The sequence below is a fragment of the Zootoca vivipara genome, chromosome 6 (assembly GCF_965207765.1).
Source record: "Zootoca vivipara chromosome 6, rZooViv2.hap1.1, whole genome shotgun sequence".
Taxonomy (NCBI): Eukaryota; Metazoa; Chordata; class Lepidosauria; order Squamata; family Lacertidae; genus Zootoca; species Zootoca vivipara.
The window spans coordinates 1,481,405-1,623,785 of record NC_142589.1 but is presented as its reverse complement, the minus strand read 5'-3'; the positions used below and the strand labels follow the sequence as shown (position 1 = coordinate 1,623,785).

Here is a 142,381-nt window from a genome sequence, read left to right as displayed (position 1 = left end):
AGGGAGTGCCTTAGAAACTTTTTTTCTAAGCTGTTCAGAGAACCTTTGGCTAAACAGTGGGGTATAAATGCTGTAAATAAACCCAGATGTCTATGCTCCTTCTGCAAGGCTGTGCTATTACACCCCTATTTACGGCAAACAGGGGAGGCATTGAGGAAGAGGCAGTCCAGGCTGTTCACTCCATGAGTGGGTCCAAGACAGGGTGGGAAAAGGAGAGGAAATGTGACTTTCAAAAGTACGACTGTATCTCAGGAATCGGTAAGAGATCCCAAATGGAGTATAGATTGAATTACCTGCCAACACCTCTCTCCAGCCCCTGCCATGCCACCACCTGCCCTGCTACAGTTTCTTTACCTGCTATTCAAATAAGGACATGCTTCTGTGACCAGACCTTTCAACAGCCCCAACAGGTTTCTAGAGCTGCTTTCAATGATTTTGTGCCTTGATACCCCTGCTGGAGCTTCTAAAGATAAAGCCAGCTCAGTGTCTCCTTGCCAAACAGAGCTTTCATTAAGCACACACAATTCCTTTACCCCTGACTTCCCATTCTGTGGGAGCAGCTGTGGCATATTAGCATCCATATGGTGTTTGTCAAGGATGCAGCAGACATGATAAAGGAACTACAGAACCAGCAGCTTTTTGCACAGCAGGGAATGAAAACTGGCGATGAGGAATGTTAGCATTCATGGATTGCAGAAGAGCACCTTCTCAAACCAAGCGGCTTGAAACTCGTTTGTTCTGTGGAAGTCAGCAGGTTTTTCCAGACAGGAATGTTTGGTGTCCAATAAGAAGCTTTTATTTTACTTTGGTTCAGTTTAAAGAGTTGTTGTTGTTACATGAGAACTAGAACCAGCATTTCCTCTGTGCAATTAACCAAATGTTTGAAGTGATTTTGTACGTCATTTAAGAGAGGGAGGAAAGATTTAGATTTTAATTAATATGACCCTAAAAGTCCTAAGTAGAGAGTAAGGGTGCAGCTCCCATTCAAAATACTCCCTCTGATTCCCAATTGGACTGTCTGTGATCTGCACCCCTTTCCCATTGAAAGATTCGCATGCTTTCCCAAGGTCACCTAAATTCAGGATCAAAGCAGCCAGACTTCTGTGAACAGTATGAGTTATATAAATTTGCTTTCATTATTTTGCAAACTTTAATCTGCTTTCAAGATTTTCAAACATTATGAGTTGTTATTAGGGGTGGGCTAAACAACATTTTGGTCTTTCTCTAACTATGCCATATCTACATTTCATCCTGTTTGGTTCCACTGTATGCTATTCTGCCCTATTGTGTGTATTTTATGTGCCCTATTGTGTGCATTTAAAAAAAAATTTAAAATACAATTTTCAATGCATTCACCATGAAATTATTATTTTTGTACACACTTATTCCCACTTAAAGTTCAGTGGGAAATCCATAGAACTGCCTAATCCCCACGGGAGTTGCATTCTAAATGCAGGCAACTTTCCTGGTTTCAGCTTGGGTTGGTCTGTTTGTGAAAAATAGGTCAAACAAATTCTTCCACAATCCTTAGTAGATTGGTAAAATAGGAAACTGCACAGAAACGAGAGAGAGAGAGAGAGAGAGAGAGAGAGAGAGAGAGATGGCAAGGAGACAGTAGATAGAAAAGAAGAAAAACTTTTCTCTAACACAAGAACTCAGGGTCATTCCATGAAGTTGAATGCCGAAGATCCAGGACAGATAAAAGAAAGTACTTCTCCTTGCAGTGCATAGTTAAACTATGGAACTCACTCCCACAAGAGGCTTTGCTGGCCACCAATTTAGATGGCTTTAAAAGATGATTGAACGAATTCATGGCTACAAGCTATGATGGCTATGCCCTGCCTCCATGGTCAGAGGCACTAACACTTCTGAATATCAGTTGCTGGAAGGCACAGGATGGAAGAGTCCTCCTGTACGCAGGTTCTACTTGCAGATTTCCCAGAGGAATCTGCGTGGCCACAGTAAGAGCATGATGCTGGACTGGATGGGTCACTGACCTCGTCATCCAGGAGGGTCTTATTTCATTTGTTCGTATATAGGTGGAGCCAGAGATAATAGCAGGCAGATCCAACTAATATCTCCATCCTGCTGTCCTAAAAAGGCAGCACTGAGACAAGGAGGAGAAAACTGGATTGGGTGTGAGTAAAAAAGAAAGACGGGTACCTGGAAGAGGATACAGGGCTAGATGGACCTTTCACCTGAACCAGCAGGAATTTGTCTCTCCCCAATCTGATATGTGACCCCCTGCCTGCCTGTGGCCATGTCTCCAGCTTCTGCTCTTTGATCCTTGTTTTCCTGATCTGGATCCTGACCCTTGGCCTCACCTCAATCATGGGACCCACCTCTGGTTCTTTGGTCCTTGGTATGCCAGCTCCAAAATCAGGCTGCCACCAGCAGTCCATCTCACCACATGCTGGAGACCACAAGCCCCACACCTTTCCTATCACTGTGTCTTGCTGCATAACCTTCCATCTGCCCCAGCCAGCATGACCTATAGTCAGGATGCTGGAATTGTAGTTCAACAGCATCCAGGAGGCAGCATGTTGGCCTGGAGGAGGGAAGAGGGAAGGGTGAAGCAAGAAAAGCAGGTAGAGAAAAAATATTTTCATTGGTGAAATGTTGGAATATTCAACGGGCTCAGACCTTGGAGTGCAGCGACTGAGGAAGGAGCAGAAGGTGAGCTGAGCTTGGGAGACACTCTGTAGGTTTTGTGGCTTTGTCTTTTGGGGCTGTGTGTGAGTAAGTTTGTGTGCTTATTTGTTTTCTTCCTTGTTTGTGTGCTTGTGCTGGTTTTCTAGGGCTGCTGCCTCTTGGATTTGGGTGACTGTCCAGGCTTGTGTGGGTGTTTGTTTCTGGCTGTGACCTTGTTTGTTTCTGGCTGTGACCTTTCACCTAGAAGTGTGAGTCAGGAGGGTCAGGTGATTAGCTGTGGGCGGAGCTAGTCAGAGCTTGGAGTGCAGCTACTGAGGAAGGAGCAGAAGGTGAGCTGAGCTTGGGAGACACTCTGTAGGTTTTGTGGCTTTGTCTTTTGGGGCTGTGTGTGAGTAAGTTTGTGTGCTTATTTGTTTTCTTCCTTGTTTGTGTGCTTGTGCTGGTTTTCTAGGGCTGCTGCCTCTTGGATTTGGGTGACTGTCCAGGCTTGTGTGGGTGTTTGTTTCTGGCTGTGACCTTTCACCTAGAAGTGTGAGTCAGGAGGGTCAGGTGATTAGCTGTGGGCGGAGCTAGTCAGAGCTTGGAGTGCAGCGACTGAGGAAGGAGCAGAAAGGCTGCTGCCTCTTGGATTTGGGTGACTGTCCAGGCTTGTGTGGGTGTTTGTTTCTGGCTGTGACCTTGTTTGTTTCTGGCTGTGACCTTTCACCTAGAAGTGTGAGTCAGGAGGGTCAGGTGATTAGCTGTGGGCGGAGCTAGTCAGAGCTTGGAGTGCAGCGACTGAGGAAGGAGCAGAAGGTGAGCTGAGCTTGGGAGACACTCTGTAGGTTTTGTGGCTTTGTCTTTTGGGGCTGTGTGTGAGTAAGTTTGTGTGCTTATTTGTTTTCTTACTTGTTTGTGTGCTTGTGCTGGTTTTCTAGGGCTGCTGCCTCTTGGATTTGGGTGACTGTCCAGGCTTGTGTGGGTGTTTGTTTCTGGCTGTGACCTTGTTTGTTTCTGGCTGTAACCTTTCACCTAGAAGTGTGAGTCAGGAGGGTCAGGTGATTAGCTGTGGGCGGAGCTAGTCAGAGCTTGGAGTGTAGCGACTGAGGAAGGAGCAGAAAGGCTGCTGCCTCTTGGATTTGTGACCTTGTTTGTTTCTGGCTGTGACCTTTCACCTAGAAGTGTGAGTCAGGAGGGTCAGGTGATTAGCTGTGGGCGGAGCTAGTCAGAGCTTGGAGTGCAGCGACTGAGGAAGGAGCAGAAGGTGAGCTGAGCTTGGGAGACACTCTGTAGGTTTTGTGGCTTTGTCTTTTGGGGCTGTGTGTTAGTAAGTTTGTGTGCTTATTTGTTTTCTTACTTGTTTGTGTGCTTGTGCTGGTTTTCTAGGGCTGCTGCCTCTTGGATTTGGGTGACTGTCCAGGCTTGTGTGGGTGTTTGTTTCTGGCTGTGACCTTGTTTGTTTCTGGCTGTGACCTTTCACCTAGAAGTGTGAGTCAGGAGGGTCAGGTGATTAGCTGTCGGCAGAGCTAGTCAGAGCTTGGAGTGTAGCGACTGAGGAAGGAGCAGAAAGGCTGCTGCCTCTTGGATTTGGGTGACTGTCCAGGCTTGTGTGGGTGTTTGTTTCTGGCTGTGACCTTTCACCTAGAAGTGTGAGTCAGGAGGGTCAGGTGATTAGCTGTGGGAGACAGGGGATCTCCCTGAGGAGGAGGTCAGTTCCCCAACACAGCAGCCAGATGTATGGAGGAACGTGACTCATAGAAGTAGAAGGCCCAGGGATCGCTCTGAGTGCTTAGAATTACACAACCGTTTTGAAGTGCTCATGGAAGACGAGGAACAGACTCCACCTGAGGATCTCTCCCTCATCACAGTTGATGAGGAATATGAAAACGAGCAGCAAAGTCAGTCCTCCAGGAATATGCAGGTAACCTTGGAAGGGACAGCACATGGAAGAATGCCAACCAAGCCTATGAAGAGGCGTGTAGTGGTGATAGGGGATTCCCTACTGAGGGGTACAGAAGCAGTAATCTGTGGGCCTGACAAGATGTCTCGAGAGGTGTGCTGTCTACCTGGGGCCAAGATCAAAGATGTAACAGAACGGCTGCAACGAATCATAAAACCCACCGACAAATACCCCTTCCTTTTGGTGCATGTGGGAACCAATGACACTGCAAGCCATAGCTTACAGAAGATCAAAAATGATTATGAGGCTCTGGGCAGGAAGTTGAAGCAATTAGATGCACAAATTGTCATCTCTTCTGTCCTCCCAGTTGAACGACATGGCCCAGGGAGAGAGGGGAAAATAGGGGAAGTGAACAACTGGCTTCGCAAATGGTGCAAACAGGAACGGTTTGGATTCCTAGATCACGGTCTGCAGTTTCTTGAAGATGGACTTCTGGCAAGTGATGGACTGCACCTCACAAAAGTTGGGAGGAATGTTTTTGCCACGAAACTCAAAAACCTCATCAGGAGGGCTTTAAACTGACTTATATGGGGGAGGGAGACAGTGGTCCTGAAGGTAGGAGTCTATCAAATGCTGAAGATGATCATCCAAATGTCAACGACCAAATGGAGCAAGCAGCATGCAGACCTAGTGGTGGGACGAAAATGTCCTTAAATAAGAGACATGGGGGAATGATCAACGGTCTTCAATGTCTGTATACTAATGCACAGAGCATGGGAAATAAACAAGATGAACTTGAGCTCTTGGTACAGCAAACTAAATATGACATAATAGGCATCACTGAAACCTGGTGGGATGAGTCTCATGACTGGAATGTAGTAATAGAGGGATACAATCTATTTAAGAGAAATAGAGCAAACAGGAAAGGAGGAGGAGTAGCTTTATATGTTAGGGATATGTATACCTGTGAAGAGATCCAGGATTTTAAACTTCAAAGCCAAATTGAGAGTATCTGGGTCAAAATTAAGGGAGAGAAAAACAACAGTGATCTCATTGTGGGAGTTTACTATAGATCCCCAAGCCAAACTGAGGACACAGATGATGCCTTCCTGGAACAGATGGCCAAGCATTCCAAAGGAAGTGAGATAGTAGTAATGGGGGATTTCAACTATCCTGATATTTGTTGGATGTCAAACTCAGCCAAGAGCATAAGGTTGAACAGATTCCTCACTGGCCTTGCAGACAACTTCATTGTCCAGAAAGTGGGAGAAGCAACAAGAGGATCAGCCATTTTAGATCTGGTCCTAACCAATAGTGATGACTTGGTTAGTGGGGTAGAAGTGGCAGGATCATTAGGTGGGAGTGACCATGCTCTTCTGGAGTTTATTATCCAGCGGAAAGGAGCAACCAAGCATACTAAGGTCCAAATTCTAGACTTTAAGAAAGCCGACTTCAGAAAACTTAGGGAAACGCTGGGTGAAATCCCATGGACAGAAATACTAAAAGGGAAGGGAGTTCATGATGGTTGGGAGTTTGTTAAAAGGGAGATATTAAAAGCACAACTTCAGGCAATACCAATGAGACGGAAACATGGAAGGTGCCTAAAGAAGCCAGGCTGGCTATCTAAAGAACTTTTGACTGAGTTAAGATTTAAAAGGGATATGTACAAAAAATGGAAAAGGGGGGAAATCTCCAGAGAGGAATTCAAACATATAGCCAGCACGTGTAGAGACAAAGTCAGAAAAGCTAAAGCACAGAATGAACTCAGGCTCGCCAGAGAGGTTAAAAGCAACAAAAAGGGCTTTTATGGGTATGTCCGTAGCAAAAGGAAAAACAAGGAAACAGTGGGGTCACTCAGAGGAGAAGATGGTGAAATGCAAACAGGGGACAGAGAAAGGGCAGAACTCCTCAATACCTTCTTTGCCTCAGTCTTCTCCAAGAAAGAAAACAACGCCCGACCTGAAGAATATGGAGCAGATGATTCAGCAGGGGAAACACAGCCCAGAATAAGTAAGGAGGTAGTACAAGAATACTTGGTTAGTTTAGATGTATTCAAGTCTCCAGGGCCAGATGAACTACATCCAAGAGTATTAAAAGAACTGGCAGAGGTGATTTCAGAACCACTGGCAATAATCTTTGAAAATTCCTGGAGAACAGGCGAAGTTCCAGCAGACTGGAGGAGGGCAAATGTTGTCCCTATTTTCAAAAAGGGGAAAAGAGAGGACCCAAACAATTACCGCCCAGTCAGCCTGACATCAATACCAGGAAAGATTCTAGAGCAGATCATTAAGCAAACAGTCTGTGAGCACCTAGAAAGAAACTCTGTGATCACTAAAAGTCAGCATGGGTTCCTGAAAAATAAGTCATGTCAGACTAATCTGACCTCATTTTTTGACAGAATTACAAGCCTGGTAGATGAAGGGAACGCTGTGGATGTAGCCTATCTTGATTTCAGCAAGGCCTTTGACAAGGTGCCCCATTATATTCTTGTAAAGAAGCTGGTAAAATGTGGGCTAGACAATGCTACCATTCAGTGGATTTGTAACTGGCTTACTGACCGAACCCAAAGGGTGCTCATCAATGGCTCCTCCTCATCCTGGAGAGTAGTGACTAGTGGGGTGCCACAGGGTTCTGTCTTGGGCCCAGTCTTGTTCAACATCTTTATCAATGACTTGGATGATGGGCTTGAGGGCATCCTGAGCAAGTTTGCAGATGACACCAAATTGGGAGGGGTGGCTAACACCCCAGAGGACAGGATCACACTTCAGAATGACCTTACCAGATTAGACAACTGGGCCAAAGCAAACAAGATGAATTTTAACAAGGAGAAATGTAAAGTACTACACTTGGGCAAAAAAAATGAAAGGCACAAATATAGGATGGGAGACACCTGTCTTGAGAGCAGTACATGTGAAAAGGATCTAGGAGTCTTGGTTGACCACAAACTTGACATGAGTCAGCAGTGTGATGCAGCAGCTAAAAAAGCCAATGCAATTCTGGGCTGCATCAATAGGAGTATAGCATCTAGATCAAGGGAAGTAATAGTACCACTGTATTCTGCTCTGGTCAGACCTCACCTGGAGTACTGTGTCCAGTTCTGGGCACCACAGTTCAAGAAGGATATTGACAAGCTGGAACGTGTCCAGAAGAGGGCAACCAAAATGGTCAAAGGCCTGGAAACGATGCCTTATGAGGAACGGCTTAGGGAGCTGTGTATGTTTAGCCTGGAGAAGAGAAGGTTAAGGGGTGATATGATAGCCATGTTCAAATATATAAAAGGATGTCATATAGAGGAGGGAGAAAGATTGTTTTCTGCTGCTCCAGAGAAGCGGACACAGAGCAACGGATTCAAACTACAAGAAAGAAAATTCCACCTAAACATTAGGAAGAACTTCCTGACAGTAAGAGCTGTTCGGCAGTGGAATTTGCTGCCAAGGAGTGTGGTGGAGTCTCCTTCTTTGGAGGTCTTTAAGCAGAGGCTTGACAGCCATCTGTCAGGAATGCTTTGATGGTGTTTCCTGCTTGGCAGGGGGTTGGACTGGATGGCCCTTGTGGTCTCTTCCAACTCTATGATTCTATGATTCTATGACCCAGTAATTTTCTTTTAAAAAAATTATTAAGTATGGAACAACACATATTAAACCATAAACAGAATACAACATAATACAATACAAAATACACAAATACAAACAAAAAGTATATACTTCTCAATTCTTATTCTTTTCTTAATCATTTTTGGGTGACTTCCTTGATTCTCCCCTTTCTGTGATTCATTATCAATCATCTTTAGCAACTTCTAACTCATAACTCTAATAAATCATATTGTCTACTGCGAATAGGCATAAAGAAGGTATAAATTAAAGTAGGGGTGTGTTAGGTGTAGAGGGTATTGGGGAAGTTGTAATGGTTAGAGTTATGTGTGGTGGTGGGGGATGTTGTGGGGTCGGCATAGTAGGAGATGGGAGTTGTGTAGGTGGGGAGGTCAGGAGTTAGGTTACCTGGACAGTGGATGGGGTCTGTCTCCCTGTGGGGGTGGGTCCTGGGGTGGCTGGATATTGGGGTGTTGATTGATCTGTGTAGAGGTATAAAGAAGGTGTAAATTTAGGGGAATTTTTTAGAAATGGGGAAACATAAAGAAATATGTAGGGGTCTAGTGGATGTTCCTTGGTGTGGGTGCGATGTGGGGGGGGGGGTTTTTGACTGTGTTGGTGGTTGTTCACTGGTGGCGGGGAGATGGGGGGGGCGACTGTGTAGCGGCCTTGTGGATAGTCCGGGAGACCTTCTCCTTGTAGCGGCCTGGTTGTTGTTCCCTGGCGGTGGTGAGATTGGGGGGGTGGAGGGCAGACTGTGTAGGGGACTTTCCGGGAGGCCTTCTCCTTGTACTGGCCTGGTGGTTGTTCCCTGGTGGCGGGGAGATGGGGGACAGACGGACTGTGTAGTGGCCTTCTGGCTACAGGGCGGCCTGTTTCGTGGCAGTGGCAGTGGCGGCAGCGAGATGGGGGGGTAGCGGCCTTCTGGGTATGGGGCGGTCTGTTTCATGGCGGTGGTGAGATCTCCGCGGAGGGTGGGGGTCGTGGATCGGGCGAGATATCAGCGAAGGTCTTACTTCTCCCATAGTCACAACCTTGGATTCCACTCAGAAATCAGGCATGGCTCTGTCTGTCAGCTGCCCAACCTATTTCTAGCTTCTAGCTCGCACATTCAACTCTGGCCAGTGTGGTTAAAAGCAGTAGACTCGTAATCTGGGGATCCAGGTTCGCGTCTCCACTCCTCCACATGCAGCTGCTGGGTAACCTTGGGCTAGTCACACTTTTGAAGTCTCTCAGCCCCCCTCACCTCACAGAGTGTTTGTTGTGGGGGAGGAAGGGAAAGGAGAATGTTAGCTGCTTTGAGACTCCTTCGGGTAGTGATAAAGCAGAATATCAAATCCAAACTCCTACTCCTACTCTTCTTCTTCTTCTTCTTCTTCTTCTTCTTCTTCTTCTTCTTCTTCTTCTTCTTCTTCTTCTTGCTGTCAGGAGCTGGCCAGCTGCCAGCTTGAGAAAACAGCACACAAGAGTAATTACAGAAGATTTATTGCAGACCATCTATCACAATCAAGTTGACTCTTCTGAAGAACACTTCCGGCTACTGCAGAATATCCTGAACCTCCTCCCCTTACGTTTCTGGGTTCGTCGTCTGTCTTGGACTTTCTCCATTCGCCTAGTTCTGGGACTGATGGGGTCATCTACCTCCTCTTCTGGTGAGGAAATTCCCTCCCTCCCTTGTGCTGTGAGGGAATCTGAATCCTCAGAGAGCTGGCTCCCATCCAGCCCGCCTTCCCTATGTTGATAAGCCACATTCCTGCCAGCTTCAGAGGGAAGAGGAGGCATCAGCCCACTGTTTCCAGCTGTCTGGGAACTCTGCAAGACTCTCTGATCTCCTGCTGTCTGCCTGCTTTCTAGCTCAGGCTGCCCTTCTCGGTTTTGGGCTGTCGTGTCCATGACACTTTCCAACGATAAGCCAGTTGAGGGAGTAGGGTCCCACCCATTTGTTTTCTGGCACAGAGCCACTTCTTTTGTTACCTTAACAACACAGACTTAGGGGACCATTACCTAAGTGACCTGGGATATTACAGTACGAGATTCTTCATCTCAGGGTCGTGGGTTCAAGCCCCTGTTAAAGAATTGTAGGCTGATTGTAGATGCCAACTGTTGTGTATTGAGTCAAAGGATTTTATCTCTGTATTATTATTGTCTGTATTTGCATTAGGATAAAGTAACTGCCTTTTGGTTCCAGAGGGTACAGCTACTATTGGTTCATTTAAGCTGCTGTATTTGGATCCTCTGTCTTATTGGTTCCCTCCAAAAGGCAGCACTGTGATTGCCTGATATTGTTCCCTCCAAAATGTATCCCTTTCTAGCTAGTTCCCTGTCCCTATAAATGTAGCCTTCCTGCCCTCACAGTCAGTCTTGTTCACTTTAATAAAGAGCTGTTACTAGAGAACTGTCTCCAGCATGTTTTGTCAAGAGAGCTGAAATCACAAACCCCACGTCACAACAACTGGCGACGAAGGTGGGATCCGGAATGCTGAGGAGCGGTTAAACACAACCCTGCCTCAGAGTCCGGATTGCAGCTGAGAACAAGACTCACTGGCCAGCTGAGAAGACGACCCTGCCCGCTAGGACAATGGAGAGTCCAAGGGTATTGGAGCCCTTCCAGCCATCAGAGCCTCACACCTGGGAAGACTACGTCGAACGCTTCGAGTTCTTCGCGGTGGCTCAAGGGATCACCGATGCCAGCAAAAGAAGGGCCACATTCCTGAGCTACTGTGGGCCCGAGACCTTCAAGCTAGCCAAGGCATTACTTGCTCCAGCGAAGCTGAGTGAGACATCTCTCCAAGATATTCTTGCCTGCCTAACAAGCCACTTGACGCCTACTGAGACCAAGATGGCCCGGCGGATGGAGTTCCATAAGAGGCAGCAGCATGCTGGGGAGTCTGTATCCGCATTTCTGGCTGAACTCCGGAAGCTCGCTCAGCACTGCGGCTTCCAAAATCTGGAAGAGACTCTCCTGGATCGGTTTATTGGTGGTCTGAGCAGCAAGAAAGCCAGAAGACGCATCGTGGCTAAAGAAGAGGTTACCCTTGCATCAGCCTTGAAGGAGGCCACCGCCACGGAGAATTATGAAAGAGAGGAGCTTGATGCCAGTCGCAAGGCCACTAAGCCACAGATAGAAGTTGTGCATGCCATGGACGAGCTAGAGGCTACTCCGAGCCAGAGCCCAGTCCGTGGGGTCGAGTTGGTGCGTCAGGCCTGCACAGTGCACAAAGATCACCGAGGCAGTTGCCCAGGTTGTGGCGGAAACCATGGGCGGAAGAGTTGTCGTTTCAGGGATGCTATGTGCCGGATGTGCGGGAAGACAGGTCACATCGCCAGAGTCTGTAGATCGGCGGCGTCAGGAGCAACAGGAGCACCTAGACTGGAGCATTGCAGACCGCCCACAGCAACTCATTTTCGAAAGGACTGCCACTACATAACGGAGATCAACGGGAGGGCCGTGCAGTTTCCAGCGCAAGGCAAGGCACACGTCAAGGTGAAGATTGAGGGTCAGCAGTGCGACATGGAGGTGGACTCTGGATCTGCATTCACCATTGTGTCGGACCAGACCGCGAAGACATTCTTCCCCAGGGGTAAGTTGCCCCCTCTGGAGCCCTTCCCGGCAACCTTGCAGTCATACTCAGCAGGCCGCATCCATGTTATGGGAATGTGTGCCGTGAGAGTACAGTTCCGGGACAAACAGGCTGTACTCAAACTGGTGATTGCGAAGGGCAGTCGCCCCAGTCTCCTGGGCACTGACTGGTTTCCCGCCCTGGGACTGAGTATCTCAGGGCTTAATTCAATCCAAACCTGCCCTGAGATGAGCGAGGCATTATGCAAGGAATTTGCTGGTCTCTTTAATGGAAAACTGGGTTGTTATAAAGGGCCCCCAGTTGACTTCGAGTTGGACCCCGGGGTGACCCCAATCCGACTCAAACCAAGGCGAGTGCCATTTGCACTGCAACCCAAGATCGAGGCAGAGCTGGATAAATTGGTCAAGCAGGGAGTTCTCTCACCCGTGGACTCTGCTAAGTGGGAGACTCCAATCGTCACGCCCCTTAAAGCAAATGGGGAAGTCAGGATATGTGCAGATTACAAATGTACTATCAATAAGGCACTCAGGGGAAACTCATACCCCATTCCAGTCGTATCACATCTGTTGGCTAAACTGGCTGGGGGCAAGGTGTTCGCCAAAATTGACCTGGCACAAGCTTACCAACAGCTGCCAGTAACCCCACAATCAGCGGAAGCACAGACTATTGTCACACATAAAGGGGCGTTCAGAGTTAACAGATTACAGTTCGGAGTTTGTGTGGCCCCAGGGATTTTTCAAGGGCTCATGGAACGCCTGTTAAGGGGTCTGCCGGGGGTCTTGCCATTTTTTGATGACGTTTTGATTGCTGGAAAAGACCCACAGGAACTGGTTGCGCGTGTCCGTGCAGTGTTGCTCAAGTTCAAGGAGGTGGGGTTGCAACTGAAAAAAGAAAAATGCAGTTTTGGGGTGCCAACTGTGGATTTCTTGGGGTTTAAAATTGATGCATCAGGCATTCACCCCACAGATGCTAAGATTAAGGCCATCATCGAGGCACCACGACCACAGAACAAGACGGAGTTGCAGTCATTCCTGGAACTTATTAACTTTTATCATTCATTCTTACCCCAGAAAGCTTCGGTAGCTGAACCATTACATAGACTTTTGCAGAAAAAGAATGTGTGGCGATGGGGGCGGGAGCAGCAGAAGGCTTTTGACTCCTTGCGAGAAATGCTGAGTAGCAGGAGCGTCCTTGCTCATTATGATGAGTCGAAGCCGCTGGTCCTGGCATGTGATGCCTCTCAATACGGCCTGGGGGCTGTGCTGAGTCATAGGGAACCAGATGGGTCGGAAAAGCCCATCTCTTTCTATTCCCGTACGTTGTCACCCACGGAGCGCAACTATGCTCAAATTGATAAAGAGGCACTAGCAATTGTGTCAGGAATCAAAAGGTTCTATGATTATTTGTACGGTCGCCATTTCTCCATTGAAACGGACCACAAACCACTGTTAGGGTTGTTCAACCCAAACAAACAAACGCCACAAATTCTCTCCCCCAGAATGTTGCGTTGGTCAATTTTCCTGAATGGGTTCCAGTACACCTTGACCCATGTGCCGGGGAAACAGTTGTGCCACGCTGATGCGCTGAGTCGATTGCCCCTTCCTGGCGGGAGCAATGAGGATCCTGCTCCGGCGGAGCACATTATGATGCTAGAAACACTTCCGGGGGCTCCTGTAACAGCTACTGATATAGCTGAGAAAACGAGGAAAGATGCTGTTCTCTCCCGTGTGCTCACTTGGGTGGGGAGGGGGTGGCCAGGTGGTCCGCATGAAGAAAAATTCAGGCCTTATGCGACAAGGCAGCACGAATTGTCCATGCATAAGGGTTGTCTCCTATGGGGAGATAGGGTGATCATCCCAGCACCACTGAGAAACAGGGTTCTTGAGACGCTTCACATGGGACACCCGGGAATGGTCAGGATGAAGTCACTAGCCCGATGTTATGTGTGGTGGCCTGGAATGGACCAGAACATAGAACAATGGGTACGAACATGCAAGGCATGCCAAGAGGTGCGGCCAGAAGTGGCCAGAGCACCAGTCCACTGGTGGGAGCAGTCCAGGACTCCCTGGAGCCGGCTGCACATAGATTTTGCTGGGCCATTCCAAGGGAAGGTCTTTTTGGTTATCGTTGATGCATATTCCAAATGGTTAGAAGTGGCGATGGTCCCTAGCATGGCATCAGCTGCCGTAATCAAGGTGTTGAGGCAGCTGTTTGCAACCCACGGGTTACCTGAGACCATTGTATCAGATAATGGGGCAGCCTTTGTATCCCAAGAATTCAGGGCATTCTTGGCTGATAACTTCATAAGAGGGGTCACATCCGCGCCCTTTCACCCATCCTCCAATGGGCAGGCTGAGCGCATGGTAAGAACAGCCAAAGAATCCATTGCGCGCTTAATGGAGGGTAACTGGTCGGCTCGCATTGCGCGAATGTTATTTTTGCAGCATGCGACGCCGTGTACTGCGACGGGCAAGTCGCCAGCTGAGCTGCTCTTAGGTAGAAGACTGGTAACAGTGCTGGATTATGTCCACCCAGATAAAATGCCAAACCGTAATTCAAGAGCAACACCCCAGGCTGAGACTGACACAACAAGGTATCTCGCCCCTGAAGATCTGGTCTGGGTGAGGAACTATTCACGAGGTCCGCGGTGGGTGGCCGGTGTGATCACCCGGGCTAGTGGACCTGTGTCCTATTACGTGACCTTGGAAAATGGGCAAGTTTGGAAGAGACATATAGATCAGCTGAGGCGCCGGGCGCTCAGCAGGGAGGAGTCAGATAATTCATCCCTGGCTAATGACGCACAGCTGCAAGACCAGAGTGAAGATGGCCCAGAGGTGCAGTCACCAGGGGCTTCAGCAAATGAACCAGGGTCTGCTAGTCCTCAGGATGACGAGGTACAGGTAGGGGACCCTGAGATGTCTGGGACTCCATCTGTTCCTGACGAAACCCCTATAGCAGCCCCTCCACCACAGGTAACACCCAATCCAGAACCTGCAACACCTGTTGTCAGGAGATCAAGTAGAAGTTGTAGGACCCCACAGTACCTGAGGGATTACGTCTGCTGTGCTCACTAGGGGGGGAGGGGTGTTGTGTATTGAGTCAAAGGATTTTATCTCTGTATTATTATTGTCTGTATTTGCATTAGGATAAAGTAACTGCCTTTTGGTTCCAGAGGGTACAGCTACTATTGGTTCATTTAAGCTGCTGTATTTGGATCCTCTGTCTTATTGGTTCCCTCCAAAAGGCAGCACTGTGATTGCCTGATATTGTTCCCTCCAAAATGTATCCCTTTCTAGCTAGTTCCCTGTCCCTATAAATGTAGCCTTCCTGCCCTCACAGTCAGTCTTGTTCACTTTAATAAAGAGCTGTTACTAGAGAACTGTCTCCAGCATGTTTTGTCAAGAGAGCTGAAATCACAAACCCCACGTCACAACACCAACTACACCAGTTGGACTTCAGCAGAGTAAGCGCAGGCACAGCTGAAGGTTGCAGTTGAAGGCAAGCAGCTTGACACGGGAACTCACTAGTAATGAGTTAACTATATACAGGTTTATTTACAAGAAAACAAACAACAAGAACAGTAATCCTCTCTACCTCTAACATAAGCTCTCCACACAGTCCACCATCTCCTAACTCTCCACACAGAGCACATTTTGGTCTCAGTCTTTATTGTTCTCTTCATCCAATCAATTAGCTGTTGCTAGGCAGACTTTCTCTTGTCTCTGGACAGACTTTCAGTTACGTAAAAAGCTGAGTCATTCCCCAGGTGCTTAATTGGTGTGGTGTGTTGAGCTGCAAGTTCACACAGAAGCCAAACCTCTAACAGCCCCATGTTGGGCAAAAGAGTCTTTCATTACAGGGACCAGATTACAAGGAACTAGACCCTCATAGTCCCTTCCAACTCTAAAATTCTATGATCCTTGGAATCATTGTATAGCTTGTAGCTATTGTAGCAATTGGTTCTTTGTTGGGTCCAGGAATTAGAAGGTGTTCACAACACTATTATTTGTCCCAAGCAAGCAAGCTAATATGACTGAGAAAGACCATGAAAGGTGGGATTAAATTTATACCACTTTCCAGAGATCATGAGCAGGAGAGTGCTATTGTGCCGGGTACTGCTTGTGGCACTCACAGAAAATTTGTAAAAGGGCAATAACTCTTGCCACAGAAGTAAAATAGTGCTGGGTTATTAGTTCAAATGATTCAAGTTTTTCAGGAAGTCTCTTGGGATAGATTTATTTCTTGAGGTTTATACATCAGGACAGGGCCCTGTTCAGCTGGAATAAGTTGAATATATATTCGTCAGAGACCCTCATTAGTTAGCATGTAAACAATATGTAAAAAAAAAGCATTAAAAAGATTTTCAAACATACCAGTATATACAAAAATGTACAATGTAAATACAATCTTACAGAATAGTCTTAGAGTCAACGTGTACTAGTAGTTTCAAGTTAAATGAACGAGAGTTCGTTTGTAATATATAAAGCAGAGATTGGGTGTGTTCTAATGAAGATTTAAAGAGGCAGTGGTACACATTCTATCTTAAGGTTACAGTAAGGGATGCTTACTGTAACCTTAAGATAGAATACATAATTGTAGTATTTTTGAAACCCACCTTGGGACTATTAGAGGAATAACAGTTTTATAAATACAAATGAGAATGAGAGCAAGTGAGTGAGTGAAAGGGGGGGCAGTGCTGGGCAAGACAGGCAAAGTGCAGGGACCACCGCCTGTGGCAGATGCTGGCGGGGGCAGGGCCACTACAGCTAGCCTCCTGGTGGTTCCTTCTGTGCACCTTGGCTATGCCCTTCTTCTGGGGGATAGAACTGTGCATGCAACAGGGCCTGAACTGTAACCCCAGAACTAGCCTGTGTACTGTAAGCCACTCAGAATGGCTGGGGAAACCCAGCCAGATGAGTGGGGTATTAACAAAACAACAACAACAACTACCACCACTACCACCTTTCATCCCACTTATCTTTGCGGGGGGGGGGGGGGAATCAAGCAAAGTTCATCTCTCCCCCCCCCACACACACACCCAAAGAGAGCAACGCTGTATGTTAGATGACAAAGGCTGAAAAGATTACATGTGCCATGCACCTTCATATGTTCTCTGCATCTGTGACCTGGCTCTTGGCCAGAATGCAAATTGATAAATGAGCCATTGTCCTCAATTAAAATTTAAAACATACTTTCCACATGAAGCCACAGTCCTGCTTACTCCTAGAGGGCCTTGGTCTTCCAATCTGCTGCTCGTGCTGGCCTTTCCCTGTCCATGACATTTCCAGATAATTACACAATCCTGCAGGGCCCATATTTATAAATTGACTGAATTATCCATAGTAGAAACATCTGAAAAACAGGCTCTACCCAAACAGACTGAGAATGATGTAAAAGCCTGATCCAAAGAATCTTTGCCCAAAAGTAAATCCCACCAATCAATTGCAGTAACGCATTAAAGCTGCAAGTCTTGGCTTGTCAAGTAAGAATGAATATGAGGAGGGTGTGTCTTTCCTCCTGCACCCCCGCGGGTGTGTCCCTTGGCACTGCCAGCCCTTACCTCATCCTGTGGTAATGATGCATATAGAGACCTTCAAGCCAGGCCATCCTAATCTCATACCATGGACTGCTATCTTTGTCTTGCAAAAACACATCCCAGAGTGTCTGCATAAGAAAGGGAGATGTGCCTTGCTCCATGTCCTAAACTCCCTTAAGGTAAAGGTAAAGGGACCCCTGACCATTAGGTCCAGTCGTGGACAACTCTGGGGTTGCGGTGCTCATCTCGCTTTACTGGCCAAGGGAGCTGGCATTTGTCCGCAGACAGCTTCCAGGTCATGTGGCCAGCATGACTAAGCCGCTTCTGGCGAACCAGAGCAGCGCACAGAAATGCTGTTTACCTTCCCGCTTGGAGCAGTACCTATTTATCTACTTGCATTTTGACGTGCTTTTGAACTGCTAGGTTGGCAGGAGCTGGGACCGAGCAATGGGAGCTCACCCCATCGCAGGGATTCGAACCGCCGACCTTCTGATTGGCAAGCCCTAGGCTCTGTGGTTTAGACCACAGCGCCACCCACATCCCTTATATGGGTTTACCCTTAACCAATACGGTAGGTCAGATTCATAGAATAAATGCACTCTGCAAAATAAATGTTTATGTGACTGAACCATTCAGAAATAGGCTAGATATTCAACAAGGTCCTGATGCCAACAAAAAGTTCACAAGGAAAAATCACAAGTGGAATGATAATGGAATTATTCAGAGGTTTAAAACAGAAACCTCATAGATGTAATCGAAGAGGGTGGACGAAGAATGTTTCAGTGGGTCTTGCATAATCACCACCCAGACAGCACAGACACAAACTACAGTTCTTAGGACTGTCAGAGTGCTATAAGAGTACTTTAAATATATTGTGTGGATGTTGACCTAAATTCTGAAACGCTGTAGTGATATTAATATGTGGGAGGTGCAGATCAAGTCATTCATAGCAGAATTTGAAAAAAATAAAATGCCTCAAGCATCCCTAGTAGAGATCCAAAGGTCTCCTAAGCAGACTCAGGAAAGGAACTTCCGGGACGAATTAAAGCGTCAAAGCAGATGTGGGCTTTGTAAGCCCTGGAATTCAATGCTCCCATGGATTTAAAATCCAAGGCAGAGTAGAATTCCAGGGCTTTAAAAAATCAGGAGGTGAATAATGATGGACTTCCTTGGCCTCTCCATTTGCAAAGCCTGTCAAGGTTGTTTCCACAACAATGAAAAGGTAAACAACCGCGAAGTGGAATCTGTTTGTTGCTGCTACTAAGGTTGTTCCCGCCTGTTGATGCGCAGCGTAAATTAATAATGCAGAGTCTTCTTCAGTAAAAGAATAAAAGCTTTACTGTGTTAAAATAAACTTGTTTGCAAATAACAGCAAAGTGAACAGAAGATTAAAGGAGCTTCAGAGCATACAGAGTTACTGAGTCACACAGACTCCATTGAGCCCAGGCTTCACAGAGTACAGGCTCCACCTTCACACACACTGAGTCTGCCTGCAAGCAGATACAAGTCATCCTCAAGATAAGTCACAGTGATTCAGCATGCTAAATGATTCTGCAGCTTTTCAGCATTTCACAACATTTCTAGACTCCTTCACTGCTTCTGCTCTCAAACACCTTTGTCACATGACACATGGCTCATGATCAGGAAAGGTGGAGTTGTCGTAAGCAACATCTGGAAGGCGCACTGTGTTGTGCAGGCCCGATCCAGCCTGTTTTTTGACTAGTCAGTGGCAGAGCATTCCATGCCCAGGGCAGGGCAGGGCGTGCTGCGGGATTGACCCCCGCCCACAGGAGCAAAGCGGGGCTGGGCTCCACTGCCTGCCCAGCCATGCAATGGGGAGTCCAGCCAGCTGGTGCCACCCTGCTTTGAGGGATGTGTTCACGGTGTCCTGTGAGTGCTGGGCTCGCAGGGCATCATCCTGTGCCCTCTGCTCCCTCTTCCCATGTGCCAATGCAAAAAGCAACATTTAGGCATTACTCTTTGGTGTCAACTAACAATCAGTACCCTTAGTCATTGTCCTTTGGCTGCTTCCTTCTGGATAGCCACTCTGCTTGTGGCCTCAGCGGCAATAGGTCAGAGTATTTCAGCACTTAAGGTGATTCCCATTTCATGCAATACTTGGAACCCATAAATGGATACGAACAAGGACTCCAGCAGACAATCAGTAGCTGCCACATTCCACACATCCCCCCCCCCTTGATTGTGCTTCCTGCTTTAGTGTTCATTGAAATTCTGTTATAAATTCCAACTGTAACATGGCTTCATGTTGGGAGGGGGGAATGTTCTGTTTAACTGTAATTAATATGCAATTCAAGGCATATTCTTGTAGGACAGGGCTGTTGAACTTTTTTTAGGGAACCCAAAGTTGTTGAGTTCTGCTGGGGGGGGGCAATATGATCCCATGATTGACCAGGATCAACCAGGGGCATCCCACGATCGCAGTAGATCGTGATCAACCTGTTGGACAGCCCTGGTGTAGGAGAAAGCTTAAAAAGGTAAAGGTAAAGGGACCCCTGACCATTAGGTCCAGTCATGACCAACTCTGGGGTTGCGCGCTCATCTCACATTATTGGCCGAGGGAGCCGGCGTATAGCTTCCAGGTCATGTGGCCAGCAGACAAACCAGAGCAGCACATGGCAAACCAGAGCAGCACATGGAAACGCCGTTCACCTTCCCGCTGTAGCAGTTCCTATTTATCTACTTGCATTTTGTAATGCTATCGAACTGCTAGGTTGGCAGGAGCTGTGACCAAGCAACGGGAGCTCACCCCGTCAAAGGGATTCGAACCGCCGACCTTCTGATCAGCAAGCCCTAGGCTCAGTGGTTTAACCACAGTGCCACCTGGGTCCCTAGGAGAAAGCTTAAGAAAAAACAAAATGAAAAAGCAGGTGCTTAAGGGCAATAATGGCTGCATCCTAACTGTTCCTCCAAAGCCCCCACACTAGGGCATTCCCCTCATTGAAGAACAGAGCTGTGTATGCCTCTCGTTGCCCACCTAAACTAGCTGGCTGCAAAAGCTGCAGTGGAGGATTCTAGCTAGTCACTAGGAATGCAAGAAACAATCATTTCCCATTCCGCCTGGTCTTCGTTGCATGCATCACTGTTGACATTCTGCTGCACTTCATCTTCTGCCAACAATGACATTAGTCTCTTTGCTGTTCGCTGTAGCAAAAGCATGTAACATGCATAATTACTTTGTTGTGTTGTGACAAATTGATCATGTTATGACCAATTCATTTCAATGCAAAGGAAACACAGTGCAAATTGCCCGGGGGGGGGGGGCGCTAATTAATTACATATTGTTTGCAGACTGAAAGCAACAACAATCCTCTGGATTCATTTCTGTTTTGGAGACAGGATGAATAAGTGAACATCAGCAATTTTCAGTCCTGTTTCTATTTATAATTTATAATTATCCAACATCAACACCTTCACACTTCACCGAGAACACCAACACACTTCACCTAGAAGTGTGAGTCAGGAGGGTCGGGTGATTAGCTGTGGGCGGAGCTAGTCAGAGCTTGGAGTGCAGCGACTGAGGAAGGAGCAGAAGGGCTGCTGCCTCTTGGATTTGGGTGACTGTCCAGGCTTGTGTGGGTGTTTGTTTCTGGCTGTGACCTTGTTTGTTTCTGCCTGTGACCTTTCACCTAGAAGTGTGAGTCACGAGGGTCGGGTGATTAGCTGTGGGCGGAGCTAGTCAGAGCTTGGAGTGCAGTGACTGAGGAAGGAGCAGAAGGTGAGCTGAGCTTGGGAGACACTCTGTAGGTTTTGTGGCTTTGTCTTTTGGGGCTGTGTGTGAGTAAGTTTGTGTGCTTGTTTGACCCATCTTTTTGATCTAGGGCAGCAAGTCTCACACGTTTGTTAGGCCCCCCTAGGCCTCTTCCTCTTTCTCCCTTGACTTCAAGGTTTTCAAGATGGAGGTGGAGGGAACAACCGTTGTCACCTGCAATTCCTGTGCAATGTTTGTTTTCTTACCAAAGGATGTGGGTAGCTACACCTGCAACAATTGCAAGTTGGTTGCCCTACTAGAAAACAAGGTTGCCCTTCTGGAAGAAAAGGTGCAGCAGCTTCAGGGGCGTGTATCTACGCTCCAGAGAATTAAAGAGGTGGAGCTTTTCTTGGATGCAGCAGAGCACACTGTCTGCACCAAGGAGGAGACAGGGGATCTCCCTGAGGAGGTGGTCAGTTCCCCAACACAGCAGCCAGATGTATGGAGGAACGTGACTCATAGAAGTAGAAGGCCCAGGGATCGCTCTGAGTGCTTAGAATTACACAACCGTTTTGAAGTGCTTATGGAAGACGAGGAACAGACTCCACCTGAGGATCTCTCCCTCATCACAGTTGATGAGGAATATGAAGACGAGCAGCAAAGTCAGTCCTCCGGGAATATGCAGGTAACCTTGGAAGGGACAGCACATGGAAGAATCCCAACCAAGCCTATGAAGAGGCGTGTAGTGGTGATAGGGGATTCCCTGCTGAGGGGTACAGAAGCAGTGATCTGTGGGCCTGACAAGATGTCTCGAGAGGTGTGCTGTCTACCCGGGGCCAAGATCAAAGATGTAACAGAACGGCTGCAAGGAATCATAAAACCCACTGACAAATACCCCTTCCTTTTGGTGCATGTGGGAACCAATGACACTGCAAGCCATAGCTTACAGAAGATCAAAAATGATTATGAGGCTCTGGGCAGGAAGTTGAAGCAATTAGATGCACAAATTGTCATCTCTTCTGTCCTCCCAGTTGAACGACATGGCCCAGGGAGAGAGGGGAAAATAGGGGAAGTGAACAACTGGCTTCGCAAATGGTGCAAACAGGAACGGTTTGGATTCCTAGATCACGGTCTGCAGTTTCTTGAAGATGGACTTCTGGCAAGTGATGGACTGCACCTCACAAAAGTTGGGAGGAATGTTTTTGCCACGAAACTCAAAAACCTCATCAGGAGGGCTTTAAACTGACTTATGTGGGGGAGGGAGACAGTGGTCCTGAAGGTAGGAGTCTATCAAATGCTGAAGATGATCATCCAAATGTCAAGGACCAAATGGAGCAAGCAGCATGCAGACCTAGTGGTGGGACGAAAATATCCTTAAATAAGAGACATGGGGGAATGATCAACGGTCTTCAATGTCTGTATACTAATGCACAGAGCATGGGAAATAAACAAGATGAACTTGAGCTCTTGGTACAGCAAACTAAATATGACATAATAGGCATCACTGAAACCTGGTGGGATGAGTCTCATGACTGGAATGTAGTAATAGAGGGATACAATCTATTTAAGAGAAATAGAGCAAACAGGAAAGGAGGAGGAGTAGCTTTATATGTTAGGGATATGTATACCTGTGAAGAGATCCAGGATTAAAAACTTCAAAGCTAAATTGAGAGTATCTGGGTCAAAATTAAGGGAGAGAAAAACAACAGTGATTTCATTGTGGGCGTTTACTATAGATCCCCAAGCCAAACTGAGGACACAGATGATGCCTTCCTGGAACAGATGGCCAAGCATTCCAAAGGAAGTGAGATAGTAGTAATGGGGGATTTCAACTATCCTGATATTTGTTGGATGTCAAACTCAGCCAAGAGCATAAGGTCGAACAGATTCCTCACTGGCCTTGCAGACAACTTCATTGTCCAGAAAGTGGGAGAAGCAACAAGAGGATCAGCCATTTTAGATCTGGTCCTAACCAATAGTGATGACTTGGTTAGTGGGGTAGAAGTGGCAGGATCATTAGGTGGGAGTGACCATGCTCTTCTGGAGTTTATTATCCAGCGGAAAGGAGCAACCAAGCATACTAAGGTCCAAATTCTAGACTTTAAGAAAGCCGACTTCGGAAAACTTAGGGAAACGCTTGGTGAAATCCCATGGACAGTAATACTAAAAGGGAAGGGAGTTCATGATGGTTGGGAGTTTGTTAAAAGGGAGATATTAAAAGCACAACTTCAGGCAATACCAATGAGACGGAAACATGGAAGGTGCCTAAAGAAGCCAGGCTGGCTATCTAAAGAACTTTTGACTGAGTTAAGATTTAAAAGGGATATGTACAAAAAATGGAAAAGGGGGGAAATCTCCAGAGAGGAATTCAAACATATAGCCAGCACGTGTAGAGGCAAAGTCAGAAAAGCTAAAGCACAGAATGAACTCAGGCTCGCCAGAGAGGTTAAAAGCAACAAAAAGGGCTTTTATGGGTATGTCCGTAGCAAAAGGAAAAACAAGGAAACAGTGGGGTCACTCAGAGGAGAAGATGGTGAAACGCAAACAGGGGACAGAGAAAGGGCAGAACTCCTCAATGCCTTCTTTGCCTCAGTCTTCTCCAAGAAAGAAAACAACGCCCGACCTGAAGAATATGGAGCAGATGATTCAGCAGGGGAAACACAGCCCAGAATAAGTAAGGAGGTAGTACAAGAATACTTGGCTAGTTTAGATGTATTCAAGTCTCCAGGGCCAGATGAACTACATCCAAGAGTATTAAAAGAACTGGCAGAGGTGATTTCAGAACCACTGGCAATAATCTTTGAAAATTCCTGGAGAACAGGTGAAGTTCCAGCAGACTGGAGGAGGGCAAATGTTGTCCCTATTTTCAAAAAGGGGAAAAGAGAGGACCCAAACAATTACCGCCCAGTCAGCCTGACATCAATACCAGGAAAGATTCCAGAGCAGATCATTAAGCAAACAGTCTGTGAGCACCTAGAAAGAAACTCTGTGATCACTAAAAGTCAGCATGGGTTCCTGAAAAATAAGTCATGTCAGACTAATCTGATCTCATTTTTTGACAGAATTACAAGCCTGGTAGATGAGGGGAACGCTGTGGATGTAGCCTATCTTGATTTCAGCAAGGCCTTTGACAAGGTGCCCCATGATATTCTTGTAAAGAAGCTGGTAAAATGTGGGCTAGACAATGCTACCATTCAGTGGATTTGTAACTGGCTTACTGACCGAACCCAAAGGGTGCTCATCAATGGCTCCTCCTCATCCTGGAGAGTAGTGACTAGTGGGGTGCCACAGGGTTCTGTCTTGGGCCCAGTCTTGTTCAACATCTTTATCAATGACTTGGATGATGGGCTTGAGGGCATCCTGAGCAAGTTTGCAGATGACACCAAATTGGGAGGGGTGGCTAACACCCCAGAGGACAGGATCACACTTCAGAATGACCTTAACAGATTAGACAACTGGGCCAAAGCAAACAAGATGAATTTTAACAAGGAGAAATGTAAAGTACTACACTTGGGCAAAAAAAATGAAAGGCACAAATACAGGATGGGAGACACCTGGCTTGAGAGCAGTACATGTGAAAAGGATCTAGGAGTCTTTGTAGACCACAAACTTGACATGAGTCAGCAGTGTGATGCAGCAGCTAAAAAAGCCAATGCAATTCTGGGCTGCATCAATAGGAGTATAGCATCTAGATCAAGGGAAGTAATAGTACCACTGTATTCTGCTCTGGTCAGACCTCACCTGGAGTACTGTGTCCAGTTCTGGGCACCACAGTTCAAGAAGGATACTGACAAGCTGGAACGTGTCCAGAAGAGGGCAACCAAAATGGTCAAAGGCCTGGAAACGATGCCTTATGAGGAACGGCTTAGGGAGCTGGGTATGTTTAGCCTGGAGAAGAGAAGGTTAAGGGGTGATATGATAACCATGTTCAAATATATAAAAGGATGTCATATAGAGGAGGGAGAAAGGTTGTTTTCTGCTGCTTCAGAGAAGCGGACACGGAGCAATGGATTCAAACTACAAGAAAGAAAATTCCACCTAAACATTAGGAAGAACTTCCTGACAGTAAGAGCTGTTCGGCAGTGGAATTTGCTGCCAAGGAGTGTGGTGGAGTCTCCTTCTTTGGAGGTCTTTAAGCAGAGGCTTGACAGCCATCTGTCAGGAATGCTTTGATGGTGTTTCCTGCTTGGCAGGGGGTTGGACTGGATGGCCCTTGTGGTCTCTTCCAACTCTATGATTCTATGATCCTATGATTCTATGAACACCTGTTTTCAATGCACATAGATTTCAACAGCCAGTCTGGCTGTCCTTTGTATACGGAAGTGGCAGTGCTGGAGACATAAGCATAATGCAGAACTACATAAGGGTCTGTTTTACACTGGGCAAATCTTCTGTGAATCAAACATTTCCACTCTACTCCCAGTCATAATTCAAGGGCTGGTTTTGATCTATGAGACCAAAACGTCCAAAGAACTGTCTGCTGCCATAAGAAACTCCTGTCCAGTTAAGATCAGATCAGATGGGGATTCCTTCTCCGCTGCCTCCATCTTTAGAAGTTAGGTGGGTGCTCACCTGGCCACAGAAAGTAATGAGACGAATTAATCATGGCCAACTTATTCTTACTGATTTTGAACAATACAGCAAATAATCTCTGGATTAAGCCCACAGTGCAAGAGGGATCACTGGTGCTTTATGGCCACCTTGAATTCTCCATAAGGTTTGGCTGTTGGGTGATGAAGGTCGAGCGTGAACATATATTGGCCATTGTGCCAAATGTGATTAACTGGATTTATTGAGTCTTCCCATTTATTATGTAAACATAACCTACGAGGGATCAGCAAAAAAGCATTCTTTAATTTCAGCAACATTACTCCCAACTATCTAATACAAGCAACTGATTTTATTTTAAACCTTTTAACAATTATTTGAAGCATTAAAATATACAGCAAGCTTATTGGGATCCCTGCAGTCAGCCAATATCGTAAGTGAGAGGAAGGGGGAATAATAAAGGAATGAAAGCAATATATGTTGTTAACTAAATTAACTGGTCAGAAGTTGTGTCCAGGATAGCCCTCCAGATTATGTGGACTACCAAGGCCAACATCACTGGCCATTGGTCTATTGCCTGCAGCTAATGGAGCTTGTAGGCCACAATATCTGGAGAACATCAAATTAGTTACCCCTGGGAAGGTATCTAGGGGTGTGGGGGTTCCTAACTCACACCACTGGCAACACCTATCTTCTCTTGAGGTTTTGTAATATTCCAATCAATTCCAACTTTATTCCACTGTTCTGCAGATGTGGCCATTGGACAAAAATCCTCCTTTGGCTCTAATTAATGCTTTTAAAATGCAAAAGAGACTGTGAGCTATTGGGATTTAGAGCATGTTGATGGTGATGCATATAGAGACCTTCAAGCCAGGCTATCCTAATCTCGTAGCATGAGCTGTTATCTTTGTCTCACAAAAACACATTCCAGAGTGTCTACATAAGAAAGTGAGATGTGCCTTGCTTCATGTCCTAAACTCCCTTAGGTAATCCCATATAAGGAAAGGAGTGCAAAGGGATCACGTGCAGCAAGGTATATGCAATTAAGGAAAGACCATAAATGGTATGCTAATAGGGCGATGTAGCCTAGAATTGGAAGGATTTTGCTGCAGTTTATGCATATGTAGTGCCTTAAGAGATACCGGTAGCAGAAATGTATATTTGAAGGAGCCTCTCTCTTTATAGGGGGCTCAGACTTTGGAACTGATTCCTCTGAGTCAGCTTGCTGGCTAGCCAAGCAATAAACCTTTTGTTATTCCTCATTTGCTGCGTGGAGTTTTCCTTCAGCCCAGACGCTGCTGTTTTGCAACAATGGCAATTGAACCCACTGAGGCGGGGAGGTCTTCAGCAGCAAGGTTTTGGGGCCAAGCAGGCAGGTATTGGAGTTTTGAGAAAGTGTCAGAGGTGCCAATATAAAAATGGCTATCTTGGGTAGCATGGGGAAACACAAAGTGACTGATGTGGGCATGTGCCATAGCACAAAACATCCAGAAGAGCAGAAAAAGACAAGACAGCAAAATTGTATGCAGCGGGGGGGGGGGGGGCAAATTCAGCATCACACTCACTCACAGATAAAGCCTTTGCCATTGCACCTCTTCTCTCTTCAGAAGAGAAGGGAAACTGAGTGTTCACTCTAGGCAGCCAATGATTTGTGGGTAACTTTAAAGAGAAGAATCTGAGGAGGCAAATGGTAGGTTTGGGTTTTGGGGGGAGCATTTTTCTTTGGGGGCACCATACTTGTGGGCAACCCCTAGCTTAGAAATACAGACCAAGGTGCCTCTGAGCACATGCTCAGCCCAGGAATTTGCATTGGGATGAGGACTGGTCTGAGTCCTCACAGACAAATCACTCCTGGTTTCCTCTCTCCATCCCTGGAGGGTTTTTTTTTCTTCTTCTTCTTCATTTCAGCAACTTAACTTACCCCTGAAAAGGCCGTTTTGTTCTTCTTCTTCTTTCATCACTCATAGCCGAGTAAGATTGTCTTCCATAAAGTGATTGTCTTCTTTAAGTGACTGTGGAGGCCAATTCTGGATCCACACATCCTTCCACAGTTGGGACATTGGTTTCCAGCCTGGAGTTAATCACAGTGTGGATTTGCCAAGCGTTCCTTCCTCTTTGCATGTTTCTCCCTTGCGTCCTGAGATCGAGTTTCTTCAAAGCCCATGACACCTTTGGTAAAGGCTGTTCTCCAACTGGAGCACTTGCAGGCCAGTGTTTCCCAGTTGTCAGTGTTTATACTACATTTTTAAAGATTTGTCTTGAGACAGTAATTAAACCTCTTTTGTTGATCACCAGCATTATGCTTTCCATTTTAAAGTTCAGAATAGTGTAGTTGCTTTGGAAGATGATCATCAGGCATCTGCACAACATGACCAGTCCAACGAAGTTGATGTTAAAGAATCATTGCTTCAACACTGGCGATCTTTGCTTCTTCCAGTACACTGATATTAGTTTGCCTATCTTCCCAAGTGATGTGTAAAAAAATTTTTTAGTTGAGGACTTCTTGGATCATTCTTTGTCTAGCTCCTTCCCTTTGACCTTACCACCTTGGGTGACCCTACTGGGAGTATGAGATTCCCGACGGCTTCGCTCACAAGGGTCATAGGAACATGCAAGCCCACTCACCACGACAAGGTGATGATCCAGCGAGTAGGGCCATTTTGTTAAGCAATTGTTAAACTACTGGGAGTCAGAAGCACTTGCTGATATATCTAGATCTGTGCAACAATCCTGTAGGGCAATCTATGATGAAATCTGGTGACTGGCCCAAGGTGAGCTTCATGGCTCAATGAGGATTTAAACCCTGGTTGTCCCAACACTCAAACTACATCACACTGGCATCTGGGCACTTGCACAGAAAAACAATTAGTTGCACTGCACCAGATTAAAACATTTGGGAAAGAGAGCAATCCCTTTTCCTCCCCTTCTCTTACAAATTGGAAATTAGATCATAGGCAGCCTGATGAAAAGCAGAGCACTCAGGATGACATGGAGCAGTGCAAAATCTCACACACCATCTCCTGTAGCTATATATAGTCCTGCAGACTTTCAGAAAGGTCTTTACAAAACTCCTGACAACAGCCTTTTAGGAAGACAAAATTAGACAACAAATGTTTCAACAGATGGCCAAGAGCACTTTTGTGAGGGTGCCAATAGTGTTTATTTGGAGCCTTTCCACACCTGATTGGGGTTTGAAGGTGAACTGGAGTTTTGTACAACAAAACTTGTGTACACACCCATGCTGTGATTTTCCTTGCAAGCTTGTCAAGAGGATAGAAAGAATTTCCTTGCACAGAACATGAGCCAAACAAAGGGGTGATCATTGTAGTGATTATGAATCAGCACTTAAATCATATGCTGTAACTGTTCCTGGTGAAAAACTACCTTTACTTATTTCGCACTTTAAAATATGCTGCTATTGTATAGACTCATATTTTTATGCATTTTGACTAATGTACAATGTTTCCAAGCATGTGGATTTTGTATGTCATTTTCACTAAAATATTCACTTTTATGCACATCTCCCCTAATATACGCATATTCAGATAAATAAGGATTTAGAGGCATGGATGTGTTTCAGTTTTCATATTGTTTTGGAAAGTGCAAGTTTTAAAGATTTGCGTTTAAATGTGAACTGAATCAAATTTCTCCCATTTTCCCTACAGTTTGCATTTGGATTTGCATCTTCTCCTCAATTTACCTGAGAGCAGAAGTGGTACGATTGGGGGGGGGGGGGATAGCTATCCCATTTGAAGATGTTGAATTGAGGTGGTTATATCATTGAGGTTTAGAAAACTGAGATTTGCTCTCACACCCACAAAATGTATAAAGAATGGGCTTAATCAGTGCCCAGGATGCTTTTAAGTCTCTCTCTCTCTCTCTCTCTCTCTCTCTCTCTCTCTCTCTCTCTCTCTCTCTCTCTCTTCTTTTACTTGCAAAACATGCCAGCTTTCCCAGCAGTGGGACAGAAGTCACAGCAAAACTGTGGCCACTACCTTCCTAGGCTGAGCTTTGCTGTTTCTGCTGCCTTTATATAAATCAAAAAGAAAAAGATTTAAGAACAGCCACCCGCAGAGATAGCCCTGCCATTAGGCAAACTGAGGTGGCTGCCTTAGATGGCAGAAACCCCCAAGGCAGCAGCCCTGTAGGTGCCCTAGCTTCCCCGCTGCCAGTGCAGAAGCAGTGCTGTATCTACACTGGTCTCCCCGGGGCCAAGATCAAAGATGTAACAGAACGGCTGCAATGAATCATAAAACTCACTGGCAAATACCCCTTCCTTTTGGTCCATGTGGGAATCAATGACACTGCAAGCCATAGCCTCCAGAAGATCAAAAGTGCTTATCAGGCTCTGGGCAGGAAGTTGAAGCAATTAAATGCACAATTTGTCATCTCTTCTGTCCTCCCAGTTGAACGACATAGCCCAGGGAGAGAGGGGAAAATAGGGGAAGTGAACAACCGGCTTTGCAAATGGTGCAAACAGAAACAGTTTTTTATTCTTAGATCACGGTCTGCAGTTTCTTGAAGATGGACTTCTGGCAAGTGATGGGCTGCACCTCACAAAGGTTGGGAGGAATGTTTTTGCCATGAAACTTAAAAACCTCATCAGAAGGGCTTTAAACTGACTTATGTGGGGGAGGGAGACAGTGGTCCAGAAGGTAGGAGTCTATCAAGTGCTGAAGATGATGTCCAAATGTCAAGGACCAAATGGAGCAAACAGCACACAGACCTAGTGGCAGGAGGAAAATATCCTTAAATAAGAGACATGGGGGAATGATCAATGGTCTTCAATGTCTGTATACTAATGCACAGAGCATGGGAAATAAACAAGATGAACTTGAGCTCTTGGTACAGCAAACTAAATACGGCATAGTAGGCATCACAGAAACCTGGTGGGATGAGTCTCATGATTGGAATGTAATAATAGAGGGATACAATCTATTTCAGAGAAATAGACCAAACAGGTTATGCTCAAAGGTTATGCTCAAAATTCTACAAGGCAGGCTTAGGCAGTATGTGGACCGAGAACTCCCAGAAGTGCAAGCTGGATTTCGAAAGGGCAGAGGAACCAGAGACCAAATAGCAAACATGCGCTGGATTATGGAGAAAGCTAGAGAGTTCCAGAAAAACGTCTACTTCTGCTTCATTGACTATGCAAAAGCCTTTGACTGTGTCGACCACAGCAAACTATGGCAAGTTCTTAAAGAAATGGGAGTGCCTGATCACCTCATGTGTCTCCTGAGAAATCTCTATGTGGGACAAGAAGCTACAGTTAGAACTGGATATGGAACAACTGATTGGTTCAAAATTGGGAAAGGAGTACGACAAGGTTGTATATTGTCTCCCTGCTTATTTAACTTATATGCAGAATTCATCATGCGAAAGGCTGGACTAGATGAATCCCAAGCCGGAATTAAGATTGCCGGAAGAAATATCAACAACCTCAGATATGCAGATGACACAACCTTGATGGCAGAAAGCGAGGAGGAATTAAAGAACCTTTTAATGAGGGTGAAAGAGGAGAGCGCAAAATATGTTCTGAAGCTCAACATCAAAAAAACCAAGATCATGGCCACCGGTCCCATCACCTCCTGGCAAATAGAAGGGGAAGAAATGGAGGCAGTGAGAGATTTTACTTTCTTGGGCTCCTTGATCACTGCAGATGGTGACAGCAGTCACGAAATTAAAAGACGCCTGCTTCTTGGGAGAAAAGCAATGACAAACCTAGACAGCATCTTAAAAAGCAGAGACATCACCTTGCCGACAAAGGTCCGTATAGTTAAAGCTATGGTTTTCCCAGTAGTGATGTATGGAAGTGAGAGCTGGACCATAAAGAAGGCTGATCGCCGAAGAATTGATGCTTTTGAATTATGGTGCTGGAGGAGACTCTTGAGAGTCCCATGGACTGCTAGAAGATCAAACCTATCAATTCTGAAGGAAATCAGCCCTGAGTGCTCACTGGAAGGACAGATCGTGAAGCTGAGGCTCCAATACTTTGGCCACCTCATGAGAAGAGAAGAATCCTTGGAAAAGACCCTGATGTTGGGAAAGATTGAGGGCACTAGGAGAAGGGGACGACAGAGGACAAGATGGTTGGACAGTGTTCTCGAAGCTACGAACATGAGTTTGACCAAACTGCGGGAGGCAGTGCAAGACAGGAGTGCCTGGCGTGCTATGGTCCATGGGGTCACGAAGAGTCGGACACGACTAAACGACTAAACAACAACAGACCAAACAGGAAAGGAGGAGGAGTAGCGTTATATGTCAGGGATGTGTATACCTGTGAAGAGATCCAGGATTTAAAACTTCAAAGCCAAATTGAGAGTATCTGGGTCAAAATCAAAGGAGAGAAAAATAACAGTGAAAAATAAGCATTGTGGGAGTTTACTATAGATCTCCAAGCCAAACTGAGGACACAGATGATGCCTTCCTGGAACAGATGACCAAGCATTCAAAAGGAAGTGAGATAGTAGTAATGGGGGATTTCAACTATCCTGATATTTGTTGGATGTCAAACTCAGCCAAGAGCATAAGGTCGAACAGATTCCTCACTGGCCTTGCAGACAATTTCATTGTCCAGAAGCAATAGGAGAAGCAACAAGAGGATCAGCCATTTTAGATCTGGTCCTAACCAATTGTGATGACCTGGTTAGTGGGGTAGAAGTGGCAGGATCGTTAGGTGGGAGGGATCATGCTCTCCTGGAGTTTATTATACAGCGGAATGGAGCAACCAAGAATACTAAGACTCAAATCCTAGACTTTAAGAAAGCCAACTTCAGAAAACGTAGGGAAACGCTGGGTGAGATCCCATGGACAGAAATACTAAAAGGGAAGGGAGTTCACGATGGTTGGGAGTTTGTTAAAAGGGAGATATTAAAAGCACAACTTCAGGCAATACCAAAGAGACGGAAACATGGAAGTTGCCTAAAAAAGCCAGGGTGGCTATCTAAAGAACTTTTAACTGAGTTAAGATTTAAAAGGGATATGTACAAAAAATGGGAAAAGGGGGAAATCACCATAGAGGAATTCAAACACATAGCCAGCACGTGTAGAGACAAAGTCAGAAAAGCTAAAGCACAGAATGAACTCAGGCTTGCTAGAGAGGTTAAAAGCAACAAAAGGGGCTTTTATGGGTATGTCCGTAGCAAAAGGAAGAACAAGGAAACAGTGGGGTCACTCAGAGGAGAAGATGGTGAAATGCAAACGGGGGACAGAGAAAGGGCAGAACTCCTCAATACCTTCTTTGCCTCAGTCTTCTCCAAAAAAGAAAACAACGCCCGACCTGAAGAATATGGAGCAGATGATTCAGCAGGGGAAACACAGCCCAGAATAAGTAAGGAGGTAGTACAAGAATACTTGGCTAGTTTAGATGTATTCAAGTCTCCAGGGCCAGATGAACTACATCCAAGAGTATTAAAAGAACTGGCAGAGGTGATTTCAGAACCACTGGCAATAATCTTTGAAAATTCCTGGAGAACAGGCGAAGTCCCAGCAGACTGGAGGAGGGCAAATGTTGTCCCTATTTTCAAAAAGGGGAAAAGAGAGGACCCAAACAATTACCGCCCAGTCAGCCTGACATCAATACCAGGAAAGATTCCAAGAGCAGATCATTAAGCAAACAGTCTGTGAGCACCTAGAAAGAAACTCTGTGATCACTAAAAGTCAGCATGGGTTTCTGAAAAATAAGTCATGTCAGACTAATCTGATCTCATTTTTTGACAGAATTACAAGCCTGGTAGATGAAGGGAATGCTGTGGATATAGCCTATCTAGATTTCAGCAAGGCCTTCGACAACATGCCCCATGATATTCTTGTAAAGAAGCTGGTAAAATGCGGGCTAGACAATGCTACCATTCAGTGGATTTGTAACTGGCTGACTGGCCGAACCCAAAGGGTGCTCATCAATGGCTCCTCTTCATCCTGGAGAGTAGTGACTAGTGGGGTGCCACAGGGTTCTGTCTTGGGCCCAGTCTTATTCAACATCTTTATCAATGACTTGGATGATGGGCTTGAGGGCATCCTGAGCAAGTTTGCAGATGACACCAAATTGGGAGGGGTGGCTAACACCCCAGAGGACAGGATCACACTTCAGAATGACCTTAACAGATTAGACAACTGGGCCAAAGCAAACAAGATGAATTTTAACAAGGAGAAATGTAAAGTACTACACTTGGGCAAAAAAAAATGAAAGGCACAAATACAGGATGGGAGACACCTGGCTTGAGAGCAGTATATGTGAAAAGGATCTAGGAGTCTTGGTAGACTACAAGCTTGACATGAGCCAACAGTGTGATGCAGCAGCTAAAAAAGCCAATGCAATTCTGGACTGCATCAAAAGGAGTATAGATCATCTTTATCAAGGGAAGTAATAGTACCACTGTATTCTGCTCTGGTCAGACCTCACCTGGAGTGCTGTGTCCAGTTCTGGGCACCACAGTTCAAGAAGGATACTGACAAGCTGGAATGTGTCCAGAAGAGGGCAACCAAAATGGTCAAAGGCCTGGAAACTATGCCTTATGAGGAACGGCTTAGGGAGCTGGGTATGTTTAGCCTGGAGAAGAGTAGGTTAAGGGATGATATAATAGCCATGTTCAAATATATAAAAGGATGTCATATAGAAGAGGGAGAAAGGTTTTTTTCTGCTGCTCCAGAAAAGCGGACACGGAGCAATGGATTCAAACTACAAGAAAGAAGATTCCACCTAAACATTAGGAAGAACTTCCTGACAGTAAGAGCTGTTCGGCAGTGGAATTTGCTGCCAGAAGTGTGGTGGAGTCTCCTTCTTTGTAGCTCTTTAAGCGGAGGCTTGACAGCCATCTGTCAGGAATGCTTTGGTGGTGTTTCCTGCTTGGCAGGGGGTTGGACTGGATGGCCCTTGTGGTCTCTTCCAACTCTATGATTCAGCTAGAATCTAATCTGAAATCATGTGAGATTTGGGAAACCCAAACTGGACAAGATCTCACTGAAAATTGTGGTGAAACAGGATGCACTGCCCCTGCCTGCTGACCCTGCCACTTCCATTCATTCTCCCTCACTTCCCCGAAAATGGCATTAAGTGATTGCTGCTCCTCACCCTCTGCCTCTCTGTCTCCCCATGTCAGGACTTGTTTAAAGGGACCCATCTGAGGAGAGCCACAGTGGCAAGCACAGAAGCAATAAAACACCTTCAAGCAAGTGCATGACAGAGAGAAAGTAGAGACTGCGCCTATATAAGGTTTAATGAGAAGAAACTGTGATGGGGAGGTGACAGTTTCTGCAAGAGTCCCTTACCTGTGGTGATCACCTGCGTATGCAACATAAGACCATATTTCAGGCAACTTGCATACAGTATGTAAATGCACACAAATGGGCAGTGTTATAAGGGGCAGGGTAAGAGGAATTTGCCCCCATGCATTACGAGACTACCAATGTACAGAGAGGGGACAGTTTAGCCAGAGAGAAGCCATTTTCTCGTTTTCATGGTGCAAAAGTCAAGAGAAGCCTATTCTGCCGTATCGAGGTAAATTAATCCCCTGCTGACCCAGACAGTTCCTCCTGACCTCTTGGAAAACACACGCACCCTTTTGCATAAGCCATCGCTAAATCCTGTCTCACCCCCACATGGAAAACTTGCATAATCGCACCTCCAGCCAGATAGCCAAACACGATAACGATCACCCATTCTCGGAACTTCCACCCTCCCAAATCCCCGCCTGAGGTGCCCTCCCTTGTGCTTTTCATGATCCAGATTCAGCTGAACCATGGACCTTTTAAATTATATATATTTATCCCTAATAAAACTATTCCGTTGTTCCCTTATTAAAGTTATGGTGTCCTCTATCATGTTACCCGATGCCCGTCCCTATTCTCTACTCTGTATGAAATGTATCTATTTACGAAAACCGCAATAATATAACCTTGCACTGATGCCTTGAACTTTTCTATCAATTGTACTTATTTAAAATCATGCCATCCTGAAGAATTGATTGTTTGACTCTACTATTTGCAAAGGTTTCCACTTATGCACCCTTCTAAGCTTTTAGTTCGTTGTCCTTGATAAAATGTTATAAGCTGTCAAACATCGCTCTGAACTGTGAACGTTTTACCGCTGTTAGAATTGTATCCTCTCTGTGTATTATTAGTTACTGTATAATATCTTCTTCTTCTTTAACTTTAAGTGTAGTCCTTTCTCTCTATTGCAAACGTTGAATATTTGTATATACTTTGTTGCAAGTTAATAGGCATCTCTGTGGCACAACATATTTTACGGACTGTTTCCACTGTTTCTTGATACCACACTGCCACCTAGCCAGTCTAAAAGAGCACGACTCAAATACACACTTTCAGTGAGAACAACAAGTTTATTTGATAAACAGGTGTTATCAACAATCTTCCCACATCCGCAGAATCTTCCTGTCAAACAATAAGGAGACATGCATAATCATTACCTGGACTATCACCATGATATCTTACATCAAGAATTCCATCAACCCCTTTGTCCTCTCGCGATTACCCCCTCCCATAACCCATTTCCCCACCTTTTATGCAATTCTGTACTATTGGAAATGAAACCTATAAATTTGTGAAGCTTCCTTTGTTCGGGGTCCCTTCACTTCAACTTGCTTGTGTGGAACGGACCGCTATTGCAATAGCTTTATTATTTAATTAATAAAGTACCTTGCTTCGTACGTCCTGGTTTGGTCTCTGTTATTTGGTAGGCAGGAGACGCTTAAACTTCGTCTGCCTGCCAGGATACCTGGACTCTTCCTGGGTCAAGGATCCACTTAATTCTAGGACCGTGTAGCTCTGCAAATTTTTACAACAGCAGCAAGTGACACCTGCTTCTTTCTCAATCCCTGTGGTTAAAAAAGTGGTATCTATAAGAAAACAATTAAACACTTTTGTAGATGTTTCTAGGTAAACATCAAATGAAACATCAATCCTTCCACTCTGCTTAGCATCATTAAGTATAGTACCAAATATATATTCTCAAACCATAGTTCCCAGAATACTTGGGGAAAGGCATGCTTTAAACGTATGGGGTGTATGTAGCCAGTATAATGAGGTTGGTGTTTTTTTTCAAAAACACTCTTGTTTCCCCCTTATAACACTATTTAGAAGTCATTATTGGGACAAGGCTGGGAATGGGCCTATTTCTGGCTTCTCACACTGATATCTAATTGCTCCTTGAGACTCCAAGAAATGGTCAAGAGCCCTAACATTCCAGTTTAAGTCCTGAAACCTGCTGAGCTACAGGAAGGCTATGTAGGAACTGCCTCCATGCATGTCAGCTCTGTGCAGGACGTTGGGTCAGTTGGCAGAGGTCAGGGGGAGAGGAAAGCCCACGGGGCATGATCACTCCCACTCTCTGCATTGATGGCATATCTGTTAACTCTTGAAACAAGGCCTCTCACACATCCCTGGTAAATTAAATCAGAGGGCAGATTCATTGGCTATGCCCTCTCATCTACTCTCACACAAACCAAAACAGAAGCAAAATACTCTTGACCAGTGGCCAGGGATGGGGCAGAAATTTGCTTTGCTTTGCAGTTATTGCAAAAACCCATGAACCAATAGGCAGCTCTTCTGGGAAATTTACACTTCTGTGGATGTTGTGATGCAGTGGTTAAGCTAAGGAATGTGTAGGAAAATGTAAAGTATGAATGGCTATAAGATTAGGAAATGTGTGTGTATATTGGGAGAAATTTATACTAAAATGCAGCTGAATTTTCGCAAGGAATTTCTATTCATCATCATCATCATCATCATCACAAAGTGAAATGGAAATGTAGAGAACTGGAAGTGCAGGACCAGTCCTACCATTAAGCAGAGTGCAACACCCTCCACTCCATATTCTGTGCTCACTTAGCTACCGGTAGCCCAAGTTGGTTGGCATCTGTCTGTCTCAAAAGACAATGGACTGCACCTTCAGGGGTGAAATCAGCCCCTGCTTTAGCAGCACCAAAGTAACCTCCCTGGGGCACAAGTGTGTCTGGAGGACCTGGGCTGCTGTGAGGCTTGGGTCTCCCCCCCCCCACGGGCTCTGGCGGTTAATTATTTCAGATTTATTGGCAATTTAAAAAGCCCCGGTTGGAGCTCAGCTAAATTCAGTCCTCCTCTGATGACACAGTAGCTGGAACTGAGCTCTGCCCCCTTTTCCCCCAACAGGAAAAACGCCACCTTCTCTTCCTGGCAGTTTCACGCTTCTTGGCTAATCTCACGAGTGTACGAGATCGGGCTGATTCCACTTCCGCTTCCACTTCCACTTGCAGCTGCATTCCTGCTCTCTGTCTCTCCCTTCTCTTAGGAATTCTCTTCCTCCTTCCACTGTATCTGTCTCGTCTTTGCCTATCAGCGTCCCGTTCTCTGACAGTTGCCTAGATGACAGCCCCCCCCCCAGCCTCATTGATGTGGCCCAAAGGGAAACAGAGTAACATGTTCGACACCAGCTTAACTGCAGGAGTTGCTGGAAGGAGGTGTACATGACGCCATCTAGTGTTTATTCCTGAGCCCTTTCTTCTCCCAAAGACATGGTGCAAGGAAGTGGAGATTTAGGATCAGAGTTTTCTTTCTCCCAAGTGGAGGAGCCCCACCTGCCCCTCCCTTCCCTCTATAGCACGTGAAGAAACTGCCTTCTTGACCATTGCACTCACTATTGGTCTCGTCCGCTCAATTTGCTGGACCCTGTTTTTGCATGCAGGGGAAATCCCTAACTCATTGTTATGGTTGGGTCTCTCCCACAGAAGCAAGACAACGCTGGCAGCAATTAACTCAGGTTTTATTGCTCAAAACACACAAATCACTCTGGAGCTCAGTCACTCAGCCTTGGCTTCCAAGTTTGCTGTTGCCCTGAGGTACGCCCCTTCCTCCTCCCACTTTTAAAGGCCACTTACACATCCCTTCCTGTTTACGCCTTTCATTGATCTTTGCGCGCCTACGCACCTGGGGATGAGTAGCTCTCCCTCTGCGTCTGAGCTACAGCTGTCAGTCTGCATCTTCTCCCTTGAGCTCCCCCCTCCCTTCTCCTTGTTCTTGGCACTCAGGCTTCTGCTGCAAATGGGCTGCTCCTCCCCCCTTCCACATTTCTGCCTAATTACCTCCACCTGTCTCTCCCCACCCTCCCCCTCAGTCAGCAATGGAACACAGCTGACACTCAGTGAGGTTTTGAGTCCCATTGTCACCTGGCTTAACCAATCAGTCAAAGCTATTCCCAGGGTGTGGCCACTGTCACATGCTCACAGCTTCTAGGAGCCACAGGTGGGAACAGAGTGCAGGGTGGGTACCAAAGGCACAGGATGTGTCTCCCACCAGAGGTACTCCCCCTCCCCTTACGCCCTATACACTGCTCTCAGTCTCACAGTAGAGAATGTCGCTCCATTGCAAAAACGTTGGGATAAAAGTCAAGCGCTTATCCAGTTATTCTGTTTATGTGCTGGACAGACAACTTATTTTTCATCTCAGGCAGCAAAGCATCTTGTGACTCCTAACCTGAACTGAGGAGTCATTCCATAGTTATGAGGCCATTGCTATAAATACCTTATTTCATAAATACCCTCTCTCTTCTTCTTGCCTTATTCTATCCCAATCTCCATCCCTTTCACTAGAACTCTGGGCAGGAGCAAAACTAGGTTGTTTTTCACCTGGATCAAAGACCCAGTTTGGCCTCCCCCCTCATGTGCATTTGCATCCCCCCCCCCACAGGCTGGGAGCCTGAAGGGTGCCCCTCTGGAGGCTTCCCACAGAGCCTGCCTCCCCCTCCATAGCTACAGCTCTGACATTAATGCAACAACACACTCCTCAGTGGATTGATTTAAAAGACCCCTAGAGTTAATTAGAAAAGAAAAAGGAGGTTAGAGTATGGGATGATGTCAGCACTTCAAGCTCAATAATTGATACCCATTCTTTCCTACTGACTGCAGGGTAAATTATATAATAGAGCGAGATGAGCACCGCAACCCCAGAGTCAGTCACAACTGGACCTAATGGTCAGGGGTCCCTTTACCTTTTGTTGTTGTTGTTGTTGTTGTTGTTGTTGTTGTTGTTGTTGTTGTATTATTATTATTATTATTATTATTATTTTGTATTAACTAATTAATACAAGCTTGCAAGAGCCTTGTAAAGTGGCAAGGGATTACTTAAATAAAAGGCTGCACACCAGGTGCCAGAGAGGACCAAGCACCTGCCTTTGTTTTTAATAGTTAACCCAATATTTGTGGGATAACCAGCTCAAATGACCAACATGCTTAAGTCTAATAAATGCATGAACAGGTTAATAGCATAGAGTAAGCTGCTCTGCCAGGCTTAGCCAGGTCACTCCCTCTCGCCTTGTGAAGTAGGTAATCAAGCCTATCGTTCCCCTTCAGTTTCCCTTAGAAATACAGCATGTAAAGAGATTTGAGTGGGTTGCTTCAGATCAGACCGCATAGGTCTTAAAAGCCATTGTTGTGTTCCTATATAATATGGAATACTTTGTCGATATCCATCCATAACTCGTCTTGCTGAACCCCCAACCAAACTGCTAGTTCTTTGGTAAGTTTCTGTTCTATATTTTCGTATTGCGTCTCTGGTAAGCCCCTAAAACGCAGAATCATCTCCCACTAATGCATCTCCAATAAGGCTATTTGATCTAGAGTGGACTCTTGTAGTTCTTTTAATTCATTTACTTCTTCATTTACCAGTTCCTGACATTTTTAATTCTTTATTTTCATTCATAATTTTCTTTGCAGATTCTTCCTACTTATTGGATTCAGTCTTGAGCTCTTTAACTGTCTTTTCATAGAATCATAGAGTTGGAAGAGACCACAAGGGCCATCCAGTCCAACCCCCTGCCAAGCAGGAAACACCATCAAAGCATTCCTGACAGATGGCTGTCAAGCCTCTGCTTAAAGACCTCCACAAAGGGAGACTCCACCACACTTCTTGGCAGCATATTCCACTGTCGAACAGCTCTTACTGTCAGGAAGTTCTTCCTAATGTTTAGGTGGAATCTTCTTTCTTGTAGTTTGAATCCATTGCTCCGTGTCCGCTTCTCTGGAGCAGCAGAAAACAATCTTTCACTATTACTTCCCTTGATCTAGACGCTATACTCCTATTGATGCAGCCCAGAATTGCATTGGCTTTTTTAGCTGCTGCATCACACCGTTGACTCATGCCAAGTTTGTGGTCTACAAAGACTCCTAGATCCTTTTCACATGTACTGCTCTCAAGCCAGGTGTCTCCCATCCTGTATTTGTGCCTTTCATTTTTTTTTGCCCAAGTGTAGTACTTTACATTTCTCCTTGTTAAAATTCATCGTGTTTGCTTTGGCCCAGTTGTCTAATCTGTTAAGGTCATTTTGAAGTGTGATCCTGTCCTCTGGGGTATTAGCCACCCCTCCCAATTTGGTGTCATATGCAAACTTGTTCAGGATGCCCTCAAGCCCATCATCCAAGTCATTGATAAAGATGTTGAATACGACTGGGCCCAAGACAGAACCCTGTGGCACCCCACTAGTCACTACTCTCCAGGATGAGGATAAGCCATTGATGAGCACCCTTTGGGTTCGGTCAGTCAGCCAGTTACAAATCCACTGAATGGTAGCTTTATCTAGCCCGCATTTTACCAGCTTCTTTACTAGAATATCATGGGGCACCTTGTCAAAGGCCTTGCTGAAATCAAAATAGGCTTCATCCACAGCATTCCCTTTATCTACCAGGCTTGTAATTCTGTCAAGAAATGAGATCAGATTAGTCTGACATAACCTATTTTTCAGAAACCCATGCTGACGTTTATCTTTTCAATCTATTTATAAGCGACATGAGAACACCTCTAGCCGAGTCACAATTAGCTATCCACGCTCCTCGCCTTGCGGATTACCGCTGCCCCTTATTGCTGTATGCTGACGATGCTGTGATACTCTCGTTCTCTAGAATCGGTTTAAGGAGGGCACTTAAGATTTTTGCTTTGTACTGTAAATCTAACCTCCTTACCATAAATCAATCTAAATCGAAAGTGCTGATTTTTTCCAGAAGTCGGAAGTTGTACAAATGGATGTTGGATGGGAAACCTATCGAACAAGTTCAAAAATTTCAATACCTGGGAGTGCACTTTCAACACAACATGGGCTGGAAAGCGCATATTGCTTACCTCCAAAACAAGGCCAAAGCCCTTTCGAACGCATTACTGCGTTTCTTCTTTTCGGAAGGGGCTTTACATGTACCATCTGCCTTAAAGGTATTTAAAGCTAAAGTGGTGGCGACAATGGCTTATGCTGCCCCGTTATGGGGAGCATCAGTAAATCTGGCGCCCCTAGAAACAATTCAGAACCAATTTCTGAGACGCCTTTTGAAATTGCCCCAGTGCGTGAGCAATGCAGCTATTCGCCTTGAACTTAAAATTCCCTCGTTAGAAAACTCCTTATGGAAGCATATCTTCTGCTATTGGCTGTCCTTGTGGCATAGATTGCCCAATCACCATCTCATTCAATGTCTTTGGAGAGACGACTTTGTTAGTCCCTGGGCAAAAAAAATCCACTCCAAAATTATGTCCTACGGATTGTTCCCATCGGACCTATTGAAATTAGATCTTCCCTCAGCCAAAAGAACTATAATTCAAAAACTAGATAACTATGATTTCCATCAAAATATTATAACGGGAGGTGGAACATGTTCCCCGCTGAATCAAGGCATACAGCCCACGCATCAGATTCCATCGTACCTGTCTTTTCTTTCTGTCGCAGCCCACAGATTCGCCTTCACCAAAGCAAGATTTAATGTTTTCCCATCCAATGTCCTGTGGCACAGGTTTTCCAAAGGCCAAATCTCAGTTTTATGTACGTGTGACAACAGAACAATAGAATCCCTCTACCACATACTGTTCTGTTGCCCCCTGCATACGCCCGCTCGGACTAAAATCTTGTACCCTCTAATTCTGGAAATCACGGACAAACCGCTGGAGACCCAATTAACATACCTGCTGCAAGATGATGATAAGACCAAAACATTACTTGTAGCAAGATATTTGATTTCAGTTCTCTCTTACAAAAAACAGCATAACTTACTTTACGACTACTGACACTAAGATACATCATTCAAGTAACCTTCTGTGCTGAGTAATGGAAAATGATGGCCTGCAATGCACTAACGTTTTAACCATAGCTAAAAACCCCATAAAACTACTTGAAACGTTTTAAAAAAGTTGTACAATGTTCCTTGTATGAGGAACTAATTTTGCCTGATTGTTCTGATTCTTTTATGTTTTTAATTTGTCTGATTGTTTTTATGTATGTCGGTTTTATACTGTTTTATTCTTGGTTGCAGTACATTATGGGCCTATGGCCGAAATAAAGTTTATCTATCTATCTATGCTGACGTTTAGTGATCACAGCGTTCCTTTCTAGGTGCTCACAGACCGTTTGCTTAATGATCTGCTCTAGAATCTTTCCTGGTATTGATGTCAGGCTGACTGGGCGGTAATTGTTTGGGTCCTCTCTTTCCCCCTTTTTGAAAAAGGGGCAACATTTGCCCTCCTCCAGTCTGCTGGGACTCCGCCTGTTCGCCAGGAATTCTCAAAGATTATTGCTTTTCAATGTCTTTATGTTTCACTGTAAAATCTTTTATCTGTTCTGAGAGCTCTTTGATCATTTTTGCATTCTGCTCATTGTTATTATCCATAACATCTGATTTCTCATTTATATTTTTATCCATTTTAATTATCATTTCTTTTAAATCTTTAAATCTGCTATTGATTGTCTTCTTAACTGTGCTGTTGCTGTTAAGGTTCGTTGTCTAGTTTGGGGCATCGTTTTGTTCTCACTGTTCTGCCCTGAGTTCATTCTCTTTGGTGTCTAATATCTTTCTATACTTGTGCCCTTCTTTAGAGATTGGTTGTGTTGGCTGTAATGCTTGTGGGAGTCCCTGTGGAAACACACAATTATATTTTCATCTTATCTCTTAATCTCTATATAAATTGTCTTTTATAAATTTTGGTTTCTTTGCCAGCATTCCAATTGTAATCTTTGGGTATTTCCAAATATTTTGCCACCATTTTATTTCCTTATAACTGGTTTTACCTTTAATCTCCCTTTGTAATGATTTACTTTGATAGTTCCCTTCTCTTCCCTCTACTTTTCAATTTCTGAGTTTTAATCTCTGCCCAATATCCCATTAATTTATCTCTTATATTCCCTCCTATTTCCCCCCCTTTTATAATCTTTATCCCATTTTAACCCATAAAAACCCACAGTGGGTTTATTTACACATTCCTGGTAAAATTAAATTGGGAGTCCCTCCAGGGAAATTATGTGTTTCTGTTAATGACCATGATGATACCAGGGAAGTTCTCAAACAAGACATGATGACAATACACATAGTCCATCACCAATTATAGCTCACTGTTCTAGCACCCGTTAATTTAACAGGCTTCATGATACTAGTGTAGTTATAATTTAATAAGGAGAAAACAGAGACTCACCATGTGAAGATTTATTTAAGTTGTGAATAACAAACTGTGTGACTGGGAATAATAATTTATTATTTATACCCCGCCCATCTGGCTGGGTTTTCCCAGCCACTCTGGGCAGCTTCCAACAAAATATTAAAATACAGTGGTCGGTTAAACATTAAAAGCTTCCCTAAACAGGGCTGCCTTCAGGGACCCATTGTGTAAATAATGTATATAAAGTCTGAGGTTTGGGAGGAAATTCATTCACTGTTTACTAGCTGCAATAAAGGGCATGAAATCACTATATGACTCCAAGTATATTTCATTTTCTTAAACTATTCATTTTGTAAGTCAGGGGTAGTCAGTGTTATGCCCTCCAAAAATGTTGAACTAGAACTCCCATCACCCCGACAGCCATGTTGATTAGGGCTGATAGGAACTGTGGTTCAACACATAGATAATACCACTTGATGTAAACAGACCAAAACATACACAAACATCTCAGGACCTTTTGGTCTTGGCCTTTTAGCCCCACCATTCCTCCTTTAGCTGCACCCATTTAGATCCAATACCAGATGTTAGGAAGCTCTCTCTTCTCTTCTCTTCTCTTCTCTCTTTGTCGATCACTCTTCCATTGTCTTCCATAAACATGGTTTTAACAATGAGTCCGTAAGTGACTGTGGAGGCCAATTCTGGATCCACACACCAAGACAAGAGAGGAGTTTCAGGACCACAGATAGCTCCAAGTGAGCAACTTGCTCCAATAAAGGCTGATAGCAGATTGAGTCTTTTCGAGCTTCTTTCCCCAGAGCACTTCTCCCAGGCTCTGCCCCCTTGTGGAGAACTTAAAGGGCGAACTCTCTCGTCTGCAGATGGGCACACGTCCTCTCTTCCATTCTCCTGCCTGGTGCAATCCATGAGCTCCTGGACTGGTGAGGTACTGTGAGGAGTGTATTGTTCTGCTGGGTAAGGTTCCCAATGGGATCCTGGTTGTTGCCCTACAGTCCAGCCTCCTTTGTTACCGCGAGAGCCAGTGTTGGAAGTGGTTGGAAGAGAACCTGAGACTCAAATCCCTACTCAGCCATAAAGCTCACTGGTGACCTTGGCTCAGTCACAATCCCTCCACCTAATCCACCTCATAGAGTTGTTGCAAGGTTAAAATGAGGAGGAAGAGAACCTTGTGCATCACATTGAGCTTATTGGAGGAAAGATGGGATAGAAACAAACAGTGCAGGGGGTTATTCTGTGGACTCTTCTCTATAAGACTCATGCTCATTGATCTCCAGCAGCAAACTCAGAGCCCTGAATCTGGTCCATCTCCTTATCTGGAGTCAAGATCTTAGTTCCTCCCCCTCCTGTCTATGAGCCACCCCATTTGAAATGAAAAAGGACACAACATCACCTCCACTTTCAAGGATGCTTCTCAAATACTAGTTGTTGGAAGCTGTGGAAAGGGAGAACACCCTTGTCCTCAGGTCTTGCTTATGGGTTTCCCACAGGCACCTGGGTAGCTGCTGGGAGAACAAATGGTGAACTGGATGGACCATCAGCCTGATCCAGCAATCTGTTACTTCTTATATTCTTACATTCCAGTTTTGCATAGAATGTGCTGGGGGGGGGGGGTTGCTGAAGAAAAAATAGGAAAGGGATAAGCAGCAAAGACAGATGCCTAGCATTTTCATTAGGAAGAAGAAGGTTTGGAATAAGAGGATGAGCAGGGTCATTTCCCAAAGCACAGGGAACAATCCAATTAATGAAATTCTAAAGAGTGCAGTGCTTATTAAATAGTCATTCTCACTCCAGAATTCCGGGCAAGAAGAGGGTGAAGGCTGCTAATGCCCAAGCAGCCAAATAGAGAACATTCCATATTGTGTCAATTTGTGTGCATTTATTCATCATACACGTGGTTCATTAGGCTGCTGACAACTAAGAACTGGCGAGCTCCCATCACAGCAGGCACGGCTGCAAGCAATAAAAAATATGCAAGTGCTTGTTGAGAATGCATGTTTATACTAAGATAATAAATTGCACACGAATTCCATCAGATCAGGGAAATGCTGCAGGGGCAGGCAGAGTTCAAAGCTGGTTGTATTCACTATAAAAAAAGCCACGTGTTAGAGCTCCTGCTAATGGAGATGAATGCCTGCAACCTTCATCTGAGAAGGTGACATTTCATGGCAGAAAAGTCAAAGAAATTGTCTGGAACAGAGGAGAGTTTCGAGTTTGGGAAGTGACATCACAAAGCACATTGATGAAAGAGGATGGCAGGATGCTGGCTTTGAAATTTACAAAGGCATTGTGCCATCTTCAACAGATTCCGCTTCAACTGCCAAGAGAGGGCAAGATCCTCAACTAAAACTGCTTTAAAGCATCCTGGATTACCTAAACCAAAAGGCTAAAACTGGCCTATCTAAGCTTCCCTTGAAGCTGCAAAGGGATGGATGGCACTCTGCTGAACTCACAAACATGGGGAAGGAAGAATAATCTATATATATGAAAATGTTAAATGTCCATGTTTGTGTGGGTCCACTTTTCTCCGAATCCGCTTGACCGATTCTCATAAGCCGTTCCTCATAAGGCATTGTTTCCAGGCCTTTGACCATTTTTGTTGCCCTGGAAACAAATGCCTTATGAGGAATAGCTTAAGGAGCTGGGTATGTTTAGCCTGGAGAAGAGAAGATAAAGGGATGATATGATAGCCATGTTCAAATATATAAAAGGTTGTCATATAGAAGAGGGGGAAAGGTTGTTTTCTGCTGCTCCAGAGAAGCGGACATAGAGCAATGGATTCAAGCTACAAGAAAGAAGATTCCACCTAAACATTAGGAAGAACTTCCTGACAGTAAGAGCTGTTCGACAGTGGAATTTGCTGCCAAGAAGTGTGGTGGAGTCTCCTTCTTTGGAGGTCTTTAAGCAGAGGCTTGACAGGCATATGTCAAGAATGCTTTGATGGTGTTTCCTGCTTGGCAGGGGGTTGGACTGGATGGCCCTCGTGGTCTCTTCCAACTCTATGATTCTATGATTGCGTTGAAATTTTGACACAACGTTCCATTCCAATACATGAGTGTTTGCATAAACTTAGATTATATATGTCACACCTGTCAGGTAAAAACATGGTTTTCTGTAAAAATAGCCAAACAGACGCCATATCCTTTTGTGTAGCAATAGCGCCATCTGTTGGACGTCAAAGGAAAAGATCCTATAGAACATTATAGGGGGGGGGGAGGGAATAAAGCAACGTTTCTAGACTTCCCCCCCTACTACTACTACTACTACTACCTTGCCATTCCAGAACCATAGCCACCAGGGGAAGAGGGAGGACGGCAGGTAGCCTGGGAGGCAGAGCAGGCCTTGCTGCTCCTCACCTCCCACCACCCGCGGTTTAGATCTAGAGACGGATTGTTTCTCACATGGACAAGTATATGTTGCATGTTCTAGAGTCGGCAAACCAGAAAATCTCTATATCTTCACAAACAATGGAACAACAAAAAAATATTGTCTACCCACTAGTATTGTGATATTCTACAACTTTGAAACGTCAACTTTCTCTTTCCTTTCATTATAATTTAACGCACTGAGCCACAGCAACGCGTGGCCAGGTACAGCTAGTATCTAATAAATATATCCTCTCCTAGCATCTATACACATCCCTACAAGCCAGAAGGAGAACAGAAGAATATAAGAAGAGACTGCTCGATCTGTTTGTGCAAGGAAAAATAAGTATATAAAGGAGAATTCCCTGGATGCCATGATCAAGGTTTGGGGCAAGTACTATTTGGTGAGAGATTTAAAATATAAAACATGCAGCAAAGCAAAGCATGGAAAGATAGGCTGTTAGACTTTTAACAGAATGCCCTTGTGAGTTCCAAAACTTCCCTCCTCCCCTAGCATAGAAAAAGACCACACATTTGGTTAGTAAAAAATGTTGTTGTTGTTGTTGTTGTTGTTTCCCAAAAAACTTCATAAAACAGGCTTGCCTTCAGATGTCTTCTAAAAATCAGATAGTTGTTTATTTCCTTGACATCTGGTGGAAGGGCATTCCACAGAGTGGGGGGCCACTATCAAGAAGGCCCTCTGCCTGGTTCCCTGCAACCTCACTTCTTGTAGTGACTGAGGGCACTGCCAGAAGGCCCTCGGAGCTGGACCTCAATGTCTGGGCTGAACAATGGGGGTGGAGATGAAGGGAACGCTGTGGATGCAGCCTATCTTGATTTCAGCAAGGCCTTTGACAAGGTGCCCCATGATATTCTTGTAAAGAAGCTGGTAAAATGCGGGCTAGACAATGCTACCATTCAGTGGATTTGTAACTGGCTTACTGACCGAACCCAAAGGGTGCTCATCAATGGCTCCTCCTCATCCTGGAGAGAAGTGACTAGTGGGGTGCTACAGGGTTCTGTCTTGGGCCCAGTCTTATTCAACATCTTTATCAATGACTTGGATGATGGGCTTGAGGGCATCCTGAGCAAGTTTGCAGACGACACCAAATTGGGAGCAGTGGCTAATACCCCAGAGAACAGGATCACACTTCAAAATGACCTTAACAGATTAGACAACTGGGCTAAAGCAAACAAGATGAATTTTAACAAGGAGAAATGTAAAGTACTACACTTGGGCAAAAAAAATGAAAGGCAGAAATACAGGATGGGTGACACCTGGCTTGAGAGCAGTACATGTGAAAAGGATCTAGGAGTCTTGGTTGACCACAAACTTGACATGAGTCAGCAGTGTGATGCACCAGCTCCTATTGCCAATGCAATTCTGGGCTGCATCAATAGGAGTATAGCATCTAGATCAAGGGAAGTAATAGTACCACTGTATTCTGCTCTGGTCAGACCTCACCTGGAGTAATGTGCCCAGTTCTGGGCACCACAGTTCAAGAAGGATACTGACAAGCTGGAATGTGTCCAGAAGAGGGCAACAAAAATGGTCAAAGGCCTGGAAACAATGCCTTATGAGGAACAGCTTAGGGAGCTGGGTATGTTTAGCCTGGAGAAGAGAAGGTTAAGGGGTGATATGATAGCCATGTTCAAATATATAAAAGGATGTCATATAGAGGAGGGTGAAAGGTTGTTTTCTGCTGCTCCAGAGAAGCGGACATGGAGCAATGGATTCAAACTACAAGAAAGAAGATCCCACCTAAACATTAGGGAGAACTTCCTGACAGTAAGAGCTGTTTGGCAGTGGAATTTGCTACCAAGAAGTGTGGTGGAGTCTCCTTCTCTGGAGGTCTTTAAGCAGAGGCTTGACAGCCATATGTCAAGAATGCTTTGATGGTGTTTCCTGCTTGGCAGGGGGTTGGACTGGATGGCCCTTGTGGTCTCTTCCAACTCTATGATTCTATGACACTCCTTTAAAGGTCATAACCAAGACTTTGAATTTTGCTCAGAAACATTATGGGAGCCAATGTAGGTCTTTCTGAACCCGTGTTATATGGTCTCAGCAGGCATTCCCAGTCACTAGCTGCCACATTCTGGATTAATTGTAATTTCTGGATCACCTTCAAAGGTAGCCCCACGTAGAGCGCATTGCAGTAGTCCAAGCGAGAGATAACTAGAGCATGCGTACCAGATGGAGCTGATAGACTAAGGTTACCAGATGTCCCCATTTCCCGGGGACAGTCCCCGGATTTACAAATCAGTCCCCTGACAAAATCCATCTATTTAGTAGGAAGTTGGAAAGTGTCCGTGGATTCATTGAAAAAAAATCTGGTAACCTTATGATAGACATAGAATTGACCTGCACCTCCTTGGCGAGCTGTGAGTCCAAAATGACTCCCATGCTGTACTCCTGGTCCTTCAGGAGCACAGGAACCCCTTTCAGGGCCAGGGAGTCCCCCCCACCCGCCCGCCCCCTGTCTCCCCAAAGCAGTACTTCTGTGCTGTCACGATTCAACCTCAATCTGTTAGCCACCATCCATCCGCCTCCAGATACTCACACAGGACCTTCACTGCCTTCACTGGATCTGATTTAAAAGAGAGGTAGAGCTAGGTATTATCCACATGCTGATGAACACTCAGCCCAAACCCCCTGATGATCTCTCCCAGCGGCTTCATATGGATGCTAAAAAAGCATGGGGGAGAGGACAGAACCATGAGGCACCCCACAAGTGAGAACCCAGGGGTCTGAACACTCATCCCCCAACACCACTTTCTGGACATGGCCCAGGAGGACGGAGAGGAAAAACTGTATAACAGTGCCCCCGGCTCCCAGCCCCTCTAGATGATCCAGAAAGATGGTATCAAAGGCCACTGAGAGATCCAGCAGAACTAGGAAACAGCTTTCACCCTTGTCCCTAGCCCGCTGGAGATCATTGACCAGCACAACCAAGGCAGTTTCAGTCCCATAATGATGCCTGAATCCCAATTGGAAGGGATGCATCCTCGAGGCATGCCTAGAGTTGTTCAGCAACCACCGTTCAATCACATTGCCCAAAAATGGAAGGTTTGAGACTGGGAAATAGTTGGCCATATCAGCCAGGTTCAAAGATGTTTTTTTAAGAAGCGATTTAATAACCGCCTCTTTCAGCGGGTCTAAGAAGGCTCCCTCACAGAGGGAAGCATTCACCACTCTGCAGAGCCCATTGGCCAGCCCTTATATTGGACAAACAGGCCAAACCCTACGCCAAAGGATAAATGGACATAAATCTGACATCAGGAATCACAAGACAGAGAAACCAGTAGGAGAACACTTCAATCTCCCAGGACATTCTATACAAGATCTCAAAGTAGCTGTCTTGTTACAAAAGAATTTCAGAAATAGGCTGGAAAGAGAAGTTGCTGAACTGCAACTTATCACCAAATTTAAAACCATGGAGAAACCTGGTCTGAATAAAGACATTGGATTGTTATCTCATTATACATGATAAAACTATCTTTAGCCATCTCATCCCTTGCTTTGGTCTCTAAGGTGCTACTGGAAGGGGGAAATATATTGTTTTCCTTGCTTTTTCCTGTAGACCAATTGCAGTAGTAAACAGTCGGGTCTCCACACCTATCAGTCAATCACCCATTCCCACGACCCTCCCCACCCTCTCACTATATTTAAGGATCTGGTGACTTCTGTTTCAGTGTATCTGAAGAAGTGTGCATGCACACGAAAGCTCATACCAATGACAAACTTAGTTGGTCTCTAAGGTGCTACTGGAAGGAATTTTTTTATTTTGTTTCGACTATGCAAGATCAACATGGCTACCTACCTGTAACTACAACATGTTAGCCTCCTCTTGAATGGGGAGCTCAAGCACAGGGGCCAAGGGTGGCCCTCTGACCTTTTCTATGTGGCCCATAACACCCCTGCCCCGCCCCGCCCCACCGGCTAGCCACACCCTCTCCCTGGCCTTGGTTCACATCCTCCTAGGTGTCCTTGCCTGGCTGCAGTGTGTTCTTGAACTCTAATCATAGATGTGGGTGTAGACATTGGCCTCCTTACCAAGTTAAATTTCTCACTTCAGCCTGGCCCCTGGAAGGTGGCCCAGGAGGGTTTGTGGCCTTCAGGTGGAGATAAGTCTTAATGGATAGTCACAGAAACCATTTGCAACATGAATGGAAATCACTGCCAAAAACAATGAAAAGTACACAGAGAGCCCAGAATAGCTCCCACTGTGAACCAAGACCAGACCAGCAGAGTCATGGTTGAGTGGAACTGCACTGGATTAACTCATCAGTACAGAGAACAGCCTTTGATTTAATTTGAAAGATTACAAAATTATATTTCTCTGCTGATTTTCCAGGTGACAGGATTAGATGTGGAGCATTCTGCTTTCTCCCTATTCCTTCTAACATAATTTGACAGCAGTGGCTTTTAGTACAAGGCACTGTTCGATGGGCACCATAATGAAAATGTCTGGGGAATAGCACAGCAGAATAGGGAGAGCTTGTTTTCTTCTCTCCAGAATGCACTCAATTGGTCAAGGCCAGGCAATTGAATCTGCAGGATCTTGATGAGCTACAGAAGCTATTCATGCACACCAGCGGGATGGTGCTTAGGGACTGACAATATGCTTGCTGCAATTTCCAGAAGCAATTCTGCCAAAAAGTGGCATCACATTTTGAAAATTGATCTGCAAAAGCAGGTGTGCTATTTTTTGCAAGGGCACAATTTTCCCAATAGGACCATATGCAACAAATGCATGCTGCCAGTGTAAGGATTTTGGCTTGCACAACAGACCATCATCCCCTAAATCTCTTCGGAGCAGATTTGAGGAGGGTGTGTGGTAAACACAGGGAGAGGAGAGGGGAGAAGGTTCTGTTGCTCATTAGTTGAAGACTGCCCCCAGTTTGCATCTGATCATAGACACAACTGCAAATAAGCCGCACCTTTAAAATTCAAGGCTTATTTATGGGTACAGCCCAGTTCCCAGCAATATTGCCCTGAATGGGGGACAGGGGAGAACTTGGCACCCCACCCCACCCAAGCCAGTGCTGGCAGTCAAGTTTGAGCACACTGTACGCCCGCTTCCTGGCAATACCACCCTGAACAGGGGCCGTGGGGTGGCCTGTGCTGGTGCTCAGCCCCCCATTCCCAAAGCTTCTGACTAGGCTCTCAGCATGAGAGATTTTTAGGTAAGTGACATGTCAGAAGGGGCGATTGACTGTTGATGGTTTTATTTTCAGTACTTAGTTTTTGTTTGCCTAAGATCTAGACAGTGTAAACAAAGGATTTGGGCAGGTTCACATTTTCTTTGGTGCTTTGCAGGAAGGCTGTGGGGGATGCCTGAAGCAGATTGATAAGGAAGAAAATGAAGATATGTTTTGGGTGTTCTCTGCATTTAACACATTGGTGTGATTGTCTGTGTAAGCTTGTTTGTGAATAAAGACATTGACTTGTGAATTGTTGTGTGTCTGCTGTAGAGTCAGTACATGGCACTGTGTAGTCACTTATTTCATAGCCCTCAACTCATGGTTCTTATTACAATATAAAGTTATTAGTACAAATATAGGCAGTTTAAGTTCATCATTCATAACATAATGGATCGAAGAGCAATACAATGATACAACATAAGAGAATATAAAATAGAGATACAAAATACATACAAAATACAGATATAGAGATACAACATGTTATAAGAATTTAAAGTCTCAAATATATAAATTAAATGTACAAGGCAAACACGTACATAAATATATAAACCACATGTCTGAAACACAGGAAGACAGTCCTGAAACCATTTTGACTCTCCCAAACTGACCAAATGTTTCTCTGCAAGGAGGTAGGAAAAGAAAAAACCTCCCCATTGTCTCTGTGCTCACAAATTCTGCCTTAAGGGCATGTTTAAGATGTGAGTAGGACAAGGGTGTCAAACTCAAATTCATCGGGGGCCGCATCAGCAGTTTGGTCACCCTCAAAGGGCCGGTTGTATCTGTAGGACTATGTGTCCACTCTTTATTATCATAAATTATTGTCACTGCATTCAAATATTACTGTTTTTTGTAATAATGTAAGTAATAACTAGCTCTGAAAGCAGAAACATAGTCAGAATAATGGCAAGTAGATATTCAAATGTACAATTATTGTACAATTTATTGAAAAATGATTTTTGGTAACAGACAGTAATTATTTTTTTAAAACATACAAATATTTCCAAACACTGTTTATTACACATATGGCAAACACAAGGCATTAACTTTTTTAAAAAACTTTTCTGACTAGATGGCTGACATTGTTTTCCTGAGGTCAGTCCATCGATGTCTGGCGTTAGGTCTTGTGCTGTAGCAATCCGCAAAACAGCATCTGATGTCAAACAAATAAACAACTATCTGACTTTTAGAAGACACCTGAAGGCATCCCTGTATTGGGAAGTTTTTTAATGTTTGATGTTTTATTGTGCTTTTAATTCTGTTGGGAGCTGCCCAGAGTGGCTGGAGAAACCCAGCCAGATGGGGGGAGTATAAATAATAAATTGTTGTTGTTGTCGTTGTCATATATACCCCAGTCTGGAAAAAACAAATTCAAAGGTTGGATGTTGTCTATCAGGGATGCTTTAGCTGAGACTCCTGCTGCCTTGCAGGGGTGGGTTCGACTGGATGGCCCCTGAGGGACCCCTTCCCACTTCAGAACGCTATGATTCCGTGACTCTCCTTCCTTGGGGTTTTAAAGCAGAGGATGTATGCCCGTCTATCAGGGATGCTTTAGCTGAAACTCCTGTCTGGTGGGGGGTTGACTGGATGACCTCTGGGGGTACCCCTCCCCACTCCACACAAAGCTGCGATATTTCCCCCTGCTGCCTGCCTCCTGAGTGGACGATGGGCCTTGCGGAGTGAGGGAAGCCCTCCTCTCCCCCGGCCCCTAAGGCCCTGCGCCCCTTCCTCCTCCTCCGTCCCAGGACCCACCTGGCACTGGCTCAGCTCCTCCGTCAGGCCCCGCACTTCTTCCTCCAGGGCCGAGACCCGCAATGCTGCTGACGCGGCCGGAGCAGGACTCTTTCTCCCCCCTTTGGAAGCAGAAGCCATGCTGAGAGGAAACCCTTCCTTAGGGGGTGAGCGGCAGTTGGGGGGAGGTGGGCGCGCGGAGAAGCTATAACGCTGAACCTTCACCTCGCGCGCCACTGAAAATCGAAAGCGCACCTGCGAACCAATGAGACGAAGGGCTCCGCTAAAGCCCCGCCTCCTCCTCCTCCTTGTCCAGCCTCCCTCTTGCGTCCTTCTTCTGCCCGCTTTTGCTTGCTTTTGTAATGTGTTTCTCCAGAACGGGAGGGAGGGAGGGAGGGCGGCGATAGGAACCACAGGAAAAAGCACGCCGCGTCCCACATTGCCTGTTTCAGGGGCGGAGCCGAGGAGCCGAGCAGCCGCCCGCCAGGCTCCGTGGAGGCGCGGCGGGCGGCAGGCGGGCCACATCACAAGGTCTGCCTGGCCGGATTAGGCCCGCGGGCCTTGACTTTGACACCCGTGGAGTAGGATGAGCCTGTGACCTGGCTCAGGAATTAAGTATTTATCATTACAAAAGAATGGCCAGGCTGCCCAGGTAATCCAATCAGTGACCATTAACAGTTTTCTACAAGACAGGGCTTTCGTCCCCTGTGACGTATTTCTGCTGGAGACTACCTCTTTCTGTGATGTATTGGGGGGTGGTCTTGGGCTATAGGCTGGCACCTTCTATATAAGAGCTGACACACCTTTGTTCTGGGTGGCTCCTCCCTTCTGCATGTGGTGAGTGAGGACCCTTTTGCAACAGTTTAATAAAGATCAGGCTTACCTGCTGCTTTGCTTCCGAATATTCTCTGGCTGGCCCCTTTTAGTTTCTCCTACCGATAGGGAACCCACTTAAGGACTCTATACAAGCTCTTGGATATCCCATAAGAGAAAAAGGGCAGATTTTGTTTACAACAAACATTGCAGCTTGGATACAAAGTATATACAACAAAACTAATGCAGACTGAGCACATAAGGATACAGCATAAAAGTATAAGCAAAAGTCAATGAAGTACAGTGGTACCTCGGTTTATGAACACAATTGGTTCCGGAAGTCTGTTCATAAACTGAAGCGTTCATAAACTGAAGCGAACTTTCCCATTGAAAGTAATGGAAAGTGGATTAATCCGTTCCAAATGGGTCCGCGGTGTTCGTAAACCGAAAATTCATAAACCAAGGTGTTCATAAACCAAGGTTCCACTGTAGTGGGATACTGGCATCCCTTTAATATTCTTACAACAAAAACATTAAAAAACTTTATTTAAAAAACAAGGCTTCAGATGACGAGTTAAAGCTACTCAGAAGCAAAGAAAGCAAGAGGACTGTCTTGTCTGACTATTAATTAGCTAGCACTCAAGGTGGTGCAAGTTGAACAAGAGGTTCCTGAGCATAGAACAGAATTCAATTTGGCAACATGACTGGTAGCAGTGATCCTTTCACGATGAGAGCTGTCATTGTTGTTGTTGTTTAGTCATTTAGTAATGTCCAACTCTTCGTGACCCCATGGACCAGAGCACGCCAGGCACTCCCGTCTTGCACTGCCTCCCGCAGTTGGTCAAACTCATGTTCGTAGCTTCGAGAACACTGTCCAACCATCTCGTCCTCTGTTGTCCCCTTCTCCTAGTGCCCTCCATCTTTCCCAACATATGGGCCTTTTCCACGGAGTCTTCTCTTCTCATGAGGTGGCCAAAGTATTGGAGCCTCAGCTTCAGGATCTGTCCTTCCAATGAGCACTCAGGGCTGATTTCCTTCAGAATGGATAGGTTTGATCTTCTTGCAGTCCATGGGACTCTCAAGAGTCTCCTCCAGCACAATAGCCCAAACGCCGAGTTTAAGCAAAACTGACCCGAATCATAAGACCTGATATGACCTAATTGACTTACGATCATAGGACTTAATTGGTAGAGCTTTCCAGATGAGCACTCACCTCTCCCATCATGTTTTTTGATCACCTGACCTTCATTAGTCTTAGCCTTGAAGGCCTAATAAGGGACACCTGTGCTCAGCCTCAGTATTCAGGAATCCCAGCAGTTTCCCCACACTGTGTGAGGCCAAACTTTGGCGTCCCCAAATGGATCTTCTCCATTATGCATCTTCTCAATTTTGCACCCCCTCCCTCAGCTTGGCACACCACCCTAAATCTGGTGCTGAGAAGGGGTGCACTTTGCTGTTCCCCCACCAGACAGCCAAACATGTTGAGCACTCCAATGCCTTCCATTGGTTAGCAGGGAAGGAACAAAAAGCGGAACAAGCGTGTTTTGACTGTTCCCAAAGGAAGGAAAACCATTGCCTCTCTGTAGTGTGTAGCCAGAGTAGCTGACCTAACACATTCAGATGGCCATTTCCCAATGCGGGAAAGCCTGTGAGGAGTTCCCTCTGCTGTCGTAAGGAGGCGCTTCTGCCCTGAGAATTCCCACCATCTGAGAGACTTGTACAATGGAGAGGAAGGGGGTATTAATAATAACTGGGTACTGAAAAAAGGTGAAAAAGAAAAACTCACACCCCAGTTATCAGTGGCCCATGAAAGTATGCTTCCTGCAGAGTCAAAAGAAAAATGCGCAACAAAAGCTGACTTGGCTGAAGTAGGTCACCAGGAGAAAAAAGGCTTTTCTAACCTAGACTTTAATTTTAAGCAAACAAACTCTCTGTTATCAACTAAGCTTTCCCTGGAGACTTTTAAAACTAATTCCAAACACGCTTTATCAGTAGACTCACACTCCTAACCTCCAACACTCTCAACCTCCAACAGAGCCTTATATACAGAGAATAACGTCCACAAAACACCGACACCTGTTTCTTAAACTGACAGTACTGACATCAGACTGGCTCAGGTGCAATTTGATTACTCAAAAAACCCAACAGGGGGTTGGGCAGTGAGGTGGGCTGGGCAGCGTTAGGGGCCGAGGTTGGTGGACCTTCCCAGTCCCAACCCCAAGTGAGGTCTGGGAGAGGCAGAGCGAAATGGGCGCACGCAGGCTCCTCCACCAGGTTGCCCAGCCAGCCCAGCCGCAGCAGGGTCAAGGGGCAGGGGTGCAACCAGGGCTTTCCTGGGCTGCACGCAGAGAGCGCTGGCCAGACAGGGCACCCAGCAGAAGGTCTTGGCAGCCTATTTTGCACCCCCACCCACCCGTGCCCTGGTGGGCGCCCACCTCACCACCCCCTGGCTATGGCCCTGACCTCACTCCTTAGTTTCTTCCCCTAAAAGGGAACAAAAGCTCCTGCCTGGGTGTTGCCTCATGCTAAGGTTGCTGTAGCTCAATGGGAGAGCATCTGCTTTGCTCACAGGTTCAATCCTTAATGTCTCCAGGTATGGTTGAGGAAGACTCCTTCCTGTACTAGGCAGCTGTTGCCAATCAGTGTAGACAATACTGAGCTAGATAGATTCACTGAAGGGCAGCTTCCTGTGTTCCTATGCTTCCCTCCCACTTCAACTTTTCTTTTCTGGTTCCAACCTCCCTCAGGGAATGTGTGTAGAAACAATTCTGTTTACTGGAGTCCCTAACCTCAGGCCACAGTTGCAAACCACCATGAAGCGGTTTAGACCAGTTGGTCACACCCAGGCTACGCTGAGTCACAGGGGAAGGTCCTGGGCTTTGTTTGTTGTGACCTCATGTCCTGCACTTGAGAAATGCAAGCCATAGCTCTGAAACTCCCTGTGAGTAAGAGGCTGTTTATCTAGCCAGCCAAATCTTAGAAACCACTATATGAGCCTTACTTTCATGATAAGATCCCTGGCGGCTTGCCAACCGAGACTTTGCTCAACAAATTAACACATTGCTTCCCAAGTGTTTGATCAGCTGAGGGACATTTACCCTTAGAGCTCATCCAGACTCCCTTTTGTGTCATGTTTCTAGGCACAGGTACTGTCCAAGTTTGCCCTGGCACTTTCCCAGTGAAACCCCTCTCTTTACTGCTGAATTGGAGCAGTGGAAAATGAATTGCCACTTGTTCCGATTCAGCAGTGAAGGAAAAAAAGTGTCACTTTAAAGGGCAGAGCTCTGCCTAGAAAGTGCAGGGCAAAAGGTAAGTGTGGATGAGCCTTTAAATAGGGCCAACAGGGTGAGTCCACTTATTTTAGATCCACTTATTTACTTGGAATTAAGTGATGCTGAGTAAGAGTAGCGGAACAGCAAACTGAGCCGCCACACAGATCAATCACCTGGTCATAGTCTTCTTCACTATGGTGAGATGTTGCATTTGCATTTAAATTAAAGACATTCCTTCTAAATTGACTTCCATCTATATACATTAGCAAATGCAAATTTTTGCACATCTTTTGTCCTCTTTTTTTCCTTCATCTTGACCAAGTGATCACCCTAGCAGGATTGCAGACTTCATCTCTCCCCCTGAAATGAATGGGGCCTGCATTTGTCTGCAGTGTGCCTGTAATTCTTTGCTAGTTTGTATTATATTTTGGAATGGGACAGGCAGGTTCATCCTCAGCACCTGGCAGCCCTGGGCAGCTGCCACGTCCCAGGCTATGTCTGAATGTGTAGTCAAGGTTCTGCAGAATCACTGCAAATTCCTGGAATGGAGTATGGATAATGGATTATTCATCACCAAAGAAGACAGAAGAGGGCACAGACATATCCTGATTTATATGTAGAGATGTGAATTTGGAAACAAACATACGATCCATCTTATCTTGGAGAAGAGTGTCACCAGGTCACACAGTTATCCTGGTGCTATTTGGTGGGCAGCTGCCTTTAGGGCACCTCCTGCTTTCCCTTTCTACGGTTCTTTATCTTTAACCTGGACGTGAACCCTTCAGATAGGGAACTGTCATTTGCCAAGGAGGACACATGGCCACTCTAATCACAAAAGCCATTTCCTATCCCTACTAAGGCTTACAGACTGAAACAAACTGGCTCTTCTCATTGAGAGGGGCTTTATGTTGGGGGGCAGAACACAGTTGGTCAGTTTATTTACTTGATTTAGGGGGCAACTGCCCCCCCTCCTGGCTACACCCATGGTCCCATGAGTTCCTATTCGCCTGCTGTTACTCTGGAAATATCATTATGCAATTGCTCTTCTTAACCTTGTACAACAAAGCTAAATCAACATATGGCTTAAAATGAAATATGTCATCTCCATGGAAAACAGGCATTCCTCACACAGCTCACTTCTTACAACCAGGCTTGGCTGCAGGGAGAGCTTCACCATTAAATGCAGTCACCTTGGGACCATTTAAAATAAAAAAGCCCTCCCTTAGCTGTGCTCTGTGAGCCGATTCCCCGAAGAACGGCAGGAAAGGCTGAGAAATAATACCTGAATGAGGGAAGTGGAGCAGGAAGGCACAGGAGGCACCTGCTCACAGTCAGGCGATCAGATGTAAAGGAAGGCAGGTGTTTCTGTGCTTCTAAAACAGGGATGCAGAGCTGCAGACCCAGGTGCTGAATGTGGCCCTCCAGGTTTCTTTGTTGGCCCTTGAGACTCTTGCCAGGCCACATCCCCATCTTACTTGCAACAGTGCAGACTCTCCAGGTGTGCCTATTTTCCAGGGACTATACTGGATTTACAGAAGCTGTCTCAGTTTATAATTTGATCCCAGAATGTCCTGCTTTTCCTAAGGACATCCCTATTTTCACTGGAGAAATGATGGAGGATATGGATTTATGCAGTGCTTTTTTCTGGGCGGGAAGCAGGGATACGCATACCCCTAAACGTTTTATGAATCTAAGTTTGGCCTCATTGAGGGGCAGTATTTCAATATGAGTAGGAAAATGAGAGTACCCCTAAACATTTTTTTAGGAATAAAAGCACTGGAGTTATGCAACCACCAAGCCAAGGAGACAAGTAACTATACAACCTTTAGAAGACATCTGAAGGCAGCCCTGTACAGGGAAATTTTAAAAAAATGTTTAATGTTTTGTTATGTTTTTATATATGTTGGAAGCCATCCAGAGTGGCTAGCGCAGGGTTTAAATAATAAAATGATGATGATGATGATGATGATGATGATGATGATGATGATGGACTAGACTAGACTGTCCCTATTTTCATCAGTGAAATGTGGGAGAGCATGCCAACATTTCTGCCTGCCTAGAATGTGTCCTTGAACTCTTATGGTGCTTCTTGACTGGCTAGAAGGGGGAGTGTGAGTATGTATGGGAACTAGCCTTGTGTGTTCAGAGGCAGTACAGTGGTACCTCTAGTTGCGAACTTAATTCGTTCCGGAGGTCCGTTCTTAACCTGAAACTGTTCTTAACTAGAGGCATGTTTTCGCTAATGGGGCCTCTTGCTGCCGCTGCGCCGCCAGCACACGATTTCCGTTCTCATCCTGGGGCAAAGTTCTCAAGTCGAGGGAACTTCCAGGTTAGCGGAGTTTGTAACCTGAAGTGTTTGTAACCTGAGGCGTTGGTAACTTGAGGTGCCACTGTATTCATATCTGCTGCTCCATCATCTGACCCCCACAAACCCCAGACCCATGGCCTAGAGGCTGCCTAGAAAGGAATGGGGCCCTCAGGCTCAACAAGGTTCCTCATCCCTCTTCTAAATGACACTGTGTGGCACCCATGGCCCCAGGCACCCATGGCCACGGGGCCAAGCTGGCACTGCTGCCTGGGGAACTGCAGACCCAATGGCAGATCCTCTCTTGGTTTCTGGAGAACACTTCTGTGTCATCTGAAACCCCGTCAGCCGGTTTTCAGCATGGTTTAGGCTTGCAGTGTAACACATAAATATGCATATTTGAAACATAATGTAGACATAAATACTACATATTAGAAAAGAAATATTGCAGGCATTAAATTTATGCATATCCCTGCTCTGGTAATTATATCAAATAACAAACAGCCATTAAATCATTTATGCAGCAGCAAATTCTTATTAGGTTTTTTTAAGTTTAAACAATCAGCATTAATACGTTTAATGAAATTGTTTATATTCATTTAAGAAGCAGTAAAACTAGGGATGCGAGGAATTCATTTAGCCTGCTTTTTGGAGTGGACCAACCTGATCAGAAACTCCCAACTCTATGTGTGGATTTGAACACAACCTCTAGTTGGATTTCAACTTCTTCAGTTTCTGCAGTCCTCAAAAATTGTGCAGAAAAATATATTTTTTATATAAAGGATGCGAAGAAAATGCATATTGTAATCGTGAATGCTTTGAAAGTGTATTTGATATACAAAATGTGCACAAAATGTATACAAAAGCCATGCTATGGGATAGAATGAAACTACTGGACAGGATGGACCTATGATTTAGTAGTCATATTTATTTATATATTACCCACCCTTCACCAGCAAATTTAAGTGTGAATTACAAGAATTTTAAAATCAGAAATAAAAACAGTTAAAACATATTACATTCACAAGGATATGATGGGCCTGAAAACACACATGTGTCAAAGGTCAAGTAAAGAGGTGCCTCTTCAGCATTGCCTAAATTTGCATCAGGAAGCAATTCATACATGAAATTAACAGCAACAACAGCAACATTCTGCTTGTCTAGATTAGAAGATCAGCCTAGACCCACCTTTTGGCCAGAGAAGGCCCCTTCCCAGACCTGCTGAAAGAGATGGTTATTAAACCGCTTCTTAAAAAAACATCTTTGGATCCGGCTAATATGGCCAACTATTGCCCAATCTTAAATCTTCCATTCTTGGGCAAAGTGATTGAGTGGGTGGTTACTGAACAACTCCAAGCACGCCTGGAGGATGTGAGCCATTTGGATCCCTTCCAGTCGGGATTCAGGCCTCAGCATGGGACTGAAACTGCCTTGGTCGCACTGGTTAATGAGATCCGGCTGCTAGGGACAAAGGTGAATGCTGTTTCCTAGTTCTGCTGAATCTCACAGCAGCCTTTGATGCCATCGACCATTACATTCTTCTGGACTGGCTAGAGGAGCTGGGGCACTGCTATACAGCTTCTGATTCCCATGACCCCAACGTACTACTGCGGCTGTTTAATCATTTTATGGTGGATCTTACAGCCTTTTTTATGATACCTCCCCAAGTGGTAAATCGCAGCCAGTATAACTCTGGTGCCCCCTGGTATGACTCTCAGTGTAAACAAGCTAGAACCCTTTTGCGCTCAATTTATAACGAATACAAGGTCTCAGGTGCTATAATTACATATTTTCAAGCCAAAATGGCCTATAAACAGGCCCAAACAAAGGCTAAACACACCTGGCAATCAAATTGCTGGCAGGCTTTAATTGCAGCATCCAAATCGCATAGGTCACATGAATTTTGGTCACTAATTAATATAAGAGTGAGAAAATACCCCCTGGCCGTTATCCCTGCTCCTACTTGGGAGCAGTTTTTGAGGAAGTGCTTCTCACAGGTGGACGCACCATCTGCCTGCTTCGAGCACCTGTTTTGCCATCTACCCATTTGGCCTCCTACCGACCCGGGGTCAATAAAAGACTTGATATCTCAACTGAAAGTGGGTAAGGCACCTGGGCCTGATTTGGTCCCAGCGGAGGCGATTAAGTCACATCCTGAGTGGTGGGCTGGAATTCTGACCAAAGTTTTTGATGCTATAAACACCACAGGTCTCATTCCCAAGTCGTGGAAGGAGGCTATTATCATCCCAATTCACAAAAAAGGATCCACCGCTAACTTGGGGAACTATCGTAACATCAGCCTACTTTCAATCCTAGGGAAAATCTATGCCCGCTTTCTGCTGTCCAAATTGACCCAGTGGTCGGAAGAGTCCAACTTAATCAGTCATGAACAAGCAGGTTTTAGACCCAATCGCTCCACAACGGACCATGCTATAATTCTTTACCACCTTGCACTGAAATACTCTACCCCCAGTCAGAGCTATTTATGTGCTACCTTTATTGACTGGAGGGCAGCTTTTGACAGCATCCCCAGAAACATCTTATAGGTGAAACTTGCTACTTGGGGCATTGACAGAAAACTCTTATGGCTTATGATCCAACTGCATGAGGGATCAGTTGCCAGAGTGAGACTAACTCTAGCAGGCGAACTCACGAATTCAGTGCCTATAAACAAGTGAGTCTGCCAAGGCTGTATACTAGCTCCCTATCTCTTTAATTTGTATATAAGTGATATGAGAAAACCCCTAATCGAGTCGCCCGTCAATATTCATGACCCCCGCCTTGCGGATTATCGCTGCCCACTGCTTCTGTATGCAGACGACGCAGTAATTCTTTCCTATTCTCGAGTTGGCCTAAATAGAGCACTGAAGATCTTTGTTTCCTATTATCAAACCAATCAGTTAACCATCAACCATTCTAAATCTAAAATAATGATTTTCTTCAGTAGCCGAAAACTATACAAGTGGAAGCTCGATGGAGCAACAGTAGAACAAGTTGCCAAATTCCAATATTTAGGTATATTTTTTCAACAAAACTTGAGATGGAAAGCACAAATTCAATATCTCCTCAATAAGGCTAAAACTGTGTCCCACGCATTTCTCCAGTTTTATGTCTCAGATGGGGCTCTGCACGTGCCTTCGGGGTTGAAGGTGTTTAATGCGAAAGTAGCTGCCATACTCGCATATGCTGCACCACTTTGGGCTGCCTTGGCAAATTTTTCCCCTCTTGAGACCCTCCAAAATCAATTTTTACGGCGTATTTTGAAACTTCCCTCATGTGTGAGCAATGCGGCTATGCGTCTGGAACTGAAGATCCCCTCGCTAGAGACACTTCTGTGGAAACGGGTTTTCAATTACTGGCTAACTCTCTGGCACAGATTACCAAATTATCTAGCCCAATGTTTATGGCGTGACAAATTCACCAGTCCCTGGGCCAGCAAGATCCATGCCAAGCTTTTGCTTTTTGGAATCTCCCCCCCCCCCCCTAGAATCTTTAAATGTTGATCTTACCACAGCTAAAAAAATTATCAATCAGAGATTGGATGATACAGAGTTGCAACGTAATCTTATGTTGGGGAGGGGTATGTTCGCCTCGGCACATGGGCGTTACTCCCGCAAAGCATGTTCCAGCTTATTTATCATCCCTCTCTATTGCCAGCCATCGTTTTGCGTTTATTAAAGTGAGGTTCAATGCTTTCCCCTCCAACAACCTTCTTCACAAATTCTCTAAGGGCCGAGTCTCAGTTCTATGTTCCTGTGATAACCAGTCGACGGAATCCCATCAGCATATAGTTTTTACTTGCCCTCTGTATAGTGCTGTCTGGATAAACCTACTGAGACTATTAGTCCAAAAATTCTCTGGACTTCCAGTAGAGACTCATCTCACCCTATCACTGCAAGGCACTGACTCGTTTGTAACCTTGCAAGTGGCAAGATTTTTAACTTCTGTTCTGTCCTATAAGAGGATCATATTGTTTTTCCTAATTTTATATTATCTGTAATTATTATATTTTAGCCCTATATTTATTTTTACTGATTGTAAAGCAAGTATGTCTCGTTGTGTCTATTTTTATGTGCATATGAGCTTAAAGCTGAAATAAATCTATCTAACTATATTTTGAATGGTTTCAGGAGTCAAATGGACTCCCAGAACACATTCTGTCCAAGAACCAAGGTATGACTGTACTTTGAAAACTGCAGGCTGTAATGTGGTCCCCTTCCTTTCAAATTCAGGTTTTTGAAACGCAATGTTGCACAATGACCAGAGCATATTGGGAGTAAAGGTAAAGGGACCCCTGACCATTAGGTCCAGTCACGGACGACTCTGGGGTTGTGGCGGTCATCTCAGTTTATTGGCCGAGGGAGCCGGCATATAGCTTCCGGGTCATGTGGCCAGCATGACTAAGCCGCTTCTGGTGAACCAGAGCAGTGCGCGGAAACACCATTTACCTTCCTGCTGGAGCAGTACCTATTTATCTACTTGCACTTTGATGTGCTTTCGAACTGCTAGGTTGGCAGGAGCAGGGAACAAGCAACGGGAGCTCACACCGTCACAAGGAATCGAACCACCGATCTTCTGATCAGCAAGCCCTAGGCTTTGTGGTTTAACCCACAGCAGCACCCGTGTCCCTTCTGGGAGTACCTTATGGCAAAGCTCCTAACCCAGAGATTTCCAAACTGTGTTAGTGTGTCGGCTATAGTGTGTAGGTGTGTTGCATGAACATTCCTCGCACTCGTCTTGGGACTGGAAAGGGGTGAGTTTAACCTCTGGTTTGCTAATAAAACTGAATTACTGTGTCACAAAATGATGCATGTCTAGAAGATGTGTCACCAACATGAAAAGTTTGGAAAGCTCTGCCCTAACCTGAGGTACTTCATGGCTGAATACTAGTTTCCTTGGTCAGAGCAGAAAAAAATAGAAAAGCAACCAGAAAGAGAAGCACCAGCAAAACAAGCTATTAAGCCTTTGATCATCAAGTTCAGTGGTTCCCAGTTAGGGGTCTAGGGACCCCTGGGGGTCCATGGAACACACCCAGGGACTCCGCAGCCCCATATCTTGGCTCCCCCATCTACTGTAATTTTTTGTCATTTTTGCATGGTAATATCACAAATTTTATGGTCTGTTTTAGTGCTAAACAAAAATTTAAAAAATCCTTCCAGTAGCACCTTAGAGACTAACTAAGTTTGTCATAGGTATATGACAAATATACCTATGACTTATACCTATGACAAACTTAGTTGGTCTCCAGAGCTCCTAACAGGGCTTGCCGGGGAGTAAAGGGGTCGCTTTGGGCTCTGCTGAGTAACTTTGTCTCCAGAAAGCCCAATCTGGAGCTCTTTTGGGGCCGCGTCGCTCTCGCGGCTCTCCCTTCCCCCTCTCAGAGCCCTTTCCCTCGGAGCTCGAGGGGAGCGTTGCCGCGCAGCACTGGCAGTAGACCGGAAGTTACTCCGGTAGACCGGAGGTTACATATAGCCATCAAGGAAGTAGCTGTTGATAGACTTATCCTCCATGGATTTGTCTCACCCTCAAAACCATCTGAACTAGCTGACCTCCAAAATATAGGTTTATAAGACTCTGCAGTGTCTTCAACTAGAATGATAAGAAGGTATACAAAACAGTTGGCACTCTTTAAAGCAGAGATAGTGAGCTCTGGCCCTCCAGATGTTGCTGGAAAATAACTCCCATAATCCCTGACTATTAATGCTGACTGGAATAGATGTGAGTTGGAAGTCCAACAACATTTGGAGAGCCACAGGTTCCACACACTTCACTCTTCCAAAACTAAACAGTCTGTCCCAGGAGAGCCACGTGCTATCGTCTTGCAAAAACATTGCTGGTAACTATTTATGTCTTGTGCCACTGATACAAGTGGGCTGTGTGCGCCCCTGCTTGTAATATTTGCCCGCCCTGCCCACCCCCCTCACTAACCTCCCATAACCCCACCACCTCTCATTACCATCCCCCCCCCATAATATTTTATTAAAGTTTTTTCATAATACGATAAAAGAGAGGAAACCACCATGTCTGAGCCTGGGGACCTCTCAGAGACTTAATCTAAATCCATTCCAGACTGCACTGACCCTTAACTGTCTAGTGTCTGGTATGAAACAAGTCAACTGGAGGAGGTGGCTGATTGCCCTCACCCAGTCCAGACCACAGATAAGGAGCCTGTAACCTTCCAGAGATGGCTTGACTCCCAAATCCTTACAGCCCCAGCCTGAATAAGCAATGGTCAAGAATGATAGGAGTTGGAGTCCAACAATCGTCTGAAGGACCAAAGATTGATTCTCCACCACTGGTCTAGACCAACAGACTCTGAAGTTGATCTTCAAGTCAAATATACAGAGCCTTAGTCATAGTCAGTTTAAAATGCTGCCACTCGCCCAGGACTCATCATGAAGTGGTATATCACAAACCCTGACTCAGGCTGGCCTATATCCTGCTCTGTGAGGGGAAAGTTTGGTTCATGGTTGCCTAGGAACCCCTCAAAAAACAAGCTTCAAGGCAGCAAACCAACCAGTTACACATTCCTCATCTTCTTTCCCAAAACAAAACTCATAATACAAGCATGTATCTGGAGGCTGAGGCCCTCCAAACCCACCTGAGCTCTGTCAAAACCCAGTTTAGCCACACCCAGCAATCCTCCTCCTTCAGCAACACTGAAATATTCAATAATAATAATAATAATAATAATAATAATAATAATAGCTTTATTGTCATTGTACAACCTGTGTACAATGAAATTAAACGAGCCTCCCTCCCCACCCACCCAAACACTCAATCCCTTATCGAGCAACACACCACCTTGCAAGGAATCCTTACTCTCCATTTTCTGTCCCAAATCTGGGACACCCACCCCATCGTTTCATCCCCGCCACGTCCTTCCACCCCCGCCACCTACCCAGGCCACCTCAGCCTGGTGCCACCTGCAAGTTCGCCCAGGTCACCTCGATCCTCTGCCATTGCCCCCCCCCCAACACACCCAGGTCAACCTGGCCCTCTACACCCAGGGCCGGTGCTAGGGGTTTTGGCGCCCTAGGCAAGATCACCTTCTGGCGCCCCCGCCCCCCCCCCCCAGCCAATCATATTTCAAACACAGATGTATTATAGGAAGAATGAATAGCACAGAATTTGAAATTGTTTATTTTTAAAAAATTGTGAAAACAAGTCATAAAACAATTTCTGATTTATTTTCTCAAACAGAACACAGTTTTAGCACAGAAATCACTTTGAAAAATGTTAAATGTGATGCTGAAATTTAAGTCTCTTTAATGTTTCAATTTCAAGCAAATCAAAATCTTATTTTACATGCCTTTTCCTTTGCAAATTTTGTTAACAATTCCTTCAGGTCAAGTGCTGATGCTTCAGCATGTTTGATTGATATAGTTGCCAAACCAACCACTGTTTATACGCGAGTACAAGCCAACCCGAATATAAGCCGAGGCACCTAATTTTACCTCAAAAAACTGGGAAAACTTATTGACCCGAGTATAAGCTGAGGGTGGGAAATGCAGCAGCTACTGGTAAATTTCAAAAATAGGTTAAATGGTAGGTTAAATGTTTTTGAATATTTATTTCAAAGAAAAACAGTAAACTAGCTTAGTTAAATATTGCCAATTTGTGGTTTCAGTGTGGGCAAAAAAGGGAACAACCTGTGTTTTGTGTTTGCAGGAAAAGATTGTTAAGAGGTTTAAGGTGGATAGAAGCTTTTAGGTTTGTGGGAGCTTATAACCATCAATTCTGTGTGGATGTCTATCTGGACATTTGGATATCTTATATGTTCAAATTATGATGGCTATATTGATGGTTACTATATTCTCAGTGTGAGCTGGTGGGTGCGCTTTCTTTTCACTATTGTTTTGTTTTCTCTGTGTTCCTTCCTTTGTTAAATTTGACAAGGTGCCCCATGATATTCTTGTAAAGAAGCTGGTAAAATGCGGGCTAGACAATGCTACCATTCAGTGGATTTGTATCTGGCTGGCTGACCGAACCCAAAGGGTGCTCATCAATGGCTCCTCCTCATCCTGGAGAGAAGTGACTAGTGGGAAGAACCACAGGGTTCTGTCTTGGGCCCAGTCTTATTCAACATCTTTATCAATGACTTGGATGATGGGCTTGAAGGCATCCTGAGCAAGTTTGCAGATGACACCAAATTGGGAGGAGTGGCTAATACCCCAGAGGACAGGATCACACTTCAAAATGACCTTAATAGATTAGACAACTGGGCCAAAGCAAACAAGATGGATTTTAACAAGGAGAAATGTAAAGTACGACACTTGGGCAAAAAAAATGAAAGGCACAAATACAGGATGGGAGACACCTGGCTTGAGAGCAGTACATGTGAAAAGGATCTAGGAGTAAATCACTTGCATAATTTTTGCTTTTGTGGGGATCCTGATCATAATTCTGAATTTCAGTTGCTAGAGCTGTCATTTGCTAAGCTTTCTCTCTCCCCACCCCCAGTTAAAGTAGATGTATATTGTCTCTCAACATAAATGGATCTAGATGTATGTGTAAATGAATACCAAGGCAGTATGCATCTTACAGTCTGCCATTGCTGTCTGTGAACTTTCCTGAGACTGGGCAGTATATAAATTCAATAAATAATAATTATAATAATTACACCCAATGCAGTTGCTGAAATATGCTCAGAAACAGCCATCTGGAGCTCAATAAAGCTGATCTGAAAACAAAAGGTGAGCTTTAGCAAGCCCCAAAACTGTCAGGAGAATGCCCTCCTCTCTGCAGGGGCAGATTTGGAGGGTGAGAATAACTCATGTGGGTCCCCCTGATTCACCCTCTGCAGTCCATTTCTAACCTTCCCCATAGGTGAAACAACAGTAAAGAGCCTGCAGGTGTATAATTAGGGAGTAGGAGCAGAAGGACAATTATATGGGTCATCATTGGGGAGGGGGTGGATTTCTGCTTTCAGCTACCCAAATTTGTCTGTCTCACCCCTTTGAAACTATGTTCCAGGAGGGGGATGAATGAGACTGCTGAGATGAGCATAATTTTTCAAAGACCCTCCTTTACCTTCCTGCTGACGCGGTACCTATTTATCTACTTGCACTTTGACATGCTTTCGAACTGCTAGGTTGGCAGGAGCTGGGACCAAGCAACGGGAGCTCACCCTGTTGCGATGATTTGAACCACCAACCTTCTGATCGGCAAGCCCTAGGCTCAGTGGTTTAACCCACAGCACCACCCACATCCCGCTCAAATTGTACATATGTGCAAATAAACCATATCCCAGAGACACTGTGGTCTCCCCTGTGCCCATTCTAAGGGAACCAGGCCCTGGGTAAGTGGCTGGAACCTCTGGAAACCCTCATCACTTGGAGATTGAGGTGGCAAGTAGATACTACATTAACTACTGTGTACAAGAAAAGTCCTACTGGCCACATGACCTGGAAGCTCCCTCGGCCAATAGAGCGAGATGAGCGCCACAACCCCAGAGTCGGTCACGACTGGACCTAATGGTCAGGGGCCCCTTTTACCCTTCACCTTTTATTATAAAAGTTGAAAAGATCCACTGATAAAATTCTGCCTCTGGGCCCAATTACCTGAATGCAGGGTCACCTGGAAGAGTCTCTAACCAAAAACTTTTACCCCTAACCTCTGGTGCACTAAAGTTCATGATGGTTCTCAATAGTAAACAGAATGCTCAAAGGCACTCCTAGCTCTGTTCTACACAGTACAGGTATTTCAGAGCTGAGCCCTGGCATTGTAAATAAATTCTAGGATTAAGCCCTAGTCCTAGATGGGAAACCTGTGGCCCTCCAGATATTGTGGGACTTCAGCGTCCATCACCCCTAGCAAGAGGGAGTAAGTAAAAAGGATGTAGGTGTCATAGATATGCCATCCCTATTTTTGGTTCCAGTAAAGCATTTCAAGCCACAAGCACTTATACCAACTTTATAATTTATTTGCTCTGCGTGCGCAATAAGTATTACTTATAGCATCATTATAAAATATCACCATAGCTGGTTGCCAGTTAAATTCATTACAAAAAGTGCAACATTTGCAAAATTTTAAAAATTGCATTGATGCAAAAAAAGAACTCAATGTTCCAAAGAGACTTTCAGTCTGTTCAATCAGTTCAGGACAAAACTTTACATTTAAACAAAAACAAACACATTTCGTGCAATTAGTTGAACAACCCACTTCTGCTTGTAAAAGTCATTGTAAGACTAACAGAGTTGCTTACAATGCATCCTGAAACAAAGTTTACTCTGTGAACTTCACCTACTTTCAACACCAAGATGGTGTGTCTTTTCAACAAAAGCAAACAGGCAGTTACTGATCATTTCCCAACCCCTTTTGTTCCAGGAGAAAGCAGGGAGGCTTATGGAAGGCTTTGCACAGTCAATAATTGCCAAACAGACAGCTAAGAAGGAAAATGATCTAGTCTCTCATTAGCCAGGAAAAGTTGAGTCTGATCCAGTGACTGTTTCACCGCCTGCTCCATCCCCGTGATTTGTGGCTGGATTTCTCTGTTGTTCACAGGCTGATTCCCTTACTCACTCTAGCTTGCAAGTTTGAGTCAACCCAGGAAGTCTTTTGCTGTGAACTTTGAAGTGTGCAAAAATGGGGCTGAATCCCCCTGACTGATGTTGCCAGCATCTCTTGCCACACCAGCTTCAAAGCAGCTGGAGGTGCTCGTTTTCAAAAGTGAGGAGTCTGGCTCCTTCCATCCCGTCCTCTCTTTTAAAGGAGCTTCAGTGGACTTTGATGGAGTGTTTCCCAAACTTCAGGAACTGGAAGAGTTTCTCTCTTGTCCTCTGCTTCAAAGCCATGAGCGACATTGCTTTCTCCTCCAGGTCCTGGTCGGTGGCCAGGATGATCTTGGCCCTTTCCTCTGCTTTCCGGTCCCCTGAGTCCCTGAAGAGCTTCTGCAGTGACGCTTGATCCAGGCTTTCAAAGATGTCGGCCACCGCTTTCTTGCGCAAGGCCGTGTCAAATCGATAGCCATGGACGGAAGGGCTCACCCGCAAGGAGCTGGACATGATGCCCTCCTGAGGGTTCCTCTTTGCTTTCGCCGATGTCAGAGGCTCTTTCCCTGGAGCTCCTGCAGAGAACTCTCCGTGACTCAGGGCAGAGCTATTTAAAGGCAATTCTGAGCAAAAGCTGAAGGCAAGGCTGCAGGCTCAAGTTACAGCAATGACATCAGACGGTGAGCTCAACGCCCAGTAACCACAAAGGCCAGTTTAACAGTGAAATTGCCAGGGTCTCTTGTATTGTGACTGCTCCTTCTGCAATGAGGCATTGCTTATTAAATATAAGTATTTGGTCTGAAGGGTTTTGGTCATTTTTTTTCTAGAGTATTTAGTTAAGAGGCACTAAATCAAGGTAGGCTTGTGAAAGTGATTAAAAAAACAAATTTATTTTATCCAAATGTTAACATGAAACATGGGCATAGTCAGGGGGGCAGCTGCCCCATCAAGTAAATGAATAAAAATAACTAACTGACAATTTGCATTAAGATAATTTGGTTCTGCCCCCCCCAAATGCCTGCCCCTCCTAAAATAAATCCTGGGTGGCGCTGTGGGTCAAACCACTGAGCGTAGGGGCTTGCCGATCAGAAGGTCAGCGGTTTGAATCCCCGCGATGGGGTGAGCTCCCATTGCTCGGTCCCAGCTCCTGCCCACCTAGCAGTTCGAAAGCACATCAAAGTGCAAGTAGATAAATAGGTACCGCTCTGGCGGGAAGGTAAACGGCGTTTCCTTGTGCTGCTCTGGTTCGCCAAAAGCAGCTTTGTCCTACTGGCCACATGACCTGGAAGCTGTACAATAACACGAGATGAGCACCGCAACCCCAGAGTCAGTCACGACTGAACCTAATAGTTAGGGGTCCCAGGGGCGTAGCCAGGATCAAAACTGGGGGGGGCAAGCCATGGTCATTCAGGGGCGGGGCCAAGGCACGGAAGGGGAGGGGCCACGAAGTGGGCAGGGCTAAAGGGCCAGCAGGCCTGATGACATCGTGGCGGTGGCAGCAGCGGCCACCTTGTGCTTCTGGGGCTGGTAGCGTTGGCGGCTACCCTGCTTGGCTGGAGAGGACGGGAGGGTCGGGCAGGCGAGAGGGGGTGGCAGGGCGGGCGAGGGCGAGGCAAGACACGGCCGCAGCCACGACGGCTCCGAGGCGTTGCTGCATATCAGCATAATATTTCAACCATGGTTCAAGCCCCACCTTAGGAAAAAAAAATCCTGCATTGCAGGGGGTTGGACTAGATGACCCTTGTGGTCCCTTCCGACTACAATTCTATGATTCTATTGATATATTACCATAGCATATGCATCATTCTGCTTTCTTGAATTGTCCTACTCCTAGGCATAGCATCCAACTCCTAGAGGCCTAGGTGCCCCCCCCCCAATTACTGGTAAATACCGTATTTGAAAGAGTCATCCCCCCATGTTGATGGGCTTTCTATGTGGGGCTTATCTGCCCCCCATATTTTATTAAGGATGGAAGAGGGAGGGAAGGAAGGAAGAAATAGAGAGAGAGATAACTCATATTTGTGGGTGTCTCTGGATGACGCTGTGATGCTGGAACTCTGCAGCCAGAGGACAGGAGGGTCGGGCAGGCGAGAGGGGATGGAAGGGCGGGTGAGGGCGGGGCAAGGCATGGCCGCAGCCACGACGGCTCCGAGGCATTGCTGCATATCAGCATATTTCAACCATGGTTCAAGCCCCACCTTAGGAAAAAAATCCTGCATTGCAGCGGGTTGGACTAGATGACCCTTGTGGTCCCTTCCGACTACAATTCTACGATTCTATTGATATATTACCATACCATATGCATCGTTCTGCTTTCTTGAAATGTCCTACTCCTAGGCATAGCAGCCAACTCCTAGAGGCCTAGGTGCCTCTCCCCCCCCCCCCCAATTACTGGTAAATACCGTATTTGAAAGAGTCATTCTCCCCATGTTGATGGGCTTTCTATGTGGGGCTTATCTGCCTCCCCCCGTATTTTATTAAGGATGGAAGAGGGAGGGAAGGAAGGAAGAAATAGAGAGAGAGATAACTCATATTTGTGGGTGTCTCTGGATGACGCTGTGATGCTGGAACTCTGCAGCCAGAGGACAGGAGGGTCGGGCAGGCGAGAGGGGATGGAAGGGCGGGTGAGGGCGGGGCAAGGCATGGCCGCAGCCACGACGGCTCCGAGGCATTGCTGCATATCAGCATATTTCAACCATGGTTCAAGCCCCACCTTAGGAAAAAAATCCTGCATTGCAGCGGGTTGGACTAGATGACCCTTGTGGTCCCTTCCGACTACAATTCTACGATTCTATTGATATATTACCATACCATATGCATCGTTCTGCTTTCTTGAAATGTCCTACTCCTAGGCATAGCAGCCAACTCCTAGAGGCCTAGGTGTCTCTCCCCCCCCCCCCAATTACTGGTAAATACCGTATTTGAAAGAGTCATTCTCCCCATGTTGATGGGCTTTCTATGTGGGGCTTATCTGCCTCCCCCCGTATTTTATTAAGGATGGAAGAGGGAGGGAAGGAAGGAAGAAATAGAGAGAGAGATAACTCATATTTGTGGGTGTCTCTGGATGACGCTGTGATGCTGGAACTCTGCATGTACAGGAGCCTTGTAAGCAGCTTTCTCTCTGTTTGATTTACAGCAGGCACGTACAACAGGTAGATTGTGATCTACCAGTAGATCACTGGATGTCTGTGGTAGATCACTGGTAGGTCACTGGCACCCCTAAAAAAGGCTCACCCAAAATTTGCCTCCTCCCTCAAAAAAGTTGAACTATGACCTGAAGCCCTAAACAAAAATGGGCCTCCCTCCCTCCTAAAAGAAGCTCAACAAGTTTGACCTAAACCCCAAAAAACAGGGCTTCCCTTCCTTAAAAAAAAACTCAACAGCTTTGACCTGAACCCCCCAAAAGGGGGTAGATCACCCCCAGTTTTAAACTCTGAGTAGATCAGAGTCTCTTGGGAGGTGGCCACCCCTGATTTACATTATACAGATGCAGGAGGAGGGGCAGACTGGAACACCAATGCTTTTTATAAACATCACTGTGTCTGTCAAAGCTACAGCCTCCCCCCTTTCTTATTCACTTCTTTTTAGCCTTGCAGAGCCACCTTAGTCAAATTGAATCCTCTGAGTCTGCACCCTCATTAAATCGCCAATAGAACTCTTAATGCTCCTGAATGCTCATTAACAACTCCCACTTAAGAACAATAGGGTGAAATGGTCAGCTATCGAATCTTGCCTGGGGATATATGCTCCATTGTCTTACCTGCTTAACTACTGGTAGCCACTTTGCTTTATTTATTTGATGTGTTTTTATTACTGCTGTGTCCCCCCCCCCCCAGCAAGCGGAGACTTAGCTGCTCTTGCTAAAGCAAAGCCCTTTCCACTTCAGTTTTTGGAGGGGAAAAGTGCTGGTTATGGTCTGTAAAATACATTATTTTTTTTGCTTCTAGGGGGGGCAGCTGCCCCCTCCTGCCCCCCCCTGCCTACATCCATGAGGGGTCCCTTTACCTTTATGCCCATAACATGAAACATGTTATCACCATGCCAAATGAAGACTAGGCATGTGCATTTTAGTCTGCATCACCCCCATGTCCTGTTCAAGCTGCATAAAGGTTTATAGTTAAACACAGATTTCATAATATATTTTATCTATAAATGTGCTTTTAAAGTATGCTTTGATTATTTGTGTGTGCCAGTAACTGCATTAGAACCAGTGGTGGCAGCAGAAAACTTTTTTGTGCATGGGGTGGTGGTGGTAAATTTCAGATGTTCTCTGAAAGAAAAAGATTAGTATGACTGAAGTCTGGCAAGGGGGGGGACTTGTCCCCTGCCTTCCCTTTGATGTTGCTCATAATAAGAACGTTTACCGGTAGGATTTTTTGTTGGGGGGGCAGAACCTCAGATTTGTATTGATTTGTATTGATTTAGGGGGGAGAGCTGCTTGGGCTATGCCCATGTTGGCAAGGCCAGTGTAAGCCGCCCCATCCTGCTCCTGTCCAGCCCCTTTTTGTGATGTTTTGGGGTCATTTCCGGGTTCAGTGCAATGCAGTCGCTCACATATCAGATGCTCCCTAAACAGTTGCTGCCTGTATAGGAGTTCACAGTTAGTTGATACTTCAGCATCCAGGGACATATTTGGATTCCACATACATTAAATCCTGTTGGGATGAGCAGGCAAGCCCAGAGGATTCCCTGGTACACTGGGAATAACTGCTGCTTGTGCATATTTTTGTACATGTATACCTCATATGGACCCAGGTGGCGCTGTGGGTTAAACCACAGAGTCTAGGGCTTGCTGATCAGGAGGTCGGTGGTTCGAATCCCTGCAACAGGGTGAACTCCTGTTGCTCGGTCCCAGCTCCTCCCCACCTAGCAGTTCGAAAGCACATCAAAGTGCAAGTAGATAAATAGGGACCGCTCCGGCGAGAAGGTAAACGGCATTTCCGTGCACTGCTCTGGTTCGCCAGAAGCAGCTTAGTCATGCTGGCCACATGACCCGGAAGCTGTCTGCGGAAAGGAAGCCTCATCTATTTCAAGGAAGGCTTGCTGATCAGCCTCATAAGGAGGACTGAAATCCTCTAAGGAGCAGATAGACCTTTATAATGATGGTGTTTCCTGCTCGGCAGGTGGTTGGACTGGATGGCCCTTGTGGTCTCTTCCAACTCTATGATTCTATTACCTAGGCTCCTTTTGGTCTGGATAAAATGGCAAACACCAAAACCCAAGGCTTGTAAAGCAAGGCGTGATCTTTATTTTAAAAAGACAGAGGTCTGTTATAACAGAGGTTCTCCCCCCCCCCAAAAAAAGCAGAGATGGCAAGAGGAACCCCGAACAAAATAACATTTTCCCTTATCTACCTTTCGCTGTATATGTAAGTGGATGGAACGGGGAAAAAGGCGGGAAGGGGAGATTAACATTTCAGTAAATAGAGTACTTGTGAGCTCTACCGTGTTTCTCATAAAATAAGACATCGTCTTATATTTCTTTTACTCAAGAAAATAAGCCTATGGCTTATTTTCGGGGGTCTCTTTTTTTAAAAAAAAATTACCTCTTCTTCCTGTCGCGGCTCGGCGCCCAGAACTGGCTGCTGCTGCTGCGCTGGTGGGCACTTTGTCGGCGCTTCAGCAGGGCACGCTGCTGGGTCCTGCCTGGTCCGGGCTCCACGCGGCGCACGCTGTGGCTCTTGCCGCGTCCCGCAGCCGGCGCGGCGCTCGGCGCGGCGCACGCTGCTGGGCATTTTGGAGGGGCAGCAGCATCCGGTTCTGGGCGCTGAGAGGCATCTTCCTCTTCCATGGCGCCATCCAGACCTGCTCCCACCACTATGGCTTATATCTTTTCAACCCAGGAAAATCCTGCGTCTAGGTGCGTCTTATTTTGTGAGAAACACGGTATCTGTGAATCTTCTGGAAATGGCACCCTGGTTATTCTGGAGATGGCTTGATTACAGTGATGTCCCTGAATTTTCTTGGTTGTCAATATGTAAATGCAAGTATTGTTGGTAAGGAGGCATTAAAATGAAATCCTGTCTATCCTGTCTTACTATGTAACTTATTAATTTAACAAAGTTCTTAGTTTGCCTTTTCCTGGGTAGCCTGGCCATTCCTTTGAGATGGAAATCACTTTAATTCTTGAGACAATGAGAAAGTTCCTTCACCCCCCTTCACTCATTGCAGAGAAACATTTGGTCATTTTCGGAGAATCAAAATGGTTTTCAGGCCTGTCTCCCTGTACGGTTTGCTTGGTACATTTATGAACATTTAATATATATATGACCTCAAAATTCTTACAACAGAAACAATGTCGGCAAGGAGCAGTGGTGTGTCGGTTGCCAGTACCCAGGGTCCACATGGGGAGGGGGGAGAGGGAAGCGGATGGAGGCTGCATGCACATTCAACTACATAACAGCATCCATGTCACCCCAGAGATTGCAGCCATGGAGATAAGAAAAGAAGGGTGATTCCATTGTCTGGACTCTGGAGAGGTCACTTCCTGGTTTCACATGCAGAAGCCGTTTTTAATGGAGCCCAGCAACAGAAGCATGCAGCTGTATTGAGGCAGCACCAGGTGTTGAAATTTTGCATCCCTGACAATGGGTGGTGCTGTGGTCTAAACCACTGAGCATAGGGCTTGCTGATTGGAAGGTCAGCGGTTCGAATCCCCATGACGGGGTGAGCTCCTGTTGTTCCGTCCCAGCTCCTGCCCACCTAGCAGTTCGAAAGCCCATCAAAGTGCAAGTAGATAAATAGGGACCGCTCCGGCAGGAAGGTAAATGGCATTTCCGTGCGCTGCTCTGGTTCACCAGAAGCAGCTTAGTCATGCTGGCCACATGACCCAGAAGCTGTCTGCGGACAAAAGCCGCCTATAGAGCGAGATAAGCGCGCAACCCCAGAGTCGTCCACGACTGGACCTAACGGTCAGGGGTACCTTCATCTTTTTAACAATTTTGTGCCCGGGGCAACTGCCCCTGTGTCCCCCTACTATGCCACTAGCAAGGACATACCCTCCAACATTTCTCTGATAGGGAGTATTATTATTATCCCCACACACGCACACACCTGACTGGGTTGCCCTGGCCACTCTGGGTGGCTTCCAACCTAAGTAAAAACCTAATAAAACATTAAACATTTATAAACTTCCCTATACAGGGCTGCCTTCAGATGTCTTCTAAAGATTGTAGAGTTACTTAGCCCCTTGGCTCGGGGATTGCATAACTCCATGATCGATGAAAACAGGAATGTTCTAAGAAAAGTGGGACATTCTGGGATCAAATCAGAAACTGGGATGGCTTCTGTAAATCTGGGACTGTCCTTGGAAAATAGGAATACTTGGGGGTTCTGCAAGGAGGAAAGTGCTTAAGCAAACATGCCCCAACTCCTCTTTTTCTTCTCCATGTGAGGGAAAGGCTAACAGGGGCAGGGAGAATGTTTGCCATACCTTGCAGGTCTGCCTCCTGATCCCACAACTCTCCTCAGCAGAAGTTGCCCATGATCTTCACCCATATCCTAGCCAACCCCCCATCCCTGCACTGCACCACTTGTAGCAGCCTCTCTCTCCCTCCCTCCCTCCCTCCCTCCCTCCCTCCCTCCCTCCCCAGATTCAGGACATGATTTAGGACAAGGAAGGAGATCCCACCACCCTAGAATCTGCCTGGGTTGTCTAGTGGTGGTGGCTGGAGTGTCCTCAAACAAAATAAACCCGTATATGGCAAAGAGACCAGAGCTTGTATGTCAACCTGCCTGACCTGGAGCTATGTCACAACTACATTTGAGGAGGTACAAGTTCCTCACCCCTGGGCGAGGCTAGAAATTTGTTATCTGTCAAGCCAAAAGCTTGGGATCCATCTCCTGACTTAGAGTTCCAGCAATAAGCTATTCCAAGAAGAAATTCACAGTTCTTGTGGCAACGTGGGCATTTCCACTGACTCTGCACATCAGGAGTTTGCTATGCTTCCCTACATTTCAATGAAACATCCCAAAATGATTTAACAGACCAAGACGCCACTCTGGCTGGCTCCTTTGCAAGGACACACGGAAGGCCTGGCAGGCAGAGGGGTGGGTGATGCAGACTGGCGGTCGACCACTGTGACCGACCGACATCTGTGTCTGCTTCCTGCTATTCATATTATGACACTAGCAGAGAGCTGCTAACAATGGAAGCCAGACAGTTGGGTTCCCTGGCTCTGTCGCCAGGCATTGTTACTTCCTCCAACACCCAGGTTTGGCCTCTTTGGTTGTCATGAAGAGGGTCACGTTGTTTGCTCAATCAGAAGATGCTCTTTTGCCAGCCACTGTGCAACCCCTCCAGGTATATATCTCTTTATTTCTTTATGGAACATAGGAAGCCTCCTTATGCCAAGTCAGACCATGAGAGACTCACCAGGGTTTCAGAAAGGAGACTTTCTCCAGGCCCACCTAGATATGTCAGGGACGAAACTGGCTGGCAGAAACATTGTGCCCCACTCTTCCCAGATTTGTCTTCCTATATTATTATTTAATGTGTTTACATTCTGCTTTTCATCAAAGTAGCTTACGTAAATAAATCATAGCACAGCAAATCACAGAACCCTCTTATTTTGGCACAAGAATCTGTGGACTCTGGCTATTGCAGAGAAAATAACCCACAACTTACGTGTTTATAAGAAGACATTTCTATGCCATTTGGTGGGATTTCATTTCTTATGTGTCAGATACAAAAAAACTCTATTCCCCTACCAAATCATGAAATATGACTTTCCTGATGTATCTTATTTATTTATTAAACTTTCATACTGCCCTATACCTGTAGATCTCAGGGTGCCCTATACCCGTAGCTCTCAGCCTTCAGATGTTTTCTAAAAATCAGGTAGTTGTTTATTTCCTTGAATCTTATCGGAGGGTGTTCCACAGGGCAGACGTCACTATTAAGAAGGCCTTTTGACAGGTTCCCTGCAACCTCACTTCTCACAATGAGGGAACCACCAGAAGGCCCTCGGTGCTGGACCTCAGTTTCCGGGCTGAATGATGGGGTTGGAGACGCTCCTTCAGGTACACGGGGCCGAGGCCGTTTAGGGCTTTAAAGGTCAGCACCAACACTTTGAATTGTGCTCGGAAACGTACTGAGAGCCAATGTAGATCTTTCAAGACCGGTGTTATGTGGTCTCGGCGGCCGCTCCCAGTCACCAGTCTAGCTGCCGCATTCTGGATTAGTTGTAGCTTCTGGGTCACCTTCAAAGGTAGCCCCACATAGAGCACATTGCCGTATTCCAAGCGGGAGATAACCAGAGCATGCACCACTCTGGCAAGGCAGTCCACAGGCAGGTAGGGTCTCAGCCTGTGTACCAGATGGAGGTCCTGGACACAGAATTGACCTGTGCCTCCATGGACAGCTGTGAGTCCAAAATGACTCCCAGGCTGCGCTCCTGGTCCTTCAGGGGCACAGTTACCCCATTCAGAACCAGGGAATCCTCCACACCTGCCCGCCTCCTGTCCCCCACGAACAGTACTTCTGTCTTGTCAGGATTCAACCTCAATCTGTTAGCCACCATCCGTCCTCCAACCGCCTCCAGGCACTCACACAGGACCTTCACCGCCGTCACTGGTTCTGATTTAAAAGAGAGGTAGAGCTGGGTATCATCCGCATACTGATTAACACCCAGCCCAAACCCCCTGATGATCTCTCCCAGTGGCTGCATGTAGATGTTAAAAAGCATGGGGGAGAGGACAGAACCCTGAGGCACCCCACAAGTGAGAGCCCAGGGGTCTGAACACTCATCCCCCACCACCACTTTCTGAACACGGCCTAGGAGGAAGGAACGGAACCACTGTATGACAGTGCCCCCAGCTCCCAACCCCTCTAGACGGTCCAGAAGGATGTTATGGTCGATGGTATCAAAGGCCACTGAGAGATCCAGCCCAACTAGACACCGCATAGGAAAGTTTGAAAGTGGGGCAAAGTTTGGTAAAAGAAAGCAGAGATCTTGGACCAGGATTGGACCTCTGTCATCAGTGCTTTTGTGAGCTTCCCACTGGGATGATTGAAATACACTCTACTTTTGCTGGTTTGGAAACTGCAGTTAGTGCAGTTAGTTTGATTTTCCTTCATTAATTCCTTCATTAATTACAGAGGCTGGCAATTCTTATTTAGAAGGCATATATGGGGAGAGGAGGTGGGTGTCTTTACTCCTCCACTGTGATTGGAATTGAAACCATCCCCATCTAGTGTGGCTTGTAGCTTTTTGGTTGCCAGTGGGAACTTTCCCCCTAAGACTCCCAGCAATGCTAGGAGGGAGGAGGGAGGAGGGAGGAGGGAGGAGGGAGGAGGGAGGAGGGAGGAGGGAGGAGGGAGGAGGGAGGAGGGAGGAGGGAGGAGGGAGGAGGGAGGAGGGAGGACTCTTCAGCAAACACCTGCTTAACACTGTGTAAGAAGAGTCCTGGAGGTTCAGACCAAAGCTCTATCTAAAAGCCGCTGAGAGATCCAGCAGAACAAGGAAACAGCTCTCACCTTTGTCCCTAGCCCGCCGGAGATCATCGACCAGTGTGACCAAGGCAGTTTCAGTCCCATGATGAGGCCTGAATCCCGACTGGAAGGGATCCAAATGGTCCGCATCCTCCAGGCGTGCCTCGAGTTGTTCAGCAACCACTCGCTCAATCACCTTGCCCAAGAATGGAATATTTGAAACTGAGCGATAGTTGGCCATATTGGCCGGATCTAAAGATGGTTTTTTAAGAAGCGGTTTAATAACCGCCTCTTTCAGCGGGTCTGGGAATATTCCCTCATAGAGGGAAGCATTTACCACCCCACGGAGCCCATCGCCCAGCCCTTCCAAGCTCGCTTTTATTAGCCAGGATGGGCGATGGTCAAAGAGACAGGTGGTTGGTTTCACTCGTCCAAGCAGCCTGTCCACATCCTCGCAGGTAACAGATTGAAATTGATCCCACGAAACTTGACTAGACAGGGCTCCAGCACTCTCCTAGCCCGGCCCTGCTCCCACGGTGGAGTCTACCTCCCTCCGAATCTGAGCGACTTTATCTGCAAAGAACTTTGCAAAAGCATTGCAGGAGATATTGGGGTCCCTATCAGGCCCCGAAGACGAAGGTGGTTCAGATAGATTGCGAACCACCTGGAAGAGTCTCCTGCTGCTGTTTTCTGCAGATGCGATAGAAACGGTGAAGAAGGTCCTCTTCGCCGTCACCATTGCCACTTGGTAGGCTCAAAGTTGAGCTCTAGCCCATGTTCGGTCGGATTCAGAATGAGTTTTCCGCCACTGGCGCTCTAGCCGTCTCAGCGAGTGTTTCATCGCCCTCAGCTCCGGGGAAAACCACATGGCTGTCCGGGCTCCATGCAATCAGAGAGGGCACTTCGGAGCCAAACCGTCAATAGCCCTGGATAACTCCACATTCCAGCGGGCCACCAGGGAATCGGCTGCCTTCACTGGTTCTCACTTTCTGGGGATTAAAATAATTCTTTCTCATTGCGTTTTATTTCATTCCAAACTAGTTTTTTCTTTTCTTTAATTTTTTTCTGATAAGAGTTTTGTTGGGGGGGAAAACCCCTAAGGACAGCTTTACTCGCCTCCCAAACGGTCTTCATACCAACTTCATTGTTACTATTAATTTGAAAATATTCTTTTAAGGTTTTTCTCACTGTAGACACAATCTTGTCATCTTTTAGTAAGCTTTCATTCAGTTTCCACCTTCTGCCTCCTATCTGTCTATCTCTAAAAATAAGTTTTATTGAATTGTGGTCTGACAATATATTGGGATGTATTTCTACTTTTTGAATCCTCATAAGAATTTCTTTTGATGTCCATATCACATCTATTCTTCCTGCGGATTTTTTAGGGTGAGAATAATAAGTATACTCTTTGTCCACAGGATGCTTATACCTCCAGGAGTCAAATAAGCCCATAATGTCTACCATCTGGAAAAATGAATTTGGCAATCTATTTTGTTTTTGGTCGGTTGTTGGTTGTTGGTTTTGTTTGTTTGTTTGTTTTCTGAGGTTCTATCGATCTTAGGCTCAACTACACCATTGAAGTCCCCCATCATAATATTTTTTTTCTTTAATGCTCAAGACTATTATTTTTAATGGACTTCGAGATAAGCAGCTACCAGTGATTGACTTTATTGCGCCCATCAGGGGGCGTCCATGTGGAGTCCCTTTTAGTGTAACATTTTTTTCGGTGGTAGTTGGTGGTCGATGTTCTGTTCCTTAATGTGTTCCTTAATGTGACTTCTGTTTCAGTGTATCTGAAGAAGTGTGCATGCACACGAAGGCTCATACCTATGACAAACTTAGTTGGTCTCTAAGGTGCTACTGGAAGGATTTTTTATTTTTATTTTGACTGCGTCAGACCAACACGGCTACCTACCTGTAACTAGTAGGACCCCTTGACGACGATCAAGTCCAATAGCCGCTTCCGCCCTTGATATTGTACATTGAAGGTTCCCACCCCCATCATGGGGACCGTGCATTTTTGGAAGTCCCGCAGGGTGAATGGGGCCGGCCTAAGCTTGGGGCTGCCACTGGGACACAATTTCCTTAATGTCTGTGCCACGATTATGGTCAGGGTTGAGCCTGTATCAAGCTCCATGTGGCAAGGGGCTCCCTCTATCTGTACCTCAAAGTAAATTCTTCTGCATTAGAATGACGCAACTGGTATACCTGACAGTCTGTGATCTCCATCGAGTTGCCTTGATGTGTCAGACCGTGGGGCCTGGGACTCTTGGGTCAGCCATCTGATGTGAGGCATCAGGAAGGGCGGGCAGGGCACACCCAGGCAATATGTCCCACATTTCTGCATTGTCGGAATTCTGCATTGCGGAAACGGCAAATCCTCCACTCGTAGCTCTCCCCGCAGCTTGCACAGTTCCCATCTTCCGGACGAGGCTGTCATGGTGGCTGTGCAGATTGTGTGCACGTCCTCTCAGTCGGATTCTGAGTCGCTGGTGAGGTCCTCGTGGTGGACCCTCAGTTGGGACAACACGTTTGGCTGGAATTCTTGCGCTGACCTCTTGGCGGCTTCAGTTGCTAGAGCCTCCTCTAGGGCGACCTGGAACGTCAGGTCCTTATTGGCGTAGATGTGCTGCTGCAGCTTCTCATCCCTCAGGCCACCCACGAGGCAGTCGCGCCGCGGAGCATGTTCTCCAGCTCTGTGCAGAGCCAGGCAGCCTGGCAGAGGGAGGTCACATACCTGGTTATGGTTTCTCCGGGGGCCTGCCACTTTGCATAGAAGGCATTGCGACACGCTACCACCGAGGGCTGTGGTGAGAAGTGCCCCATTAGCCGTTCCATTATTGTGTCGTAGGGAACGGTCACGATGTTTGTGGGAGTGAGGAGGGCTTGGGCAATCTCGAAGGTTTCTTCTCCACAGATGCTGAAGAAGGTCACCCTCTTCTTGGCTCCATCAGTGACATCCTTTGCCTCCAGGAGGAACTGGAAATGGGTGGCGTATCCTTCCCAGTCTCCTGAGGCTGGGCTGAATGGCATGAAGCTGTTGTCTGTCGCCATTCTGGGTCCTTGGGTCCTGGAGCTGTAGCCTGGATGCGCAATGCAATGCTGTGTTGCCTGTGGTGGCTGTGTTGAAATTCCTTTTGTTAATAAAACAGCCTGGGACCTGTGAGTGAGGTCACACTTGCTCCCAGAGGTATTGCTGGTCAAACCTCCTGTCTGTGTCTTTTTAAATTTCAAGTTCATGTCCTCTTCTGCTTTCGGAACGCTACATGTGGTGCCCTGTGTGAGGCCACAGAAGAAACAGTGTGAGACCAGAAGGAAACCCCTGGAATGGAACTCCCCTCGGAAGCTAGCAAGCAGCTATCCCTAGGCAGTGTGGACTCCCCCTGCAAAAGATCCACGGGCTGAACGATCTCATTCACTTGAAACAAGCCCCAACGACATGCACCAATACCCCTCAGGTGAGATCATGGGAAGCAGACTGTCACAATTGCAGGAAGAACATAAGAATAAGTTATTGTTTTTGCTAGCTCCAGCAGGGCATGGTAAGTGCTTAGTCCTCCTTATTGATAGATTGTTGTTAGAGATTGCAAAATTGTGTCCCTGGTTCCCAGAAGAAGGTACTTTAGATATCGAAAAATGGGATAGACTAGGAATTACATTGCATAACTATACCTGAGGCATCTATACAAGACTTGCACATTGAGCATTTGTGTAGAGATGAGGTCGCAAAGCTATCTAAACTGCTAATGCTCCAAAATTATTGCCACCTTCGCAGCCTCCAGATTGGCAGTTTCTTTCTGAGCCGACTAATTACAACGGCACCTTCTGCTTCATTGCATGAGTCAAATGTAGATTCCATGCCACCTTCTTATTCAGAAAGGGCACCTCAGAGGCCAGTGCAAAGATTGGCTACTCAAATTGTGACGGAAGGAAATAGCGAGGACATTGCTGATGTGTTGCCTCTCTTAGCTGTGTGCCCTGTTATTCAAAATGCACAAGGACATAGGGTTCACACTGAGGCTTCAGAAGTATTAATGAAACAACTAGTTTTTGAGAATACCAATGCTGACTGTAAAACTGCTCTTAAAGCAATTTATCAGAAAACAGAAACAGATATCACTCAGATGAGTAAGCCTTGCCAGAACCTTGGCACTGAATCTCATAAATCTACCTTGCTGGCAGCAGCTTTGGCTCCTTCAATTCACCCTGCTAAAGATAGGCAGTGCTTTGGGTGGGGGGAGACTTTAGCTAGAGCAGTGTTTCCAGTGGACATGCACGAGGAGTTACCACATCTGTTGTCTTTAAAAGGACTTTGCATAGTCAGAAAGAATTCAAATTAAACTGCCATTTCTCTACCTAGGACATTGATTGCTCCAGACAGCTTCTTCTCCTTTCCTTCCTGAACTAAAAATTCCTAATGAATTTACTTTACAGCAATTGCAAAGTTTTATAGGTCATATTAATTGGGTCAGACCATTTTTAGGATTGCCAACTCATGAGCTGCAACCTCTGTTCACTGCTCTTTAAAAGAAAAGCCCCACCTGCTGATGTTCTTCCAGTAAATAAATCAATATGTCATGCTATCCATCAGGTGAATTTAGCACAGTGCAAGAGTATGGTGCTCGCATCAAGCAAGAAGGTCCTTTGCATGAAATTTTACTTAATATGCTATCTCTACCTACAGGAATTCCCTTTTCTCCAAACGCAGCTGACAGAATAGCGATTTTAGAATGGTTACACCTGCCTAACACGCCACCTCAGAGCCTCTATCCTTATCTTTCCAATTTGATATTGCTGCTTGTTTCTTACCTTTTCCTAAAACAGGAACACGAATCCCTGCTGGATTCTGCTCTTTCCTATCACATTGCATTTGCTAAAAATGTTAGAACAATTAAGTTTAAGCCTCCTAAAGACCCACGTTTAGCTCTAATTCAACATCTGCCGTGGAAATTTGCTTCTGTCCAAACTCAAGTTCCTATTCAAAACGTGCTTACAATTTTTATGGATGGAGCACCATCAAGAGTTGTTTTAGCATATCAGGACTCTGAAAATAACTGGCATAGTTTTTTTACAGCTAATCAAGTGAGTGCACAGAGATCGGAAATAGCTGCTGTGAACTTAGCGTTTCAAATGTTTCCAGATCAACCTTTCAACTTTATTGTGGATACTCAATATGTTTTTAAGCTGTTATTGCATTTGGCTAATTCATATCTTTCTCCCATGCTAAATTCTAACTTACTCTCTGTTTTCTTGCTGCTGAAAAATCTTACTAGGTACGTTACTATACAACATTGTCTTCCTGCCTTTGCAGTGATAGGGCGCCCTCTAGTGATAAAAACTGACAATGATCCTGCCTACACTTCTACTGCCTTTAATGATTTTTGTGTGAAGTGGGATAATTCTTTATCACATGGCATTTTTTAAAATTCCACAGGTCAGGCCTTCGTGGAGCATGTGCACAGATCCTTCAAGCAGCTATTAGGGGAACAGCTTTGAGTTGTAGAGTTAGGCCACAGGATTTATGTGATGATGTATCGGTAATTCTGTAGTATCCCTTTAACTCAGGGGTAGAGAAACAATGCCCTCCCCAATTTTGTTTGACTCCAGCTCCCCTCAGCCACAGGCAATATCACCCAGGCTCAGATTTGTTGCAAGGTCTGGGAGGAAAGCATCCGAAATGTTGACTCCGGGATGTCCTGCAGCTTCTCCCAGAGGCTTCCAGAGTTGGAAGGCTTCGGGCGTTAATTCCGAGGCTCCATAAGGGAAGGAGCAACAGCACCTCTGACCACGTTAAGAGTGCAATGTCCTCCTTAATGGGCAAACAGGTCCAATATTTCTCAAACTTGGCTTCCCAACTGTTGTGGGGGGGTTGTCATAGTTGCAGGGGACATGGGATTCACAAGAAGCAAAGGGGGGAGAATGGTGGGGAAAGGATAAATCGCGCTGCAAAGTAAAGGAATCATCCCGCCTTGCTGAACCTTCATTCATATATGCAAAGCCCCCCCCCCCAAAAAAGGGAACTGGTTTCACACCCCATTGAAAAATAAGCCGTAGTGTTGTCAAAATGCTGTATGGAATATGGAAACAATTTTATCGTCTTAAATTTTGCATCTGTATCCCCGGTCTCTCGTTACATTCTTCCTTATGTCTGAATTGTAAAACTGTTGCTTTATTTTCTTATTTAAGTGTGGATAGACGTGTCCCTGAGGACAGTCCCTCTCTCCCAAAATCCCGAATCAGCCCCTCTTCTGCCCTTCCCAAACACGTTCACAGGAAACAACATGAATTTGAAAGAAAGATTTTATCGAGCAAATAAAGCTGTAGGGCGTAGAGCAAATGTTCTGGCCATCGAATCTCATCAGGCGGTTCCCGTAAGCTCCGTGTTGACCTACAGATAAAGAAAAATACATCACCTTTTAGCAGAATTCCCGAGGGCAAGAAAACATGCGGGAAACACCCTTTACAGACTTTACCTTATCCACTCAAGAGATCATGAAGGCCTACCCCTCCCTTCCTGACACGCACCCCACACATCCTCCCTTCACCGCACCCAAATGATGCTATGTTCTCCGTTATCTTTATTGTACCAAACTGTATAAATGTCTGAAATTCCCATTGTTACTTCGGGGTTCTTCGCCATCGCCCGTCGTGAGAGCAAGAAAACCCCGTTGCCAACAGCCTTTATTAAATAAACGGATTGGGCTTAACTAGCAGCGTTGCTCTCAACTATACTCTGGTCTCGGTCTCTGTCATTTCAGATTTCGGCAGGGGGGGTTGCAAAAACAACGTTCCTGTCGGGGTCGGGATTCCGCCCGGGATCGGACCCAATTTCGGGGCCCAAAATTCTCATAACACAACTTAGCAAGCAGGTAGAGAGCATGAGACTCTTCATCTCCGGGTCGTGAATTCGAGGCCTCACGTTGGGGAAAAGATGCCTGCATCGCGGGGGGGGGGGTTGGGCTTAGATGACCCTCACCTGGGGACTTCCACCATCCCTGACCACTGGCCCCCCTAACAAGGGACAGTGGGAGTTGTAGTCCAACCACAGCTGGGCGCGAGAGGCCGGTCACTGAGGAGGGGGCGGGGCTTCCAAGGCACGTGCTGCGACGCCTGCGTAAACCTCGCGCTACGTGTCTCCGCCCCGCCCACCTTTTTTGCGTCGCGGCGGGAGAGCGACATGTCCTCCGAAGGAGGAATTGGGTTAGGAAAACTATTCGACGCGCTACGGGCGCACAAAATGACGCCCCTTCTCCGTGAGTTCTCCCTCAACCCGAGCGCCGTTCTCATTGGACGCTCGCGGCACTTCTGGAAAAGCTGCCGCCGATTGGCCGCCTCGCGAAAAGGCGGAGCTCGAGGGCGTCCCTGGTGGGCGGAGCGACCGGCGCCTGCGAGTCACCCGGCTGGTGACGCTGTGACGTATTAGCGACGGCGGTTTGTACGCGCAGGCGCACCAGCTCGCGATTCCTGGCTCCGGCGGCGGCGGCGCCTCTTTCACCTCAGCCGGACCAGTTGGGGGAGGGGCAGAGCGCGAGCGAGCGAAGGCAGGCGAGTGCCCCGCCCATTCCGCCAAGACCACGCCCCCTCCCCTGGAGGACCCCCCCCCCTGGCTCCCTCACCTGCCGCCTCCCTCGGGCCTGGCCTGGGACGGGGCGGCTGGGCGAGCGCGCGGACGGCGCCATTCACACGTGACGGCGCCAGGCTTGCGTGACGTTGACACGTGTACGTTGCTCTTCCTCTGCTGAAGGCGGGAGCGCGTGTTTCTCAGAACAACCCTGCGAGGTAGGTCAGTGGGAGGGGGGCCTCCTGAACGTCCGGATCTGTTCGTGGTGTCATTTATTCACTTCCTCCATGTGTGGGTTTCCGGGCGGCTTCCCATGACGGGCAAAAACCGTCCACCGCCTCGGGGGAATCGCGCCTGTCCGCTGCAGCCGCTCTCACCCCGCAGGGGGGCAGCCTCTGCCTGGGGCTGGGGGCCTCCATAGCAGCACGTCGCCCCTCGACGCCTTGCAGGAAGCCGCGAAGGGGGCGGGAGCCGGGGAGCAATTAAAAGCAGCAGCAGCAGCAGCAGCAGCATCCCATGTCCTGCTCCTGTCTTCCTGGAGAAGTGGGAGCCTTGGCACCCTTGGGGGTGAACCTTTGGGCCAAAGGTGCTGCCCAGCTGTGGCTGCTGGAGGGTTTCCCCCTTATGAGCCAACATAGCTATGGTCTGTTGTGGTTATTAACAGGGAATCGAATCAAATCAAACCACTGCCTATGACATTGATCACATTATTAATCATTACTCTTGCTATTGATCATAATTACTGCATTATTACTGCCCACCAGCTTGCCTCTTCCCTCTTCCCCTCCATGCCCTCCCAGAATTGATGCTCAACACTCTTGACTTGCATGATGACTGATGTCAGTCACCCTGTGTATGAAATACAATATGCATGTACAATGTGCATGTATGGGGGTGGTGCCAGTTTGTTAAAGGGAAAATAAGATTAAAATTAATGGGTTTCTAGCCCTCTTTTCAGGGTTGAAAGTCACTTGCAAGGTGAATTACAGCACACTTAAAACACAGATAATAATAATAATAATAATAATAATAATAATAATAATTTATTTATTATTTATACCCGCCCACCTGGCTGAGTTTCCCCATTATAAATGGATAATTACTTTTTTTTGGTTTCTTAATGAAAGGAAATTATGTATTTTCCTTCTCAGGCTGTCAAGTAAACTATATTATGTAATCCTGCCAAATTGGGTTAAAATCAGTGCAGTTTTGAAGTGTTCAGTCTGTCATTTTTAGTCAAAATAGTATTCAGTGGTATCCAAGCAGAGAAAAAATCTCCTCAGTCTCAGGAACCATAATGCAACATTTGGTTACTCTCCTGCTTCAGATGAAACCAAACCTAGCAGCCCCACATCCACTTACAGCAGCAATGCAAAATGGAAGGTCTGGTCACAGTCCCGTGACAAAACACAGATACAATGTGAGACAAAGTCCAGAAGCAGTCCATGATCAAAACACAGGGAAGTCCTATCACCAGCAAAAAGCTTCCTTGGAATATAGCTTTCCATTCCTTCCAATCTGCTGCTTTGGGCAGCTGCAGTGGATGAATAGGCCCCCTGGCAGCTCACATGGCCTCTTGGCAAGGCTCAGGCAGCCACCTGCACGAAGTCGGGCACCCCAGACATTTCCCAGAAAATCCTGCAGTACATGCAAGTTCCATGGCAGATATATGAATGTCCATTAGCAAACCAGTTAGGCTGGAAAGGTCTTTGTTAAATTAGATAGTCTAGAAGCCTCTTGCTTAAATTGACCCTTGGTCCCAAACCAGTCAGTTGACTCTTCTAAACAGGAACATAAGATGGGCCTTGCTGGATCAGACCCAAAGGCCCATCCAGCATCCTGCTTCACATACTGACCCAGTTCATATATCATTTGAAGCCATAGCTAAGAGTAAACTGAGTTAATGTGAGTGAACCATGTGCTTGTGCCTCTGCTGAAACGTTCTTGCTCTGCTCCTCCCCTGCTGCTGGGCTGCTGGGGAACAGGCCATAGTCTGCCTTGCCATAATGTCTCTGATGTTTGTTGTCCCCTAAGCAAACCATGAGAGGTCAGCCAAGAACAAGTCTTGGTTACTGTTTGTGGTTTGTTCACATTAACGAAAGTTGGCTTTTACGCTGCGGCACAATTTCTGTTCTCATCCTGAAGCTGAAGTTCTTAACCCGAGGTACTATTTCTGGGTTAGCGGAGTCTGTAACCTGAAGCATCTGTAACCCGAGGTACCGCTTTACTTGACTTAATGTGACTTCATACTAGGTTAGTGGCTAACCAGAAGCCTAGTGGGTTTAGGGGCAGTCCAAAGTATTCGTGTACCTTGGAGAAACAAGGAGGATCTGACTTTGCTTTTACCAGAAGAATAAACAAGGACTTCCTTTGGTTAAAGTTTAGGTCATTGCAGTAGCTGAACATTAATTGCCCACAGAAAGCAACATGGGAAATGGCAGGTGCAGATGTCCAAAACTGGATTCCAAGGAATGCTAGAGGTGAAGGAAATTATTTAAGGCTTTTAAGGCTGCAGTCCTAAACTCTACATGGAAATAAATCCACTGAGCTTTGTGGGACTTCTGCATAGGACTGTGCTGTTCATCAGGTTCTGTGTGAATCCCACTCAAGTTTAGCCCAGAATATGGACTCAAGCAGTTTCCACAAAGCATATCTGCATCTCATCATAAAGGGGTCTCTCTGTGAAAGGAACTCTTAACCTCCAACTCCAAAATTATAAGGAATTCAAGTGAGGCGATCTTGAAGGTGGACTTTTTAGAAGAGAATGTTGTGATAGTCATAGGTGCCAACTCCCTTAAAAAATTACACCATAATTTAAGACAAACAGAAAGCTAAAGCCACAGTAAAATAGACTAAACAAATTAAAACTCATACAAGCTTTCTAGACACCTGGAAGGTTTGTCTAAATACGAATGTCTTCAGCAGGCTCCAAAAGGAAGACAGTGAAGGCGGCTGCCTGATACCAAGGGGCAGGTTGTGCCTTCCTAACTGCATCCTAACCCGAAGGACAGTAACCTGAAAAACCTTTGAAAATTATCAATTTGTGACATTGTTGGCCCAGTTCAAAGTGCTAGGACTTCACTTAAATGACTGAGGACCTTAAGGGACATTGGCTCATGTGCCGTGATGATGATCAGCTCCTGAGGTCCTGCTCATCTGCCACCACTGAAGGGTGGTGGGTGGGTGAGTTTGGGAAGCAGATCCTTTTGCGTTATGGTACCAATGCTTTAAGGGACGCAGGTGGTGCTGTGGGTTAAACCACAGAGCCTAGGGCTTGCTGATCAGAAAGTCGGCGGTTCGAATCCCTACAACGGGGTTGCTCGGTCCCAGCTCCTGCCAACCTAGCAGTTCAAAAGCATGTCAAAGTGCAAGTAGATAAATAGGTACCGCTACAGCGGGAAGTTAAATGGTGTTTCCATGCGTGCTCTGGTTCGCCAGAAGCGGCTTAGTCATGCTGGCCACATGACCTGGAAGCCGTATGCCGGCTCCCTTGGCCAATAACGCGAGATGAGCGCCGCAACCCCAGAGTCGGTCATGACTGGACCTAATGGTCAGGGGTCCCTTTACCTTTACCAATACTTTGGAAAGCCGTTTCCAAGGAAGCCCACGGGGCTCCACCATGCTATATCCATTTTTCCAGCTGGTTAAAACCTGGCTCTTTGGGAAAGGGTGATGGTTGACCTCTCTAGTGTTACAAATGGTGTTAATGATATAGTATTGTTTTACAGTATTGCTTTTATAGATATGTTTTACAATTTAAGACACTTTGGACTCCTGTATTTAGAACATGTGTGTGTGTGTGTGTCAATGTACATACAATTCTAATAAATAAATATTTCCAGGAATGTAGCGGTGTTAGTTTTTTGCAGCATAAACAGGATCTTGTGGCGCCTTGTATTATGGGATAAGCTTTCATGAACTCACGCCCATTTTGTCAGATGCATCCTGTGTGCTACAGGAGTCTTTTTTAAATAAACATTGTCTCCATTCATTAAGCCGACCTGCATATAAGCCGAGGCACCTAATTTTACCTTTAAAAAAACTGGGAAAACTTATTGACTCGAGTATAAGCCGAGGGTGGGAAATGCAGCAGCTACTGGTAAATTTCAAAAATAAAAAAATTAAAATAAATACCATCCTATGCCTTTCCCAGCTGTCAGCCGCCTTGCACAGAGCAGGCATAGGACGGGGGTTCGGAGAGTCGCAGGGCAGCACTTCTCCGAACCCCTGGTCCTGTGCCTTTCTCCCCCGCTACCTGCCTCATTCGAATATAAGCCTAGGGCGGCTTTTTCAGCACATTTTTGTGAAACAGTACCTATTTTGTGAAACAGTTCAGTATCTTTAGCCATCTCACCCCTTGCTGAAAAAGTAGCTGAAAAAGTAGGCTTATACTCGAGTATATAGGTACCTATTTTGTGAAACAGTTCAACAGTTTCATTTCGTGAAACAGTTCGGTATCTTTAGCCATCTCACCCCATGCTTTTTCCTGTAAGACCAATTGCAGTCGTTAACAGTCATCAACAGGTTTACCACTCCTATTAGCCAATCACCCATTCCCACCACCCTTCTGAGTAATACCCCTACCCACCCTCTGACTATACATAAGGATCTGGTGACTTCTGTTTCAGTGTATCTGAAGAAGTGTGCATGCACATGAAAGCTCATACCAATGACAAACTTAGTTGGTCTCTAAGGTGCTACCGTGTTTCTCTGAAAATAAGACACTGTCTTATATTTATTTTTCCTCAAAAAACACACTATGGCTTATTTTCAGGGGGTGTCTTGCCAGCATTGCTGCTGCACCTATCACTGTGTCTTATTTTCGGGGTATGCCTTATATTCCTTGAATGCTTAAAAATCCTGCTATGGCTTATTTTATGACTACGTCTTAAAATAGGGGAAACAGGGTACTGGAAGGAATTTTTTTTATTTTTTGTTTCGACTACGTCAGACCAACACAGCTACCTACCTATAACTAGTTCATTTTTAGAAAAAGGAAATCTTCACACACACACACACACACACACACACACACACACACACAGGAAAATAAAGCAGTAGAACATGTTCCATTTCAGAACACATTCTGTCCCTCTTCATAGGTTTCATTTTAGGTTTCAAAATAGTTGCATGTTAATGTACTTGGCTTGTAAATTGCTTCTTGCTTGGTCACCCCCCCCCCAAAAAAAAAGTCAGAATCACCTGTAGCCAACTAGGCAGGGAAGTTGTCCAAAAGTTAGGTCTTCTTCATTTCCTTTCATGACCACAAATGATTAGCACAGATAATCATTAAGTAGACAAGCTGGGAGCAATGTTTGTGGACTAGTAACTTTAGTGGACCTTTGTCCACAATACACAGATATGACTGGCAGGATGAGTTGATCTTTCCCAAGTTTTCTCCTTGCTGTCATTTAGCGAGAGGCTCTTGAGGTTCCTCTTCTCTGCTGTCCTGTAACTGCTGACTCTGTTCTCTTTATCTTACGTTCCCCTCTCCTGTTCCGATATTTCAGTGGCATGGTGTGCCTGACCCTTTCTCTTTCCTCCTCTAGTGTTTGAGACCTGTGAATGAGCATCTTCCAAAGAAGAGGAAGCACCTGCCAGTTGTGACTTGAACCCAGACGCCCTTGAAATGACACTTGCTACAGACTCCATGAGAGATTCAGAGCTGGCCCTTGCGTCTCAGTGGCGAGAGCTCTAGCTCTGTAGCCCACCAGGCTTTCCTCCTAATGCTGGGCAAGAAAAGGAGCTCACCTCAGCCTGGCAAAGAGACGTTTCATGCCCTTGACAGCTCAGAGGGGCTTCATCCTTGCAGCTTCCTGGGAACTGCTCCCGGGCACACCTCTCCTTGCCCTTGGTGCACTTTGTTGTGGCACTCCTCGTGTGACCTTCGTCCTCTTAAGCCTTTGCCGTTTCTCTTTGCTCTGTTGCCTGTTTCCAGACTGGATCATGGGGGTTCCCCACCACCCCACAACTGTTGGAGTAAGGGTGTGAACTTTGAAATGGCACCTGTGAAATGCCAGGGACCTTCCGCACACACAAAGTTGCCACTGGTTGACATGAGAACTGGCTGACTGCCCAGGCACCCTCTCTCTTCTCTGCCTGCCTCGGGATCCCACAGGGCGCTTGCCTTGCCTGCCGCTCGCCATGTTTCTACTACTGCCCTTTGATAGCTTGGTGGTTAACCTGCTGGGCATTTCCCTGACCGTACTCTTCACTCTGCTCTTGGTTTTCATCATTGTGCCAGCCATTTTTGGGGTTTCCTTTGGCATCCGCCGCCTTTACATGAGAACCCTGCTGCAGATATTCCAGGTGAGTCAAGATTCCTGATGTTGCTGTGAGTGGAAGGCAGCAAGAATTAATACCCTCCACTGGATGGGATGTGTCAGCAGTCAGGGTGACTCAGAGCTTTTTGACAGCAGCAGGCTTTGCAATCGACATTCAAGCAAGGCTTTATAGCTGTTGTCAGTGCCAAGACTTAGCCCTGGAACGTATGACGTCGGAGTCAACGAAGATGACACTGAGCAGGTGCAAAGTGCTACTAAATAAGTCACTACAAAGTTTCCTCATGCATCAGCAAGGGGGGAGAGTTTCCAGATCGGAGGGTAGGGTCAAACAGCCCGTTAGCACTCCTGTCAGTTTTGCTAGAGTTTTAAGAGTGGGCTTTGTGGACCACCTTTCACAAAAGGTTCTCCCTGAGGAGGAGTGGGTACACCGTCCAGATCACTTTCTATATGGGCTGTGATTGGTTTGGGAGGCAGGACCCTCCCCCCCCCCGTCTGCTTGTGATGGGCAGCTGTGTGAACAACTGTGCTTGCGTAAGCAAATCACATATCATGTTGAGTTTAGCAATTGAGAGAAGAGCAGTTGATGAAAGTGCCTCTGCTCTGCATCAATTTTTTTGTTTCCCTGAGGTCCACATCTCCTGGAACCTAAATGCATACCATGGGCCTGTGTGGTCCAGTTCTCTTTCTAATCATTAATTCTGCCAGGCTCTTAAGCTCTGGGCTGGCACAGGCATACCCTTAACTCCATCTAGGAAACATGCTTGGGGGTCCAGCGCACCCTCCTCTCTCCTCTTCTTGTCTCTCTCCAGCCCTTCTGTCAGCTGGTTTCAGCAATACATTTACTATTTCTAAAGTGATTTCAAATCAAAGTGTTCTGCAGTAGACCACATCAACACCATTTGAGCTCAATTTCACCCGAGTTGGTAACCGGCGCACACAACAGATGCTCTTACAGGTGAAACTCGAAAAATTAGAATATCGCCGAAAAGTTCATTTATTTCAGTAATTCAACTTAAAAGGTGAAACCAATATAGGATGCAAAGCGAGATACCGTATGTCAAGCCTTTATTTGTTGTCATTGTGATGATTATGTCGTACAGCTGAAGAAAATACCAAATTCACAATCTCAGAATGTTAAACCACTGAGCCTAGGGCTTGCTGATCAGAAGGTCGGCGGTTCGAATCCCTGTGACGGGGTGAGCTCCCGTTGCTTGGTCCCAGCTCCTGCCAACCTAGCAGTTCGAAAGCACGTTGAAATGCAAGTAGATAAATAGGAACCGCTACAGCGGGAAGGTAAACGGCGTTTCCATGTGCTGCTCTGGTTCGCCAGAAGCGGTTTAGTCATGACCTGGAAGCTGTACGCCAGCTCCCTCGGCCAATAAAGCAAGATGAGCGTGCAACCCCAGAGTCAGTCACGACTGGACCTAATGGTCAGGGGTCCCTTTACCTTTTACTCAATCCATAACACCTGCAAAAGGTTCCTGAGCCTTTAAATGGTCTCTCAGGCTCCTTCAGTAGGAATCACAGTCATGGGAAAGGCTGCTGACCTGACAGTTGTGCAGAAAGCCATCATTGAGACCCTCCATAAGGAGGGAAAGCCTCAAAAGGTAATTGCAAAAGAAGTTGGATGTTCCCATCTAGAGCCAAAAACTCCGAAATGGGTATCACCATTAGAGGCAGTTGCAGTCAAAAAGAAAAATATGACAAGGAAATGGGTAACATATAAAGATTTATTAATAGAAGAAAATGGTCAATTGAAACTTAAAAAATACGAAGATGTAAAACAACATGTTTCTGGATGGTTCGGTTACCACCAATTGTTTGAAAAGTATAAACAAGACAAACAAATTGGATTTAATAATGAGACATCAAAACTGGAGAAAGAGTTGTTAAATAAGAAAACTAAAATTATATCGAGTATGTATAGACTTCTTTTAGACTATGAGGTAATGTATGAAGAAGTAAAGGCCTCTACGGTATGATAAGATGGGCTCAAGACACTGGACAGTCTATCATGATGCTAGACTGGGAAAATCTGTGGAAAGTGATGTTGAAATTTACAGCAAATTATAATATTAGAGAGAACATGCTTAAATGGTACCCTGATGGTATTTAACTCCCTCTAGACTATCGAAAATGTATGAACAGGTGGCGAATGTAAGCTGGAGATGTGGAGGGAATAATGGTGATATGTTCCACATGTGGCAAAAGAGTGGAAAGAACAGGAGGTTCCAAAAATCATGGATTGGCAAATAAATTACAGGAATACACAGAGATGGCCCAATTGACAAATAGCCTTTGAGGAAAATCAAAACAACAATTTAATGAAAAATGGGGAGGATATAAGAAGTACGTTCAAAAATATTGTAACATACTGACAACTATGCCAGCTTTTGAATGATAAAGAAAAGGTGGGGGGGGAATAAAGGATGTAAAATGGTGTTTGAGTGTAACAGACAAGTAATATGAAAAGAATATTGATTTATGTACACTCGTGGTCAGAAGAATACTGCACAAGGAATTGACAATAAGTCCTTTTTTTCCTTCTCTTTTTTTCTCTTTTTCTTTTTTCTTTTTGATTTTATTTAGTAAATATAGAGATACATTAAGAGCTTACGATACAGGAAGATAATATTCAGCAAGAAATAATAGTAATGAGAAATTATTATATAAAAATGTTGTATATGTATTTTGGACTATGGAAAATGTAGATATATGTTTTATTATATGAAAAATGAATAAAAATGGATTACAAAAGAAGAAGAAGAAGTAGTTGGATGTTCCCAAAGTGCTGTATCAAAGCACATTAATGGAAAGTTATGTGGAAGGGGAAAGTGTGGAAGAAAAAGGTGCACAAGTAGCAGGGATGACCGCAGCCTGCAGAGGATTGTCAGGAAAAGACCATTCAAGGGACTTTCACAAGGAGTGGACTGAGGCTGGAGTTAGTGCATCAAGAGCTACCACACACAGACGGATCCTGGAGATGGGCTTCAAATGTCGTATTCCTCTTGTCAAGCCACTCCTGAACAAGAAAAAAACATCAGAAGCGTCTTACCTGGGCTAAAGGGAAAAAAGAACTGGTCTGTTGCTCAGTGGTGCCAAGTTCTCTTTTCTGATGAGAGCAACCTCTGCATCTCATTTGGAAACCAAGGACCCAGAGTCTGGAGGAGGAATGGAGAGGCACACAATGCCAGATGCTTGAAGTCCAGTGTGAAGTTCCCACAGTCTGTGTTGATTTGGGGAGCCGTGTCATCTGCTGGTGTTGGTCCACTGTGCTTCATTAAGTCCAGGGTCAACGCAGGCGTCTACCAGGAGATTTTGGAGCACTTCATGCTTCCTTCCGCAGACAAGCTTTATGGGGATGCTGACTTCATTTTCCAGCAGGACTTGGCACCTGCCCACACTGCCAAAAGTACCAAAACCTGGTTCAGTGCCCATGGGATTCCTGTGCTTGATCTATGGGGCATTGCCAAGAGAAAGATGGGAGACATGAGACCGAGCTATGCAGAAGAGCTGAAGGCCGCTATGGAAGCATCCTGGTTTTCCATAACATCTCAGCAGTGCCACAGGCTGATGGCATCCATGCCATTCCGCACTGAGGGGCATGCCATGCAAAAGGGGCCCAAACCAAGTACTGAGTACATATGCATAATTCTACTTTTCAGAGGTCCAATATTGTTCTATTTGCAATCCTTGTTTTATTGATTCAATTAAAATTCTAATATTCTGAGATTGTGAATTTGGGGGGTTTCTTCAGCTGTATGCCATAATCGTCACAATTACAACAAATAAAGGCTTGACATATCTCGCTTTGCATGTCCTATATTGGTTTCACCTTTTAAGTTGAATTACTGAAATAAATGAACTTTTAGACGATATTCTAATTTTTCAAGTTTCACCTGTAAATGTCTTTTTAAACATACGTTTAGAGGTGAGGTGTTCAAAGAGAGTGGCATGTCCAATTGCATACCCTGTTTTGAATTGCTCAACCCTGCTTAATTGTTGCCTTACACCGGCTCAGTGCATGTGGATCACTATTGCAGCTTTGGGCAGACTCTTCTGAACTCTGAGAAGCGTGTCTTAACCAGTTTTAGAATCCTCATTTCAGAACCATATCGAGAAATGCTGCAGTGGGAGATGGCTGTGTGCTTCCTACATTGGACTTTGGTGGAGAAAAGGGAGGAGTTTGGGTGTGTGGTGCAAGTTTAGTGCCCTAAATATTTTAGTCCTTGTTGTTGTTGTTGTTGTTTAGTCGTTTAGTCGTGTCCGACTCTTCGTGGCCCCATGGACCATAGCACGCCGGGCACTCCTGTCTTCCACTGCCTCCCGCAGTTTGGTCAAACTCATGTTCGTAGCTTCGAGAACACTGTCCAACCATCTTGTCCTCTGTCGTCCCCTTCTCCTAGTGCCCTCCATCTTTCCCAACATCAGGGTCTTTTCCAAGGATTCTTCTCTTCTCATGAGGTGGCCAAAGTATTGGAGCCTCAGCTTCACGATCTGTCCTTCCAGGGAGCACTCAGGGCTGATTTCCTTAAGAATGGATAGGTTTGATCTTCTTGCAGTCCATGGGACTCTCAAGAGTCTCCTCCAGCACCATAATTCAAAAGCATCAATTCTTCGGCAATCAGCCTTCTTTATGGTCCAGCTCTCACTTCCATACATCACTACTGGGAAAACCATAGCTTTAACTATACTGTACGGACCTTTGTCAGCAAGGTGATGTCTCTGCTTTTTAAGATGTTGTCTAGGTTTGTCATTGCTTTTCTCCCAAGAAGCAGGCGTCTTTTAATTTCGTGACTGCAGTCACCATCTGCAGTGATCAAGGAGCCCAAGAAAGTAAAATCTCTCACTGCCTCCATTTCTTCCCCTTCTATATGCCAGGAGGTGATGGGACCAGTGGCCATGATCTTAGTTTTTTTGATGTTGAGCTTCAGACCATATTTTGCGCTCTCTTCTTTCACCCTCATTAAAAGGTTCTTTAATTCCTCCTCACTTTCTGCCATCAAGGTTGTGTCATCTGCATATCTGAGGTTGTTGATATTTCTTCCGGCAATCTTAATTCCAGCTTGGGATTCATCTAGTCCTGCCTTTCACATGATGAATTCTGCATATAAGTTAAATAAGCATTTTAGTCCTTAGCTGTGTACTAATGCAGGAGGAGGAGGAACAGAAGGCAACCAGGAGTCCAGTTGTGTGGGTATATGGTGCTTTGGAGGGGAGAGGCTGACCTGGGCATAAGGGGGAAATGAGGCTGGCTTCAGGCAATCACTTGAAAAGCTGCCCAGGGTTGTGTGCCTGGTTGGGGCAGAAAATTAGGAGCACTGGAGGTGGCAGGGCAGGGAGAACTTTGCCTGGCTAGGTTGCGTGAACCCAGAACTGGCCTAGCAATTTGGCAGGGTGAGGCCACTGCCTCAGGTGGCAGAAGCCCTCCAGGCGGCACTCCCAAGGGGGCCCCACTGCCTCCACCAACAACGTCAATAGCCATTTTGAACAAGATCTCACCAAAAACCAGCCCAATCTTGTTTGAAATTGGCAGTGCCCGGCAGCGCATGTGACTGCAGTGGCAGGTATGGGCAGGGGGTGGTGAGTGGGCAGGAGCAGTGGCAGGGCAGGGTGGCACTTCCCATTTTGCATCAATCTGCCAAAGAGGATGTGGGTCCCTGCATGAGCCACATTGAAGGGCATCTTCTGCCGCAACCAGCAGTCTGCTTCATGTCAGTTCCAGAGGTCAAGTAGGCAAAAGCTGGCAATGGCATTAGGCAACAAGCAGAGCTCTGGCCCTGACTGGGTTAAGCTGGCTTCTTGCTGTTCCTCATGTAACTTGGAAGTCAGCTAGAGGAAGGATATGTGTGCATGTATGGTTTTCCTTTTCCTGAACTTCCAAGGATTTGCTGTTTTATTTCCACAAATACCCTATTGGCCTGAATATAAGTTGCACTTTCCCCCCAAATTCTAACCATGAAAAGTTAAAGTGTGGCTTATATTTGCGACCTTACGGTATGCAGCGAGGAAGGGAGTGACTTATATTCAGGTATTTTTTCTTTTCCCCCCTCCAATTTTAAAGCTGCGGCTTATATTTGGGTGCAGCGTATATTCGGGCCAATACAGTGCTTTGGAAAAGCTTTGACTCTGGAGCAGCCCTTTCCTATTTTTCAGGTCTCTCGCTTAGTGGGCTGGAAGTCTCCATGGGCCGCTATTGTTATGACCCAGGTCCACAGATTGTTTTTCCAGTCCCATCCTTCCCAGAATTTGATTGGGATTTATTTATTTATTTATTTATTTAAAGCATTTCATGGGCTGTATTTTTCTGAGAGGACAAAAAGAAAGAAAGATTACAAGCATCAGTAAGCAACAATAGCATTTCAATTGTCATCAATAAAACAGTCAATACAAACCAGGCACTGCAGCCAGAGAAAGGCATCCACAACCAGATTAAGCCAGCAACCAGTGAAAGCATCCTTTTTGCCTGTGAGACAGGCTTTTGTTTATTATGAGGGGCCAGGTCTGCCCTTGTCAGAGCAGGGAGCTCAACAAACCCCACTAGGCAAAGCAGCCTTGTGTCCTGTCCATTCTCCTCTAAGTCGCTGCCTTTCCAAATCTGAGGGAGTGAGGAGACATCTAGCGACCTTCTGCAGAAATGGGCCACTGGTCCAGCTAGCCTGGTGTTGCCCCCCCTGATTCATAGTGGCTTTCCGGGGTCCTATCTCAGCTGCCCGCAATCTTACCAGCTTAAACTGCTGAGGATTGCCACATTTCACAGGAGTGAGTTCCAGGTCAGTTGCGTGTGATTCGTAGGGTTCTCCTTTTTTCCACTCTCTTGTCTTGCAGTGGGCAACCCTGAGGATTGAGCGTGGGGCCAAAGAGAAGAAACACCCACTTTATAAGCCCTATGTGAATGGTAAGAGGCCTTGCTGCCGTCTCTGGGGGAGGAGGGTGTGTGTGCCGGGTTTCGTTCCCCTCACTGTGTATCTGCTGCAGGGATCATTGCAAAGGAGCCCACTTCCTTGGAGGAGGAGATCAAAGAGATCCGGCGGAGTGGGAGCAGCAAGGCCCTGGACGCCCCCGAGTTTGAACTCTCTGACATCTTCTACTTCTGCCGCAAGGGCATTGAGACCATCATGGATGATGAGGTGACCAAGCGCTTCTCGGCCGAAGAGCTGCAGTCTTGGAACTTGCTGAGCAGGACCAACTACAATTTCCACTACATCAGCCTGCGCCTGACAGTCCTCTGGGGCCTGGGTGTCCTGATCCGCTACTGCTTCCTCCTGCCACTCAGGTAGGGCCGGGCCTGACACTGCCTGGGGCCTCTCCTGGGGAGGACTGAGCTGGGTGATGGCCCCACCAGGGATGGGGAACCTGTGGCCCTTCAGCCATTGTTGGACTCCAGTGCCCACCTGCTCCTTAAGGACGATGGGAGTGTAGCCGAGCAGCATCTGGAAGAACCTCCCCACTTGCTGCAGAATGTTCATGTTGTCCCTGCCCCATGGTGGAACTATGTTATTGGCTGGTGGTCCTGCCTCCTCAGGGTTCTCATCTCTCTCCCCCCATCCCTCTGCAGGGTAGCTCTGGCTTTCACTGGCATTAGCCTCTTGGTGACTGGCACAACCATGGTGGGTTATTTGCCCAATGGAAGGTGAGTTCTCAATAGTGGACCCCTGGCAACAGGTGCTGAAATACTCTTAACTGGCTTTGGGTACCAGGATTCAGGATTAAGGGATTTAATATCAGAGGAAAACTAATGGATTTAAATGTGGACTCCCTGTTTCTGCTCTTGTCTCTCTGGTCTGTTGAACCAACCTTCATATCAGCATTTTGCCCTCAGGCAATTAAACGTGGAACAAAAGTGGACAAGACCTATTTCTTTGGTATTCTTCTCCATTTGGGTGGTGGGAAGGGGGAATTGCCCTCAGCATCTCGAGAAAACTTGAATAACCAAGCAAGAATCTTTTTAAAAAGGCAGAGCAAAGGAGAAATAGAACTCTGTTAAGATGAGGCCATTCTAACTAAAAGCTCAGAGCTTATCAGTATATCCAGAAGGCTGCCCTTTCTGCCTTTCACCCCAACCCCCTTGAGTCGCACCAGTCCAAAGGGGGATTCCCTGCTTTTTAACATCTACATGCGGCCGCTGGGAGAGATCATCGGGGGGGTTGGGCTGGGTGTTCATTAGTATGCGGATGATACCCAGCTCTACCTCTCTTTCAAATCAGAACCAGTGAAGGCGGTGAAGGTCCTGTGTGAGTGCCTGGAGGCAGTTGGAGGATGGATGGCGGCTAACAGATTGAGATTGAATCCTGACAAGACAGAAGTACTGTTTGTGGGGGACAGGAGGCGGGCAGGTGTGGAGGACTCCCTGGTCCTAAACAGGATAACTGTGCCCCTGAAAGACCAGGTGCGCAGCCTGGGAGTCATTTTGGACTCACAGCTGTCCATGGAGGCGCAGGTCAATTCTGTGTCCAGGGCAGCTGTCTATCAGCTTCATCTGGTAGGCAGGCTGAGTCCCTACCTGCCTGCGGACTGCCTCGCCAGAGTGGTGCATGCTCTGGTTATCTCCCGCTTGGATTACTTGTGTAGTGCTATCTGGGTGGTGATTTTGAAAGCCAACTGCTTCCAGAGGGAGGCGCTAAAGGTTGCCTGGTATGTGGCCATTTGGAGATGTGTGTTTTACTCTTTTCTTTCTTGCTGGTCTTTGACCGTATTAAAGATTTATTATTATTACTCTTTTCTCTAGGTTTGTAATGCTACCGGTATTTTGAGGAAAGCAGGCAGGGGCGTAGCCAGGATCAAAATTAGGGGGGGCAAGGGGCGGGAGGGGAGGGGCCACAGCGGAAATGTGGGCGGGGCCACGTGGCCTGCGCCTCCCAGGTCTTCCGAGGAGGCGGCCCCAGGCTCCCGCTCCCGGCACGAAGCTCCAGAGTCGCGCAGGGAATGCGGGCCTGTGGCTGCCTCCTCCGCGCCTTCCAGGTCTTCGGAGGAGGCGGCCCCAGGCTCGCGTTGGGAGTGGGAGCCTGGGGCCGCCTCCTCCGAAGACCTGGGAGGCGCGGAGGACGCAGCCACAGGCTCGCGTTCCCTGCGCGACTCTGGAACTTTGCGCCGGGAGCGGGAGCCTGGGGCTGCCACACTGCTGTGCCCCTCAGCCTTTGCTTCTAGGGGGGGGCAATTGCCCCCTCCTGCCCCCCTTCCTACGCCCATGAAAGCAGGGGCATCTAGACATACCGTGTTTCCCACATTTTAAGACACCGTCTTATATTTATTTTACCCAAGAAAACAAGCCTATGGCTTATTTTCGGGGGGTGTCTTTTTTTAAAAAAAAAAAATACTGTACACGTTGCTGCTGCTGGGTCCCACGGACTCAGGGCTCAGGACGTGCAGCAAGCCTCCTTCTCCTTCTGCCACGTTGCTGCTGCTGGAGGCGGCCTGCCGGGTTGGCGCCCAGCTGCGCTGGCACTGGGCATCGGAGAGAGCAGGAGACTGATCAGCCACTGCGGCATCGCGCTGCCAGAGACTCGCAGCCACTGAGGAGCTCGCGGCACTGGGGCTTGAGGGCGGCTCTCGCCTTGCCGCCCTTTCTCCCGCTCCAGGGGGAGACACGGCTTCCATCCCCCGTTGCCAAGGAAATGGCCCAGGGGAGAGACGCCAGAGCGGAGGGGCCGCCCGGCTGTTGCCACCGCCGAAAACGGCAATGCTTAGGGCCGCCTCCTCCTCGCGCGAGATGAAGTAAGGCCCCTCGAGCGGTCCAGGGCTCGCTTCCGAATGCGCAGGGATAGGGCTGCGCCATTAAACTGCTTGCAAACTCCTTGGAAAAAAGAAACGTGTCCTGCAGAGCCCAGATCAAGGAGGTGGCCTGCGGGGTTGTCGCCGCTCAGCACCGCGCAGAGCGCCGGATTAAGGAGCTGGTCTGCAGAGTCGGTGCCCAGCAGCGCGGCGCTGGATTGGGGAGGCGGTGCTTCGTGCGGAGCTGCTGGGCGCCGACCCTGCAGACCGGCTCCTCGATCCGGTGGCCTGCCGGGTCGGCGCCCAGAAGCACCGCCCAGAGCACCGGATCGAGGAGCCGGTCTGCAGGGTCGGTGCCCAGCAGCTCCGCACGAAGCACCGCCTCCCCAATCCAGCGCCGCGCTGCTGGGCGCCGACTCTGCAGACCGGCTCCTTAATCCGGCGCTCTGCGCGGTGCTGAGCGGCGACAACCCCGCAGGCCACCTCCTTGATCTGGGCTCTGCAGGACACGTTTCTTTTTTCCAAGGAGTTTGCAAGCAGTTTAATGGCGCAGCCCTATCCCTGCGCATTCGGAAGCGAGCCCTGGACCGCTCGAGGGGCCTTACTTCATCTCGCGCGAGGAGGAGGCGGCCCTAAGCATTGCCGTTTTCGGCGGTGGCAACAGCCGGGCGGCACCTCCGCTCTGGCGTCTCTCCCCTGGGCCATTTCCTTGGCAACGGGGGATGGAAGCCGCGTCTCCCCCGGGAGCGGGAGAAAGGGCGGCAAGGCGAGAGCCGCCCTCAAGCCCCAGTGCCGCGAGCTCCTCAGTGGCTGCGAGTCTCTGGCAGCGCGATGCCGCAGTGGCTGATCAGTCTCCTGCTCTCTCCCATGCCCAGCGCTGGCAGGCGGCGGCATGGCTTATTTTCAGGGTATGGCTTAAATTTTACAAAAGCTTTCAAATCCTGCCATGGCTTATATTATGACTACGTCTTAAAAAGGGGGAAACACGGTAGATGGTTACTTCCCCAGAGACCTCAAAGCTATAGCTGTTGTGGTAGTGTGTTTTTAATAGGTTTTTAAAAGAAACATGTGCACATAGTTTTAATATTTAATATTAAGCATTCTATTACAGTTTATAGTTGTTTTCTGTTTTCTAGCTGTTCCTATTTTATCTGCAAGCTACTCTGAGTACCTTATTAGGGAAAAGGGAGGAGTATGTATAAATAAATAAATAAATAGCCACAACAACCACTTTTGATTTAATCAGGTGTTTGCCCTTTAGGTGCAAAGAGTTCCTGAGCAGGCATGTTCACCTGATGTGCTACCGGATCTGTGTGCGAGCTCTCACAGCTATCATCACCTACCACCACCGGTATGGAGGGGGTGGCAGGGAGGTTGTAGTACACACTGGCGCCTGTGTGTTGGCTGTTTCTGTGGCTTTCATTTTTAAAAAGGGAAAGAGGAGAGAACAAGTTTTTAGATCTTATGGCTGCAAAAAGAGTGAGAAGCCAGGAAGGTGGTTGAGCAAGAATCCCAATAGTCAGAGGGTGCGATCAGGGCCTTTACAGCCCCTCCTTATGTCTTCTTAAATAAAGCATCAGCAAAACATCAGTAAGCAACACTGAAACATGCGGAAGCAAAACAAAGCTATATAAGACCATCCCCTGAAAATAAGACATAGTGGGGTTTTTTTGAGGAAAAACAAATATAAGACGGTGTCTTATTTTCGGAGAAACACAGCATTATTAAAATTATTGGCTACTCAAGGGACATTTTAAGCAACTGCGTAGGCCTGTTGACATAAAAAAGTCTTCAAGAGAAATGTGAAAGTCAAAAGCAAGGGTGCCTGATGAATCTCTGTGTCCTGGTTCCTGCCCTCAGATGAAAGATGGAAACTTGGCTCAGGAAATCCCAGCCTTATTGATTAAATCAGCACATGGCCTCAGTATCCGCTCTAAGTACTGGATACATTGTTCAACCGTTCATAAGCTGTATTCTAGAATACAGGGCATAAGCAAAGATGCTGCCCCAACACTTCCCAGGCTCCTCCTCTGCTTTTAAAGACGCTTGCCTAGAGCTTGCACAGCTTCTCCTGATTCTGATGTTACGGAGAAATGGGGTTGCATGTCCTCAGTGTGCTAATGACACTGTGCTCCAAAACACATAGAGGTTAAATGGCATTGGCTACAAAATAGTGCTCTGTGGAATCCCCTAGAAGGGGTGCCAGGGAATGAACACTCTTAAAGTGCTCCTCTCATGGGGAGGAATATCAGAGAGGAATAGAACTCCTGTAGCAGCCTGCCTCCCATGCCCATTGTGCAGAGTCGGTCTCAGGGGAATACCATGCTCAGTGGTCATGGAATCCTAGAGTTGGAAGAGACCACAAGGGCCATCCAGTCCAACCCCCTGCCAAGCAGGAAACACCATCAAAGCATTCTTGACATATGGCTGTCAAACCTCTGCTTAAAGACCTCCAAAGAAGGAGACTCTACCACACTCCTTGGCAGCAAATTCCACTGTTGGATAGCTCTTACTGTCAGGAAGTTCTGAGAGATTGAGTCATAGTAACAGAGCTGCACTCCCCTGATACAGGGGCAACCAAGGCCTATTTACTTCTGAAAGTCAGGGTTAAACCCAGATTTGAGCCGGATAATCGGTGTCACCTGCCACTGTCCCCAATGTCAAAATACATTGTGCAAACATGGGACTCAAATTAATATAATTTATATGGGTCATAGATCTGAGGTTTCTTTGATGCAGAACTTCAGGATTGTTTGTTTTTTAAGTTCAGAACACACAAACACCTGATTGTATCTCCTGTGTGTGAACTGTGCCATTATCTGTGTGGCAGGGCATTGAGGTTGGTTGTTCCTTAAGGATGGAAATTAGGGGAAGAAGGACACATGGAAGGAGGCCCCCTGCTGAATGCTTTCCCAGGACAGGCTGAGCTTGTGCTTTAGCTTTTTTCTCTTTTCTTCTTACTTTGGCTAATCTCTTTTTCTTTCCCAACTTCAGGGAAAACAGACCCCGCAATGGAGGAATCTGTGTGGCTAACCACACATCCCCGATTGATGTCATCATTCTGGCCAGTGATGGTTACTATGCTATGGTGAGGATGGAGAACCCCACTGGCTGGGCATGTGCATGTGTGTGTGTGTGTGAGGAGGATCACTGTGTAGCACCAGAAGGTTCTTGAACATAACATTTATTGAAAATGCTGGATTCATTTTTGAAAAATCAGGGCCATTGCCCAATTCTGTCAGGCAGCATTGGTGGCACTGGGATGTCTTTTAACCAATCTGTCCATGTGCCCCTCCCAAGAGCCATGGGGAGGAAGCAGGTTCTGTTCATGCTGCTATGATGTGCCCACCACCCAAAGGAACAGTCATAAGATAGGAATGTGGAGGCCGTTGGAACTCTCCTCGCTGCTCCTGCCTTTCCCCTGAACCTTGGGAGCTGCTCTGCAGGCAGATGGGAGAATCCTTTGGTGCCCTTGGTGGTCTCAGGAGAATGCCAGGTGCTTGGGTGGTCTGCTGCAGCTATTTGCACAAGAGAGGCCTGTGTTCCTCTGCAGCCCTACCTGAAGACCCTGTGCTTTTGGACAAAGGGAGAACAGGTGTCTCCCACTTTCCATGATGGGTGGGTAACAGTCAGGTCCCACCTTCTCACCTTCCTTAATGCTTGGCATTCCTGTGGGATGGAGAGTTTTCTACAGACAAAGGTATCTTCCTCTGCAAGTAGAGCTGCTTGATGTTTGGGCATGGCTGTCTTAATGGGAGGCTGCTGAACCAAAGTCTCCCCCCACACCCTGACTGACCTATGACCTCTTTTCTGTTCCTCAGGTGGGCCAGGTCCATGGGGGGCTCATGGGGGTAATCCAGAGGGCCATGGTCAAGGCTTGTCCCCATGTCTGGTTTGAACGCTCTGAGGTGAAGGATCGCCACCTGGTGGCTAAAAGGTGGGTGCACAATCTGTCCCTGCTCCATATGCCCAGCAAAGTGTCAGCAGGTAAGGCTTGTGGGTTGTGCTGCATATGGTCTGGGGAGTTGCAGCCTTGACTGGTGGCAGACCTGGCTACCTGGCTGATTTGACGTTGAGGTGCATGCTTGGTGGTTGCTGGGGCTGCTGGAATCTTCTTCTGGTTCAGCCAGAAATGTACCTCTCAGTGATACACACAAACACTCTCTCTCTCTCCTTTCTACCTGCAGGCTGTCTGAACATGCTCATGATAAAAATAAATTGCCCATCCTTATTTTCCCTGAAGGTAAGCAAGAATTAAGGAAGGTGGGTTAAGGCCCAGGGCTCTCTATAGTCATGGTGCCCCAGTCACAGGACGGATGAAAGCATCCCATTAAACATATAAACTGTAGAGCCAAGTAAAGGCTGGAGGGACTCACAGTCCTGAATTCCAAGTACCTAACAGAAAGCAGCCACTTTGGTGGGTAGAGACTGAAGGCCGCTCTATCCCTGCATCTCTGTGGCCCACAACTTCTTGGCTTGGCGTGGTTCAGCACTGAAAATACGTTCTGTTTGAAATTGGATGTGCCACTCAGACTTCATTGAAAGCTAGCCCATTGATTTATGCCTCATTCTCACAAATACACAGGCTTCCCCACCCGCCCCCCATGGGTAAGTCTTCTGTCTCACCATTGGTGATCCCTGTTCCTACAGAAACGGCCATTTCTTTTCACAGGCACTTGTATCAACAACACTTCTGTGATGATGTTCAAGAAAGGGAGTTTTGAGATCGATGCCACTGTTTATCCTGTTGCTATCAAGGTGAGAGCTGTTGCCATTGAGCAAAGCACCCTGAAGCTTGCTAGGTAGGCCTTGGGGACTGGAGGATAATGCCACTGTGTGGAGCCAGGAATCCTGGAGAGTTGAGAAATCCTGGGAATTTATGGCAAGAGGTTCCAGAATCTTGTACTATGCAACACAGGCTCTGCAACATTTCACAACCTCTCAGCCTGTTATGCCATTGAAAGTATTTACTATTGAGCTCTACATTGGACACGTTCCACTGGGGAGTTCTGCAGATAAGCTACCTTGGAATGATTCCCATTTATTCAGCGGGACTTTCATAGGAGAATTCCCCACTACACTATGCCCATTTGGACTAATTTTCAGATCCATTTGTTTGGGGCACATTCAAAACTTGAATGAGCATGTAGAGAGTTGGATAAGGCAGGCCACTGCATGATGGCACACAGGCAGAGGAATTTCAGCTGCACCTGGGGTGGGGACCTTTGGCCCTCCAGATGTTCTTGAACTACAGCTCTCATCAGTCCCGGCAAGCATGGCCAGTGGCCAGGAATGAAGGAAGTTCTAGCTCTTCAGCAACATTTGCAGGTTCCCCACACTTGGTCTTCCCCACAGTGAAAACTGGGCACGTTGCTCTCTCAGCCTAATTTACTGATCTCATGGGGTTGTTGTGAGGATGGAACAGGATAATCTCATGTAAACTGATCTGAGCTCCTTGAAGGAAGAGCTGGGCACTGCTGTTAGGATGTTGACAAGCTGGAAGGTGTGCAGAGGAGGGCAATCAAGGGTTTGGAAACTAGCCTGATGAGGAAGAAGGGTTGGAGGAGTTGGGTATGTTTAGTCTGAATAAGACTGAAAGGAGACATGATAGCTATCTTCAAATATCTCAAGCAGTTGTCACATGGAAGAGGGAACATGCTTGTTTTCTCCTGCTCCGAAGGGTAGGACCCAAACCAGTGGATTCAAATTACAAGAAGAGATTCTGACTAACTTTCTGACACTAAGAGCTGTTCAACAGTGGAACAGACTTCCTCAGAAGGTGTTGAACTATCCTTTATTGGAGTTTTTAGACAGAGGTCCGGTGGACATCTGTCAGGGATTCTGTAGTTGCAGTGTTGGACTGGATGCCTCTTGAGTTCCCTTCCAATAAGGAAATCCCTTCTTGAAAGGCAGTTCCTACAGGCACATTTCTTGCCGTGTGTTGAATGTGGCATAAACCTCTTTTGCTTTCAGGAGGTGTTGAGTTCTCTATCTTTTCCCTTCCCTCCATTTGTCCTTCAGTATGATCCCCAATTTGGAGACGCCTTTTTTAACAGCAGCAAATACGGCATGGTGACTTATCTGCTCAGGATGATGACCAGCTGGGCTATAGTTTGCAGTGTCTGGTACCTGCCCCCAATGACCAGAGAGGTGGGTACCTGAATTTGGAGTAGGGCTGTTGTCAGAGAAATGGCAGCCACCCCCACCAGGCTCCTTTCTGCCAATTCCAACCAACCTCTGTTCTTTTTTAGCCTGATGAAGATGCTGTGCAATTTGCCAATCGGGTGAAGTCTGCCATTGCTAGGCAAGGGGGTCTAGTGGATCTCCTGTGGTGAGTCCTGATGCTGGTGGATCGGGAGGATGGGGCGAAGGTGGGAGTCACGCCATTGGTCCACCTGGCCCAGTGCTCTGGACACATTTTGCTTGGAAAGCAACAGCGCTGCCTCTGAGCTCTGCCCACTCAGGGAAGGGCTGTGACAGTAGCCCGGTGGTGGCAGAGCATCTTACCTGCAGAAGGTCCCCAAAGGCATGTCTGGGCAGGACGGGAGGTGTCCCTTTCTAAAAACCCTGGAGAGCCTCTGTCAGGGTAGACATTCCTGGGTTAGATCAGTCAGTGATCCGCATTCGTATAAGGCAGCTTCTGTATCACAGCCATGTTGAGATGTGGATGGGACTCTATCCTGGCTAAATCTATGTCTTCCTTGGGCTCAGTCTACATGCATTGCAGGGGTTTGGAATAGATGACCCTCTGGGTCCCTTCCAAGTCTTTGATTATGCAGAATTCCATGATTCTTCCTACGACATTTTTAAGAGCTCAAAATCAGTTGTATGTCAGTAGAAGAAGCCTCCTTCCCCTTTAAAAGATGTGGGGAGGTTGATTTTAAGCTGGAAAAGAATAGGGAGGGTAAAGACTGCAGCCTGCGTAGGATGTTCTCTGTTTAAAGACCAGTGGGGTGGGGAGAACCATGGACACTGGCCTCAGCTGCGGCTTGCACCTCCAACAAGCCTGTAGCCTGCAGTGCAGCCAGCCCCTGCTGAGCTTTTCCCACAATGGATGGATTATGGGAGTCAGGCTGGGCCAAGCAGCCTTGAAGGTACTGGCTGTGATGGAGAAAGCGCATGCGCCTGAGGCTCCCTCCTTAGCACTGCCACATGATAAATCTGCACACAGTGGCTGTGAATAAAATTTGCAAGTGCAGTTTTTCCCTGCCTGCTTGTTCCCTGCTTGCCAGGGCTGTACGTTCCCTCTTGCACGCTGGTGCTTTTAGCCAACAGGGGAGTAATTTTCTTTTCTTTTCCATCTGCCCTCTCCCTCTCTCTTTTTCTAGGGATGGAGGCCTGAAGAGGGAAAAGGTGAAGGACACCTTCAAGGAAGAGCAGCAGAAGCTCTACAGCAAAATGGTTGTGGGCAACCATGAGGACCGAAGCCGCTCCTGAGCTTTGTGGAGCGCAGGGGCTGCTGCAGGACTGACAGCCTCCGCCTCCTCCCAGCCTTCTGGAGCACATGCTTGGCTGAGCCGCCGCCCCAGGCCAAGGTGGTGCTGCCCAGAGGCTCATCAGCAAGAGGCCTTATTTCAGCTGCAACGGCTTGGCTCGCTGCTTAGACAGCCACAGTGGAGAACTTTTCCCACAGTGGGAGTGGCTGGGTGGGCTGCCCCACCTTTTGCATCTGCTGGAGAATGCCTGCGTGTGTGCGTACGCATGTGTGCCTGCACTGGAAGCTGCTGTGCTTACAAGGGCAGCTGGACTTGTGGAGCCCCTGCTGCCTGTGGTCGGGGGCCCCAGCAGCTTCCTCTGCCCTTTGCAGCCCCAGGGAAAGGCTCAGACCTCTTTGTAGTCTGTCTTTTCTCTCTTTCTCTCTCTTCCCCCCCCCCCAAAAAAAGAGAACTGACTGAGACTGCATAGGGTCCCTTTGCATTTTTAAATTAAAATATATAGAGATGTAGGCTTTGTGCTGATTAATCCCCCTGCTGTTTTTCAAATGGAACTGCAAAGATGGTGCAGCACTTTGGCTCTCAACACTGGGAAGGGGCCTCCTTAAAAGAAGTGCCAGGTTAAGGAAGGTACAAGGCCTTTACCCTTCCTCTTTGGCATCTTTTGTGTGTTTGTGTCCTAGTTGGACCCATTGGCTGGGTGCAGAAGTGGCTGCACTCTGTCAGAGGGCGGTGAGATGGTCAGTTTGGGACACAGAAAATATCACCACTATAGAATGAAAAGGTGTGACCCTGGGTTGGGAATTCTGCTTTGCCCATTCCAGGGAGAGGCCACATAGAACTGTGGCTTGAGTTTCACCCACAGCAACCCCTGCTAATTCTGGCCTCTGAAGAAAGTTGGTTTCTAACATCTGCTAATGCAGACAGAAGCATAAGACCCTGAAGTCAAGGGCCCTGAGTCAGAAGCAGTCTTCTCTGCCATGTGACCAAGTCAGAGTCCATCTCCTTGCCTCCAGCTTTGTCTCCTAGGACTGATATTGTGAAAGCAGGGCTTGCTGCTCACAGTGGGCTGGGCTGGGCTGCTCTCCACCTGCCCTCCTGCCCCTGGTGACTCAGAATGGCTCATGAGGGAGCAATGCACTCAGAAGCCAAGCTGGGGCTGGGGGCGTGTTTCAGCTTCTTCAAGTGGGAGCTTTTGGGCCCTTTCCCAAGCCAGATCCTTGTTTGCATTTGCATTCCTAACCCACCTACCTTCTCAAATAGAATGGAAGCAGCAAAACCCTCTGAAGCTGGCAAGAGACCAGAATGATCCAATCTGTCCCACTTCCTGAATAAGCTTTGGTGCTCAGAACCTCTCTGGGCAAAGAGTGGCCTGCCCACTCCAAAGACATTGCTTACTCCTGCAGCTCACAGCAGAACAGCCAGGAGCAGCTCTAGTCGGGGAACTTGTGGACTGGTTTTGTTATGGGCATCCACCAATGGCATTTGGCCTGTGGGCCTGAAAGTGGACGAACTGAACAAGGAGTTCTGGGTTTGGGAGCTCACGTTTGAGGCTTGCCATGGCATAATGTGTGGAAAGGCCCTCCGTTTCCAGGAGCGGGCTGAGTTGATGGTGTCGTACGCTTTCTCCTCCCTCAAAGTGAGCTGTGCTGTTGGGTGGCTCCTTGGCTCACTGGCAGAAGTTCAGCAGCACCCAAGACCAATCCTACATTGGCCTGGTATCCAGTCACCAGTACAAAGCATGCCAGGACACAGAGTTCTGTGTATTTAGGGTTTAGAGTGGGGTATTGGCACTGTCAGTTCATCTGGAATATTTTGCCACCAATCAGTAAAAAGAGTAAGCCAAGGAAGCAGCGAGGGGGGTGGGCAGAGATACAAGGGGCCCACACCCAAAGAGATGGGAGCCGACCTTCCTCTCCCCCTGCTTTCTGTTTTGGGGAGAAACTTGGCTTTCAAAAAAATAGTCTCAGGCTTCTGCTCTGGCTGCTCCATTCTGTAATTGCAGCCAGGTGGATTGGGGGGTCAGTTGTTGGCCCAGCTTTACTGTTGGCGTTTTAAGGTCTTGCTGTAAATATTTGTGGGAAGTGCAGTTGTCTACCTGCTCAGGGAGATGAACCCACAATCTTCTCTTTGGCCCACTTCAGACTTATCACCCCCCCCCTTTAACTTGCCCTCCCTCATTATGCCCAACCTGATGGGGGGATTTCCAAAATAAGAGGTTAATAAAAAGAAAGAGTCAGTGGGACGGTCTTCCTTGGGAGGTGGTGGACTTTCCTTCCTTGGAGGGTTTTAAGCAGAGGTTGGGTGGGCATCTGTCATGGATGCTTCAGGTAAGATTCCTGCACTGCAGGGGGTGGGACTAGATGACCCTTGGGGGGTCTTTTCCAACTACAGTTCTATAATTCTATGTGCCTCTACTGAGCCTGAACAGCAGGCAACTGCAGGGCCCAACTATATGTTCGGATCAGGGAAAAGACTTACCTTATTCTTTGGGGAGTTGTTTGGTGTGGCTTTGGTCCAACCATCCTCCTTTGCTCCCATTCAGGGATTCCGTCGGAGCATGCAAAAAAGTTACCAAGGCAGGTAGAGTGAATTCTCCTTTACCTCTTCTAGAAAGGACCTGTCCTCACTTGTGCCCCATTTTTGCAGGGCCCCCACCTGTGTCTTGGCTTCTTCCTTGAGTTGAGAGCCTGCTCTTGTTCCTCCAGCAGCTGCAACGGCTCTGGGTCCCGTCAGGATCTCTTGAGTCTTGTGGGGCAGGAGATGTGTCTCCTTGCTCCCCACCAAGTGCTCACCATTTCCTGAGCAGGGGAGAAGAACGCTGCTGTGATCCTCCCTGGGGAAAAGCCCAGTCCTCCTTGTGTTTGCTCAACCCTGAACTTTGCCCACATTTGATAAGGAGGATCTTGCTCCTGCAAGAAGCACTTAAGGGGTGTGTGTCTTCTGTCTTGGTGCCTCTGCTGCTCTCAGCCCATGAATGTGCACGCCCCATGGCTTGGGGAAGCAAAGTGTACTCTGCCTTTTATGGTTTGACTCAAGAGGCCAAGGTGAGAGGTTTTTGGATGTCAATGATAAGGCCAGCTTCTCTCATTGCCTCTCGCACCCTTTGGAAGGAGGAGAGCACCTGGGCTCGCATGAGCCAGCAGTTGTAGGTGCTTCTGCCAGGGCTATTCTTTGCAAAACCTCACAATCTGGGCCTGAATCATAGCATTTTGCTCCTGCCAGCAACCATTTCTCACACAGCACACAGGCAATGTGACTACCCTCATTCGGCAGCTTTGGGTCTGTTAGCAAGAAAAAAGTGGAACTGCCCACCCCACCCCCACTTGCAACCTGTTCAGATTCCTCTTCAGTCTCAGTGTTGTAGAACTAAGCAGGGAGAAAGATGGGGACAAACCAGGAATTACTTGGCTCTGACTGGCCCTCCTGTTGGTCTCCCTAACTTCTGCCCTTCCAGTCCCCATGGGCATCGGCCACCACTGTGTGGTATTCTACCTCTGCACCCAATGCTTTCACTACCTTCTTCCAGAGCTACCAAATCCCTTTGGGGAAGGAGCAAGCAGAGCTGGAGGCAGCATCATAAATGCAGCAGCAGCAGGGAGGGTGTGGCCCGCATCCTGGCACACACTTGGAACTAGTTTCCTCATTGCCACGGGAACTGCGAAAGGGAAGGCCTTCCAACAAGAGCACAGCCTCGCCTTTGGCTCACCCCTCACCAGGTTTGGTGCTGTCCAAAACATCTGGAGAGCACCAGGTTGGGGAAGGCTGCCCTATCATCATAATAGCGTCTGAAAGGCCAGTGGTGAATCCCAGGCAATATTTGCTTATTGGTTCATGGGGAAAACAAATTGCACTTGAAAGCTGGTATGTGAACGTGGTATTGAGCCTGCCCTTGTAGATTCACCTTTCTGCTCTCTACTGTGTCAAAAGCACCTATAGGAGAATGTAGGTCAGCTTTCACATGGCAGTTTATTGCGGAATGAGAGCTTGTCAGGCATGGAGGTTTCTTGCATTGTCCAAATAACATCCTCCTCAAAAGGCCATCCCATCTCCTCCCCCTCCCAATGTAATCCACTTTTACCATTTTTGCTGTTTTTCCTACTTATTGGCTTTTCCATGGAAGCAGTAAATCTAAATTAAATGGGGAACTAATAAGGGAAAAGGTTTTGATTGGAGTGATGTTGGACAGCAGCAAGTCCACAGTGATCTTCATTTTGTGGCTCAAAGGTGCGGATCCCACTGCCTCTGCCACCTCCTCCCAGAAAAAATTCACCACAATTGTGAGTTCCAGGTCAGTTGCGTGTGATTCGTAGGGTTCTCCTTTTTTCCACTCTCTTGTCTTGCAGTGGGCAACCCTGAGGATTGAGCGTGGGGCCAAAGAGAAGAAACACCCACAATTGGTCAAGCGAAGACGTGATCAGGACAGCCATGATTGTTGCGTGTATCAGCCCTGTTGTGTGTTAAGCAGGGGCAAAGGGAAGTGCAGCTCTCTAATGCTGAGAAGGTTGTGCAGGGGAGGGAGCTGAACCCCTCCCCTCTGGCATTTCAGGGGGCTGGACTACATGCGCAAGTCTATGATTCCCCATGTTCTGTTGCTTCTGACATTTTCCTCTTGGCTCAATCTGACATCAGAGTCAGGCTAGGAGAGGAACAAAATCACTTGGGGAGGCAGATTCCAAAGCAGTGAGGAGGGGGGGGAGATCAGCTCCCTCACCCCACATCTCCCCTTATCTTTGACTGTCTTCAGTCCCAGGGTGGCAGCCTCATGCATCTGCCAAGGCCCATGCTCCAGCAGGAGGTCCTCTGGCAACCCTCCTCTTTGCTTGTCCTCTGGGCAGCCAAAGAGAGCAAACGAGGAAGCAGGGGGACAAGGCAAGGAAGAAGGACCCAACTGAAGGCCCTTTGCCCAAACGCCCCATAAAGCCCAGAGCCAGCACTGTGTCCAGTTTGGCCAGCAATTGACTTAACCTACCTGGTCAGCTTGTATTGCCAAAAGGACTTCTTTCTTTGCTTCTCTGCTCTGGTACTTCTGAGTGCTATAGACTTTGCACAAGGCCCAGTTTTAATCTTGAGTCTGCAAAGGGCTGCCTCCTCCATTACCTGTCAGGGACTGGTTAGAGGCAGAAGGGTGGTGCGAGGCACTAGCTGGGGAACTGCCAAGGGCTCAGAGCCTGGGGAGTGGTGGTGAGGTGATATGAGAGGTCAGATGGAGAAGACTAGGAGGAAGAGGTGGCGGAACCTGAAGGGGCAACCGGGTTTAGTGAGCAGAGAGAGGCTGTGGCCGAGAGAAGTCCAGAACTGCAATTCATTTGGGCCCAGTTCTCCAATCCTAACCCTAACCCTAACCTTAAGACACCAAACTGCGAGGGGTAGCTGATGCCACAGAAGACAGAATCAGGATCCAAATGACATTAACAGATTGGAGAACTGGACGCAAGCTAACAAAATGAATTTCAATAGGGACAAATGTAAGATTCTGAATCTAGGCAGGAAGAACCTGATGCATAAACATAGGGTGGGGGGACACTTGGCTTACTAGCAGTACATGTGAAAAGGATCTAGGGGTCTTGGTGGACCACAAGCTGAGCATGAGTCAACCAAATGATGCAGCAGCAAAAAAAGTGAATGCTATTCTAGGCTGCATCAACAGAAGTCTAGTGTCCCGATCAAAGGAAGTAATAGTACCATTCTATTCTGCCTTCATTAGACCACACCTGTTATACTGCGTCCAATTCTGGGCACCACGATTTAAGAAGGATGTTGACAAGCTGGAATGATCAAAGGCATGGCAACCAGGATGATCAAAGGCATGGAAACCAAGCCTTATGAAGAGCAGTTGAAGTAGCTGGAAATGTTTAGCCTGGAAAAGAGGAGATATGATAGCCATCTTCAAATATCTCAAACGCTGTCACATGGAGGAGGGAACAAGCTTGTTTTCTCCTGCTCTGGAGGGTAGGACTCAAACCAAGAAAGGATTCCAACTAAACACCAGGAAGAACTTACTTTCTGACAGTAGGAGCTGTTCAAGAGTGGAACAATCTCAAGAGGTTGGAGGTTTTTAAGCAGAGGTTAGAAGGCCACCAGGTCAGGGATTCTCTGGCTGCGATTCCCACATTGCAGGGGGTTGGGCTAGATGATCCTTGGTGTCCCTTCCAACTCTACAATTCTAGGATTCTAGGATGCTGGACTAGATGGGCCAGTGCCCTGATCCAACAGGCTCTTCTTAAGTTCTTGACTAAGCTGAGTCTTGAGACACCAAGACTGTAGGGGAGCCTGTGGCCCTACGGATGTTGTTGGACTCCAGCTCCCATCATCCTCTGCCACAATGGCCAGCAGACAGGGATGGTGGGAGATGTAGTCCAGCAACACCTGAAAGGCCACACATTCCCCATTCTGACTTAGAGGAATATGGATGTTATCTAGGCTGCAGCAACCTGGAAATCCCAGTGGAAGGTTTGGCCAGAGAGCTTGTTGAGCACACCCAGGAAAAAGCCTAACTTTTGGGGAGTGTTGGGGAGGCTGCCTGCTGCTCTGTCTGTGGCATCACCTCTCAGCTGGCAAAGAACCAGTCCTCAAGGATGCCTGGGTAACTCTGCATGCCTTCCTGCCCTTGCCTTGGCACCTGATGATCTCTGAGAAACAAACAGAGTGGGCAAGGCTTGGGAGAAGAGCCCAGGATGCCAGGCCACACAGGTAACTTTGGAAGCATCCATCTCAGCTAGGATGTCCCCCCCCTCCCCCTCAGTCAATACATCTCTCTCTCTGATGGGAAAGTTAATAAATTTAGCTCTAGATTAAAAGTATCGATCATTTCATTTGTAAATGATATATAAATAGGGGGCTCCGTGGGCAGCAAGTGAGGCAGGGGCCGACAGGAGCTGCCACTCGGCTGCTGGGGGGGCACAGGGGGGCCCTGATCTGCATTCTGCCCTGCTGCAAACATTGATTTCCTATTAGTCTCCCTGCACCACCCAATAGCACATCATTCCAGGATCCGCTATTAATGGCCTTTTGATAAATAATCACTTGTAAGTCAATAAATTTTTATTAAAGAGTGTGGTGCTTTGATTTATGAAAATCCGACGGGGTTTGTCTGGGAGAAAATGGATGTAGAATTGAAGTGGAGGCTCCATCCATCCCGCTGCCACCTTCCTCCCCCTGCCGCCCCCCCCCCACCTTTTGCCATCTGCTAAGCTCTCACAGCCCATAACTGATCCTGAACTCCTCTTTCCAGTAGAGGCACAGCACAGCTCAGCTTCACCTTGTGTTACTTTACAGGTAGCATAAGTAAAGCTTAACAAAGGATTTTGCATAACCCAAAAAACCTTGCCTTCACAAAGTTGCAGTGCAGTGATATGATTATGCAAGTTTTGCACTCACACAGAGCTCTTCAGCAGACAGCTTGAAACCACAGAATTATAGAATCATAGAATTGTATGTAGAGTTGGAAGGGACTCCACAAGGGCCAGACCCCTGCAATGCTAATGTTTCTTCTTCCTAATGTTTCTTCTACCTTTTCTCCCTCTGGAGAAGCTTTCCTGTATTTATGTGTGAAACCCAACCTTGCACATAAATCCAGTATGAGTAACAGTAGAGCAAAAATAAAAATAGGAAAAAATGAAAAGGTGACAGTGAAACCCCCATCCTCTTTCGCACACCCCCTATCCCTGTGCCAGTTAAAAGGTTTTTCAATACTTTTTAACACATGCCTAGTCTGCTTTAGGGGCCTTTTAAAATGGTTAGGTTGGGCCAAGGGATTCCCAAGATATGACATTTCAAAAATAAACAAAATTCTGCATTTGGCTAGTTGAACTAGGCATACTACATAAATTCTGCAAATCTGTGCCTATTTACTTGTTTGGCACAGTTCACGCAGCTTCCTCTAGTCAAGTAGGGGGAGCTGAGGAACTATGTGTGACACTGGAGGTCTCTTCCATGGCCACTAGAAATCCAGGAGGACGGGCCTTTCACTGGTCATCTGCCATGACAGCCAAATGGAACCTTCACTTCCAGTGGCCGTATATCTTTGAATTGGTCTAACGCTGCCAGGAACTTCTTAAGCTTCCTACCCCACTCTTGTCTCCAGACATTTCTCCAAGGGTTGCTCATGCGTTTCCAATCATAACGGCTTTTGAAGAAATGTCATATAAAAATGGATGTTTGGGTCAGTTGTTGATGTCCTATTCTACTTTTTCACAGCAAAGCATAACGGCCAGAACCAGGGACTGGACCACTCAGGAATATCACGAGCCTGGTCCTGAAAAGGCAGGTTTCCCAAATGCACAAAAGCATGGTGCTTTTATCAGAAGTGTAATGTCTTGAACTGAGAGCTTCTGCTCCCCGAAGGAGAGTCCAGGGCAAAAGAGCGAGACATGGGGCACAACACTAGAGGTGCCAGGAGGTGAGGGAGGCATGTTACTAGCCGAGGAGGGCTGTACCCCAAGGCCCATGCAGCTATGAAGGCCAGCCTCTGTCTCTCAGAATATTCCTAATACTAAATAGATTGTTCTAGTCGCTTGTTACCCAAAGGTCTCCAAGCGACTTACAACACATTTTAAAATGTAAACATAAATCCATCACGCCGCCTTGAACAGATTCATACACAGCACACACGCATGCCATGCCAAGAGATGCTTGCCATGTGAGTGCAAACGGGGGCTGCCCCACCCGCCTGAGTCTGCTCCCCCAGCCCCCCCCCGCCTGCCTGCCGCCTTGCAACCGCCCAGAGGGTGGCACCACCGGCCAGCTTCCTCCTTCTCCTCCTGGTAGAGCTCAGCCGCGAGGAGGATGCCATGAGAAGAGCGCTCTCTCGGCCTCCCGGTGGGCGCTGGCCCTTCCATTTCGTTTAGTTTCAGCGACTAATTAATCTGAAAAAGGGATCCAGATCAAGGTGGTGTAAAGTTCTGCTTGATACTTTTAGAACTATCTACACACACACACCTTGCGAGGATAAAACGGAGCAGGGAGGAAGACGAAGCGGGCAGGACTCGAGGGCAGCAGACTTGCCCTCCCAGGCTGGGAGCCAGTGAAGCAGGAAGAGCCTGAGACTGGCTCCCGCAATCTTTCACTCCGGGGCCCAGCGAAGCTTTCCGGTGCCATTTGTCACCCCCCGCCCTCCGCAGCTCCTCGAGGCCCTTTGGCCACCTGCTGTATTTTTCTTCCTGCGCTGACGGGATGGCAGACAGGTGTTAAACTACTTAATCACTTTAAAATTGTTTTAATTTTCTGTTTTGTATTGATCTCCCCAGCACCAATTAATCAGCTCACTGGACCAGGCAGTTAGTACATTAAAAATTGTCAGCTGCGCCAAACAGCTTAGAAAATGTCAACAGCATATTCCAGCGGCAGTCAGGCGGCCCGAGCCAGAGCCAGGGGTCTTTCTCAGCAGGCGCTGCTGCTGCCGGGCCGGGCTGGGCTGAGCAAGGGGGCCGCTGGCCTGGGAGGGGCTCAGGTCTTGCCCAAGCATCTCTTACAGCCAGGGCGTTGTGTGCGCAGCGTCCGCACCGCAGCTCCCCCAGGAATAGCAGCATGCCAACAGCTGGCCAGCGTCCGACAAAGGCACAAGTCCCGCCTGCTAACCATGCCTCTTCCTCTCCTCTGACTTAAGTTAAAATCCAGCTGAGCATCTACCAGCCACGCCAAACAACCGCGGGGCAAACACCGCCCTCCAGGTCTCTCCACTGGGCCTTTGGGAGTCTTAACTTATCTCTGAGACGTGGAGGAGGGGAGAAAAAGAAAAGAAAAGAGGGAAGGATAGTTCAGGGGGTTGGCCGGGTCCCTTCCAACTTTGCAGTTCTATTATTCTCTTCCTTAGATTTCACAGCAAAACAAGCAGCTGACAGCGACAAAACTGGCACGTTTTCAACTTCGCTTGGAGGGCAGCCTCCCCGCACCCCTTCCTTTTTCCAAGATTGAAAAACCAGACAAGGGAGCCTCTCTTCTGCTTCACCGGAGAAAGGGCAAGGAGGGTTAGGAACGGGAAGACTGAGCAGCCAAGCGAGCGCCTGAAGCCCAGACCGTGCCCCCTGGAGGCTTCCCTGGGGGCGAAAGAAAGTCCTGGCTAAACGCTCTGGCACTGGGCTGCCAGGAAGGAAAAACATAGGCCAGCGCCTTGTAAGACACTTCGGGGGCTTTTCTTTTTTTTAACCATCTAGCGGTGTATAGATTTTATGAAATAAAAGTGAATAAATGAGAGTCCTTCTGGCTCAGGCCAGAGGCCCATCTCCTGCACAGCATCTTGTTCTCCGAGCCTGAGCCCATGAGCCATGCTCTCCTCTCCTGGGCTTCCTGGAACTGCTATTCAGAAGCATTCCTGCCTCTCTCCAACTGGAGGGAGGACCAGGCTATAAATGGTGTTACTGGGAGTCTGGGTGTGGAGAGCAGCCAGCCCCCCACTGCCCCGCCCTTCATGCCCACACCCGTAGCTAATCGCACTGTAATGCATTTTATCTGCCATTGATTTTCCTGGTCACGACTTCACAGCTGTGTTTGCTTTCAGCCACCTGCCATTTAATTGTCTCTGAAGGGAGCGACTGTTTGCCCCTTTTGTGGTGGACCAACCCTATCACCTCCGCACAGGGGAGACTGGTCCAGGAGGGCACATGGGGCATTGCCCCGCCAAACTCATTCTGCCCCCAGCCAGCCCCCCCTTACTTGTCCAGGCAGTGCCACAGCCAGCTATCACCTCCCCTCCCCCCTCCCTCCCTCCATTGTATGAAAGGTTTTTATTTAAGGTTGGAGAAAAACAAAGAAAAAGCCATATACAAAAGTTAACATCAAGTACCAAGCTTTTTCTTTCTTTTTTTACCACAAATACTAAAATTGAGAAAATTGAGAAAAGGAAAGAGAAGAAAAAGTAGAGACTTTCGATTTCCCATCTATCAGCTCTATGGACTTTCTGCAACACACCTGCTGCAGAAAAGCATGCAACACTTATGCTTTCCATAAACCAACCTTTTTATCAGTCTTCAAACCCAGATATCACAAATTCATTTTTCGTAAAGTCCATAAGGGGTTTCTAGTCATTAATAAATGTCAGCCATGATTTTTCTCCAATTAAACGCATCAACTTTACCATCTCACCCAAATCCCTTCATTTCAGTGGTCATTCTTCTCAGTTGCCACTTCCGCAGCCTCAGCAGGGAGGAGGAATCATGGGGAGGTATTTGGGCTAAATGGGAAGTGCCACCTCTGCCTCTGCCACCTCTTGCCTCTGCACCACCTGTCACATGGCCTCTGGAACTGGCAGAGGTGGCAGTGGTGCTGGTTTCCCGTGAGATCTCCCTGAAAAGCTCATGACATCTCTCAGGAGCGCCAATGCCGTACTGGAGGTGGTGGGATTGGTGGGGCACCCATGGGGGGGGCGGCATGGGGGCTTCTGCTTCACCCTGCCTCCTTGGGGAGCCAGGCCTGGTTCTGCCTGTCCTTGGCTCTGGCCACCCGCTCCCAGCCATGAGTCACAGTAATATTTAGGGATTCTTTGTGGGATGGAGCTACATGCATTTTACTCACACATGACCAAGTTTATGAGTGGCTGGGAAATAAATATCATGGCACAAGAAAGTCTGACCTGCTGGGAGACTGAGGGCCCTCTTCCTGCCTCTCTCCACCTGGCCCAGGGCGGGGCCTGACAGGCTTCCTAAGAACTGCTGCTGCTGCCCAGCAAGGGGTATTTGGGGGGAAGTTTTGGGGGGGGGAGTTTTTGCTGTTATTGATATAAATTTTTTGTATCTTTATTTCTATGCAGAAATTGTTCCGTTTGGTTATGTAGTTTTTGATGTGTTTTATTTATTCTTATGACTACTTTGCTATGTTTGTAATTATGTAAATCTTTTCATATTGTTAGCCACCTTGAGCATTGTTTTAACTGTGCAAAGGCGGCATACAAATGAAATGACGAAAGCTAGAAAGTCCTTGTGGCTCATGAGGCGACCCTCCCTGGAGCCCAAAGAGGACATCATTGGGGGAGGAGGAAGCCTCAAGGAGACTGGAGGTGCAGAGGGGCTGTCTTTGTGCTGCTCAGCCTCCCTGCCTAACAGTTGACACACAGGGTGGCGCAGCAGCAGCAGTGTCCTCCATCCTCCTGCTGGCCCCAGAGCTTCAACTCTAGCAGAAGAGAGAGTTGTGTGGAGAGAAAGCAGGAGAGAGAGATGGAGAGCAGAAAAAATGGGTGTTCGGAGGCTTCTTAGAGGGTGCTCCTCACTGTAAAGTGAGGTCTGGAGCGGAACCCCTCCTTAAGTGGGGGGGGGCACCTGTAAACTTTAAATAGGAGTACAAGACATCTCCCCAAGGTTTAAATATAAGAATTCAAAACAGACCCAAACTAGTCCTGCTACTGTCCTGTGCAGCATGGCTCAGATCATCTGTCGGCAGTATTTAGTAACTGAATGTGCTTTATAGCCTGTCCTCCGCCTTCCCTAACCCTCTGAGAAAATGAACATGAGAACTTAAAAGATGATGCTGGTCAATGTCAAAATGTCCTGCCTGGTCTCTGATGTCCAGGCTGCTGTGCCCCCAGCAGATAGATGCCTCTGTTGCCCCACCTTAGTTACCCCCCTGCCGCTGGGATTAGTGCAGGGCTATCTGGGCACAAGCGCATGATCTTGTGCACACACTGCTGGCACATGGCTCCGCAGGCAGGGCAGAAGTGGGAGCAAACACACCACTGCTATTGCCAGAGCATCAATCCTGCAGCCCTGACAGCTCAATGGGCTTTTCCTCCTCGACCCAAGATAAATTGAGATTGATTGTGTGCTCATACATTTTAGTAAGAGGCCTAATGAGTAACCTTTGAACTGGCACTTTGGGTGGCTCTGACAAGGTGCAAGGAAAACCACAGGAGTGCAGAACCAGGGGCAAGGAAATGGCCTCTTCTCAGGCTGGGGGGACTGAGGGACACTGAAACCTAGGGAGCTGCCTTCTACTGAGTCAGGCCATCAGACAACCCAGCTCTGCATTGTCCCCACGGAGGGGCTGTGCCCTTCCAGGATGTCAGTCCAGGACATCTCCCTCCTGGTCGGAAAAAGTTCAGCCTCACTGGGGACGTTCACAAATGCATGTTTAAGCATCCTTTATGCTGCAGGAACATCTTGTGTGTCAACGCTCTTTCACAACTGTCATGCCACCTTGCCTCATATTAATTTCTTCTCCATGTCCACATATTCAGCTGAGAACAATAAAGTGTTTCAAATTGTGCACATGGGAACATGCAATCCAAGTGGGAGTTCTTTGGAGGGAGGGGATTCGCCCATTCCAGAAATGCAAGACACCCTTTCCATGCAGCCTCCCCAATATCAAGTTCAACTGGCAACAGTTTCAACCATCAGACTGTGTACACACTCCACATTCAGTGCGGGTTTGGGAAGCTGTGTACACACAACATCAGCCACAATCCATACCCATCCCATTGGTCGTGATGCAATAGTGTGTTTTGATTCATTCCCCCTCCCCGAAACAGCTTCAATCCAAACCATTAAAAAGAAGCTGGTAATGTGTATACAGGCTTACCGGTAGTTCTATTTTGGGCTCATAGCTCCTATCAGTGAAACTGCTTCCTTTATAAGCCCATTTTTCAGTTAGCCATTTACAAACCAAATTCCTTCTAGGCACGGCTCAAGCTGCCCCATAAAAACACAAAGTGCATCTTCCTTTGCTTTTCTTGGCCAAAGCTGAATTTAATCTTTTATGGGATTGAAGGCAATGCAAAAATGAACGGCAGAAGGAAAGGGCTGAGACCTCTCTTGAGACAGGTGCAGGGAACTTTTTCCTAGCCAAGGGGCACTTTCTCTTCTGGACTACCCTCTCAGAAGGCCACAAGCCAGGAGCAGACAAGAGGCAAAAGTGGGCAGAACAAAGAATGTGAATTTTACTTTTTGCACAGTGAGAAATTCATTCCCCTCGGAAGGCGTGGCCATGCGTGCAAATTTCAGTCAATTGTGGTAGAAAATGAAAAAAGATACTATAGGCTTTTCCTTTGTTTTTAAAAATACCTCATTTCATGCTGTGCATGAAAACCCCTTAATACATCTACCTATGATTTGGCAGGCTTAATTTACTCTGGAGGGGCTGCTATGCCTACAAATTCCATCCAATTCTGTGACAAGAAAAAAAAACAAAAAACCATTTTTAGATTGCCCATTACTTTATAGTGAATGGCAAGAAAACAGAAGGTTGTCTTTAACAGATCAAATTCAGTCCCAAATAACAAGTCAAATAACAAGCTCTGAAATAGACTGGACTGCTTCCCTAACCTACAGAAACATGTTGAATTTTGTGGCCAATGCACAACCCTACCGCATAGTAGACCAAAGGGAAGGGGAGGGAGAGAATATCAGGCTAGTTGAAAGGTTGACAGGTCTATTTTAAAATTTGCTAGAAATTTATTTATTGCCCAGTGATCTTTGAAAAATTATTGGAGCTACACCCATTTAAAAACATTAATTTTTACAAATGGATATTAATTTATCCCGCATCCCCCCGCTGTTGCAAGTGGAGACTACACAGGCAGGTGGTTTTGACTGGAATATTTCCAGAAAAGCAGTCCCTTCATTGCTGATGGCCAGACCATTTAAAAGGCCATTTGAGTTGCCCAGAGGGAGGCCATTTTTCATAGCCAAACAATCAAAAATGAAAGGATGAAAAGGGACAGTGATTTGCATTAAAAATCACATATTCTAACTGAAATGCACATTTAGAAATAATTGCTACAATTTAAATCACAATGGACTACATGTTGCCCTTGCGGAAAAGGCTGTGCCCAGGTGGCATGTGGGTGGGCAGGCATCTCCATTTGCTGTCTAGCTGCTCCCTGTACCTGGGCAAGTTCAAGTCACCTTCCTCTGCTCCCTTGTCAGAGTCCTTGATGTTTAAGCTAGACTTGGACTGTATTTTTAATCTCCTGTTGGAAGCCGTCCAGAGTGGCTGGGGAAACTCAGCCAGATGGGAGGAATGTAAGTAATATATCATCATCATCATCATTAGACTGGACAACCTTTGAAAGAGAGGATGCTTTCAGACAGAGGAGCCTCAGAGCACTGGTCACTATAAAGGAAGTTACATAACCGCCCTAATTGCCAAAGAAGACAGAGGGAATGTTGTCTCCATCACCAGCGTCCCCAGCTTCATTTCATACCAAATTCCCCAGAAGCCCTGAAGTCTGGTTATTATGCAGTGAAAAGCACACCTGGCAGTTTCGTTTGACCAGATGCAAGAATAGGGTTCTGAACGTGCACTGCCTTCTGAAATCTCTTCCTCCCCTCCTTGGCCCCTCAAAACCTGGCAGAAACCTCCTCCGTCTTGACACCAGCAGGGTGGGGGCATAGCTGTCAACTTTCGGATTTGAAAATAAGGGATCAGCAGCCTCACCTGTCCCAGGGACAGTCTACGGTATAGCTAACAATCCAGGATAGCAGCGGGAAACGGCGCTGGAATAAGGGAATTTCCCACAAAAAAAGGGAGGGTTGACAGCAATGGGTGGGGGACGGATAGGAGAGTAGGGGAAACAGAGCACAGAGTCTTTGTTTTGGTGGACATTCTGGGTGTAGACCCTTAAAGGTGTGCAGATTTTAAAACAGCTGCGGGAATTGAACCAACCAACTAACCAGCTGGTCTTGCTGTTTGCTTTTCTGGTAATAGGTCTGAAGCAGGGTGGCAAGAAAAGTGTTGAAGTAAGAATTAACACCCTAGTCAATCGGCTTCTGCAGGTGGTGGGGAGTGGAGGGGGTGCACTTTTTTCATGGCTTCAGGCAACAGAGTATCAGGCCAGCCCCGGTATGAAAATGCTGGCAGCAAAAAACTTGGCAGAGACGGGGACTTCAGTCAGAAAGCTTCTCCGCCCCGCCCACAATTGCCTTGGTGAGATCTTTCCCATTGCACCTCAGAGAAAGAACTGGACCTAAAGCACATCCAGGTAACAGCCTTTATTGATCAGGTTGCCTATGACTTGTATGTACAGCACGTCCCACCTTCCATCGAGCACCAAAACGTCCCTCTGCCCTTAGGGTCACCAACACCTCACTGTGAAAGGTGCTCCTGGGCTGCCCAAAGCTGCAAGGCAGAGTCGAATCTGTCCAAAGCAGGGATTGGTGAATATGTCAATGTTGATTTCTCTCCATTTTTCATTTCCTCAGTCTTAAATTCATTTCCTAAAAAGTCCTCGTGAAAATTATCCAGCATTTTAACACGAATTAATCCCAATATACACATCTTTCTATGCAATTTTGCCCAATCTTCACCCTTTTGAATGGGAAGCTTTGCTTAGAGTCCCGGTTTATGTCTGTGCTGGGTAAGGAAAGTGGTGCAAAAAATACTCTTCATATGCCCAGTGGCATTCTGTTCTCTCCAGCTGGCCTGCATGTGCAAGGAAAAGCCAGCAGCGAGAAGGCAATGAAGTTCTGCTCCAGCTCAAACATGCAAAAACATACAAAAACATTCTTAACGATTGCTATAGAAAATGTGGAGATCTTCATTCTGAGATTCCCACCTCTTTCACCAGATCCCCCGATGCAGCAGGAAGCCAGGCAGCCATACTGGAGCCATCTGCGGATGCCTCAGTCTCCCCACCCTCTTCCTCCCACCTGCTTACCTGCTTGCTGCCTCAGAGAGGAAAATGCCAGGATCAGCTCCTTGACTCTCCCTGAACTGGTCAACATCTGGAGGGCCGAGTTTGTTTATGCCTGGCCCAGAGCATCTGGAGGGCACCAAGTGGGGGGGGGGGCTAGGTTAAGCCAACTCAGCCCTTTAAGTAGCAGCATCCCCAGAAATGCTTTCAGTGAGCATTGCAGCTTTTTGTGGGTTATGCCAATTGCTTCTATTTTTGCATTGTCTGTTTTTGTGTGATTTCCTAACCCATAGTTTTTCCTCCAAAGGCAAATCCTCTTTATCAGCAGATGATTCCCTCAAACAAAGCTGCTAAAAGCATTTAAAAGCATACATAAAGCTTTCCCACCTCCAGCACGCTTGAGCCAACCTGGGTCTCCAACCTGGTGCCCCAGTTGTCTTGGCCTGCAACTCCCACAGCTGAGGCAGATGGGAGTGATAGTCTTAAAGCAGGTTGGTGAAGTTACAGGTAGGTAGCTGTGTTGGTCTGGTGTAGTTGAAACAAAATTAAAAAAAAATTTCTTCCAGTAGCACCTTAGAGACCAACTAAGTGTGTTATTGGTATGAGCTTTCATGTGCACGCACACTTCTTCAGATACACTGAGACAGAAGTTTCCAGATCCCCACATATAGTGAGAGGGTGGTGAGGGGTATTACTCAGAAGCGTGGTGGGAAACCAGCATCAGGAATCAGGAATCACAAGACACCAGAGGATAGAATCACAAGACAGAGAAACCAGTAGGAGAACACTTAAATCTCCCAGGACATTCTATACAAGATCTCAAAGTAGCTGTCTTATTACAAAAGAATTTCAGAAATAGATTGGAAAGAGAAGTTTCTGAACTGCAATTTATCACCAAACTTAAAACCATGGAGAAACCTGGTCTGAATAAAGACATTGGATTCTTATTTCATTATACATGACAAAGCTATCTTTAGCCATCTCACCCATTGCTTTTCCTGTGGAACCAATTTGCAGTAGTAAACAGTCATAAATTCTTCCTGCAAGACCAAATGTGGTCATAAACAGTCCGGTTTCCCACCACCCTTTTGAGTGGTGCCTCTCCCCACCCTCTCACTATATATAAGGGTCTGGTGACTTCTGTTTCAGTGTATCTGAAGAAGTGTGCAAGCACAGGAAAGCTCATACCAATAACAAACTTAGTTGGTCTCTAAGGTGCTACTGGAAGAAATAATTTTTTAATCAGGTTGGTGAAGGTCTCTCCTGAATTTGCTTGGTCATCTGTGGACATCAAGTAAGTAAAGCACCACTCCTTCATTCAGGTGAGCTGGGGAACCCTAAATCTATATGGATTTAATCCAGAAACTTAGAATATCTCTGCATGTGAAAGGCCCAAAGCCCTTCCTACTTTTGTATTATCCATTTGGGGTATTTGCGCAAGGAAACTCCATCTTGGGTTTTGAAGGGTTAGGGTTTATTTCTCTTCATAATTTTGCAGCCCAATCTTAGCCCAGAAATGAAGATCTGATGATTTCAATGTGACAAACACCTTCAATTTACACATACAAAATGTTAATGATTCCACGGGAATAAATATTTTTAAATGTACTGGAAACATTTTAAAATGTGTGCTACTGGTGTAATTATCATAGAAACCCTAGACCCTTTTGTATTCATCTGTTTTTGTATGGGCAAGAAAGCAATTACAGCTGTTATGAGGAAGACTTATAAGGACTCTTGGAAACTGATTTTGTTTTTAACGGAAGTTGTTCCTTTTACCTAAAAAAAAGAGAGAGATTTCAACACTGATTTATTTAAAAATAAAAGACTTTGCTTTTAAAAAAATGCCCACAAACCATGGTCTGGGAAGCAGTAGACAGGACCCCTGCCTTCTGCACTTCCATGAAAGCTCAGCCACGGCTTTCAGAAAGTGCAGTCCCTCGGGGAGGCTGTGGGGGGTGCAGAACCACAGAACATCTGCAGAAGGAAGAAGCCCCTCAGCCACTTCAAAAGGAAGCTAAGGGCAACAAAAACCCCATGATCATTTCCCCAACATTTCCTCTTTCCTGTGAGAATTATACAATGCACTTTCTTTTCTCATTAATTGGTGGAGAGTGGACAACAAGAAAAGAAAGAAATGCAGGGAAAATGTTTGGAGCAGCACTAGGCACAGGAAGGAGTCCTGGTACAGGATTTTGGTTTTTTAATTGGAGCTTTTCTTGTGAGTACAGTATTGGAACAGGAGAAGCTGCATTTGCCAAACATCTCCCTGCTAGGTTCTCAGTGGTTAACATTTAGCTACATTAAAAGCATTTATCAGTTCTGCATCAGTTTCACTGTACTGGCAGCCTCACCTCAGCATAGGAATTGCTGGTTGGTGTTGCTGAGAATGAATAGATTTTTTTCTGCCTTCCCTGAGAAAACAGAATAATGCAGACCCAGTTTAAGCCTGCAGTGTACTGGTAGATACTCTCAAAGTGTTGCCAGGATCTAGGCCAGGGGAACCCAACCTGGTGCCCTTCAGGTGTTTTAATCTATACAGGGTGCACTAGGTGGAAAGAAGGGCTGATCTGAGCCTAAGGGGATTCACATTGGACCTGCAGCTCCAACCCCAACAGGTTGTGGGAGGGCAGGCTGTGACACCTGAGTGGCAACTGAAGTGTACTCTGCCTATGTTCAGGAGCACTCTCCTTTGTATCTGCTTCACATCACAGCTTTCAGAGCGGGATGCTGGGGCCCAGCCCTTGTGAGCTCTGGCTCAAATGAAGGGTGAAGACAGGTGTAACGTTTTTTGAAGGGTGTTGCTGGTCAGTCTCCTCAATACAGTACTAGCACATCTTGAGCAATTGAGGGCAGGGAGAGAGAAACAGATCTGTATGTTTTTTGCATGATTCAGTTTGAATCAGGAAAAACTGGCTGTGAAAGGTGACTCTTGCCTGTGACACAACCTGACAGCGAGTGCCTCCCGCAACCCCTTGGGAGTCATTTTGTAAGTGTTTGAAAATATTTGCTTTTCTTTTTTTATAAACAGAGAAATTAAAGCCTATATGATGAAACTTCCCTTTGCTGCTGGAGAGGACTTGAGGGTCGGCTCGGGGAGCAGCCTTTAAGCCCCCTCCCTCCAGTCCTGCCGCCTGACTGCTCCTCCTCGCTCCCGGTCCCGGTCCCTCCGCCGGCTGCCGCTCATCCGCTGGGCGAGCCCAGGCCGAGCACGGAGAAGGCGGCGCGGTGCTTGCGCAGCAGCAGGCGGATCTTCTCGTCGTCCGAGTCCGGGTCCAGAGGCTTGTTGTATTCGTCGTCCTCATCCGAGGCTGGGCGCTCGCCCGCTCCGGCCGCCGCGCGGGGCGACGACGGCGACGGCTCCAGGGCGCTCTTCTTGCGCCACTTGGTGCGCCGGTTCTGGAACCAGACCTGCAAGGAGGCGGACGGGCAGCGGGTCAGGGATGCCTCTCTGCCGTCCCCCGTCCCCCCAAGCCAGGCCAGGCGCCTGAGTCGGGAAGGGGAGCGCGCAAGGCCAGCTGCAGGAGCCCACCAAGGCCAGCTTTGCGCCCGGCTTCTCCCTGCCGAGCTCCGCCAGCCAAGGAAGCGGCCAGCAGCGCGCGCGCCAGCATGCTCTTTCTTGAAGGCAAAGGGAAAGATGGCAATCTGACTTCTGAATTGGGGGTTGGAGGAAAGGAGGCTGGCAGGGTTTGGTTAAATGATGGCTGAAAAAGAGGTTTATTGATCCAGCGGTGTCTCTTCAGTTTCTTAGGCATATCTGAATTTAGAATCGCTGTTCTCCACAACAGACCAGAGAGAGGGGTCTGAAGTGCTCTGGCTCAACAAACCTCTTTCATTTTTTCCATTCTGCTATTTGCTTTCACTTCCACTTGCTTTTTTGGGTTCCCATTTTTGTTGCACTAAATTATGGACAAGCCAAGAGTTCTCTGGTAAAAGGACTAGACATTTGAAAGAAATTCCCCCTTTTCAAACTCCTGCAGCATTTCAGTCCTAGCCTAGAGAAATTTTAGTGCAATGGCCTCCCCAGTTTTGAATACAACTGCAGATCCAGTTTTACCACTGTTTAAATATTATTTCAATGTTCTTGAAAGGACCAGGGGTGGGTGGGTTTCTAGACCTTTCTTCTTGGCCCACAGCTTCTTTCTTTCCTCTACTAATATAGAGAAAAGAAGCAATAATTTCATTTGCCATCAAGTGAGCTAAAATTCATTTCTCAGAATAGAGTTTTCAAAGAAAAATATTAAAGAATCTTTCACTTCCCTCCAAGTATATATGGCAAAATGCCCCTCACACAATTTCACCACCCACAAATAGTGTGGAGAGTTTTGGGAGGCCATTCTAGCTCTCTTAGTTTAAATTATATTGATTTTAGGGCTACAACATTTAAGTCATCCATTTGTTAGATCAATTGGTGAAAAACTGGTGCTGCGCCAAACCCTGCTGTTCTGTTTCTGGAGAGATTTCTTCCCAGGGTGTCCTGCCCAGAGGAAGAGGAGGGTGACAAATATACTTTGGTTTATAAAGCCCTTAACAACACGGGAACCAGTTTACCTGGGAAATGGCATTGCCCCAGGTATGTCCTCTTGACTGCTTAGATCTGGGGCTACATAATCCTCACTCAGTGCGACAGTGCTGAAAAGGATACAGGTAAGGGCCTGAAAAGCATACAGGTAAGGGCACCTGCCTAGTGTCAATAGGCTGGGAATTCCAAAATGGAAATGTCACCTCCAGCTCCTGCTTAAAATCTTTTTGTTTAGGCCAGACTACCCAGATATCTAGCTTGTTGATGTGTGTTTTAATCTGCTTTTAGCTTAGCACTTACTTCAATTATTATTTGAATGTTTTAAATAGCTGTTTTTACTGGTATTCATATTGCTTTATTCTTTTTGTAAACTGCTTTGTGTTTTGTTTTTGTTTTACAGTCAAGGGGTGTATAAATTTTATGAAAACAAATAAAATAAAATAAGGTTGGGGCAGTTTGGGTGTCCCAGTGGAATCAATCCTGCACAAAGCGATCCCCTGGCCGCTGCCTCATTCTCAAGCTGCTTTAGAATTCATTGTAATTTTAATGGGTGTGGGATTGAGATTAGCGCATCCCTGCAAGGTGGTTATGTGTGGAGTTTCTTTGGCCACGTTGACACCATACATTTAAAGTGCTATGATACCACTTTAAAGAATCATGGCTTCCGGCCCCCACCAACAAATTCTGGAAGCTGTAGTTTGTTAAGGGTGCTAAAAGTTTTTAGGGGCCCCCTATTCCCCTCATGGATCTACAATTCCCAGAGTTCCCTGTGAAAAGGGATTGACTGTTAAACCACTCTGGGAATTGTAGCTCTGGGATGGGAATAGGGCTTGCCTAGCAACTCTCAGCACCTTTAACAAACTTCAGCTCCCAGAACTGGGGGGAGGGGGAGCTGTGAGTGTTTAAAGTGGCATGAATATTGCCTTTTTCAGTCCAGTAAATATTTCTCTAGTGGTTTGCAGCCTCCCCTGCTGCATACACCCAAGACAGCAGAGTGCAGAATGCTGGAGGGATGCAAGAAAGAAAGAAAGAAAGAAAGAAAGAAAGAAAGAAAGAAAGAAAGAAAGAAAGAAAGAAAGACCCTTTCATCACTTCGGATATAATATAAGCACCACAAACTGCATACATGTACGTGACAAATTAACCAAAATTTTCTCTTCCTTTTGAGAATTTCTTTTCTCATTAATGGTTAAAAAAAGGTAAATAGAAGAAATTTCTGCCACAACACTGTTAAAGATCTTTTGATTAAAAGGGGCCAGCAGAACTGCTTTTAGAAGTCAGATATTTTCAATACTACACCTGGGTTGCAGTCTCGCACACAGAATGCCTCTTCTAAGACTGTGCCCTGCTGCCATTCATTTCCATTTCCATTTATTACAGTTGTCCTCCACCCCCTTTCCTCCTTGGAGCTCCAGGTGGTCTGCAGAGGTCTCCTACTCCTCTCCATTTATCCTCACAAGAATCCTGCGATTGGCCAAGAGTGAGTGATGGCACAACGTCACCCTGTGAACTTCATGGCCAAGTGGGGTTGAACCCTGGTCTCCTGGCTCCTAGTCCAACACTCCAACCACTACACGGCACTGCCTCATGTGCCATCTAAAAACAAAATGTGCCTCTTTCTTTGGAAATATTGTTATAGTCATATGCAAATGCATTCAGATTTGACCATGTAACTGGTGAACTAAAACACATACAATCCATTGGCTTTCTTTAATTGGGTGGCAGGTTAATTAGTCTGCTTAGACATGCAGCCATTTTCAAAAAAATAATTTGGATGCAATAGGTAATGGCAATTTTGAAAAAGAATAATATTCCAAAAGTCGATCACTAATAAACTGCTATTCATTGCTAATAAACTATTAATCCTTGAACTTCTAAAAACCTCAATAGTAGCATAGTTTTAAAACCAAAATAAATCTGCCACTAAGAATTTAGCAATGAGACAATGCTTAATGGCTTGGCCAAGCTTCGGAAAACCTGAAGCAGCAGCCTGCCAGGGAAGCTTGTGGCAGAGACAGGGCAAGCCCTACTGTGGGGCAGCGTAAGGCAACCACCTCAGGCGGCAAATGCCAAGGCTGCTTACCAAGACGGAAGCAAGATTCCGTTTCCGCACTCGGCAGCAGCTCTCTGTGGGGAAAGGGCCTTGGGCAGTTAGATCACAGGGGGGGGCTCCTTTTTGCACGTGAGTCGTTGCAGAGTCAGGTCCAAAGTGTATTGTTTGCCAGCTTTTCAGCTTGCTCCTATGACCATATTATTCCAGGCTCTACCTGCTGATTTCTGCTCATCCAGTGCTTGTGAAAAGCTGACAGAAGCCAGTCCTTTTCCCCTGTCCTGCTCAGCTGGTGACTCTGAAAGCAGGAGAGCGTGTTTTTAATTCTATAGCACATGTAAACACACACACACACATGCACCCCTCCATTTTGGAGCCTGTTGTGGTGTGACACAGGCAGAAACCCTGCTGAGGCAAACAGCTCCAGCTCTCCTGCTCCTGTCCCAGGGCCATTTGAGGCATAGCCCAGGGAATAACTCACCCACATGAGTGAAGGGGACACAAGCTACACCCATGCTGGTTATGCATCTTTAGCCCTGATCAGCAAGTTGGCATTGGGGGATAGGGCACACTTTGAGATGTTGAGAGAACAAACATCTCATTGGCCACCCCTTAAAGCATGGGCCCTCAAACTTTTTGGGGTTTCCAGAATCATCGTTGAAAATCTCAGAAACTGTTGTGAGCACCACAAAATACAGAGCACACAGAACCTAACCCTCCCTCAGCACCAAAGAAAGCAGAGACAAAAAAGCAGGAAACACCCCACCCCCACCCCCACCCCACACACACAAACCAAGGAAACCCAAGGCAACCTCTGCAAGCAAAAAAATAAAAAAATCCTCCCAACAATTGGGATGAATGGGTGTTCAGCCATGTGCCTGAGGGTGCTCTGGTGCTCACATTGTGAGCCCCAGATTTAAACTGATGTCCCATCAATGCCTCTTCTCCAGCTTGTTCTTTCACCTCACAGTTGGCAGTGCCTCTTTGGAGACTGGATTTGGCCCAAGCGCTGCCAGTTGCTGACCTGGGTGAAGCAGAGCCTATGGGTGCTGCTGCAGATTCCCTGCCCCCGCCCTCTCCCAGCTTGTCTCACAAAGGTACAGGGAGCTCACCTTCACCTGCGATTCACTCATTCCAAGGGAATAGGCAAGTCTGGCCCGCTCAGGCCCAGCCAGGTACTTGGTCTGCTCAAAGGTTTTCTCCAGGGCAAAGATCTGGTGGCCCGTGAAGGTCGGCCGCGTGTGCTTCTTCTTGTGGAGGCTGTCGCCCACGGGCCCTGCAGCTGTGCAGAGGGAGATGGGCAGCATGAGGCCTGAGGGGCACTGAAGCTGGCTAGTGCTCCGTTCCCTGTGTACCAGGCAGGATGAGCCCTCTAGCCGCCCCTGCCCCAGACACACACCAAGGAAAATCTATGCCAGCCAGCCATCGCTATGGTAGGAAAGCAATCAAAACCAAAACTGCCCCTCTCATCACGCCCTGGCCAGTCTGCGCCATGACTGTCCTTGGAGGGCTGCGTGCAGTTTGTGCTCGCCTAACATCAAAGAGGACCTTGCAGAAAGAGGTTCAGAAAAGGGCTGCCCAACTGACCAAGGGAATGGAGAGACTCTGCCATGAGGAAAGGTTGCAGCATTCGGGACTTAGAAAAAGTTTAGTTTAGAAAAAGGACGATACGAGCTGACATGGTAGAGGTCTATAATATGATGCCCAGCGTGGAGAAAGAGTTTATCTCCCTCTCTCCTGACACTGGAACTTGTGGACATCCAATGAAGCTGAATGTTGGGAGACCGAGGACAGAAGCATAGTGCATTGCTAAACTATGGAACTCACTGCCACAGGAGGCAGAGCCGGCCACCAACTTGGGTGGGAAAATTAATGGGAGACAAGGCTAGCCATGGCTACTAGACACAATGTCTATGCTGTGCCCCCACCATCAAAGGCATTGTGCCTCCGAATGCCAGCTGCTGGGCATCTTAGGCAGGCAGAATGTGCTCACGTCCAGTTCGCCACTGTGAGATCAGGGTGCAAAGCCAAGGGGGGCCATGGGCCTGATCCCACAGGCTCTTCTGGGAGGGGGACCTTTTTTAGCTAAAAGATTCACTTCTGGGTAGTTCTGTCAGGCCTGTTCTTCATCTGGTGCTGGGCAAGGAGAATGAACCAGACACCCCACAGGTTGAGGACCTCGGGGAGCAGGCAGGTCCCCCCAAGTCCCATACCTAGGCTCCCCTTGAGGTGCCCCCTGGTCTGACCCCAGAGGAAGAACCTTGGGGCATGCCAGAGGATGGGGTGGAGAGCGCAGACAGCAAAACCTTCGGGCCCAGGGATGAAGAACAATAGCTCAGGAGGTCTCCATGGGTGCAGAATTGGCAGGCTACTCATGAGAAAGGGGTTTGTTTGGACTGCAGTGCACCAGAAATCCTGTTTATGCTGGCAAAGTTGGCATTTCTGCTGCTGGGGCCTGAGCCCCTGAGGGAGCCCCCCGAGAGTGACACTTCCTGAGCCAAATGCCGGTGGGAGCAGCAGGGGGAGCAAGCTGGGCAAATGTCTCCCTTTGCAAAGTGCACTGCTCTCTGCTCATGCTCACGGGGCCCTTTCTGTTTTCTGTCTGGGCAACCTAGATGCCTCATCGGATGTCAAGACGCATTCCAGTCAGGTAAACCTCTCTAGGGGGCCTAGCAGGGCCAGGGGAGGTGGGCATGGCCTCAGGTCCCCCACTCTCAGCCTACCCCTCTCTGCCCCAACACTCGTTCCTCTGCCTGTCCCCAGTGGTGCTCTTAGGACAGTCTTCTTATTTAATAGTGCGATTTATTACTTGGCACATGATTACTCCAGAAAGCCAGACAACTTGGTCTACCAAACACATCTGGGTGGCTTGTGTGTGTTTGATTAACCTAGCAGCCTCGGGTTGGGTGCAAATCTGGGCTGGGACTGTGGCAGCATGCCTTCTCAGCCCCCTCCCTTCAAAACACCAGTGCCAGAGCTATAGGAGCTGCTAAGGGGGCAAAGGAGCCTTGGTGTGACTCTCTCTCCTTCCCCATGAACCTGCCCATCAGCTAAAGTCACCTTCCCAGGGCTTGCTCTGCACTCCAGCCCACAAGCAGGTGCACCTGGGGGGGGGGGACAAGGGCACAGCCGACCCTTTTTATTCTGTGAACCCCCCTCAGATCTTATGATGAAGGGCAGTATATAAATTTAATTAATTAATAGTGGTAATAATAATAATAATAATAATAATAATAATAATAATAATAATAATCAGGCAGTGGGGCTTTAGATACTTTGGTTCATTGTATTGATATTTTATTGTTGCAAAAAGAAATTTTGCAGGGACTGATCCTTCCCCCATCTCTACCCCCACTTCCGCTGCAGAAGAGGCAATTGCTCAATTGCAATGAGCCCCCGGATCAGTCCAGCACCCTCTTCTCATCCTGTTGCCAACCAGGTCCTTATGGAAAACCCTCAGGCAAGACCCGGGCAAGGAACCTCCTTTCGTCTCCTGCAGCTTCCAGCAACTGGCATTCAGAAGCATTACTGCCTCCAAACAACTTGCATAAGACTAGTTAGAACTGGTCTTCCCCAACCTGTGGAGCTGGGAGGGATCATGAGGCCCATTTAGTTCAATCCCTTGAAGCAGGAAGCAGCTGTGGGGAATGCAAAGTGATGTTGGACTCCATGGCAGCCTTTATTCCCCAACTTCCCCAACCAGTGCCCAATCAGATGTTGTTGGACTCCACTTCCCATCAGCCTCAATGGTTAGGGGCGATGGGAGTTGTGGTCCAAAAACATGCTCCCCCCCCCCTGGTTTGGGGGAAGCTGCCCCAGAGGAACCTCTGCCTCACCAGATGGTGCTAGACTGCCACTCCCACCATCCCTGACCATTAGGCCTGATGGGAACTGGAGTCCATCAGCATCTGGAGGGGCATAGGCTCCCCACCCGCTGCCCTAGAGGATGCGATGGGGCACAGCTCTTCCCTTTGCGGAGGGTGGGTTTGCCACGTGTTTCTCCCTCCACTGGGGCTGTTTCCCTGGCGCCTGTGCCCATGCCACACTGGTGCCCCTGGCCTTTTGCACACTTCTTTATGGAGCCCCATATCAGCAGCAACCGGCTACCTGGCGCCGTCTGTCATTCCAAGGGGCACTTTCGTGGCAGCCAAGGATAAACTTTGCTTGATTCCGAGAACCGCTCCCTTTGCCCAGGAAAAGCAACGCAGAGGGAGGGCAAAGGAGCCAGGCACCTTCCTGCAGCTTTCTCAGGCACCTGTTCCAGAAAACCAGGTAACCTCCCCTCCCCCCACTTTCTGCAGTGACAAATATGAGGTGGGGGTGAGAGATACATGAGGGATCCCAGGGCTCTCTGACCTAGAAGGCCTGTCCCAAGAGGTGAAAGGCTGCCTGTGGTTATTAAAACTCTGCACATGCTCAAGGATACAGGTCTGCTTGTTTGCTATGTTATCTCTAGTTACTTTTTCCTTGTTTGTCATTGCTGTCTCTCACACTTTCGAAACCTGTAAACTCCTGGTTCCAAAATCTGCTGTTTTTCCTCCTGCATGTAACTCGAAAGCACTACAAACACCGATCACTCTGCATACAAACCGGCCTCTTTCTGGTGCCCTTTGACTTCCCCAGCATGTCTAGCTGCCTTTGCCTGTGTTCATTCATCCTTCAACTTTCTCTCCTTTTTCTTCACTGTGATTTTTCACCTGCTGTTCAAATGCATGCTGCAAGCGCCTTGAGGCAGGGAGTGCCCAAGTTGCTCCACATACTTGAACGATGAACAATCATAACTACTTTGCATATTCCAGGACCACGTTCTGCGCTGGGTTCAGACTTGCGAGCTTACTTTCACCACCCAAGACCATCACCTCACACTTACAGAGACCTCTCCTGGCTACTTCCCACCCCTGTCCCCCCAAACCCTCCCCAACCCCATGGCTAGTTTGCTACTCACGGTTGCCACATGGCCGACCTCCATGCCACTCCTGCCCTGTGTCTGCCCAGCAGCTCCGACCTCTGGCTGAGTATTCGCTTCCGGCTTTGGAGAAGTTCCCCACTTGAGACCCGTAGTAAAGGCTCTGGGTGCCCAGTCCGTTGAACCCCCCAACGTGGGAATAGCCCGAGAGAAGGCCCCCATTCGGTGGAGCCACTGGCCTGCTTAGGATGTCGCTGATGCCATGCGGTGTGCCAGCAGCCAGCTGGGCACTCAACCCAGGGGGGCTGAGCTTGTAGAAGGAGTTTTGCACTGTATATTGGCACATGGAGGCCTTCACCTCTGGGAAAGGGGGCAGAGGAGGGTTGTTGAGAAGGAATGTCCCCTGGAGGTTGGTGTCCATCGCTAGGCTGCCTGCTGGGAGATGAGGTTTGGGGGTCAATCCTGCAGCTTTTAGATTCCCAGAAGTGCATGGCACATTGGCAGTGCCATCTCACAGAGACCCTGCTTCTACTTGGCAGCCTCCCTGCCAGCACAGAGGCAGCTGGCAGTCGGGAGCAGCTCCTGCTGGCCAAGGGAACTGCGGCTCAAGTCCATTGGGTGCCTGGCTAGCGGACCTCCCTGTGCCCCAGAGATTCTGAAGCCAAGACTGGCCAGCCACCAAGTTTAACTTCAAGAGAAGCTTCATTCCCTCTGATAAAAGATGGGGCTTATTAGAATACTGGGCCTCTGATAGGCTGATGTGCTGGGTCCCCTAGCTCTCATTGGCCGGGCCAAGGACAGGATCTGGATTGGCTGCTCCCAGACAAATTACCCTTTGAAAGATCTACGGTCAACACCAGAACCTTAACGCTTGGATAGCACTGGGGGGGGCGGGGGGGGAGAGCCTGCCTTTGCCTGGGGTGTGTGATGGATGATAGAATGGGAGGGGTGGGGGTATGTTTGTGTGTGGTGAGAGAGAGAGAGACTCTGCACCTTTGTAGGAGACAGACTCTGAATATGGGCGAGTGCAGCAGAAGGACCAGGTATAGGAAACGCAGGTGCAGCTCTCCAAGGAGCAGGATGAGGCACAAAGTGGGAGGGCAGACAGGCCTGAGCCCTGGTCCTTTGGAAATAGAATTTGTGCAAGAGATTCTGTGGGAATCTGTGCAAGAGATTCTGCTCCTGCATGGTAGGGAATATTGTTTTATTTATTTTTAAAAAAGCCTGTTGTGGAACATCCTGGGGGACTGGGACTGGGGATTGACAGACCTGTCCATTTCACTTTCTCAGCAATGTTACTTCTATTTTTATTGATTACCAGTAAAATGCTCTGCAAAGGGAAATATTTTATCAAGTTCATTTCTTTAAAAAGATTTTAAAAATCAGAAGGAAAAAAGTCTGGCTTAGGTATCTTTTCTGCCTCCATGCCCACTAGCATGGATATAAAACAGTGGAACACAAATGAACACAAAAGGACCGTCCCGGGGGGCAGGGGGGTAGGAATGGGGGGGCGGCGGTGGGGGCAGGCTGATCCGGGTGCCATCATGGTGACAAATTATCAAGGAACAATTACTGCCCTACTAGGGTGGTTCATAAAAAACTTTTTTTAAAAAAAAATGCCTGCTCCAAAGGTCTTATCTTACTACAATAGGGATTATATATGAAATTTTGTTCATACCTTGACCCTCCTCCACAAAAATAGCTGTTTACCTATGTCGTGAAGGCTGAAATTCCAATTCACTGCACAGTCGCCTACTTGTTATCAGAGGCCCAGAATCCACATCCCTTTGTAAGAAAATATGAAATAATGTAAAAGCATTTTTGCAGGCAATAAATAAATAAAT

The 142,381-nt window shown here is 46.9% G+C and overlaps 3 protein-coding genes, 3 long non-coding RNA genes and 1 pseudogene across 8 annotated transcripts; 1 reads left to right on the top strand and 6 right to left on the bottom strand.

The window, feature by feature from the left end:
• Positions 1 to 48,823: 48,823 nt before the first annotated feature.
• Positions 48,824 to 55,185, bottom strand: LOC148685218 (uncharacterized). Its single transcript, XR_015950413.1, has 3 exons — positions 54,220 to 55,185; positions 52,483 to 53,620; positions 48,824 to 49,812 (listed from the first exon to the last, which is right to left on the bottom strand). It is a non-coding gene; the product is annotated as an uncharacterized LOC148685218 (long non-coding RNA).
• Positions 55,186 to 70,492: 15,307 nt separating this feature from the next.
• On the bottom strand, positions 70,493 to 71,648 carry TCIM (transcriptional and immune response regulator). The gene has a single exon (XM_035119178.3). It carries the CDS (start codon positions 71,592 to 71,594, stop codon positions 71,307 to 71,309), a length of 288 nt encoding a protein of 95 aa, XP_034975069.1. The 5' UTR covers positions 71,595 to 71,648; the 3' UTR covers positions 70,493 to 71,306.
• An 11,693-nt stretch (positions 71,649 to 83,341) lies between these two features.
• Positions 83,342 to 84,960, bottom strand: LOC148685217 (uncharacterized; annotated as a pseudogene).
• A 2,834-nt stretch (positions 84,961 to 87,794) lies between these two features.
• On the bottom strand, positions 87,795 to 89,275 carry LOC148685216 (uncharacterized). The gene is made up of 2 exons (XR_015950402.1): positions 88,489 to 89,275; positions 87,795 to 87,900 (listed from the first exon to the last, which is right to left on the bottom strand). It is a non-coding gene; the product is annotated as an uncharacterized LOC148685216 (long non-coding RNA).
• Positions 88,909 to 113,013, top strand: GPAT4 (glycerol-3-phosphate acyltransferase 4). Of its 2 annotated transcripts, none has more exons than XM_035118111.3 (13): positions 88,909 to 89,291; positions 94,623 to 95,382; positions 102,186 to 102,255; positions 102,336 to 102,633; positions 102,916 to 102,990; positions 106,330 to 106,419; positions 108,063 to 108,156; positions 108,890 to 109,005; positions 109,256 to 109,311; positions 109,741 to 109,826; positions 111,090 to 111,218; positions 111,320 to 111,399; positions 112,397 to 113,013. In XM_035118111.3, the coding sequence occupies exons 2-13, from the start codon at positions 95,218 to 95,220 to the stop codon at positions 112,503 to 112,505; spliced, it is 1,368 nt and encodes a 455-aa protein (XP_034974002.1). In that variant the 5' UTR covers positions 88,909 to 89,291; positions 94,623 to 95,217; the 3' UTR covers positions 112,506 to 113,013. The 2 variants fall into 2 exon arrangements, with proteins under 2 accessions (XP_034974002.1, XP_088527523.1); XM_088671397.1 differs by having other exon boundaries at positions 89,021 to 89,295; positions 94,631 to 95,382.
• Positions 95,498 to 115,656, bottom strand: LOC132592357 (uncharacterized). Its single transcript, XR_009557832.2, has 2 exons — positions 114,983 to 115,656; positions 95,498 to 100,461 (listed from the first exon to the last, which is right to left on the bottom strand). It is a non-coding gene; the product is annotated as an uncharacterized LOC132592357 (long non-coding RNA).
• A 14,539-nt stretch (positions 115,657 to 130,195) lies between these two features.
• Positions 130,196 to 141,242, bottom strand: NKX6-3 (NK6 homeobox 3). 2 transcript variants are annotated; one of them, XM_035119973.3, is made up of 3 exons: positions 140,577 to 141,242; positions 136,744 to 136,913; positions 130,196 to 132,470 (listed from the first exon to the last, which is right to left on the bottom strand). In XM_035119973.3, the coding sequence occupies exons 1-3, from the start codon at positions 140,956 to 140,958 to the stop codon at positions 132,243 to 132,245; spliced, it is 780 nt and encodes a 259-aa protein (XP_034975864.1). In that variant the 5' UTR covers positions 140,959 to 141,242; the 3' UTR covers positions 130,196 to 132,242. The 2 variants fall into 2 exon arrangements, with proteins under 2 accessions (XP_034975864.1, XP_034975866.1); XM_035119975.3 differs by having other exon boundaries at positions 136,744 to 136,907.
• Between the last annotated feature and the right edge of the window lie 1,139 nt (positions 141,243 to 142,381).

Bases quoted from the DNA above. Each gene is read 5' to 3' on its own strand.
- TCIM (XM_035119178.3), bottom strand. From the start codon at position 71,594: ATGTCCAGCTCCTTGCGGGTGAGCCCTTCCGTCCATGGCTATCGATTT.
- GPAT4 (XM_035118111.3), top strand. From the start codon at position 95,218: ATGTTTCTACTACTGCCCTTTGATAGCTTGGTGGTTAACCTGCTGGGC. The intron at 95,383-102,185 runs GTGAGTCAAGAT...CTTGTCTTGCAG, and splicing joins CCCTGCTGCAGATATTCCAG to TGGGCAACCCTGAGGATTGA. The intron at 102,634-102,915 runs GTAGGGCCGGGC...ATCCCTCTGCAG, and splicing joins TGCTTCCTCCTGCCACTCAG to GGTAGCTCTGGCTTTCACTG.
- NKX6-3 (XM_035119973.3), bottom strand. From the start codon at position 140,958: ATGGACACCAACCTCCAGGGGACATTCCTTCTCAACAACCCTCCTCTG. The intron at 136,914-140,576 runs GTGAGTAGCAAA...CCCTCTGCACAG, and splicing joins AGGTCGGCCATGTGGCAACC to CTGCAGGGCCCGTGGGCGAC. The intron at 132,471-136,743 runs GTGAGCTCCCTG...GCCTCCTTGCAG, and splicing joins TGAGTGAATCGCAGGTGAAG to GTCTGGTTCCAGAACCGGCG.